Here is a 144,179-nt window from a genome sequence, read left to right on the forward strand (position 1 = left end):
CTACACATCAAGAAGTCAACACCAGCAATCAACAGCCAATTATTGCACAACTATATTCTACCCACCTCAAGACTCCGCTCCAATATAGAAGCATCAAGAAATATGGACCAATAGGCTTTCTACAAACACTTCTATTCAATATCCATTGTTTCGTGTTCTGTCTTGTGTTGATGAAATTAATACCCTATTAATACTCTTGTTCTGTCTTGTGTTGATGAAATTAATACCCTATTAATACCACATCTTGTTCTGTCTTGTGTTAATGCCACATCACCCCTTCCACCTCACTCAAATGTAGATATAAAATCGGAGATGCGTAAGTTCTATTCAGTTGTGTATTTGTGAACTAAAGTCTTTGAAAATGTAATAAGTTTTACGAAACGCGCTCGTGTCGTGTCAGACTAGAAATAAAAATGAATTTTGGAGAATTGATTTTTGATTTACCTCCAACAGTGAAACGAAATGTACGAAAGATTGAGAAAATTCGTGTTAGAATTATTAATCTTTCTTTTTCGGTCATATTTAATAATATATATATATATATATATATATATATATATATATATATATATATATATATATATATATATATATATATATATATATATATATATATATATATATATATATATATATATATATATATGCGGAAAATCCACAGAGAAATATGAAATGAGGTGAACGTTTCGGCTTTGTTAAAGCCTTTGTCAACACCAGACTCTGGTGTTGAGTCTGGTGTTGACAAAGGCTTTAAGAAAGCCGAAACGTTCACCTCATTTCATATTTCTCTGTGGATTTTCCGCATAAAATGATCAGTGTTTTGTGATCGTCAATTGCATATATATATATATATATATATATATATATATATATATATATATATATATATATATATATATATATATTATTAAATATGACCGAAAAAGTAAGATTAATAATTCTAACACAAATTTTCTCTATGTTTCTTATATTTCTATTCACTGTTGATGGTAACTGAAAAATCAATTGTCCAAAATTCATTTTTATTTCTAGTCTGACGCGGCACTGAATACGTTTTGTAAGACTTCCACGACCAAGAGACGGCTTCCTGAACCTTGCAGGAATCAACCTCACTGAGGACCAAGTCACTCTCCTAAATTTGGGTATAAACTGTCACGTTATGTCCAGACCAAGTGAGATGGCCCGGAAAGTGGAGTTGGAGATCCTGTTGGACGACATATTCGACCTCGAGACACAAAAGAAGGTCACCACCAGAGACACCTTACAAGCAAAACTTATTGCGGAAGGAGGAAAGAATCGAGGCAATTACAGAAGCACCATACTGTCCCCCGAGCTCAATGCGGCAGCTAAGAGCCTTCGTGAGAACAAGGAGATAGTCGTCAGAGGAGGTGACAAGTCGCCAATATACGTCATTCTTAAAAAAGACGAATATCTGGCGAAAATGAACCTCATTCTCTCTGACCAAACTAAATTCCAAAGGGTAACGAAGGACACTACAGCCGAATTGAAGGCAAAGGTCAACAAATTGATCGAAACTGTGAACACCAAGAAATCCGGACTCCACCTGCCAAAGATCGTTGGGGAATATAAGCCTGGATATGTGTATGGAAATGTCGAGACACATAAGCCTGGAAACCCTCTTCAGGGCAATCATTAGCCAGATACCCACACCCACATACAGACTGGCGAAGCGACTCAACGGCTTGCTGACTCTTTATGTCCCTTGCACCTTCAGCCTGAAGTCTCCAAAAGAATTTGTTGACTTACTGCGGGGAACATGGGCCACAGGGATAAGAGCCTCGTTGGACGTAGAATCACTGTTTACCAACGTACCTGTGGATGAAACAATTGGGATGATAGCGGAATGAGTCTATCGTGATCCGGCCTGTACTCCTCTTGACATACCAGAAAACATTCTAAGGAAACTACTCCAAGCTTGTACTAACGAGGCACCCTTCTTGAGCCCGAATGGGCACATGTATAAGCAAGTAGATGGGGTCGCCATGGGTTCTCCCCTAGGTGTCCTGTTTGCGAACTTTTACATGGGTACCATCGAACAAAAGGTCTTAGTCGACATGAACTTGAAACCGGCCATATACTGCAGGTATGTTGACGATATTTTTACACAGGTACCTGATGTCAGACATCTGCAGGAGGTGAAGGAGGCATTTGAGTGGAATTCTGTGTTGCGTTTCACTTACGAGATGGAGAAGGATGGGAAGCTGCCCTTTCTAGATGTAACAGTCATAGAAAGGAGCGGAGGTTTCCAGACTGCAGTCTACACTAAGGAAACAAACATAGGAATGTGCCTCAATGCCAACAGTGACTGCCCAGACAGGTACAAGAGGAGTGTCGTTAACGCTTATGTCGACCGTGCTCTCAGCCACAGCTCAGGATGGAAGCAAGTTGATGAAGAACTCTGTAGGGTAAGGCAGGTCCTAGTCAACAACGGCTTCTCCAGTGATTTCGTTAAAGACATCATAAGAAGGAAGGTGAAACGTCATGCAACCTCTGAAGAGACAACTAACACAACACCTGTACCCCCTATTAGACTATTTTACAGGAACTTCTTTTCCAATGCTCATAAAACGGAGGAAAGGGTCCTGAAAGATATTGTTAATAGAAACGTTATCCCTACAGACAAAAATCGGAAGATACAATTGACGATCTACTATAAAACCAAGAAAACGGCCAATCTACTCATGAGAAACTCTCCAGACACAAAGCAGAACGCTTTAACTGCCATCTCATCACTTCATAACCTTCCCTTCACAACCTTCCTTACCCTTCACCACCTTCCCTACCCTTCGCCACCTTCCCATCCCTTCATCAATTTCCTTACCCTGCACCCCTTTCCTTACTTTACTCCATCTTATCGACCCTTCACCACCTTGCTAACCCTTCCACACCTTCCCTACTCCTCAATACCTTCCCAACCTTTCACTACCTTCCCATCCCTTCACCACCTTCCATTCCCTTCACCACCTTCCCTTCCCTTCACATCCTTCCCTACCCTTCACAACCTTCCCAACCCTTCTTCACTTTCGCTACCCTCCATCAACTTCCCAATCCTTCACCACCTTTCCTACCCTTAACCATCTTCCCTATCCTTCACAACCTTCCCTTCACGACCTTCCCTACCCTTTACCACTATCCCTACTCTTCACCATTTTTCCAACCCAGCTCCACGTTCCCAACCCTTCTTCACCTTCCCTACCTTTCATCAACTTCCATTCCCTTCCCTTCACGACCTTCACTAACTACCCTACATCTCATCATCTTCTCTTCCTATCACTACCCTACCCATCACCACTTACCCTACCCTTCACAATCTTCTTCACCCTTCACCACCTTCTCTACCCCTCACAATCTTCTCCACCCTTCACCACCTTCCCTACCCTTTACCACCTTCCATACCCTTCACCACCTTCCCAACCCTTCACCACCTTCCCAACCCTTCACCACCTAATCACCCCTTGACTCTTCTCTTACCCTTCTTAACTTTCCCTACCATTCACGTACTTCCCTACCCGTCACTATCTTCCCTACCCTTCACCACCTTACCTACCCTTCACTATCTTCCCCACCCTTCACCACCTTACCTACCCTTTCTCACCTTCCCCACCCTTCGCCACCATCCCTACACTTTACCACATTTCCTACCCTTCATCAAATAATCAACCCTTCTTCATATTCCCTACCCTTCACCACTTTCCCTACTCTTCACCATCTTCCCTTACCTTCACCACCTACCCGACCCTTCACAATCTTCCATACCCTTCACCACCTTCCACACCCTTAACAACCTTCCTTACCTTTCACCACCTCTCCTACCCTTCACCACCTTACCAACCCTTTATCATTTTCCCCACCCTTCACCACCTTCCCTACCCTTCTCCATCTTCCCTAACCTTCATCACCTTACTTACCCTTCACTATCTTCCCTAACCTTCACCACTTTGCCTACCCCCTCTCAACCTTCCTTTTCCCTTCACCCCCTTCCCTACCTTTCCCCACCATCTCTTCTCATCACCATATTCCCTACCATTTACCATATTCACCTGCCCTCACTACCTTCCCTGCAGTCAGTACGATCCCTACCCTTCACCCCCCTACCCTACCCTTCACCACCTAGTCAACCCTTCACCACATTCCCTACACTTCGCCAACTTCACAACGCTTCACCATATTCCCTACCCTTCAACTCCTAAGCAACCCTTCACCACGTTCCCAATCCTTCACCACCTTCCCTATCTTTCAGAACCTTTCCTACCCTTCAACACCTAGGTAACCCTTCACCACGTTCCCAATCCTTCACCACCTTCCCTATCTTTCAGAACCTTTCCTGCCCTTCACCACATTCCCTACCCTTCATCAGCTTCCCTCCCATTCACGACTTTCCCTGCCCTTCAAAACTATCCGTAACATTCTCCACCTTCCCTACCCTTCACCACCTTCCCTACCCTTCACCACCTTCCCTACACTTCACCACCTTCTCTACCCTTCACCACCTTCCCTACCCTTCACCACCTTCCCTACCCTTCACCACCTTCCCTACCCTTCACCACCTTCCCTACCCTTCACCACCTTCTCTACCCTTCACCACCTTCCCTACCCTTCACCACCTTCCCTACCCTTCACCACCTTCCCTACCCTTCACCACCTTCCCTACCCTTCACCACCTTCCCTACCCTTCACCACCTTCCCTGCCCTTCACCACCTTCCCTACCCTTCACCACCTTCTCTACACTTCACCACCTTCTCTACCCTTCACCACCTTCCCTACCCTTCACCACCTTCCCTACCCTTCACCACCTTCTCTACACTTCACCACCTTCCCTACCCTTCACCACCTTCCCTACCCTTCACCACCTTCTCTACCCTTCACCACCTTCCCTACCCTTCACCACCTTCCCTACCCTTCACCACCTTCCCTACCCTTCACCACCTTCTCTACCCTTCACCACCTTCCCTACCCTTCACCACCTTCCCTACCCTTCACCACCTTCCCTACCCTTCACCACCTTCTCTACCCTTCACCACCCTCCCTACCCTTCACCACCTTCCCTACCCTTCACCACCTTCTCTACACTTCACCTGCTCTTCACCATAGGCCCAATAGGTCGACTTTGTCCATGTCTCTTTCCTAAGACCCACGCGACTGCCCCTCAAACGTGGATAGATAGAGAGATACGGACATCCTTATCATTATAGCTATTTCACACTGCAGTAATACGAATCTTCCTTGACTTTGTAGGTGGTGAACATGTCCAAGTTTCACAAAGCACTTGGGCCATGCATCAGCACTTCCAGCCCAATTATGAAACACTGCCAACCTCGCTAGATTTTATCAATCTGTGATATTGACTTTATTTGCATATGTTTACCCTTCATGGTATATAGAATTATTTCTATATTTTGGTGTATTAATTTATTTATTCAAAAAGTTTTGATTCAAAATGAATTAGAAAATGAATAAGTTCATTAATTTATTTATGTTGATGACTGGGTTGGTGATGGTAGGAATGGTGCAAGTGTGGATGACAAGCCAGGAAGCGGAGAGACATACCCACCTGCATCTCCTTCGGCTACAGGTTATTGAGTGGCACAAGAACTAATATAGCCTCCTTCACCTGCTGAGGCAGCTGGCGATCTTCCTCCACCTCCTCCCGCCTGGGATTGGCTGTGATGAGTCGCTGCTCGACGGTGACGTGGAGCTGGAACCTTTCTGGGATAGTGTGCCCTTCGTGGGCACATTCCTGCGGCACCAGCAGACTCTCCGGCTGGTGAGGGATCTGAAGGACTTCCTGGTGCAGGTCGGAGAGGTGCCTGCAGCGCAGCCTATTGCAATCTGGAGTCGTTGGGAAATTCTGCCAATTTCTTTGGCTATCTTAATATTTTTGTTTATTAATGCCTGGCCGCGACGTGTGGTCCGTCCTCGGGACCGTGACTGCATCGGTGTGCAGCACAAATTTGCTCTCACCGCTCCCACAACCCTCTGAGCCATGACATGATGCCACAACCCTGGGAACAACCCTCTGAGCCACGACATGATGCCACAACCCTGGGAACAACCCTCTGAGCCACGACATGATGCCACAACCCTAGGAATAACCCGCTGAGACACGACATGATGCCACAACCCTGGGAACAACCCTCTGAGCCACGACATGATGCCACAACCCTAGGAACAACTCCATGAGCCACGATCTCAGGATAGGGAACCATCAGGAGAAAGTGCCAAGTAATTTAGACAATATAGCATTGAAAGGGATCAGGATAAGGATTTGGAATGGGACTGAAGGATAGAATGGTGCCCAACCACTTGGAGGGTCGGGGATTGAACGTCGACCTGCATGGAAGGAGACCGTCACTATACCGTCTACCCCAAGTGGTTGGGCACACAGCAAGGAAGAAGCACAAGTGATTGATAATTGTGGAAGCAGCGGTGACGGCTGCCGAGGTTCTGTGTCATGATGAAAAGTGTTCTCGATGGTTTCGTTTGGCCAAAGTGGCTGTGTGTGTGTGTGTGTACTCACCTAGTTGTACTTGCGTGGGTTTGAAATTGAAATTGAAATATGTAGCTCAAGCTATTCTCACCCCGTTCAGTACATCGTGTTAATATATACATAGACACACATCACAAACAATAATCATATTACCAAACATTCTGAGAGATAAACATCTACATTTCCTCTTGCGGGGGTTGAGCTCTGGCTCTTTGGTCCTGCCTCCCAACTGTCAATCAACTGGTGTACATAATCCTGAGCCTACTGGGTTCTATCATATATACATTTGAAACTGTGTATGGAGTCAGCCTCCACCACATCACTGCCTAATGCATTCCATTTGTTAAAAACTCTGACACTGAAAAGTTCTTTCTAACCTCCCTGTGACTCAGTTGGGTACTCAGTTTCCACCTGTGTCCTCTTGTTCATGTCCCATCCGTATTAAACAGTTTATCTTTATCTACCCTGTCAATTCCTCTGGGAATTTTGTAGGTAGTGATCATGTTTCCTCTTACTCTTCTGTCTTTCACTGTCGTCAGGTGCATTTTGCGCAGCCTTTCCTCGTAACTTGTGCCTCTTATTTTTGGGACTAGCCTTGTAGCATACCTCTGAATTTTTTCAGGCTTCATCTTGTGCTTGACAAGGTACAGGCTCCGTGCTGGGGCCGCATACTCCAGGATTGATCATACGTATGTAGTATATATGACTGTCCCGGCGTCTTCAGGAAGAAGACGCCGAGAATCGAACCCCGATCAACAGGATTACGTGTCCAGCGTGCTCTCCACTCAGCCACTAGCATCTACTCTGTGTGCGGATTTTTATGTGAGCTTCAGGAAACAGGTTTGGTGTTATATCAACTCCTAGATCTTTCCTCACTGCCTAGTTTCGTAACCTTACATTTACTCGGGTTGAAATTTAGTAGCCATTTGTTGGACCATTTATTCAGTTTGTTTAGGTCATCATGTAGCCTCGTACTATCTTCCTCCGTCTTAATCCTCCTCATAATTTTTGCATCATCAGCACACAATGAAAGGAACGATTTTATATCCTCCGGGAGAGCATTTACATATATCAGAAACAGTGCAGGCCAAAGACTGAACCCATTGAGACTCCACTGGATCCTTGCCAATCTGAGGCCCCACCACAGAATGCCCAACCACTTGAAGCTGGATGGTAGAGCGACGGTCTCGCGTTATTTAGGTCAGCGTTCACTCCCCGACCGTCCAAGTGGCTGGGCACCATTCCTTTCCCCCGTCCCAACCCGACAACCCTAAACCTTATTCTGACCCTTTCCAAGTGCTATATAGTCGTGGGGGCTTGACGTTTTCTCCTAATAATTCCCTTCCCCACCACAGAGGGGACAGTGGTGGCTGACTGGAGAGCACGCTGGACACGTAATCCCGTGGACCGGGTTTCGAATCCCGGCGCCGGCGAGAAACAAAATAGACAGTTTATTTAACCCTGATGCCCATGTTATCTAGCAGTAAATTTGTACCTGGGAGATGGACAATTGTTACGGGCTGCTTCTTTGTGTGTGTGTGTCTTTGAAAAAATAGTTAGTAGTTAGTAATAGTTGATTGACTGACAGTTAAGAGACTGCCGAAAGATCAGAGCTCATCCCCCTCAAGCACAACTAGGTGAGTACAACTAGGTGAATACAGACCAAATGAAAAAACAAATCTTGTAGCCAATTACTGCCACTATATTATGAGGCGACAATTGAACAGTTTGTTAGCATATTTATTCGTCATTGCCTCTCACATTAGCAATGGTCTCATTAACACCAAATTGCAACTGCAAATTTCCATGGTTGTTCCTCTCTGTGCACCTTTTCTTTAGATTTTATTGTTAGTAAACTTGTGTGCGGATTTTGAAAGTAATCTCATGAATATGTTCAGTCACTTGCTGCACATACGTTGTTTAATTATATTATTTCAAGTGATAAAATCCATAAGAGCCGTGATGAGGACTCGAACCTATGCGTGGGTGTTCCCACGCACTCACGTGTCAATTTACTCATTGAAACATCACATTAGTGTGATTACTATATCAAATACCATTGTTATTATTCATAAATGAAAATTCCGCTGTAGCGAATAACGTTGATTCCGTAATAGTCGTTCTGTGGGGGTTATGTGGGTAAGGTAATTATTCTGTCTTAAATCACTAATGGACTGTAACTAATGGCAATGTGTTGCACAAAACCCCACAGTTGGGTGGGGGGTTAAATATTTATTGATAAAATTAAAATAATTCAGTGCCCTCTAAATTTAGGTTCTATTTAATTTGACAGTTAAATTTCCTTTGTTTATTTGTTAATAGGCACTGGATTATCTAAACTGTCGTTAGTAACAAGGTATTAAGTCTTAATTGGCTGAAGGAATCCATAGGTCAGAACAAGGGCCCCCAATCTGCTCTCTTACTGCCCAATCTACGTCTGAATTTGGCCGTTTGCCCGTATGGCCGAAAATTGACGTAATTTGAAAAATAAAAAATAAAAACAAATTGAGGATTTTTTTTCCAAAACAGTAAGTTAAGGGTCCTCTGGTAGGTTAGGTGGGCTGGAAATTTAGCTGGAGTTTCAAAACGTCATGAAAACGTTAATTGAAAGTTTCCTCTGCTAACCTTACCGAGTAAGACGGAGGATTCAAACAAAAAACGGGATAGTACATCAGTTTTGTGTTCCGGCTGGCCTGACCGCCAGGGGGTCTAGACGTGGTCGCCAAGCGCTCCCCAGTCGTTACTAGGAATTCCGTGTGGGAGGGTGTTGTTGTTGCGGTGGCGCCATGGGTATCCCCCCTCCCTCTATTCGCCGCTCTAAGACAGTGGGTTTCGAATTTTCTGGACGTGCGTCTTACCTGGCCCTTGAGATTGTCGTGTTGGATATGTTGCGTGTGCATGTTGCTAATCTGTACGGGCTCCAACTGTTGTCCACTTATCGGGCACTTGTTAAATTTAACTCCGCTGCTGTCTATAGAGACTTTGTGGCCCGTTACGATGAGCGCTCTCTTCCTCTCCCTGGGGACGGTGGTATTGTCACTATCTCTGACCGGTGCTGCTCGGTGACGTATGTGGCCCTGTATGGTGTGCTGTTTGAATTCACGGAAGCTTTGCTTCGACGGTATTTTGGCCAGTTTGGGACTGTCGTTTCCATCCAGATGAACTTCGTCTCTGCCGGCAGATGGCGTGGTGTCTCGTGTGGGACCCGGACTCTCGGCCTGCAGCTCAAGTCTCCTGTTCCCTCCGCGGTGACCTTGATGAGCTACACTACGCGGGACAGCCTCGACAATGTTTTCCTTGTGACATTGAAGGGCATCTGGCAGCTGATTGCACCGGGGTCGCGGCTGCACCTATTAATTTGTTCCGACACTAGGATTTTTCCCCGTTGGTGGCGCAGGACCTGCCGCCTAGTGATGGAGTAGTTGGGGAGGTTACCCTGCAGCCTGCTGACCCGGTGGTGGCTGTTGGCCCTGCGTGTGTGGATGGTGGTATACACGACAAGGTGGTGGTGTGTGCGGTTCCGCCCCCGCAGTCTGTCTCGTCGCTTACACCGGCTTCTGCACCTGTTTCCGACTCTGCACCTTTGTTGCCTTCGACGTCTCTGCCGGCGCCCTCACCTGTGTTGGACCTTTCCCCTCCTGCGGCTGTGCCTGTTCCTTCTCCTGTCTCATCTGTGGGTGGCGGTCTCGTCCCCTGTGTTGTTGAGGTTGACATTCTTCGGGATCGTGCTACCCCGGTTGGGGGGCAGTGTACCACTGGCTCTTCTCGGGTGCCTCCTGCAGGGGGTGACAGCTCCGATGATCAACAGCCTGTCCCCAAGCGTTCACGTACGGATGCGGGTGCTTCACCTCCTCGTTGGTGGGCAGAGGAATGTGAGGATGCGGCGAGTGTCGATGTTTCTTCTGAGAGCTGTTCCTCTGTGGAGTGCGAGGATGGTGCGTCTGGTGCTGGTGTGGGTCCGGTGGATGGTGTGGGCCCTGGTGTGGCTCCTGCTGTTGGGGTGGGGGCCGGTGTGGGGCCGGTACCTCTTGTTTCGGGTGGGTCGCCTGCGTCGGATGGTTCCGGTTCCCCCCTTGCGGCGTTGAGAGTGGACGTGGTGACTTGGTGATAGTATTGAAGAAAGCTGCACGCTCTGAGAGTTCCGTGCCCCCTCCCCCGTCCCCTGTTTCGTCGGCGGCGGTTCTGCCGTCCCACACGTCTCCAGCCATTTCTTGTGTGTCTCCTGCTTTGTCGGGAGCAGTGTTGCGGCCTCGGCAGCCTCCGCCCGCTATTCCGGTGTCTCTTGCTTCCTCGGCGGCGGTGTTCCTGCCTCCCAAGTTGAGTTCTTCGTCTTCGGTGTACTGTAATTGGGCGTGACCGCTCTCGCCGGATGTGGTGCTTCTCGAGTATATGGAGTACCCGCGGTGTCGTGAAGGCCGTTCACCTACCGAACTGGAGTACTTAATATGGGAGGCTTATAAGCGGAAGTATCCGTCGTGGAAGTTTCCTGAGTAATATCCTCTTTGTTGACTGTTGTGTTGTGGGGTTGCTTGCGCCTGGGTGCGTGGGTGTGGGGTGGGGATGCATGTGTGTGTCTGGGTCGGTGGGGTTTCGTTTTCCGGTTCCTGCGTGTTCCGTTTTTTTTCTGCTTATGGGTTGCTTGTGTGGGGGTTTGCGTATGCTTGTGTCTTTCTGTATATGTTCTGTGTGGTTGGGTGTGGTTTTAAACTTCCAGCTTTGTGTGTAGTGTGCTTGGCTGGTTGTGCTATTGTGCTGCTGTAGTGGTGTGTTTAGTGTGGTGGTGGTATATATTTTGTACTTGTGTTCTTACGGCCTTTTGGTCGTTGGCATGTTTTTTGTGCCTTTTGTTTGTTTTTTGTACTTACGGTTCCTTGTGTGGTTCTGTTTTCTGTTATTAATGCCTCGTGTCCTGTAATGCTTTTAGCTTGTCTTATGTGCCCGTGTTGGGGTTTGTTATATGCTTTGTATCACGTATATTTCTCTTTGATTATTCTTGTGTTTGGGTTCTTTGCCTGTTGTGTTCCTGTATCTTGTATTGTGTATCATGTATGTACTCATGTTTTCTTGTATGTGGTTTTTATGTTTGTATTTTGTAATTTTCTTTTATAAATAAAAAAAAAACTTGTGTTCCGATTTCAATTCAAATTACGTCCATTTTTGGCCATAGAGAGCATACGAGCATAAAGTGACGTTATTTTTAAGTGGACAGGTTGGGCTGATCACGGCGACCCGTAGTTAAGCCCCCAACTAACAACTCCTGCCGTAACATTCTGCATTAGTTCTTCAATAATTTATACAATGTATCAGTATATAACGATCACGTGCATATTTAGTGGTTAGTTCCAAATTAAATCAACGAAAACCTCGTCTCTCGTAAGTGTTGGTGTTCTGACCCTCCGTGACCACACTCGCTCCCTGACAAAACTCACACACATTGAAATGGCCAAATCACAGGTCAGGGTGTTAGGTAACTTGTCTACTGTGAGGCGGAGAACAGCCACAACTGAGCAGCTCGAAGCTATGCAGATTTTCGCAGCCATATGAAGGGAATTTGTGTTAGGAACCAACGCGCCAGCTCTGCCGACCTGTGGTATATAAGCCGGTAATGACGTCGAGAACCTCTCTTCCTCCCCGACTCCTGGGTCACAGAGAGAATTACATTGTTTATAAACTGAGGCCTCTAAATTATGATTATTTATAAATCGAATTAATTAAGAGAATTAATTTGTTGAATTATTAAAATATGATAATTTTTTATCAACTAATATATTAGTGAGACCTAACTAGAACAACTGCAGTTCTACAATTGTCTCTGGTGGTGAGGGAGTCAGCTGACGCCGCCCCGACCTGAGAATGTGGCGGCGCTCTGCTACGCTCTTACTGAATGTGTATTATTGTGTACGGAACACGAATACTCGGAGGAATTTAATTTAATATCAAATGTTTACAAATTATTTATCATTTAAACAATCCACTTAACATTTAGAGGGGAAATTATTTCCTAAATTATTACCTTCCTTAATTGTGTAACTTTGTCCTTGTCTGATTACATCTTGTCTGTCCCTACCCTTCACCACCTTCCCTACCCTTCACCACCTTCCCTACCCATCACCACCTTCCCTACCCTTCACTCTCTTCCCTACCCTTCACCACCTTCCCTAACCTTCACCACCTTCCCTACCCTTCACTTTCTTCCCTACTCTCACTACATTCCTTTCCCTCCACCATCTTTCCCACACTTCAACATCTTCCCTACCCTTCACCACGTTATCTACCCTTCACCACCTTCACTTCCCTTCACCCTCTTCCCATCCCTTCACCAAACTTTCCTACCATTCACCACCTTCCCTTACCTTCACCACCTTTCCACCCTCTTCACCACCTTCCCACCCCCTTCACCACCTTCCCGCACCCTTCACCACCTAGTAAACCCATGAGCACCATCTCAACCCTGCATAACCTTCCCTACCTTCACCACCTTCCCTACCCGTCACCACCTTCCCTATCCTTCAAAACCTTCCCTACCTTTCACCACCTTCCCTACCCTCCTCCACATTACCTACCCTTCACCACCACCTTTACCCTTCACCACCTTCCATACCCTTCACCATCTTCCCAACCTTCCATCACCTTCCCTACACTGCATCACTTCCCTCCCCTCACTACTTTCCATAACCTTCACCAACTTTCCTATCCTTCACAACCTTCCCTATCCTTCACAACCTTCCCTATCCTTCACAACCTTCCCTATCCTTCACAACCTTCCGTCCTTCGCAACCTTCCCTTCCCTACCTTCAATACGTTCCCTACCATTCACCACCTTCCCAACCCTTCACAATCTTCTCCACCCTTCACGACCTTCCCAGCCCTAAACCACCTTTCCAACCATTCACCACCTTCCTTACCCTTCACACCTAATCACCCCTTCACCACCTTACCTACCCTTCACCACCTTCCCTATCCTTCACAACCTCCCCTACACTTCATTAACTTCCCTACCCATCACCATCTTCACTATCCTTATTACCTTCCCTACCTTGCACCACCTAATCAACCTTTCACTACTCTCCCTACCCTCACTACGTTCTCTACCCTCACTAGGTTCCCTTCCCTGTACTACCTTCCCTAATCTTCACCACAACCCTTTCCCTTCACAATCTTCCCTATCCTTCCTACCTTTCCTGCTTTGCACCATCTAATCAACCTTTCACCATCTTCTATACCCTTCACCACCTTCCCTGCCGTTCAAAACCCTCCCAAACCTTCACCACCACCCCTTCCTCTGGGGAGGGAGGGAACTCTGGGTGGGGCAGGGGGAGGGTTGTGGGTGGAGGGAACTCTGGGTGGTGCAGGGGGAGGGTTGTGGGTGGAGGGAACTCTGGGTGGTGCAGGGGGAGGGTTGTGGGTGGAGGGAACTCTGGGAGATGCAGGGGGAGGGTTGTGGGTGGAGGGAACTCTGGGTGGAGCAGGGGGAGGGTTGTGGGTGGAGGGAACTCTGGGAGGAGCAGGGGGAGGGTTGTGGGTGGAGGGAACTCTGGGTGGAGCAGGGGGAGGGTTGTGGGTGGAGGGAACTCTGGGTGGAGCAGGGGGAGGGTTGTGGGTGGAGGGAACTCTGGGTGGAGCAGGGGAAGGGTTGTGGGTGGTAGGAATCTTCACCACATTCTCCACTCTTCACCACTTTTCTTATCCTTTATAGCAACCCGTCCTCGACTAAAGTCCATTACATCCAGCGGTCGATACCACAGACGCATTCATCAATCTTAATTTGTTGTTCATTCAAAACAGAAATTTTCTCAGATATATATTAATATTATAATATATAAGCGTATTGTGCATATTTAGGCATTGGTTAGGTGTTTAGGTTATGTTGGCGATTATTTGTATTAGCAGTGCGTGGGTGAAGCATTTATACAACCCATCCTCGACTCAAGTCCATTACATTCAGCAGTCAACCCCACAGACGCATTCATAAATTTTAACATGCAGTTGATTCAAAACGGGAATTTTCTCAAGTATTAATTAATATTATAATATATTAGTATATTGTGTATATATAGGCATAGGATAGGTTAGGTGTTTAGGTTCTGTTGGCGATTATTTGTATTTGTAGTACGTGGGTCGCTGTAAATGTCCATTTACAGCGTTGTGATTCGAACAAAATTCGTCAGTGAAGCACTTGTTCCGGATATGTTGGAACGTCAGCAGTTGTAAGTCGTGTGTAAACCGCTTTTCATTCATAAAAAGAGGGTTGGCGGGTGGATGGAATAACTTTTGGGTCTTTGTTTGGAGGACGGGCTGGATTTATAGCATTATGATTCGAACAAAATTCGTCAGTGAAGCACTTGTTCCGGAAGTGTTCGAACGAAATTAGTTGTGAGTCGTGTGTAAACCGTTTTTCATTCATAAAAAGAGGGTTGGCGGGTGGATGGAATAACTTTTGGGTCTTTGTTTGGAGGATGGGCTGTTTATAGAATTGTGGTTCGAACAGAAGACGTCAGCGAAGCTCTTGTTCCTGAAGTGTTCGGACGTTATCAGTTGTGTGTCGTGTGTAAACCGCTTTTCATTCATAAACAGGGGGTTTGGCGGCTGGATTAACATGCTTGGATCTTTGTATGCGAGGACGGGCTGGTTTTAAGGCAAAACTGTGATGAAACATCACCTGGCTTCGAATGAGTTTTTGAACGAGTTTACTCTCACTCTGAAACGAAGAACTGATCCCTTTACTTCTGCGGGTCAAGTTACAGCCCGGCCTCATAAACAAAGGCCAAATACTCATTAATCTAGTCGTCAAACCTATGTTTATGAACGTTAGCACTTTACACCCGACTCACAAGAGATGAAGTTCGAACATTTTTCGAACAGCGCTTTGCTAACGTCCTGTATTCGAATCGCACCTGTAAATGCTTCAGGTATATAATTTCCCATAGAACCTCAACACAACGTAACTATACCGCTAGCTCTAATATATATATATATATATATATATATATATATATATATATATATATATATATATATATATATATATATATATATATATTATTTATATTGAAGAACACGTAAATTTTGTGTACACTGTACATAAGTGTTAATTGCTGCATTTCTGGGGAGGGCTGCCGCTTGAAACAGCTCAGCCTGAGGATGGGTAGTTAGAGTATAGTCATAACATATGTGGAGTGGGAGTGGAGTGGGAGCGGAGCGACGGAAATAAGAAAATCTAATTTGAAAAAATGTCACCATTTCTGATGGAAACTAAAAACAAGTATTTAGTCGAAGTGATTTAACTGTCTGTTGTAATGTTAATTCCTGGTTGTATACAGAACAATTATAATGCTTTAAAGGCTGCAGGAACCTTAACTATGCGATTGTTGTCAAGCAATGTCCTTAAAGTTTACTGTGTCATTCATTATGTGGGGAGAAACACCAGGGTAGATAAGGCCGCTACCGCTGTCCCCGACGAAGTGTCGACTCGGGATAGTTTAGTGTTCTACAGGAAACATTAGAGGAAGGCAGACCGTAACTGCTGTTCCAAAACAACGTACGTGTCGGTCGCTCTTATCTTTAGTGCAGTGTTTATTGTCTTGTGTTGAAATATTAGGTCGACTTCCTCGGTCTGTGTGTGTGTGTTGCTAGCAGTGTTGTGTTCAATCACTGGTCCTGCCTCGCCTTGTTAGACGAGGGGCTCCAGCGACCTCATCCTTCAGGCAAAAGTAAGTAACATCTCGATGCTCAAGCGTCACATTTACCGGCGCTGCTTATATATGTGGATTAAAATATGATTATTCATGTGGTATATAAGGACCCTAATGTATAAAAAGGTGTAAAAATAAAAAATAAAAATCGTATTTTTTTTTTCAGGCAACAGGTCATCGCGGGACACAAATCCACCAATTTTTAAGGTACGTAACAATTTCCTTCAGTTTCCATTGAGGCCATATTATGATGTCCGGTAATTAATCACAACTAGTGTAAGTGTAGGCTGGGTTTATCCGGGGTGGCGAGTGGGGTCGCTAAGCGTCCTAAGAATCGTAGTTGTGGGGTATAGTCCTCCTGGGGTATAGTTTTCCTTGGGTACAGTTCTCCTGGGGTACAGTTTTCCTGTGTACTGGGTGTATGTGTAGATACACTTGCCGGCTGACACACGTCCAGCAAGTGGTGTCAAGCTGCCTGGCCAACCAGAGGTCAGCTGGCCGGTCTTGAGGTCATGGGAGATAGGTCAGGTGAAGGGAGTACCAGCACAAGCAACTAGGTTAACCCATCTTGACCCACCACCCGTCAATTTGTCTGGTCTGTCAGGGATCGGAATTAGTGTCAAACAGGTGACTTGCTTCAAGCTTCCAAGTGTAGAGTAAGCAGCTGTAAACGTGTTCTTAGAGACACATAACATGATACGATGATCAGATTCAGATAATTTTATAAGGCAAAAAAGGGCAGCAATTATGTACACTGATGGAAGGGAAGTATCAGGAGAAAGCGCCAGGACACTGATGGAGATGTAGCAAGCTTTAAAGCACTCGAGGTGTAAAGTATCTGCCGGGGTCCACACTGTATCAAGCTTTAATATTAGTTGGTAAAGTTGAGAACGTTCAAGTGTCGTGGCGAGACATTGAGCATAATGTGTTCTCTTTTAATATATAGAAGAGGAAGAACTTTTGTTATTGTATATATTTCGTATATTTACTATTGTATACTTTTGTATATTTGCTATTTGTCTATCAGTCCAACATCTCTCCACATATTCATTTCATCTAGCACACCCATTTGAGAGGCGGGCTGAAAGAGCAAAGCTCTACCCCCGCAAACACAACTAGGTGAATTCCTAACTTTGCATTTTGCCTTTCTCTATCTCAATACCATGTACTTTAGAGCATAATACTGTTACACAAATACTCCTGTTACACATGCTGTCCATTCCACAGCCTGTAGAAAACCAGTGGTAGAAACTGATATGGGTGTTTCATTAGCAGTGACAAAGAGAATACTTAAACAAATATCTAATGAAGATCTCGCCGACCTAACAAATTCACAAAGACCTGAAAGTTGTAGCATTAAATATTATGATAGATATCGTGAGGAGACATTCACATATGGGACAGAATAGAACAAGAACTCGGCAATGTGATGTTATAGTGGCCAGAATACGCCTGGGATATAGACGTATCTGGCAGCTTTCTCAAAACTCAAATGTCGAGTACACAATGTGTCAACTTTGTGAAAGAGAAAACATGCACTCTCTTGAACATTATATTGTAGAATGTCCCATATTGACTGACTTTCGCCCTCCTGGGCTCAGGTATGCTGAACTGTGTAATTACTAAATGAGTACTGGAACACTTGATGATATATTGGACTTGTACCCAAGATTGACCATGTAATGTATCAATTATACAATGTATGTGATGTAACTATATAACCTGAGCTTGTAAAAGCACCTTCATCACCTTCATTGATTAAATGCTTAACTGCACACTAGTTTCGCTATCTCACTCTGTCAGAGTAAAAGAGACAAATGTATGTGAATGCATGTGTGTATATATGTATGTATATATGTATATGAACGTATATGTATGAGTATGTATATGTATGTGTATAAAGTATATATGGAAGCTGATCAGAATTTCATTTCACATTTGTAAATGCACATTAATGACACTATGTAAAAGACACATCGAACAATTTATGTAGGCCATACATAAATCTATGTATCTTTGTATTTACGTATGTAGGTTAGCTTAGCATTTTAAAAGCACCGAATCACCTGTGGTTGATTGTTCAATAAATCCCTGAACTATATATTTAACATATCTCTAACCCTGTCCATGGAGGACAGAAGAAAATGTATATATGTTGGTTAGCACTGTAAATGTGTGGCCACGTCTGTGGTAGAAAATAATAAAAAAAACTGTTACACAATATATTTTTTCAATATATTTAAGTATATTTTTACCATTTTTATTCTCTAACCCCTCACACTTCTTATTCCTCTCTTCTATCTACTGCCTCCAACGTGTTTATATAATTTATAGGACAGTCTACATTTAATAGGTTATGTCTTAGATAAGTATAATTTTTATCCACATATTTACCTGGATTTTCAAAATCTTTTCTTTAAACTGTCGCTTAATTTTGTTGAGAAGTAAATGAGTTGGATAAGTTATTGTGTGTGTCTATCTGGCTGTCTTTGGCTGTGTCTATCTGGCTGTCTTTGACTGTGGCTGTCTTTGGCTGTGTCTGTCTGGGTGTCTTTGGCTGTGTCTGTCTGGGTGTCTTTGGCTGTGTCTGTCTGGGTGTCTTTGGCTGTGTCTGTCTGGGTGTCTTTGGCTGTGTCTGTCTGGGTGTCTTTGGCTGTGTCTGTCTGGGTGTCTTTGGCTGTGTCTGTCTGGGTGTCTTTGGCTGTGTCTGTCTGGGGTGTCTTTGGCTGTGTCTGTCTGGGGTGTCTTTGGCTGTGTCTGTCTGGGGTGTCTTTGGCTGTGTCTGTCTGGGGTGTCTTTGGCTGTGTCTGTCTGGGGTGTCTTTGGCTGTGTCTGTCTGGGGTGTCTTTGGCTGTGTCTGTCTGGGTGTCTTTGGCTGTGTCTGTCTGGGTGTCTTTGGCTGTGTCTGTCTGGGTGTCTTTGGCTGTGTCTGTCTGGGTGTCTTTGGCTGTGTCTGTCTGGGTGTCTTTGGCTGTGTCTGTCTGGGTGTCTTTGGCTGTGTCTGGATGGCTGTCTTTGACTGTGTCTGGATGGCTGTCTTTGACTGCGTCTGGATGGCTGTCTTTGACTGCGTCTGTCTGGCTGTCTTTGACTGTGTCTGAATGGGTTAGTTAACTAGTACGTCTTGCTTCTGTAGTCTGCTGAAATTGATTCTATAATTCAGGTTTTACTTCTAGTGTTTTGGAGTATGTGAGAATAAGTAAGAATATGTGGGATTATGTGGGTATATGTTAGAATATAGAGACACGATATTTGACTCTGCATTTCTAATCAGTTTGGTATTAACCTATATTACTTAAAGATGACTTAAGATTGCTAGTAATGTATTTCTTGTTCAATGGGAAATGAGGTGAAGTGTTAGCCTATACCTGCAGGTGGTGGATAAGAAGACTAAGGGCAGCATAAGGAATAAGGCTGTATTAACAGGAGTTAACACATTATGTGGAGAATGTTAACGTGTAAAGAGTACGTAACGTTATAATAATAATAATAGTATATTTAGGGACTAGTACATATGTACAAAATGAGTTACAAGCAGAATGTTGGATTTCAAGACAGAGATATTATATATACTATGCCTAAAGCCATTAGAATGCACAGATCTTCGGGCACATGTAGCATTTATGTTAAGGTGACGTATTAACTGTTTAGCAATACAAGCACAGCTGTTCCACGAGGGTGGAACTGAGCGCCCTCGACGGTGTTCCATTGCATGCACATAAAACTATATATTGGGGTACGGGTATAGGTAAATATTTCACTGTTTTAACAATATGAGAAATGGGAAAGTGTTTAGGTTATTTAAAATTTCGCGGCCGAGTGATTGAGAATGGGGAGAGGGGAGGGGTTAGAAGGGTGAGGGAATTGGGTGGTGCAGGCGGAGGGTTGTTGGTGGAGGGAACTCTGGGTGGAGCTGGGGAAGGGTTGTGGGTGGAGGGAACTCTGGGTGGTGCAGGGGGAGGGTTGTGGGTGGAGGGAACTCTGGGTGAAGCAGGGGGAGGGTTGTGGGTGGAGGGAACTCTGGGTGGTGCTGGGGGAGGGTTGTGGGTGGAGGGAACTCTGGGTGGTGCTGGGGGAGGGTTGTAGGTGGAGGGAACTCTGGGTGGTGCAAGGGGAGGGTTGTAGGTGGAGGGAACTCAGGGTGGTGCAAGGGGAGGGTTGTGGGTGGAGGGAACTCTGGGTGGAGCAGGGGGAGGGTTGTGGGTGGAGGAAACTCTAGGTGGTGCAGGGGGAGGGTTGTGTGTGGAGGGAACATTCCATACGTTGCACCACATTCTCTACCCTTCAACACCTTCTCTACCCTTCATCCACTTCCCTTCCCATTACCACATAATCTACCTTTCACCACTACCCCAACCCTTAACAACCTTCCCTACCTTTTACCACTTTTCTTACCATTCAACACCTTGCCTACCCTTCACCATCTTCCGTACCGTTCACCACCTTCCCTACCCGTCACAACCTTCCCTACCCTTCACATCCTTGTTTACCAATCATCTCTTTTCCTACCAATCACCTCCTTCCCTATCATTCACTACCATCCCTACCCTCCACCACCTTTCCCACACTTCAACCTCTTCCCTACCCTTCACCACGTTATATACCTTTCACCACCTTTTCTACCCTTCACCAACTTCACTAAGTTCCATACCCTTCGAAATCTTCTCTACCTATCATCACCCAATCCATCTTCACCTTCCCAACCCTTCTCAACCTTCCTTACCCTTCACCACCTTACCGACCCTTCACCACCTTACCTACCCTAAACCACCTTCACTTCCCTTCACCCTCTTCCCAACCCTTCACCACCTTCCCTGCCCTTCACCAACCTTCCCTTCCCTTCACCACCTTTCCTTCCCTTCACCACCTTCCCTTCCCTTCACTACCTTCCCTTCCCTTCACTACCTTCCCTTCCCTTCACTACCTTCCCTTCCCTTCACTACCTTCCCTTCCCTTCACCACCTTCCCTTCCCTTCACTACCTTCCCTTCCCTTCACCACCTTCCCTTCCCTTCACCACCTTCCCTTCCCTTCACCACCTTCCCTTCCCTTCACCACCTTCCCTACCCTTCACCACCTTCCCACCCCCTTCACCACCTAGTCAACCCATAAGCACCATCTCAACCCTGCATAACCTTCCCTACCCTTCACCACCTTCCCTATCCTTCAAAACCTTCTCTACCTTTCACCACCCTCCCAACCTTTCATCACCTTCCCTACTCTGCATCACTTCCCTCCCCTCACTACTTTCCATAATCTTCACCAACTTTCCTATCCTTCACAACCTTCCCTTCACCACCTTCCCTTCCCTTCACCACCTTCCCTTCCCTTCACCACCTTCCCTTCCCTTCACCATCTTCCCTACCATTTACCTTTCTCACCCTTCAACAGCTTCCCTACCCTTCACCACCTAATCAACCCTTTACCACCATCTAAACCCTTCATAACCTTTCCTTCCCTTCACCACCTTCCTAGCTTACCCTTCAACACCTTCCCTACACGTCACCACCACTTTCCCTTCCCTTCTCAATCTTCTTAACGTTTCATAACCTTCCCTACCCTTCACCACCTTCCGAACCCTTAACATCTTTCCTACCCTTCACCACCTTCCCTACCCTCAATACTTTCCCTACCCTTCACCACCTTCCCTACCCTCAATACTTTCCCTACCCTTCACCACCTTCCCTACCTTCAATACGTTTCTTACCCTTCGCCACTTTCACTACCCTTCACAATCTTCTCCACCCTTCACGACCTTCCCAGCCCTAAACCACCGTCCCAACCATTCACCACCTTCCTTACCCTTCACACCTAATCACCCTTTCACCACCTTCCCTACCCTTCACCACTTTCACTACTCTTCAGAACCTCCCCTACACTTCATTACCTGCCCTACCCATCACCATCTTCACTATCCTTATTACCTTCCCTACCTTGCACCACCTAATCATCCTTTCACTATCCTCCCTACCCTCACTACGTTTCCTACCCTCACTAGGTTCCCTTCCCTGCACTACCTTCCTTACCCTTCACCACAACCCTTTCCCTTCACAATCTTCCCCTATCCTTCCTACCTTTCCAGTCATGCACCATCTAATCATCCTTTCACCATCTTCTATACCCTTCACCGCGTTCCCCACCCTTCACCACCTTCCCTGCCGTTCAAAACCCTCCCTAACCATCACCCCCTTCCCTTCCCTTTACAACCATCCCAACACTTCACCATCATCCCTACCCTTCACAACCATCCTTACCCTTCACCACCACCCCTTCCTCTGGGGAGGGAGGGATCTCTGGGTAGAGCAGGGGGAGGGTTGTGGTGAAGGGAACATTCTCTACACTTCACCACATTCTCTACCCTTCACAACCTTCCCTACCCTTCACAATATTTCCTACGTATCACCACCCAACCCGTCTCCACCTCCCCTACCCTTCACCACCTTCCCAACCCATCACCACCTAATCAGCCCTTCACCACCTTCGACCTTACTTTTCACAATCTCCCCTTCCTTTCACCATTTTTCCTACCCTTCACCATCTTCCCTAACCTTCATAACCTTCGCATCCCTTCTCAACCGTCCCTACCCTTCACATCCTTCCTAACCCTTCCCCACCTTCCCAACCCTACAACCCTTTCTCTACCCTTAACAACCTTCCTTATTCTTCACCACCTTCCCTAAGAGCAGGGAGGGATGTGGGTGGAGAGAACTCTGGGTGGAGCTGGGGGAGGGATGTGGGTGGAGGGAACTCTGGGTGGTGCAGGGGGAGGGATGTGGGTGGAGGGAACTCTGGGTGGAGCTGGGGGAGGGATGTGGGTGGAGGGAACTCTGGGTGGAGCAGGGGGAGGGTTGTGGGTGGAGGGAACTCTGGGTGGAGCAGGGGGAGGGTTGTGGGTGGAGGGAACTCTGGGTGGTGCTGGGGGAGGGTTGTGGGTGGAGGGAACTCTGGGTGGTGCTGGGGGAGGGTTGTGGGTGGAGGGAACTCTGGGTGGTGCTGGGGGAGGGTTGTGGGTGGAGGGAACTCTGGGTGGTGCTGGGGGAGGGTTGTGGGTGGAGGGAACTCTGGGTGGTGCTGGGGGAGGGTTGTGGGTGGAGGGAACTCTGGGTGGTGCTGGGGGAGGGTTGTGGGTGAAGGGAACTCTGGGTGGTGCTGGGGGAGGGTTGTGGGTGGAGGGAACTCTGGGTGGTGCTGGGGGAGGGAACTCTGGGTGGTGCTGGGGGAGGGAACTCTGGGTGGTGCTGGGGGAGGGAACTCTGGGTGGTGCTGGGGGAGGGAACTCTGGGTGGTGCTGGGGGAGGGAACTCTGGGTGGTGCTGGGGGAGGGTTGTGGGAGGAGGGAACTCTAGGTGGTGCAGGGGGAGGTTTGTGGGTGGAGGGAACACTGGGTGGTGCTGGGGGAGGGTTGTGGGTGGAGGGAACTCTGGGTGGTGCTGGGGGAGGGTTGTGGGTGGAGGGAACTCTGGGTGGTGCTGGGGGAGGGAACTCTGGGTGGTGCTGGCGGGAGGGTTGTGGGTGGAGTGAACTCTAGGTGGTGCAGGGGGAGGGTTGTGGGTGGAGGGAACTCTGGGTGGTGGTGCTGGGGGAGGGTTGTGGGTGGAGGGAACTCTGGATGGTGCTGGGGGAGGGTTGTGGGTGGAGGGAACTCTGGGTGGTGCTGGGGGAGGGTTGTGGGTGGAGGGAACTCTTGGGTGGTGCTGGGGGAGGGTTGTGGGTGGAGGGAACTCGGGGTGGTGCTGGGGGAGGGTTCTGGGTGGAGAGAACTCTGGGTGGTGCAGGGGGAGGGTTGTGGGTGGAGGGAACTCTGGGTGGTGCTGGGGGAGGGTTGTGGGTGGAGGGAACTCTGGGTGGTGCACGGGGAAGGTTGTGGGTGGAAGGAACTTTGGGTGGAGGAGGAGGAGGAGGGTTGTGGGTGGTAGGAATCTTCCCTACCCTTCACCGCCTTTTTCACTCTTCACCACTCTTCTTATCCTTCACCACCTTCCATTCCCTTCACCACCTTCCCTTCCCTTCACAACCTTCCCAACCCTTCTTCACTTTCGCTATCCTCCGTCAACTTCCCAACCCTTCACCACCCTTCCTACCCTTAACCATCTTCCCTATCCTTCACAACCTTCCCTTCACGACCTTCCCTGCCCTTTACCACTATCCCTACTTTTCACCATTTTTCCAACCCATCTCCACGTTCCCAACACTTCTTCACCTTCCCTACCTTTCATCAACTTCAATTCCCTTCCCTTCACAACCTTCACTAACTACCCTACATCTCATCATCTTCTCTTCCTATCACCACCCTACCCGTCACCACTTACCCTACCCTTCACAATCTTCTTCACCCTTCACCACCTTCCCTACCCGTCACTATCTTCCCTACCCTTCACTACCTTATCTACCCTTCACTATCTTCCACACCCTTCACCACCATCCCTACACTTCACCACCTTTCCTACCCTTCATCAAATTATCAACCCTTCTTCATATTCCCTACCCTTCACCACTTTCCCTACTCTTCACCGCCTCCCCTTACCTTCACAACCTACTCGACCCCTCACAATCTTCCATACCCATCACCACCTTCCCCACCCTTAAGAACCTTCTTTACCTTTCACCACCTTCCCTACCCTTCACCACCTTACCAACCCTTTATCATTTTCCCAACCCTTCACCACCTTCCCTACCCTTCGCTATCTTCCCTAACCTTCACCACTTTCCCTACCCTTCACAACCTTCCTTTTCCCTTCACCACCTTCCCTACCCTTCCCCACCATCTCTTCTCTTCACCACATTCCCTACCATTTACCATATTCACCTGCCCTCACTACCTTCCCTGCAATCAGTACGATCCCTACCCTTCACTACCTAGTCAACCCTTGACCACATTCCCTACACTTCGCCAACCTTTCCTACCCTTCAACACCTAAGCAACCCTTCACCACGTTCCCAATCCTTCACCACCTTCCCTATATTTCAGAAACTTCCTTACCCTTCACTACCTTCCCTACCATTCACTACCTTCCCTACCATTCACTACCTTCCCTACCATTCACTACCTTCCCTACCCTTCACCACCTTCCCTACCCTTCACCACCTTCCCTACCCTTCACCACCTTCCCTACCCTTCACCACCTTCCCTACCCTTCACCACCTTCTCTACACTTCACCACCTTCTCTACCCTTCACCACCTTCCCTACCCTTCACCTGCTCTTCACCATAGGCCCAATAGGTCGACTTTGTCCATGTCTCTTTCCTAAGACCCAGGAGACTGCCCCTCAGACATGGATAGATAGATAGTGATACGGACATCCTTATCATTAAAGCTATTTCACACTGCAGTAATACGAATCTTCCTTGACTTTGTAGGTGGTGGTCATGTCCAAGTTTCACAAAGCACTTGTGCCGTGCATCAACACTTCCAGCCCAACTATGAAACACTGAAAACTTAGCTATATTTAATCCATCTGTGATATTGACTTTATTTGCATATGTTTACCCTTCATGGTATATAGAATTATTTCTATATTTTGGTGTATTAATTTATTTATTCAAAAGTTTCTGATTCAAAATGAATTAGAAAATGAATAAGTTCATTAATTTATTGATGTTGATGACTGGGTTGGTGATGGTAGGGATGGTGCAAGTGTGGATGACAAGCCAGGAAGCGGAGAGACATACCCACCTGCATCTCCTTCGGCTACAGGTTATTGAGTGGCACAAGAACTAATATAGCCTCCTTCACCAGCTGAGGCAGCTGGCCGTCTTCCTCCACCTCCTCCCGCCTCGGATTGGCTGTGATGAATCGCTGCTCGACGGTGACGTGGAGCTGGAGCCTTTCTGGGATAGTGTGCCCTTCGTGGGCACATTCCTGCGGCACCAGCAGACTCTCCGGCTGGTGAGGGGTCTGAAGGACTTCCTGGTGCAGGTCGGAGAGGTGCCTGCAGCGCAGCCTATTGCAATCTGGAGTCGTTGGGAAATTCTGCCAATTTCTTTGGCTATCTTAATATTTTTGTTTATTAATGCCTGGCCTCGACGTGTGGCTCGTCCTCGGGACCGTGACTGCATCGGCGTACAGCACAAATTTGCTCTCACCGCTCCCACAACCCTCTGAGCCACGACATGATGCCACAACCCTGGGAACAACCCGCTGAGCCACGACATGATGCCACAATTCTGGGAACAACCCTCTGAGCCACGACATGATGTCACAACCCTGGGAACAACCCTCTGAGCCACGACATGATGCCACAACCCTGGGAACAACCCGCTGAGCCACGACATGATGCCACAACCCTGGGAACAACCCGCTGAGCCACGACATGATGCCACAACCCTGGGAACAACCCCCTGAGCCACGACATGATGCCACAACCCTGGGAACAACCCGCTGAGCCACGACATGATGTCACAACCCTGGGAACAACCCGCTGAGCCACGACATGATGCCACAACCCTGGGAACAACCCGCTGAGCCACGACATGATGCCACAACCCTGGGAACAACCCCCTGAGCCACGACATGATGCAACAACCCTGGGAACAACCCCCTGAGCCACGACATGATGCCACAACCCTGGGAACAACCCTCTGATCCACGATATCAGGATAGAGAACCATCAGGAGAAAGTGCCAAGTAATTAGGACAATATAGCATTGAAAGGAATCAGGATAAGAATTTGGGATGGGACTGAAGGATGGAATGGTGCCCAACCACTTGGAGGGTCGGGGATTGAACGTCGACCTGTATGGAAGGAGACCGTCACTATACTGTCTACCCCAAGTGGTTGGGCACACAGCGAGGAAGAAGCACAAGTGATTGATAATTGTGGAAGCAGCGGTGACGGCTGCCGAGGTTCTGTGTCATGATGAAAAGTGTTCTCGATGGTTTCGTTTGGCCAAAGTGGCTGTGTGTGTGTGTGTACTCACCTAGTTGTACTTGCGTGGGTTTGAAATTGAAATTGAAATAAGTTTATTGAGGTAAAATACACACAAAGGGATGAGGTAGCTCAAGCTATTCTCACCCCGTTCAGTACATCGTGTTAATATATACATAGACACACATCACAAACAATAATCATATTACCAAACATTCTGAGAGATAAACATCTACATTTCCTCTTGCGGGGGTTGAGCTCTGGCTCTTTGGTCCTGCCTCCCAACTGTCAATCAACTGGTGTACATAATCCTGAGCCTACTGGGTTCTATCATATATGCATTTGAAACTGTGTATGGAGTCAGCCTCCACCACATCACTGCCTAATGCATTCCATTTGTTAAAAACTCTGACACTGAAAAGTTCTTTCTAACCTCCCTGTGACTCAGTTGGGTACTCAGTTTCCACCTGTGTCCCCTTGTTCATGTCTCATCCGTATTAAAAAGTTTATCTTTATCTACCCTGTCAATTCCTCTGGGAATTTTGTAGGTAGTGATCATGTTTCCTCTTACTCTTCTGTCTTTCACTGTCGTCAGGTGCATTTTGCGCAGCCTTTCCTCGTAACTTGTGCCTCTTACTTTTGGGACTAGCCTTGTAGCATACCTCTGAATTTTTTCAGGCTTCATCTTGTGCTTGACAAGGTACAGGCTCCGTGTTGGGGCCGCATACTCCAGGATTGATCATACGTATGTAGTATATATGACTGTCCTGGCGTCTTCAGGAAGAAGACGCCGAGAATCGAACCCCGATCAACAGGATTACGTGTCCAGCGTGCTCTCCACTCAGCCACTAGCATCTACTGTGTGCGGATTTTTATGTGAGCTTCAGGAAACAGGTTTGGTGTTATATCAACTCCTAAATCTTTCCTCACTGCCTAGTTTCGTAACCTTACATTTACTCGGGTTGAACTTTAGTAGCCATTTGTTGGACCATTTATTCAATTTGTCTAGGTCATCATGTAGCCTCGTACTATCTTCCTCCGTCTTAATCCTCCTCATAATTTTTGCATCATCAGCACACAATGAAAGGACCGATTCTATATCCTCCTGGAGAGCATTTACATATATCAGAAACAGTGCAGGCCAAAGATTGAACCCATTGAGACTCCACTGGATCCTTGCCAATCTGAGGCCCCACCACAGAATGCCCAACCACATGAAGCTGGATGGTAGAGCGACGGTCTCGCGTTATTTAGGTCAGCGTTCACTCCCCGACCGTCCAAGGTGTTGGGCACCATTCCTTTCCCCCGTCCCAACCCGACAACCCTAAACCTTATCCTGACCCTTTCCAAGTGCTATATAGTCGTGGGGGCTTGACGTTTTCACCTAATAATTCCCTTCCCCACCACAGAGGGGACAGTGGTGGCTGACTGGAGAGCACGCTGGACACGTAATCCTGTGGACCGGGTTTCGAATCCCGGCGCCGGCGAGAAACAAAATAGACAGTTTCTTTAACCCTGATGCCCCTGTTACCTAGCAGTAAATTTGTACCTGGGAGATGGACAATTGTTACGGGCTGCTTCTTTGTGTGGGTGTGTCTTTGAAAAAATAGTTAATAGTTAGTAATAGTTGATTGACTGACAGTTAAGAGGCTGCCGAAAGATCAGAGCTCATCCCCCGCAAGCACAACTAGGTGAGTACAACTAGGTGAATACAGACCAAATGAAAAAACAAATTTTGTAGCCAATTACTGCCACTATATTATGAGGCGACAATTGAACAGTTTGTTAGCATATTTATTCTTCATTGCCTCTCACATCAGCAATGGTCTCATTGACACCAAATTGCAACTGCAAATTTCCATGGTTGTTCCTCTCTGTGCACCTTTTCTTTAGATTTTATTGTTAGTAAACTTGTGTGCGGATTTTGAAAGTAATCTCATGAATATGTTCAGTCACTTGCTGCACATACGTTGTTTAATTATATTATTTCAAGTGATAAAATCCATAAGAGCCGTGATGAGGACTCGAACCTATGCGTGGGTGTTCCCACGCACCCACGTGTCAATTTACACATTGAAACATCACATTAGTGTGATTACTATATCAAATACCATTGTTATTATTCATCAATGAAAATTCCGCTGTAGCGAATAACGTTGATTCCGTAATAGTCGTTCTGTGGGGGTTATGTGGGTAAGGTAATTATTCTGTCTTAAATCACTAATGGACTGTAACTAATGGCAATGTTTTGCACAAAACCCCACAGTTGGGTGGGGGGGTTAAATATTTATTGATAAAATTAAAATAATTCAGTGCCCTCTAAATTTAGGTTCTATTTAATTTGACAGTTAAATTTCCTTTGTTTATTTGTTAATAGGCACTGGATTATCTAAACTGTCGTTAGTAACAAGGTATTAAGTCTTAATTGGCTGAAGGAATCCATAGGTCAGAACAAGGGCCCACAATCTGCTCTCTTACTGCCCAATCTACGTCTGAATTTGGCCGTTTGCCCGTATGGCCGAAAATGGACGTAATTTGAAAAATAAAAAATAAAAACAAATTGAGGATTTTTTTTCCAAAACAGTAAGTTAAGGGGTCCTCTGGTAGGTTAGGTGGGCTGGAAATTTAGCTGGAGTTTCAAAACGTCATGAAAACGTTAATTGAAAGTTTCCTCTGCTTGTCGGAAAATCCGACACCATTTAATATATCATACAGACAGATAATAATTGCTGCTGTATTACCAACAAGTTACCCATAGAAAACGTAACTTGTAGTGGAATTACCGTCTATAGAAAACGGGATATCATCACCACATACTATTATATTCACCACCTATTATGGTGGGAATTATTCTTAAATACATTAGTCTTTGAACTTTACGATCATAAAAACATCTCATATAAATTAACTTAATTATCAATATTAAAGTAGAGTAAATGTGACCCTTCTATCACTTATTGACATGTGGACAATGTAGGCCAGGCATCAGTGAGGAAGGAGGGCAGCCATTGTTTTATACTAGACCAGAGGCTCACACGGGAGCAAATTCGGCTCCTGTTAATTTTACTTGGACGTAGTGTTATGGAAACCAAAGGTGTACCATCTCCAACACGCTGTCATCAAATCAAGTTAAGTGTTCTTTCCGAAACCCATTATCTATCATTAGTGGCCACTAATGTCATTGGGTAGGGTGGTCCGGTTAGAACGCGAGGCAGCCTCAAACTAAAGGTAATTAAGCCAGGTCTTCATGTTCCATGTATACTGTTTTCTCTGATATAGCTTGTCATATATAGAACCTGGCTTCACAGCTAGCGCCCTTTTGACAGGTCAAGACGAGGAAGCAAGACTTTGTGCACCAGTTACTGGGTGATGGAAGCTACCTCAAAGAGGATAATTTGGTGTCTACACCCTAGTTATACCTGGTGGACTAACCAGCTGTACTATAAGATAAGGAACCTTTTCAATGTATGTAGTTAATACTGTAGTTTGATTGGCTGCATATATAAATTAATTTAATATAAACCCCCCTAATGTGTAGAGGATCGATTTGTGAGATTATGAGATTATTGCAGAAATACAGTCCACTTATCATTATACAAATTGCTATCGAAGTATATAAATTAACGTAAATATAAATTCATATAAATTAAATAAATATAAATCTCACAGGTCGGTTCCCACACTGCTAACCTTACCGAGTAAGACGGAGGATTCAAACAAAAAACGGGATAGTACATCAGTTTTGTGTTCCAGCTGGCCTGACCGCCAGGGGGTCTAGATGTGGTCGCCAAGCGCTCCCCAGTCGTTACTAGGAATTCCGTGTGGGAGGGTGTTGTTGTTGCGTTGGTGCCATGGGTATCCCCCCTCCCCCCTATTCGCCGCTCCAAGACAGTGGGTTTCGAATTTTCTGGACGTGCGTCTTACCTGGCCCTTGAGATTGTCCTGTTGGATATGTTGCGTGTGCATGTTGCCAATCTGTATGGGCTCCAACTGTTGTCCACTTATCGGGCACTTGTTAAATTTAACTCCGCTGCTGTCTATAGAGACTTTGTGGCCCGTTACGATGGGCGCTCTCTTCCTCTCCCTGGGGACGGTGGTATTGTCACTATCTCTGACCGGTGCTGCTCGGTGACGTATATGGCCCTGTATGGTGTGCTGTTTGAATTCACGGAAGCTTTGCTTCGACGGTATTTTGGCCAGTTTGGGACTGTCGTTTCCATCCAGATGAACTCCGTCTCTGCCGGCAGATGGCGTGGTGTCTCGAGTGGGACCCGGACTCTCGGCCTGCAGCTCAAGTCTCCTGTTCCCTCCGCGGTGACCTTGATGAGCTACACTATGCGGGCGTTCTACGCGGGACAGCCTCGACAATGTTTTCGTTGTGACATTGAAGGGCATCTGGCAGCTGATTGCACCGGGGTCGCGGCTGCATCTATTAATTTGTTCCGACACTAGGATTTTTCTCCGTTGGTGGCGCAGGACCTGCCGCCTAGTGATGGAGTAGGTGGGGAGGTTACCCTGCCGCCTGCTGACCCGGTGGTGGCTGTTGGCCCTGCGTGTGTGGATGGTGGTATACACGACAAGGTGGTGGTGTGTGCGGCTCCGCCCCCGCAGTCTGTCTCGTCGCTTACACTGGCTTCTGCACCTGTTTCCGACTCTGCACCTCTGTTGCCTTCGACGTCTCTGCCGGCGCCCTCACCTGTGTTGGACCTTTCCCCTCCTGCGGCTGTGCCTGTTCCTTCTCCTGTCTCATCTGTGGGTGGCGGTCTCGTCCCCTGTGTTGTTGAGGTTGACATTCTTCGGGATCGTGCTACCCCGGTTGGGGGGCAGTGTACCACTGGCTCTTCTCGGGTGCCTCCTGCAGGGGGTGACAGCTCCGATGATCAACGGCCTGTCCCCAAGCGTTCACGTACGGATGCGGGTGCTTCGCCTCCTCGTTGGTGGGCAGAGGAATGTGAGGATGCGGCGAGTGTCGATGTTTCTTCTGAGAGCTGTTCCTCTGTGGAGTGCGAGGATGGTGCGTCTGGTGCTGGTGTGGGTCCGGTGGATGGTGTGGGCCCTGGTGTGGCTCATGCTGTTGGGGTGGGGGCCGGTGTGGGGCCGGTACCTCTTGCTTCGGGTGGGTCGCCTGCGTCGGATGGTTCCGGTTCCCCCCTTGCGGCGTTGAGAGTGGACGTGGTGACTTGGTGATAGTATTGAAGAAAGCTGCGCGCTCTGAGGGTTCCGTGCCCCCTCCCCTGTCCCCTGTTTCGTCGGCGGCGGTTCTGCCGCCCCACACGTCTCCGGCCATTTCTTGTGTGTCTCCTGCTTTGTCGGGAGCAGTGTTGCGGCCTCGGCAGCCTCCGCCCGCTATTCCGGTGTCTCTTGCTTCCTCGGCGGCGGTGTTCCTGCCTCCCAAGTCGAGTTCTTCGTCTTCGGTGTACTGTGGTTGGGCGTGACCGCTTTCGTCGGATGTGATGCTTCCCGAGTATATGGAGTACCCGTGGTGTCGTGAAGGCCGTTCACCTACCGAACTGGAGTACTTAATATGGGAGGCTTATAAGCGGGAGTATCCGTCGTGGAAGTTTCCTGAGAAATATCCTCTTTGTTGACTGTTGTGTGTTGTGGGGTTGCTTGCGCCTGGGTGCGTGAGTGTGGGGTGGGGATGCATGTGTGTGTCTGGGTCGGTGGGGTTTCGTTTTCCGGTTCCTGCGTGTTCCGTTTTTTTCTGCTTATGGGTTGCTTGTGTGGGGTTTGCGTATGCTTGTGTCTTTCTGTATATGTTCTGTGTGGTTGGGTGTGGTTTTAAACTTCCAGCTTTGTGTGTAGTGTGCTTGGCTGGTTGTGCTATTGTGCTGCTGTAGTGGTGTTTAGTGTGGTGGTGGTATATATTTTGTACTTGTGTTCTTACGGCCTTTTGGTCGTTGGCATGTTTTTTGTGCCTTTTGTTTGTTTTTTGTACTTACGGTTCCCTGTGTGGTTCTGTTTTCTGTTATTAATGCCTCGTGTCCTGTAATGCTTTTAGCTTGTCTTATGTGCCCGTGTTGGGGTTTGTTATATGCTTTGTATCACGTATATTTCTCTTTGATTATTCTTGTGTTTGGGTTCTTTGCCTGTTGTGTTCCTGTATCCTATATTGTGTATCATGTATGTAATGTTTTCTTGTATGTGGTTTTTATGTTTGTATTTTGTAATTTTTTTTATAAATAAAAAAAAAACTTGTGTTCCGATTTCAATTCAAATTACGTCCATTTTTGGCCATAGAGCGCATACGAGCATAAAGTGACGTTATTTTTAAGTGGACAGGTTGGGCTGATCACGGCGACCCGTAGTTAAGCCCCCAACTAACAACTCCTGCCGTAACATTCTGCATTAGTTCTTCAATAATTTATACAATGTATCAGTATATAACGATCACGTGCATATTTAGTGGTTAGTTCCAAATTAAATCAACGAAAACCTCGTCTCTCGTAAGTGTTGGTGTTCTGACCCTCCGTGACCACACTCGCTCCCTGACAAAACTCACACACATTGAAATGGCCAAATCACAGGTCAGGGTGTTAGGTAACTTGTCTACTGTGAGGCGGAGAACAGCCACAACTGAGCAGCTCGAAGCTATGCAGATTTTCGCAGCCATATGAAGGGAATTTGTGTTAGGAACCAACGCGCCAGCTCTGCCGACCTGTGGTATATAAGCCGGTAATGACGTCGAGAACCTCTCTTCCTCCCCGACTCCTGGGTCACAGAGAGAATTACATTGTTTATAAACTGAGGCCTCTAAATTATGATTATTTATAAATCGAATTAATTAAGAGAATTAATTTGTTGAATTATTAAAATATGATAATTTTTTATCAACTAATATATTAGTGAGACCTAACTGGAACAACTGCAGTTCTACAATTGTCTCTGGTGGTGAGGGAGTCAGCTGACGCCGCCCCGACCTGAGAATGTGGCGGCGCTCTGCTACGCTCTTACTGAATGTGTATTATTGTGTACGGAACACGAATACTCGGAGGAATTTAATTTAATATCAAATGTTTACAAATTATTTATCATTTAAACAATCCACTTAACATTTAGAGGGGAAATTATTTCCTAAATTATTACCTTCCTTAATTGTGTAACTTTGTCCTTGTCTGATTACATCTTGTCTGTCCCTACCCTTCACCACCTTCCCTACCTTTCACCACCTTCCCTACCCTTCACTCTCTTCCCTACCCTTCACTTTCTTCCCTACTCTCACTACATTCCTTTCCCTCCACCATCTTTCCCACACTTCAACTTCTTCCCTACCCTTCACCACGTTATCTACCCTTCACCACCTTCACTTCCCTTCACCCTCTTCCCATCCCTTCACCAAACTTTCCTACCATTCACCACCTTCCCTTACCTTCACCACCTTCCCACCCTCTTCACCACCTTCCCACCCCCTTCACCACCTTCCCACCCCCTTCACCACCTAGTCAACCCATGAGCACCATCTCAACCCTGCATAACCTTCCCTACCCTTCACCACCTTCCCTACCCGTCACCACCTTCCTGTTGTAATCCACACGTTAGTAGGAATTATTAGCTAGAGGATCATTACTACAACACTTAACGAATGATGATTGAAAGTACATGTAAGTAGACAGACTATGGATCACATATCTAAGAAAGGGCAATGGATTAAGACCAAAGCTGTTTAGCCAAATTAATAATTCCTGGAAAGAGGAATTATTCTTCGTCAGGCTTCTAGGATCAAGGTTACCGCTCTAGGGATAAGGTTAATCGGATTATACCTTCCTCGAGAGGCGTGGTGAAATGATTGAGGCCATGGTTGGCTGGAGGCAGTCTGGTTGTGGAAGTTGAACTAGCAAGTCCTCCGAGGTCTCCGTTTGTGGCAGCAGCGAAGTGTAGCAGACAGCTATGCGAGAGCCTGTTGTGATCTTAGTGACCAAGTTAAGTCTGCAGTATGTGAGTATTGAATGTAAGACTAACCGGGTGTGGAGCGTTGTAGTAATCATTCCGTATTAGGGACTTAGGCGGAAGTTATGAGTGTGTGTGGTGATCGCGGAGGTCAAGTGGTCTATGGGTATTGGAAGTGTATTGACCTAATAGAGTATGTTAATATATTATTATTTGTCAGTCTATTCTTTGTAATTAAATGACAAAACACGACGGCCTTTAAATACCTTCCATATGTTCACTCATTGTGTTCCAGTACAAACCTAGTGGTACGCCTCAAGGGTCTGGTGTGTGTAGGAGTACACGGTGGTAGTAACGGTTGCTGAGGCAAGGTGTTATGTGTTGTGTAATCGCTGTGTTCGGAATGAACCGGGGTTTAGCGTCACGACATTCCCTATCCTTCAAAACCTTCCCTACCTTTCACCACCTTCCCTACCCTCCTCCACATTACCTACCCTTCACCACCACTTTTACCCTTCACCACCTTCCATACCCTTCACCATCTTCCCAACCTTCCATCACCTTCCCTACACTGCATCACTTCCCTCCCCTCACTACTTTCCATAACCTTCACCAACTTTCCTATCCTTCACAACCTTCCCTATCCTTCACAACCTTCCCTATCCTTCACAACCTTCCCTATCCTTCACAACCTTCCCTATCCTTCACAACCTTCCGTCCTTCGCAACCTTCCCTTCCCTACCTTCAATACGTTCCCTACCATTCACCACCTTCCCAACCCTTCACAATCTTCTCCACCCTTCACGACCTTCCCAGCCCTAAACCACCTTCCCAACCATTCACCACCTTTCCAACCATTCACCACCTTTCCAACCATTCACCACCTTCCTTACCCTTCACACCTAATCACCCCTTCACCACCTTTCCTACCCTTCACCACCTTCCCTACCCTTCACAACCTCCCCTACACTTCATTAACTTCCCTATCCATCACCATCTTCACTAACCTTATTACCTTCCCTACCTTGCACCACCTAATCAACCTTTCACTACCCTCCCTACCCTCACTACGTTCTCTACCCTCACTAGGTTTCCTTCCCTGCACTACCTTCCCTAATCTTCACCACAACCCTTTCCCTCCACAATCTTCCCTATCCTTCCTACCTTTCCTGCTTTGCACCATCTAATCAACCTTTCACCATCTTCTATACCCTTCACCACCTTCCCTGCCGTTCAAAACCCTCCCAAACCTTCACCACCACCCCTTCCTCTGGGGAGGGAGGGAACTCTGGGTGGTGCAGGGGGAGGGTTGTGGGTGGAGGGAACTCTGGGTGGTGCTGGGGGAGGGTTGTGGGTGGAGGGAACTCTGGGTGGTGCTGGGGTTGGGTTGTGGGTGGAAGGAACTCTGGGTGGTGCAGGGGGGAGGGTTGTGGGTGGAGGGAACTCTGGGTGATGCAGGGGGAGGGTTGTGGGTGGAGGGAACTCTGGGTGATGCAGGGGGAGGGTTGTGGGTGGAGGGAACTCTGGGTGGAGCAGGGGGAGGGTTGTGGGTGGAGGGAACTCTGGGTGGAGCAGGGGGAGGGTTGTGGGTGGAGGGAACTCTGGGTGGAGCAGGGGGAGGGTTGTGGGTGGAGGGAACTCTGGGTGATGCAGGGGGAGGGTCGTGGGTGGAGGGAACTCTGGGTGGAGCAGGGGGAGGGTTGTGGGTGGAGGGAACTCTGGGTGGAGCAGGGGGAGGGTTGTGGGTGGAGGGAACTCTGGGTGGGGCAGGGGAAGGGTTGTGGGTGGTAGGAATCTTCCCTACCCTTCACCACATTCTCCACTCTTCACCACTTTTCTTATCCTTTATAGCAACCCGTCCTCGACTAAAGTCCATTACATCCAGCGGTCGATACCACAGACGCATTCATCAATCTTAATTTGTTCATTCAAAACAGAAATTTTCTCAGATATATATTAATATTATAATATATAAGCGTATTGTGCATATTTAGGCATTGGTTAGGTGTTTAGGTTATGTTGGCGATTATTTGTATTAGCAGTACGTGGGTGAAGCATTTATACAACCCATCCTCGACTCAAGTCCATTACATTCAGCAGTCAACCCCACAGACGCATTCATAAATTTTAACATGCTGTTCATTCAAAACGGGAATTTCTCAAGTATTAATTAATATTATAATATATTAGTATATTGTGTATATATAGGCATAGGATAGGTTAGGTGTTTAGGTTCTGTTGGCGATTATTTGTATTTGTAGTATGTGGGTGAAGCATTTACAGCGTTGTGATTCGAACAAAATTCGTCAGTGAAGCACTTGTTCCTGAAGTGTTCGGACGAAATTAGTTGAGTCGTGTGTAAACCGTTTTTCATTCATAAAAAGAGGGTTGGCGGGTGGATGGAATAACTTTTGGGTCTTTGTTTGGAGGATGGGCTGCTTATAGAATTGTGGTTCGAACAGAAGACGTCAGCGAAGCTCTTGTTCCTGAAGTGTTCGGACGTTATCAGTTGTGTGTCGTGTGTAAACCGCTTTTCATTCATAAACAGGGGGTTTGGCGGCTGGATTAACATGCTTGGATCTTTGTATGCGAGGACGGGCTGGTTTTAAGGCAAAACTGTGATGAAACATCACCTGGCTTCGAATGAGTTTTTGAACGAGTTTACTCTCACTCTGAAACAAAGAACTGATCCCTTTACTTCTGCGGGTCAAGTCACAGCCCGGCCTCATAAACAAAGGCCAAATACTCATTAATCTAGTCGTCAAACCTATGTTTATGAACGTTAGGACTTTACACCCGACTCACAAGAGATGAAGTTCGAACATTTTTCGAACAGCGCTTTGCTAACGTCCTGTATTCGAATCGCACCTGTAAATGCTTCAGGTATATAATTTCCCATAGAACCTCAACACAACGTAACTATACCGCTAGCTCTAATATATATATATATATATATATTATTTATATTGAAGAACACGTAAATTTTGTGTACACTGTACATAAGTGTTAATTGCTGCATTTCTGGGGAGGGCTGCCGCTTGAAACAGCTCAGCCTGAGGATGGGTAGTTAGAGTATAGTCATAACATGTGTGGAGTGGAGCGGAGTGGAGTGACGGAAATAAGAAAATCTAATTTGAAAAAATATCACCATTTCTGATGGAAACTAAAAACAAGTATTTAGTCGAAGTGATTTAACTGTCTGTTGTAATGTTAATTCCTGCTTGTATACAGAACAATTATAATGCTTTAAAGGCTGACAACAATCGCATAGTTAAGGTTCCTACAATGTCCAAACACCAGGGTAGATAAGGCTGCTACCGCTGTCCCCGACGAAGTGTCGACTCTGGATAGTTTAGTGTTCTACAGGAAACATTAGAGGAAGGTAGACCGTAACTGCTGTTCCAAAACAACGTACGTGTCGGTCGCTCTTATCTTTAGTGCAGTGTTTATTGTCTTGTGTTGAAATATTAGGTCCTCTTCCTCGGTCTGTGTGTGTGTGTGTGTGTGTTGCTAGCAGTGTTGTGTTCAATCACTGGTCCTGCCTCGCCTTGTTAGACGAGGGGCTCCAGCGACCTCATCCTTCAGGCAAAAGTAAGTAACATCTCGATGCTCAAGCTTCACATTTACCGGCGCTGCTTATATATGTGGATTAAAATATGATTATTCATGTGGAATATGAGGACCCTAATGTATAAAAAGGTGTAAAAATAAAAAAATAAAATCGTATTTTTTTTTCAGGCAACAGGTCATCGCGGGACACAAATCCACCAATTTTTAAGGTACGTAACAATTTCCTTCAGTTTCCATTGAAGCCATATTATGATGTCCGGTAATTAATCACAACTAGTGTAAATGTAGGCTGGGTTTATCCGGGGTGGGAGGGGGGGTCGCTAAGCGTCCTAAGAATCGTAGTTGTGGGGTATAGTCCTCCTGGGGTACAGTACTCCTGTGTACTGGGTGTATGTGTAGATACACTTGCCGGCTGACACACGTCCAGCAAGTGGTGTCAAGCTGCCTGGCCAACCAGAGGTCAGCTGGCCGGTCTTGAGGTCATGGGAGATAGGTCAGGTGAAGGGAGTACCAGCACAAGCAACTAGGTTAACCCATCTTGACCCACCACCTGTCAATTTGTCTGGCCTGTCAGGGATCGGAATTAGTGTCAAACAGGTGACTTGCTTCAAGGTTCCAAGTGTAGAGTAAGCAGCTGTAAACGTGTTCTTAGAGACACATAACATGATAGGATGATCAGATTCAGATAATTTTATAAGGCAAAAAAGGGCAGCAATTATGTACACTGATGGAAGGGAAGTATCAGGAGAAAGCGCCAGGACACTGATGGAGATGTAGCAAGCTTTAAAGCACTCGAGGTGTAAAGTATCTGCCGGGGGTCCACACTGTATCAAGCTTTAATATTAGTTGGTAAAGTTGAGAACGTTCATGTGTCGTGGCGAGACATTGAGCATAATGTGTTCTCTTTTAATATATAGAAGAGGAAGAACTTTTGTTATTGTATATATTTCGTATATTTACTATTGTATACTTTTGTATATTTGCTATTTGTCTATCAGTCCAACATCTCTCCACATATTCATTTCATCTAGCATACCCAGTTGAGAGGCGGGCTGAAAGAGCAAAGCTCAACCCCCGCAAACACAACTAGGTGAATTCCTAACTTTGCATTTTGCCTTTCTCTATCTCAATACCATGTACTTTAGAGCATAATACTGTTACACAAATACTCCTGTTACACATGCTGTCCATTCCACAGCCTGTAGAAAACCAGTGGTAGAAACTGATATGGGTGTTTCATTAGCAGTGACAAAGAGAATACTTAAACAAATATCTAATGAAGATCTCGCCGACCTAACAAATTCACAAAGACCTGAAAGTTGTAGCATTAAATATTATGATAGATATCGTGAGGAGACATTCACATATGGGACTAATAGAACAAGAACTCGGCAATGTGATGTTATAGTGGCCAGAATACGCCTGGGATATAGACGTATCTGGCAGCTTTCTCAAAACTCAAATGTCGAGTACACAATGTGTCAACTTTGTGAAAGAGAAAACATGCACTCTCTTGAACATTATATTGTAGAATGTCCCATATTGACTGACTTTCGCCCTCATGGGCTCAGGTATGCTGAACTGTGTAATTACTATAGGAGTACTGGAACACTTGATGATATATTGGACTTGTACCCAAGATTGACCATGTAATGTATCAATTATACAATGTATGTGATGTAACTATATAACCTGAGCTTGTAAAAGCACCTTCACCACCTTCATTGATTAAATGCTTAACTGCACACTAGTTTCTCTATCAGCTATCTCACTCTGTCAGAGTAAAAGAGACAAATGTATGTGAATGCATGTGTGTGTATATATGTATGTATATATGTATATGAACGTATATGTATGAGTATGTATATGTATGTGTATAAAGTATATATGGAAGCTGATCAGAATTTCATTTCACATTTGTAAATGCACATTAATGACACTATGTAAAAGACACATCGAACAATTTATGTAGGCCATACTTAAATCTATGTATCTTTGTATTTACGTATGTAGGTTAGCTTAGCATTTTAAAAGCACCGAATCACCTGTGGTTGATTGTTCAATAAATCCCTGAACTATATATTTAACATATCTCTAATCCTGTCCATGGAGGACAGAAGAAAATGTATATATGCTGGTTAGCACTGTAAATGTGTGGCCACTTTTGTGGTAGAAAATAATAAAAAAAAACTGTTACACAATATATTTTTTCAATATATTTAAGTATATTTTTACCATTTTTATTCTCTAACCCCTCACACTTCTTATTCCTCTCTTCTATCTACTGCCTCCAACGTGTTTATATAATTTATAGGACAGTCTACATTTAATAGGTTATGTCTTAGATAAGTATAATTTTTATCCACATATTTACCTGGATTTTCAAAATCTTTTCTTTAAACTGTCGCTTAATTTTGTTGAGAAGTAAATTGTGAGGGATCTAGATCCCTCAGCTAGTTTTTCCTAGTTCTAGATTAGGCTAGGCACTCTAGAAATTGAAGCTTTCAAAATAACATATGCTTGTTGGGTGTTGGATGAAAGCTTTTGTTACGAACTATCACTTGAAAGTAGTTAGAAGTTTGTGATTGCTCTGTAGAGAGAATTACAGAGATTTTCCTGTTTCTGTGAAATAGGATGGGAGTTGAGAGTGAAGTGGTGTAGGGAGGTACTTGACTCTCCCAACGGTTTTACAGGGGGGAGGGGAGAGTGGAGTGAACGTTGCCCCCCCCCCCCCCCACCCACATGGGAGACATCACGCCACTCCTTAGGCCTCCTCCTCCTTGTGACGTCACAAGACGCCGAGGGTGACGGAGGCATATGATTGGGTCCCGCACGTGTGGTCCAAGCCTAGTTTTGGCGCGAAGAACTATGATTGGGTCCGGCACGAGGAGCTGTGCCGGCTCCAAGCTGATTGGTCTAGGCATTGTAGGGAGAAGGTATGGGTATTTGAGTTCCCTTAGCCCGCGAAATCTTCAGTTTTGAATTGGGCGGCCAGGGAAGCAAGAGGTGTTTGGGTGGGGGTGGCACGCTTGCCACCTCCACCCCCTGTTAATCGCTTCTGTCGTCCAAATTACTCGATTGGTGGCACTCCTGCCATCAGGGGTTGTGTCAAGGCCTAATTAAGTGAATTGGGGCTAGGGATTTACGGAAGAAACAGTAAAAAGCTAAGAGACAGTTGACTGTGTGAACGCATGAGGCAGGCTGGCAGAGCCTCATGGTGTATCAGATTGATCCCTCATCCCTCGGGTCTGAGTATCCTGTCTAGTGGCAATGGACAATTGATGTTGGGCAGTGTACACGTATGTGATATTACAGGCCCATGTTGGACTTTGCATTCTGCCAGGCTGCGTCAGTATGGGGACGCCGCCGGCCATTGTCACCACAGTGTTGAGCCAGGCAGGCTCTAGTCTGATTGGGTTGAGATTCCCCAGCCGCGTGGGTACTCCTGTGGGCGGCACCCATGTGCGCGCCCGCCCACGGGTGGAGGGCACCCACCCACGGGTGGAGGGCACCCACCCACGGGTGGAGGGCACCCACCCACGGGTGGAAGGCACCCACCCACGGGTGGAGGGCACCCACCCAGGCAAACACCACCCCGCCTGCCAGCCCGGCCGGTGGGGTGTTATGACGTCATGCGCCACTCAGGCCACCCGAACGCCGGCCACCCAACCCCCCCCCCTCTCTCAGCTCGGGAGGGGCGCTGTGGCCACATGCCTTGGCCACTTTCCCGGGACAGCCTAGGGCCACATCTTGTCGACGCATGAGGAGCAAGCAGCTAAGTGTGTCAGCTAGTGTGGTAGTAACTTTGGTAATGAGGAAAAATGAGGGAAAGAGGGCAGTAGAAAGGAGTAGAAATGTGTACTATTACAGTGTGTTGGGTACCGGTGGATATTCACGGTAAGAGTTATCTCAGAGCCTGCCAGGCTAGAAAAACAGCTGAGGGGCAGCTGTCAGTGGAATCCAGGTGTCGGGTAGGGGCGGTACCTGGAGATAGAGATTATACACGGGACCACGCTGTATGCTAGTATGTTAGTAGACTGACTAGAGGATGTAACCAGTCAGTGTAGAGATTTACCGTATAAGTGATCCAGCCTGTCGATTCTATATAATCGTTCAGGCTGGATTAATGCCATAGAAGTACCGTAAAATTATAATCATTAGAGGTAGACAGTGGAGTCAGTGGGGACCCCTGGAGTCTGTGTAATTAGTACATACTACTTGGTGATATAATTTCCTTTGATTATGTGAATGTCATTCCTGTGTGTTCATTTGCATGTTTATGTACTGTATTGTGTGGTAAGTCAGTAGGTGTGATTGCTGACTGATTGCCTAATGATGTCATTAGCACGTGGGGTATGCTGACGGCATCATTGTGTTGCAGGTTTGTGCAGTATTGTTTCAGTTTATACAATATTATTGCCCCAGGAACTGTGTTGAGGGTTTAAGGGACCTCTAGGATTATTCAGGGGAATTCACAGTACTTATTGAGAGCAGGCAATTGATGGGTTAATTGCCTGGCTGAGGTATGTGTGTGTTCACAGTATTCCTTTGCAAGCGGGTGCAAGAAGTAAAAGAGGAGGGGCAGTAATATTAGTATACTTGTGTGTGTTGCACAACCATGTGTTTTTATTGTGTGGGCACAGTAATTAGCGAATTACAGTAGCTGCAACCATATGTGGGCAGTGCTGATGTGTTGTTGCATGCCATTATAGTGTGACCTATGTAACGCTTGGGTTACTTTGTTTCTTTAAGTTATGTTGAGGATTTAAGGATTCAGTGAGTTAATTAAGGGGTAATTAACTGGATAAGGGGTGCACACTTAGTATTGTGGAGTGAGTGAGGGCTGTTATAAGAGAGAACAGTGTTGAGCTAGAAGGAGATACGTCTCGGGAGCAATTAATTGTCCATGTGACAGTTAATTAACCACTCTAGCTAATTATGTAATTAGCCTTCTCATCATGAATTCACGTAGTGGGAGAGGTTCTGTCAGAGTCTGTCAGTATTTGTGTTAACGTAATATGCTCGAGACTAATTACCTTTCAGGGGTATAGCAATTAGTGGCTCATGTTAATTAGTGGAGTAATTAGCATTGGAGAGCTCCGGTGACTCGGTAAAGCGAGGTCATGGAGCTAGCATAAATCGTTGTATTAATCATATCCTGTCTGAGGACAGTGGATTATTGGCACATCTTGTTAATTAGGGTAATTAACTCCTTTCCCGTGAATTCACAGTGTTTGATGAGACCTGCTTAGGCAGTGCGGAGTGAGACGTATTTATGGATGATTAATTATCGGTCCTGGTGACAGTTAATTAATGGTTCAGTAATTAGTGGGTTAATTAGGGTAATTAACGCTCAATCGTAATTTTTTTTGACACAGACTGTGGAGAAGCTACCATGTTAGGGTAGGCTTAGTTAACGTAACTCAATGGGGATGTAATTAGTGGTCCGTTTGACCTTAATTGAGAATTACTCACTGAATACTTGCAAGGAGTCAAGTGTGGTGTAATATGTTGAGTTATTGTTAACAAGAGACAAGTGTTAAAGATTAACGTAGAGTATCATCATATTGTTGTCTAGTGGGAGACAATTGTTTGTGATTACCGTGGTACTTTGTTGCTGACTGCTGCGATCAGTCAATTAACGTAATTAATCACTTCAGGCAATTTCTTTTGGTTGTCGTCTGGTGACGAGAGTAGAGTCGTCTAGGGATCTGTGGAGCTGTGTCCCAGAATCCCGCCTTGCCTGTCTGTGTATCGGGTTACAACAGGGCAACTTCTTAGTGGGAGTTGCAAAGAGTGTTCACACGGGGTTGTGATAGGGGGGAGTCACTGTTAGACTTCCGCCTAGTTACGTGGGTCTCTCCTGGGGGGCGGGAGGACCCCGAAGTTTGTGATTATAGTAGCTGTCAGGGAAACCGTGACACTATTGATTGCCTGCTTGTGTCTTTGTTTCAGTGGATCCTTCATTTGTTCAGTTAGTTCATGTTGTCAGCCCGAAGTGTCAGCAAGATGGAGCCTGCTGTCACTTCTCGAGGGGCTGTTGAATAGCTGTGTTGCAAATGCCACTTGATGTACAATAACGTAACCATTCGCTGTGGTGTAACTTAGTCTGTGATATTTTTCTTTGTTTTGCAGTATTGCGTCATCAGTGGGCACACCTGTGTTCAGGTTAGTTCAGTATGCAGCCTCACAGCAAGGGTTTCTATTTAGCTGTTTGTTATCGTGCCACTGGATTGACATTAACGTAATGTAAACTCTGTAATGTAGTAGTTAGTCTCTTGTTATTAATAAATTGTTATGTTATAGAAAACAGTCTTTGATGTCAACCCTTCAACCATATTATTCCACCATATTTCTGCATATTATTAAATGTTGATGTGATCTTGATAAGGCGGCTGTTCTTGGGAATTCGAATTCCAATTCATAGCGCCACATCATATATAAATATTTGATTGTGAGAACCCGTCGGTTACCCTTTATTAGTTTAAAGTCCTGTTTAACTAGCAGCAGCCAGCGGCCTATTGTGGACAGGTTTTCACCCTTGGTGGTGGAGGCCTGGCGGTTTGCTCCCGCTTTTCCTTTTTCTACTGGACTCATGCTTAACTGCCGTGAGCAGACTTTAAACTTGTAGTCCACCTCTTAAGGGAGGTAGGCGTAGAGAAAAATCTCACATAAATGAGTTGGATAAGTTATTGTGTGTGTCTATCTGGCTGTCTTTGGCTGTGTCTATCTGGCTGTCTTTGACTGTGTCTGGCTGTCTTTGACTGTGGCTGTCTTTGGCTGGCTGTCTGTCTGTCTGGGTGTCTTTGGCTGTGTCTGTCTGGGTGTCTTTGGCAGTGTCTGGATGGCTGTCTTTGACTGTGTCTGTCTGGCTGTCTTTGACTGCGTCTGTCTGGCTGTCTTTGACTGTGTTTGAATGGGTTAGTTAACTAGAACGTCTTGTTTCTGTAGTCTGCTGAAATTGATTCTATAATTCAGGTTTTACTTCTAGTGTTTTGGAGTATGTGAGAATAAGTAAGAATATGTGGGATTATGTGGGTATATGTTAGAATATGGAGACACGATATTTGACTCTGCATTTCTAATCAGTTTGGTATTAACCTATAATACTTAAAGATGACTTAAGATTGCTAGTAATGTATTTCTTGTTCAATGGGAAATGAGGTGAAGTGTTAGCCTATACCTGCAGGTGGTGGATAAGAAGACTAAGGGCAGCATAAGGAATAAGGCTGTATTAACAGGAGTTAACACATTATGTGGAGAATGTTAACGTGTAAAGAGTACGTAACGTTATAATAATAATAGTATATTTAGGGACTAGTACATATGTACAAAATGAGTTACAAGCAGAATGTTGGATTTCAAGACAGAGATATTATATATACTATGCCTAAAGCCATTAGAATGCACAGATCTTCGGGCACATGTAGCATTTATGTTAAGGTGACGTATTAACTGTTTAGCAATACAAGCACAGCTGTTCCACGAGGGTGGAACTGAGCGCCCTCGACGGTGTTCCATTGCATGCACATAAAACTATATATTGGGGTACGGGTATAGGTAAATATTTCACTGTTTTAACAATATGCGAAATAGGAAAGTGTTTAGGTTATTTAAAATTTCGCGGCCGAGTGATTGAGAATGGGGAGAGGGGAGGGGTTAGAAGGGTGAGGGAATTGGGTGGTGCAGGCGGAGGGTTGTTGGTGGAGGGAACTCTGTGTGGAGCTGGGGAAGGGTTGTGGGTGGAGGGAACTCTGGGTGGTGCAGGGGGAGGGTTGTGGGTGGAGGGAACTCTGGGTGGAGCAGGGGGAGGGTTGTGGGTGGAGGGAACTCTGGGTGGTGCTGGGGGAGGGTTGTGGGTGGAGGGAACTCTGGGTGGTGCAGGGGGAGGGTTGTGTGTGGAGGGAACGTTCCATACGCTGCACCACATTCTCTACCCTTCAACACCTTCTCTACCCTTCATCCACTTCCCTTCCCTTTACCACCTAATCTACCTTTCACCACTACCCCAACCCTTAACAACCTTCCCTACCTTTTACCACATTTCTTACCATTCAACACCTTGCCTACCCTTCACCATCTTCCGTACCGTTCACCACCTTCCCTACCCGTCACAACCTTCCCTACTCGTCACAACCTTCCCTACCCTTCACATCCTTGTTTACCAATCATCTCTTTTCCTACCAATCACCTCCTTCCCTATCATTCACTACCATCCCTACCCTCCACCACCTTTCCCACACTTCAACCTCTTCCCTACCCTTCACCACGTTATATACCCTTCACCACCTTATCTACCCTTCACCAACTTCACTAACTTCCATACCCTTCGAAATCTTCTCTACCTATCATCACCCAATCCATCTTCACCTTCCCAACCCTTCTCAACCTTCCTTACCCTTCACCACCTTACCGACCCTTCACCACCTTACCTACCCTAAACCACCTTCACTTCCCTTCACCCTCTTCCCAACCCTTCACCACCTTCCCTTCACCCTCTTCCCAACCCTTCACCACCTTCCCTTCACCCTCTTCCCTGCCCTTCACCAACCTTCCCTTCCCTTCACCACCTTCCCTTCCCTTCACCACCTTCCCTTCCCTTCACCACCTTCCCTTCACCACCTTCCCTACCCTTCACCATCTTCCCTACCATTTACCACCTTTCTCACCCTTCAACAGCTTCCCTACCCTTCACCACCTAATCAACCCTTTACCACCATCTAAACCCTTCATAACCTTTCCTTCCCTTCACTACCTTCCTTACCCTTCAACACCTTCCCTACACGTCACCACCACTTTCCCTTCCCTTCTCAATCTTCTTAACGTTTCATAACCTTCCCTACCCTTCACCACCTTCCAAACCCTTAACATCTTTCCTACCCTTCACCACCTTCCCTACCCTCAATACTTTCCCTACCCTTCACCACCTTCCCTACCTTCAATACGTTTCTTACCCTTCGCCACCTTCACTACCCTTCACAATCTTCTCCACCCTTCACGACCTTCCCAGCCCTAAACCACCGTCCCAACCATTCACCACCTTCCTTACCCTTCACACCTAATCACCTTTTCACCACCTTCCCTACCCTTCACCACTTTCACTACTCTTCACAACCTCCCCTACACTTCATTACCTGCCCTACCCATCACCATCTTCACTATCCTTATTACCTTCCCTACCTTGCACCACCTAATCAACCTTTCACTATCCTCCCTACCCTCACTACGTTTCCTACCCTCACTAGGTTCCCTTCCCTGCACTACCTTCCCTACCCTTCACCACAACCCTTTCCCTTCACAATCTTCCCCTAACTTTCCTACCTTTCTTGCCTTGCACCATCTAATCATCCTTTCACCATCTTCTATACCCTTCACCACCTTCCCTGCCGTTCAAAACCCTCCCTAACCTTCACCCCCTTCCCTTCCCTTTACAACCATCCCAAAACTTCATCATCCCTACCCTTCACAACCATCCTTACCCTTTACCACCACCCCTTCCTCTGGGGAGGGAGGGATCTCTGGGTAGAGCAGGGGGAGGGTTGTGGTGAAGGGAACATTCTCTACACTTCACCACATTCTCTACCCTTCACAACCTCCCCTACCCTTCACCACCTTCCCAACCCAACACCACCTAATCAGCCCTTCACCACCTTCGACCTTACTTTTCACAATCTCCCCTTCCTTTCACCATTTTTCCTACCCTTCACCATCTTCCCTAACCTTCATAACCTTCACATCCCTTCTCAACCGTCCCTACCCTTCACATCCTTCCTAACCCTTCCCCACCTTCCCAACCCTACAACCCTTTCTCTACCCTTAACAACCTTCCTTATTCTTCACCACCTTCCCTAAGAGCAGGGAGGGATGTGGGTGGAGAGAACTCTGGGTGGAGCTGGGGGAGGGATGTGGGTGGAGGGAACTCTCTGTGGTGCAGGAGGAGGGATGTGGGTGGAGGGAACTCTGGGTGGAGCTGGGGGAGGGATGTGGGTGAAGGGAACTCTGGGTGGAGCAGGGGGAGGGTTGTGGGTGGAGGGAACTCTGGGTGGTGCTGGGGGAGGGTTGTGGGTGGAGGGAACTCTGGGTGGTGCTGGGGGAGGGTTGTGGGTGGAGGGAACTCTGGGTGGTGCTGGGGGAGGTTTGTGGGTGGAGGGAACTCTGGGTGGTGCTGGGGGAGGGTTGTGGGTGGAGGGAACTCTGGGTGGTGCTGGGGGAGGGTTGTGGGTGGAGGGAACTCTGGGTGGTGCTGAGGGAGGGTTGTGGGTGGAGGGAACTCTGGGTGGTGCTGGGGGAGGGTTGTGGGTGGAGGGAACTCTGGGTGGTGCTGGGGGAGGGAACTCTGGGTGGTGCTGGGGGAGGGTTGTGGGAGGAGGGAACTCTGGGTGGTGCAGGGGGAGGTTTGTGGGTGGAGGGAACTCTGGGTGGTGCTAGGGGAGGGTTGTGGGTGGAGGGAACTCTGGGTGGTGCTGGGGGAGGGAACTCTGGGTGGTGCTGGGGGAGGGTTGTGGGTGGAGGGAACTCTGGGTGGTGCTGGGGGAGGGTTGTGGGTGGAGGGAACTCTGGGTGGTGCTGGGGGAGGGTTGTGGGTGGAGGGAACTCTGGGTGGTGCTGGGGGAGGGTTGTGGGTGGAGGGAACTCGGGGTGGTGCTGGGGGCGTGTTCTGGGTGGAGAGAACTCTGGGTGGTGCAGGGGGAGGGTTGTGGGTGGAGGGAACTCTGGGTGGTGCTGGGGGAGGGTTGTGGGTGGAGGGAACTCTGGGTGGTGCACGGGGAGGGTTGTGGGTGGAAGGAACTTTGGGTGGAGGAGGAGGAGGGTTGTGGGTGGTAGGAATCTTCCCTCCCCTTCACCGCCTTTTTCACTCTTCACCACTCTTCTTATCCTTCACCACGTTCCATTCCCTTCACCACCTTCCCTTCCCTTCACAACCTTCCCAACCCTTCTTCACTTTCGCTATCCTCCGTCAACTTCCCAACCCTTCACCACCTTTCCTACCCTTAACCATCTTCCCTATCCTTCACAACCTTCCCTTCACAACCTTCCCTGCCCTTTACCACTATCCCTACTCTTCACCATTTTTCCAACCCATCTCCACGTTCCCAACACTTCTTCACCTTCCCTACCTTTCATCAACTTCAATTCCCTTCCCTTCACAACCTTCACTAACTACCCTACATCTCATCATCTTCTCTTCCTATCACCACCCTACCCGTCACCACTTACCCTACCCTTCACAATCTTCACCCTTCACCACCTTCCCTACCCTTCACAATCTTCCACACCCTTCACCACCATCCCTACACTTCACCACCTTTCCTACCCTTCATCAAATTATCAACCCTTCTTCATATTCCCTACCCTTCACCACTTTCCCTACTCTTCACCGCCTCCCCTTACCTTCACAACCTACTCGACCCCTCACAATCTTCCATACCCATCACCACCTTCCCCACCCTTAAGAACCTTCTTTACCTTTCACCACCTTCCCTACCCTTCACCACCTTACCAACCCTTTATCATTTTCCCAACCCTTCACCACGTTCCCAATCCTTCACCACCTTCCCTATATTTCAGAAACTTCCCTACCCTTCACCACATTCCCTACTCTTCACTACCATCCCTACCATTCACTACCTTCCCTACCATTCACAATCTTCCCTACCATTCAACACGTTCCCTAACTTTCACAACCATCCGTACCCTTCATCAGCTTCCCTCCCATTCACGACCTTCCCTGCCCTTCAAAACTTTCCGTACCATTCTCCACCTTCCCTACCCTTCACCACCCTCCCTACCCTTCACCACCCTCCCTACCCTTCACCACCCTCCCTACCCTTCACCACCCTCCCTACCCTTCACCACCCTCCCTACCCTTCACCACCTTCCCTACCCTTCACCTGCTCTTCACCATAGGCCCAATAGGTCGACTTTGTCCATGTCTCTTTCCTAAGACCCAGGAGACTGCCCCTCAGACATGGATAGATAGATAGTGATACGGACATCCTTATCATTATAGCTATTTCACACTGCAGTAATACGAATCTTCCTTGACTTTGTAGGTGGTGGTCATGTCCAAGTTTCACAAAGCACTTTGGCCGTGCATCAACACTTCCAGCCCAACTATGAAACACTGAAAACCTAGCTATATTTAATCCATCTGTGATATTGACTTTATTTGCATATGTTTACCCTTCATGGTATATAGAATTATTTCTATATTTTGGTGTATTAATTTATTTATTCAAAAATTTGATTCAAAATGAATTAGAAAATGAATAAGTTCATTAATTTATTTATGTTGATGACTGGGTTGGTGATGGTAGGGATGGTGCAAGTGTGGATGACAAGCCAGGAAGCGGAGAGACATTCCCACCTGCATCTCCTTCGACTACAGGTTCTTGAGTGGCACAAGAACTAATATAGCCTCCTTCACCTGCTGAGGCAGCTGGCCGTCTTCCTCCACCTCCTCCCGCCTGCGATTGACTGTGATGAATCGCTGCTCGATGGTGACGTGGAGCTGGAGCCTTTCTGGGATAGTGTGCCCTTCGTGGGCACATTCCTGCGGCATCAGCAGACTCTCCGGCTGGTGAGGGGTCTGAAGGACTTCCTGGTGCAGGTCGGAGAGGTGCCTGCAGCGCAGCCTATTGCAATCTGGAGTCGTTGGGAAATTCTGCCAATTTCTTTGGTTATCTTAATATTTTTGTTTATTAATGCCTGGCCGCGACGTGTGGTCCGTCCTCGGGACCGTGACTGCATCGGTGTACAGCACAAATTTGCTCTCACCGCTCCCACAACCCTCTGAGCCATGACATGATGCCACAACCCTAGGAAGAACCCTCTGAGCCACGACATGATGCCACAACCCTGGGAACAACCCCCTGAGCCACGACATGATGCCACAACCCTGGGAACAACCCCCTGAGCCACGACATGATGCCACAACCCTGGGAACAACCCTCTGAGCCACGACATGATGCCACAACCCTGGGAACAACCCTCTGAGCCACGACATGATGCCACAACCCTGGGAACAACCCTCTGAGCCACGACATGATGCCACAACCCTGGGAACAACCCTCTGAGCCACGACATGATGCCACAACCCTGGGAACAACCCTCTGAGCCACGACATGATGCCACAACCCTGGGAACAACCCTCTGAGCCACGACATGATGCCACAACCCTGGGAACAACTCTCTGAGCCACAACATGATGTCACAACCCTGGGAACAATCCTCTGAGCCACGACATGATGCCACAACCCTGGGAACAATCCTCTGAGCCACGACATGATGCCACAACCCTGGGAACAACCCTCTGAGCCACGACATGATGCCACAACCCTGGGAACAACCCTCTGAGCCACGATCTCAGGATAGAGAACCATCAGGAGAAAGTGCCAAGTAATTAAGACAATATAGCATTGAAAGGGATCAGGATAACGATTTGGGATGGGATTGAAGGATGGAATGGTGCGCAACCACTTGGAGGGTCGGGGATTGAACGTCGACCTGCATGGAAGGAGACCGTCGCTCTACCGTCCATCCCAAGTGGTTGGGCACACAGCGAGGAAGAAGCACGAGTGATTGATAATTGTGGAAGCAGCGGTGACGGCTGCCGAGGTTCTGTGTCATGATGAAAAGTGTTCACGATGGTTTCGTTTGGCCAAAGTGGCTGTGTGTGTGTGTGTGTGTGTGTACTCACCTAGTTGTACTTGCGTGGGTTTGAAATTGAAATTGAAATAAGTTTATTGAGGTAAAATACACACAAAAGGATGAGGTAGCTCAAGCTATTCTCACCCCGTTCAGTACATCGTGTTAATATATACATAGACACACATCACAAACAATAATCATATTACCAAACATTCTGAGAGATAAACATCTACATTTCCTCTTGCGGGGGTTGAGCTCTGGCTCTTTGGTCCTGCCTCCCAACTGTCAATCAACTGGTGTACATAATCCTGAGCCTACTGGGTTCTATCATATATACATTTGAAACTGTGTATGGAGTCAGCCTCCACCACATCACTGCCTAATGCATTCCATTTGTTAAAAACTCTGACACTGAAAAGTTCTTTCTAACCTCCCTGTGACTCAGTTGGGTACTCAGTTTCCACCTGTGTCCCCTTGTTCATGTCCCATCCGTATTAAACAGTTTATCTTTATCTACCCTTGTCAATTCCTCTGGGAATTTTGTAGGTAGTGATCATGTTTCCTCTTACTCTTCTGTCTTTCACTGTCGTCAGGTGCATTTTGCGCAGCCTTTCCTCGTAACTTGTGCCTCTTATTTTTGGGACTAGCCTTGTGATATACCGTTGAATTTTTTCAGGCTTCATCTTGTGCTTGACAAGGTACAGGCTCCGTCCTGGGGCCGCATACTCCAGGATTGATCATACGTATGTAGTATATATGACTGTCCCGGCGTCTTCAGGAAGAAGAAGCAGAGAATCGAACCCCGATCAACAGGATTACGTGTCCAGCGTGCTCTCCACTCAGCCACTAGCATCTACTCTGTGTGCGGATTTTTATGTGAGCTTCAGGAAACAGGTTTGGTGTTATATCAACTCCTAAATCTTTCCTCACTGCCTAGTTTCGTAACCTTACATTTACTCGGGTTGAACTTTAGTAGCCATTTGTTGGACCATTTATTCAGTTTGTCTAGGTCATCATGTAGCCTCGTACTATCTTCCTCCGTCTTAATCCTCCTCATAATTTTTGCATCATCAGCACACAATGAAAGGAACGATTCTATATCCTCCGGGAGAGCATTTACATATATCAGAAACAGTGCAGGCCAAAGACTGAACCCATTGAGACTCCACTGGATCCTTGCCAATCTGAGGCCCCACCACAGAATGCCCAACCACTTGAAGCTGGATGGTAGAGCGACGGTCTCGCGTTATTTAGGTCAGCGTTCACTCCCCGACCGTCCAAGTGGTTGGGCACCATTCCTTTCCCCCGTCCCATCCCTACATCCCTGAACCTTATCTTGACCCCTTCCAAGTGCTATATAGTCGTGGGGGCTTGACGTTTTCTCCTAATAATTCCCTTCCCCACCACAGAGGGGATAGTGGTGGCTGACTGGAGAGCACGCTGGACACGTAATCCTGTGGACCGGGTTTCGAATCCCGGCGCCGGCGAGAAACAAAATAGACAGTTTCTTTAACCCTGATGCCCCTGTTACCTAGCAGTAAATTTGTACCTGGGAGATGGACAATTGTTACGGGCTGCTTCTTTGTGTGTGTGTGTGTCTTTGAAAAAATAGTTAATAGTTAGTAATAGTTGATTGACTGACAGTTAAGAGGCTGCCGAAAGATCAGAGCTCATCCCCCGCATGCACAACTAGGTGAGTACAACTAGGTGAATACAGACCAAATGAAAAAACAAATCTTGTAGCCAATTACTGCCACTATATTATGAGGCGACAATTGAACAGTTTGTTAGCATATTTATTCTTCATTGCCTCTCACATCAGCAATGGTCTCATTGACACCAAATTGCAACTGCAAATTTCCATGGTTGTTCCTCTCTGTTCACCTTTTCTTTAGATTTTATTGTTAGTAAACTTGTGTGCGGATTTTGAAAGTAATCTCATGAATATGTTCAGTCACTTGCTGCACATACGTTGTTTAATTATATTATTTCAAGTGATAAAATCCATAAGAGCCGTGATGAGGACTCGAACCTATGCGTGGGTGTTCCCAAGCACTCACGTGTCAAGTTACTCATTGAAACATCACATTAGTGTGATTACTATATCAAATACCATTGTTATTATTCATCAATGAAAATTCCGCTGTAGCGAATAACGTTGATTCCGTAATAGTCGTTCTGTGGGGGTTATGTGGGTATGGTAATTATTCTGTCTTAAATCACTAATTGACTGTAACTAATGGCAATGTGTTGCACAAAACCCCACAGTTGGGGGGGGGGGGGGGTTAAATATTTATTGATAAAATTAAAATAATTCAGTGCCCTCTAAATTTAGGTTCTATTTAATTTGACAGTTAAATTTCCTTTGTTTATTTGTTAATAGGCACTGGATTATCTAAACTGTCGTTAGTAACAAGGTATTAAGTCTTAATTGGCTGAAGGAATCCGTAGGTCAGAACAAGGGCCCCCAATCTGCTCTCTTACTGCCCAATCTACGTCTGAATTTGGCCGTTTGCCCGTGTGGCCGAAAATGGACGTAATTTGAAAAATAAAAAATAAAAACAAATTGAGGATTTTTTTCCCAAAACAGTAAGTTAAGGGTCCTCTGGTAGGTTAGGTGGGCTGGAAATTTAGCTGGAGTTTGAAAACGTCATGAAAACGTTAATTGAAAGTTTCCTCTGCTAACCTTACCGAGTAAGACGGAGGATTCAAACAAAAAACGGGATAGTACATCAGTTTGTGTTCCGGCAGGCCTGACCGCCAGGGGGTCTAGACGTGGTCGCCAAGCGCTCCCTAGTTGTTACTAGGAATTCCGTGTGGGAGGGTGTTGTTGTTGCGTTGGCGCCATGGGTACCCCCCCTCCCCCCTATTCGCCGCTCTAAGACAGTGGGTTTGGAATTTTCTGGACGTGCGTCTTACCTGGCCCTTGAGATTGTCCTGTTGGATATGTTGCCAATCTGTACGGGCTCCAACTGTTGTCCACTTATCGGGCACTTGTTAAATTTAACTCCGCTGCAGTCTATAGAGACTTTGTGGCCCGTTACGATGGGCACTTTCTTCCTCTCCCTGGGGACGGTGGTATTGTCACTATCTCTGACCGGTGCTGCTCGGTGACGTATGTGGCCCTGTATGGTGTGCTGTTTGAATTCACGGAAGCTTTGCTTCGACAGTATTTTGGCCAGTTTGGGACTGTCGTTTCCATCCAGATGAACTCCGTCTCTGTCGGCAGATGGCGTGGTGTCTCGTGTGGGACCCGGACTCTCGGCCTGCAGCTCAAGTCTCCTGTTCCCTCCGCGGTGATCTTGATGAGCTACACTATGCGGGCGTTCTACGCGGGACAGCCTCGACAATGTTTTCGTTGTGACATTGAAGGGCATCTGACAGCTGATTGCACCGGGGTCGCGGCTGCACCTATTAATTTGTTCCGACACTAGGATTTTTCCCCGTTGGTGGCGCAGGACCTGCCGCCTAGTGATGGAGTGGGTGGGGAGGTTACCCTGCCGCCTGCTGACCCGGTGGTGGCTGTTGGCCCTGCGTGTGTGGACGGTGGTATACACGACAAGGTGGTGGTGTGTGCGGCTCCGCCCCCGCAGTCTGTCTCGTCGCTTACACCGGCTTCTGCACCTGTTTCCGACTCTGCACCTCTGTTGCCTTCGACGTCTTTGCCGGCGCCCTCACCTGTGTTGGACCTTTCCCCTCCTGCGGCCGTGCCTGTTCCTTCTCCTGTCTCATCTGTGGGTGGCGGTCTCGTCCCCTGTGTTGTTGAGGTTGACATTTTGCGGGGTCGTGCTACCCCGGTTGGGGAACAGTGTACCACTGGCTCTTCTCGGGTGCCTCCTGCAGGGGGTGACAGCTCCGATGATCAACGGCCTGTCCCCAAGCGTTCACGTATGGATGCGGGTGCTTCACCTCCTCGTTGGTGGGCAGAGGAATGTGAGGATGCGGCGAGTGTCGATGTTTCTTCTGAGAGCTGTTCCTTTGTGGAGTGCGAGGATGGTGCGTCTGGTGCTGGTGTGGGTCCGGTGGATGGTGTGGGCCCTGGTGTGGCTCCTGCTGTTGGGGTGGGGGCCGGTGTGGGGCCGGTATCTCTTGCTTCGGGTGGGTCGCCTGCGTCGGATGGTTCCGGTTCCCCGTGGGGGGTGGTTCCCCCCTTGCGGCGTTAAGAGTGGACGTGGTGACTTGGTGATAGTATTGAAGAAAGCTGCACGCTCTGAGAGTTCCGTGCCCCCTCCCCCGTCCCCTGTTTCGTCGGCGGCGGTTCTGCCGTCCCACACGTCTCCAGCCATTTCTTGTGTGTCTCCTGCTTTGTCGGGAGCAGTGTTGCGGCCTCGGCAGCCTCCGCCCGCTATTCCGGTGTCTCTTGCTTCCTCGGCGGCGGTGTTCCTGCCTCCCGAGTTGAGTTCTTCGTCTTCGGTGTACCGTGGTTGGGCGTGACCGCTTTCGCCGGATGTGGTGCTTCCCGAGTATATGGAGTACCCGCGGTGTCGTGAGGGCCGTTCACCTACCGAACTGGAGTACTTAATATGGGAGGCTTATAAGCGGAAGTATCCGTCGTGGAAGTTTCCTGAGAAATATCCTCTTTGTTGACTGTTGTGTGCTGTGGGGTTGCTTGCGCCTGGGTGCGTGAGTGTGGGGTGGGGATGCATGTGTGTGTCTGGGTCGGTGGGGTTTGTTTTCCGGTTCCTGCGTGTTCCGTTTTTTTCTGCTTATGGGTTGCTTGTGTGGGGTTTGCGTATGCTTGTGTCTTTCTGTATATGTTCTGTGTGGTTTTAAACTTCCAGCTTTGTCTGTAGTGTGCTTGGCTGGTTGTGCTATTGTGCTGCTGTAGTGGTGTGTTTAGTATGGTGGTGGTATATATTTTGTACTTGTGTTCTTACGGCCTTTTGGTCGTTGGCATGTTTTTTGTGCCTTTTGTTTGTTTTTTGTGCTTACGGTTCCCTGTGTGGTTCTGTTTTCTGTTATTAATGCCTCGTGTCCTGTAATGCTTTTAGCTTGTCTTATGTGCCCGTGTTGGGGTTTGTTATATGCTTTGTATCATGTATATTTCTCTTTGATTATTCTTGTGTTTGGGTTCTTTGCCTGTTGTGTTCCTGTATCCTGTATTGTGTATCATGTATGTACTCATGGTTTCTTGTATGTGGTTTTTATGTTTGTATTTTGTAATTTTCTTTTATAAATAAAAAAAAAACTTGTGTTCCGATTTCAATTCAAATTACGTCCATTTTTGGCCATAGAGCGCATACGAGCATAAAGTGACGTTATTTTTAAGTGGGCAGGTTGGGCTGATCACGGCGACCCGTAGTTAAGCCCCAACTAACAACTCCTGCCGTAACATTCTGCATTAGTTCTTCAATAATTTATACAATGTATCAGTATATAAAGATCACGTGCATATTTAGTGGTTAGTTCCAAATTAAATCAACGAAAGCCTCGTCTCTCACATTAAGTGTTGGTGTTCTGACCCTCCGTGACCACACTCACTCCCTGACAAAACTCATACACATATACACATTGAAATGGCCAAATCACAGGTCAGGTTGTTAGGTAACTTGTCTACTGTGAGGCGGAGAACAGCCACAACTGAGCAGCTCGAAGCTATGCAGATTTTCGCAGCCATATGAAGGGAATTTGTGTTAGGAACCAACGCGCCAGCTCTGCCGACCTGTGGTATATAAGCCGGTAATGACGTCGAGAACCTCTTCCTCCCCGACTCCTGAGTCACAGAGAGAATTACATTGTTTATAAACTGAGGCCTCTAAATTATGATTATTTTTAAATCGAATTAATTAAGAGAATTAATTTGTTGAATTATTAAAATATGATAATTTTTTTATCAACTAATATATTAGTGAGACCTAACTGGAACAACTGCAGTTCTACAATTGTCTCTGGTGGTGAGGGAGTCAGCTGACGCCGCCCCGACCTGAGAATGTGGCGGCGCTCTGCTACGCTCTTACTGAATGTGTATTATTGTGTACGGAACACGAATACTCGGAGGAATTTAATTTAATATCTAATGTTTACTAATTATTTGTTATTTAAACAATCCACTTAACATTTAGAGGGGAAATTATTTCCTAAATTATTACCTTCCTTAATTGTGTAACTTTGTCCTTGTCTGATTACATCTTGTCTGTCCCTACCCTTCACCACCTTCCCTACCCTTCACCACCTTCCCTACCCTTCACCACCTTCCCTACCCTTCACCACCTTCCCTACCCTTCACCACCTTCCCTACCCTTCACCACCTTCCCTACCCTTCACCACCTTCCCTACCCTTCACCACCTTCCCTACCCTTCACCACCTTCCCTACCCTTCACCACCTTCCCTACCCTTCACTCTCTTCCCTACTCTCACTACATTCCTTTCCCTCCACCATCTTTCCCACACTTCAACTTCTTCCCTACCCTTCACCACGTTATCTACCCTTCACCACCTTCACTTCCCTTCACCCTCTTCCCATCCCTTCACCAAACTTTCCTACCATTCACCACCTTCCCTTACCTTCACCACCTTCCCACCCTCTTCACCACCTTCCCACCCCCTTCACCACCTTCCCGCCCCCTTCACCACCTAGTCAACCCATGAGCACCATCTCAACCCTGCATAACCTTCCCTACCCTTCACAACCTTCCCTACCCGTCACCACCTTCCCTATGCTTCAAAACCTTCCCTACCCTCCTCCACATTACCTACCCTTCACCACCACCTTTACCCTTCACCACCTTCCATACCCTTCACCATCTTCCCAACCTTCCATCACCTTCCCTACACTGCATCACTTCCCTCCCCTCACTACTTTCCATAACCTTCACCAACTTTCCTATCCTTCACAACCTTCCCTATCCTTCACAACCTTCCCTATCCTTCACAACCTTCCCTATCCTTCACAACCTTCCCTATCCTTCACAACCTTCCGTCCTTCGCAACCTTCCCTTCCCTACCTTCAATACGTTCCCTACCATTCACCACCTTCCCAACCCTTCACAATCTTCTCCACCCTTCACGACCTTCCCAGCCCTAAACCACCTTTCCAACTATTCACCACCTTCCTTACCCTTCACACCTAATCACCCCTTCACCACCTTACCTACCCTTCACCACCTTCCCTATCCTTCACAACCTCCCCTACACTTCATTAACTTCCCTACCCATCACCATCTTCACTATACTTATTACCTTCCCTACCTTGCACCACCTAATCAACCTTTCACTACCCTCCCTACCCTCACTACGTTCTCTACCCTCACTAGGTTCCCTTCCCTGTACTACCTTCCCTAATCTTCACCACAACCCTTTCCCTTCACAATCTTCCCTATCCTTCCTACCTTTCCTGCTTTGCATCATCTAATCAACCTTTCACCATCTTCTATACCCTTCACCACCTTCCCTGCCGTTCAAAACCCTCCCAAACCTTCACCACCACCCCTTCCTCTGGGGAGGGAGGGAACTCTGGGTGGTGCAGGGGGAGGGTTGTGGGTGGAGGGAACTCTGGGTGGTGCTGGGGGAGGGTTGTGGGTGGAGGGATCTCTGGGTGGTGCTGGGGGAGGGTTGTGGGTGGAGGGAACTCTGGGTGGTGCTGGGGGAGGGTTGTGGGTGGAGGGAACTCTGGGTGGTGCTGGGGGAGGGTTGTGGGTGGAGGAAACTCTGGGTGGTGCTGGGGGAGGGTTGTGGGTGGAGGGAACTCTGGGTGGTGCTGGGGGAGGAAACTCTGGGTGGTGCTGGGGGAGGGAACTGTGGGTGGTGCTGGGGGAGGGTTGTGGGAGGAGGGAACTCTAGGTGGTGCAGGGGGAGGTTTGTGGGTGGAGGGAACTCTGGGTGGTGCTGGGGGAGGGTTGTGGGTGGAGGGAACTCTGGGTGGTGCTGGGGGAGGGTTGTGGGTGGAGGGAACTCTGGGTGGTGCTGGGGGAGGGAACTCTGGGTGGTGCTGGGGGAGGGTTGTGGGTGGAGGGAACTCTAGGTGGTGCAGGGGGAGGGTTGTGGGTGGAGGGAACTCTGGGTAGGGGTGCTGGGGGAGGGTTGTGGGTGGAGGGAACTCTGGGTGGTGCTGGGGGAGGGTTGTGGGTGGAGGGAACTCTGGGTGGTGCTGGGGGAGGGTTGTGGGTGGAGGGAACTCGGGGTGGTGCTAGGGGAGGGTTCTGGGTGGAGGGAACTCTGGGTGGTGCTGGGGGAGGGTTGTGGGTGGAGGAAACTCTGGGTGGTGCACGGGGAGGGTTGTGGGTGGAAGGAACTTTGGGTGGAGGAGGAGGAGGAGGAGGAGGAGGAGGAGGAGGGTTGTGGGTGGTAGGAATCTTCCCTACCCTTCACCGCCTTTTTCACTCTTCACCACTCTTCTTATCCTTCACCACCTTCCATTCCCTTCACCACCTTCCCTTCCCTTCACAACCTTCCCAACCCTTCTTCACTTTCGCTATCCTCCGTCAACTTCCCAACCCTTCACCACCTTTCCTACCCTTAACCATCTTCCCTATCCTTCACAACCTTCCCTTCACGACCTTCCCTGCCCTTTACCACTATCCCTACTCTTCACCATTTTTCCAACTCATCTCCACCTTCCCAACACTTCTTCACCTTCCCTACCTTTCATCAACTTCAATTCCCTTCCCTTCACAACCTTCACTAACTACCCTACATCTCATCATCTTCTCTTCCTATCACCACCCTACCCTTCACAATCTTCTTCACCCTTCACCACGTTCCCTACCCTTCACAATCTTCTTCACCCTTCACCACCTTCCCTACCCGTCACTATCTTCCCTACCCTTCACTACCTTATCTACCCTTCACTATCTTCCACACCCTTCACCACCATCCCTACACTTCACCACCTTTCCTACCCTTCATCAAATTATCAACCCTTCTTCATATTCCCTACCCTTCACCACTTTCCCTACTCTTCACCGCCTCTCCTTACCTTCACAACCTACTTGACCCCTCACAATCTTCCATACCCATCACCACCTTCCCCACCCTTAAGAACCTTCTTTACCTTTCACCACCTTCCCTACCCTTCATCACCTTACCAACCCTTTATCATTTTCCCAACCCTTCACCACCTTCCCTACCCTTCGCTATCTTCCCTAACCTTCACCACTTTGCCTACCCTTCACAACCTTCCTTTTCCCTTCACAACCTTCCCTACCCTTCCCCACCATCTCTCCTCTTCACCACATTCCCTACCATTTACCATATTCACCTGCCCTCACTACCTTCCCTGCAATCAGTACGATCCCTACCCTTCACTACCTAGTCAACCCTTGACCACATTCCCTACACTTCGCCAACCTTTCCTACCCTTCAACACCTAAGCAACCCTTCATCACGTTCCCAATCCTTCACCACCTTCCCTATATTTCAGAAACTTCCCTACCCTTCACCACATTCCCTACCCTTCACTACCTTCCCTACCCTTCACTACCTTCCTTACCCTTCACTACCTTCCCTACCCTTCACTACCTTCCCTACCATTCACTACCTTCCCTACCATTCACTACCTTCCCTACCATTCACTACCTTCCCTACCAATCACTACCTTCCCTACCAATCACTACCTTCCCTACCATTCACTACCTTCCCTACCATTCACTACCTTCCCTACCCTTCACTACCTTCCCTACCCTTCACTACCTTCCCTACCCTTCACCACCTTCCCTACCCTTCACCACCCTCCCTACCCTTCACTACCTTCCCTACCCTTCACTACCTTCTCTACCCTTCACCACCTTCCCTACCCTTCACCTGCTCTTCACCATAGGCCCAATAGGTCGACTTTGTCCATGTCTCTTTCCTAAGACCCAGGAGACTGCCCCTCAGACATGGATAGATAGATAGTGATACGGACATCCTTATCATTAAAGCTATTTCAGACTGCAGTAATACGAATCTTCCTTGACTTTGTAGGTGGTGGTCATGTCCAAGTTTCACAAAGCACTTGTGCCGTGCATCAACTCTTCCAGCCCAACTATGAAACACTGAAAACTTAGCTATATTTAATCCATCTGTGATATTGACTTTATTTGCATATGTTTACCCTTCATGGTATATAGAATTATTTCTATATTTTTGTGTATTAATTTATTTATTCAAAAGTTTCTGATTCAAAATGAATTAGAAAATGAATAAGTTCATTAATTTATTGATGTTGATGACTGGGTTGGTGATGGTAGGGATGGTGCAAGTGTGGATGACAAGCCAGGAAGCGGAGAGACATACCCACCTGCATCTCCTACGGCTACAGGTTATTGAGTGGCACAAGAACTAATATAGCCTCCTTCACCTGCTGAGGCAGCTGGCCGTCTTCCTTCACCTCCTCCCACCTGCGATTGACTGTGATGAATCGCTGCTCGACGGTGACGTGGAGCTGGAGCCTTTCTGGGATAGTGTGCCCTTCGTGGGCACATTCCTGCGGCACCAGCAGACTCTCCGGCTGGTGAGGGGTCTGAAGGACTTCCTGGTGCAGGTCGGAGAGGTGCCTGCAGCGCAGCCTATTGCAATCTGGAGTCGTTGGGAAATTCTGCCAATTTCTTTGGCTATCTTAATATTTTTGTTTATTAATGCCTGGCCTCGACGTGTGGCCCGTCCTCGGGACCGTGACTGCATCGGTGTACAGCACAAATTTGCTCTCACCGCTCCCACAACCCTCTGAGCCACGACATGATGCCACAACCCTGGGAACAACCCGCTGAGCCACGACATGCCACAATTCTGGGAACATCCCTCTGAGCCACGACATGATGCCACAACCCTGGGAACAACCCGCTGAGCCACGACATGATGCCACAACCCTGGGAACAACCCTCTGAGCCACGACATGATGCCACAACCCTGGGAACAACCCCCTGAGCCACGACATGATGCCACAACCCTGGGAACAACCCGCTGAGCCACGACATGATGCCACAACCCTGGGAACAACCCGCTGAGCCACGACATGATGCCACAACCCTGGGAACAACCCTCTGAGCCACGACATGATGCCACAACCCTGGGAACAACCCCCTGAGCCACGACATGATGCCACAACCCTGGGAACAACCCTCTGATCCACGATCTCAGGATAGAGAACCATCAGGAGAAAGTGCCAAGTAATTAGGACAATATAGCATTGAAAGGAATCAGGATAAGAATTTGGGATGGGACTGAAGGATGGAATGGTGCCCAACCACTTGGAGGGTCGGGGATTGAACGTCGACCTGCATGGAAGGAGACCGTCACTATACCGTCTACCCCAAGTGGTTGGGCACACAGCAAGGAAGAAGCACAAGTGATTGATAATTGTGGGAGCAGCGGTGACGGCTGCCGAGGTTCTGTGTCATGATGAAAAGTGTTCTCGATGGTTTCGTTTGGCCAAAGTGGCTGTGTGTGTGTGTGTGTACTCACCTAGTTGTACTTGCGTGGGTTTGAAATTGAAATTGAAATAAGTTTATTGAGGTAAAATACACACAAAGGGATGAGGTAGCTCAAGCTATTCTCACCCCGTTCAGTACATCGTGTTAATATATACATAGACACACATCACAAACAATAATCATATTACCAAACATTCTGAGAGATAAACATCTACATTTCCTCTTGCGGGGGTTGAGCTCTGGCTCTTTGGTCCTGCCTCCCAACTGTCAATCAACTGGTGTACATAATCCTGAGCCTACTGGGTTCTATCATATATGCATTTGAAACTGTGTATGGAGTCAGCCTCCACCACATCACTGCCTAATGCATTCCATTTGTTAAAAACTCTGACACTGAAAAGTTCTTTCTAACCTCCCTGTGACTCAGTTGGGTACTCAGTTTCCACCTGTGTCCCCTTGTTCATGTCTCATCCGTATTAAACAGTTTATCTTTATCTACCCTGTCAATTCCTCTGGGAATTTTGTAGGTAGTGATCATGTTTCCTCTTACTCTTCTGTCTTTCACTGTCGTCAGGTGCATTTTGCGCAGCCTTTCCTCGTAACTTGTGCCTCTTACTTTTGGGTATAGCCTTGTAGCATACCTCTGAATTTTTTCAGGCTTCATCTTGTGCTTGACAAGGTACAGGCTCCGTGCTGGGGCCGCATACTCCAGGATTGATCATACGTATGTAGTATATATGACTGTCCCGGCGTCTTCAGGAAGAAGACGCCGAGAATCGAACCCCGATCAACAGGATTACGTGTCCAGCGTGCTCTCCACTCAGCCACTAGCATCTACTCTGTGTGCGGATTTTTATGTGAGCTTCAGGAAACAGGTTTGGTGTTATATCAACTCCTAAATCTTTCCTCACTGCCTAGTTTCGTAACCTTACATTTACTCGGGTTGAACTTTAGTAGCCATTTGTTGGACCATTTATTCAATTTGTCTAGGTCATCATGTAGCCTCGTACTATCTTCCTCCGTCTTAATCCTCCTCATAATTTTTGCATCATCAGCACACAATGAAAGGAACGATTCTATATCCTCCGGGAGAGCATTTACATATATCAGAAACAGTGCAGGCCAAAGATTGAACCCATTGAGACTCCACTGGATCCTTGCCAATCTGAGGCCCCACCACAGAATGCCCAACCACATGAAGCTGGATGGTAGAGCGACGGTCTCGCGTTATTTAGGTCAGCGTTCACTCCCCGACCGTCCAAGGTGTTGGGCACCATTCCTTTCCCCCGTCCCAACCCGACAACCCTAAACCTTATCCTGACCCTTTCCAAGTGCTATATAGTCGTGGGGGCTTGACGTTTTCACCTAATAATTCCCTTCCCCACCACAGAGGGGACAGTGGTGGCTGACTGGAGAGCACGCTGGATACGTAATCCTGTGAACCGGGTTTCGAATCCCGGCGCCGGCGAGAAACAAAATAGACAGTTTCTTTAACCCTGATGCCCCTGTTACTTAGCAGTAAATTTGTACCTGGGAGATGGACAATTGTTACGGGCTGCTTTTTTGTGTGTGTGTGTCTTTGAAAAAATAGTTAGTAGTTAGTAATAGTTGATTGACTGACAGTTAAGAGGCTGCCGAAAGATCAGAGCTCATCCCCCGCAAGCACAACTAGGTGAGTACAACTAGGTGAATACAGACCAAATGAAAAAAACAAATCTTGTAGCCAATTACTGCCACTATATTATGAGGCGACAATTGAACAGTTTGTTAGCATATTTATTCTTCATTTCCTCTCACATCAGCAATGGTCTCATTGACACCAAATTGCAACTGCAAATTTCCATGGTTGTTCCTCTCTGTTCAACTTTTCTTTAGATTTTATTGTTAGTAAACTTGTGTGTGGATTTTGAAAGTAATCTCATGAATATGTTCAGTCACTTGCTGCACATACGTTGTTTAATTATATTATTTCAAGTGATAAAATCCATAAGAGCCGTGATGAGGACTCGAACCTATGCGTGGGTGTTCCCACGCACTCACGTGTCAATTTACACATTGAAACATCACATTAGTGTGATTACTATATCAAATACCATTGTTATTATTCATCAATGAAAATTCCGCTGTAGCGAATAACGTTGATTCCGTAATAGTCGTTCTGTGGGGGTTATGTGGGTAAGGTAATTATTCTGTCTTAAATCACTAATGGACTGTAACTAATGGCAATGTGTTGCACAAAACCCCACAGTTGGGTGGGGGGGTTAAATATATATTGATAAAATTAAAATAATTCAGTGCCCTCTAAATTTAGGTTCTATTTAATTTGACAGTTAAATTTCCTTTGTTTATTTGTTAATAGGCACTGGATTATCTAAACTGTCGTTAGTAACAAGGTATTAAGTCTTAATTGGCTGAAGGAATCCATAGGTCAGAACAAGGGCCCACAATCTGCTCTCTTACTGCCCAATCTACGTCTGAATTTGGCCGTTTGCCCGTATGGCCGAAAATGGACGTAATTTGAAAAATAAAAAATAAAAACAAATTGAAGATTTTTTTTCCAAAACAGTAAGTTAAGGGGTCCTCTGGTAGGTTAGGTGGGCTGGAAATTTAGCTGGAGTTTCAAAACGTCATGAAAACGTTAATTGAAAGTTTCCTCTGCTTGTCGGAAAATCCGACACCATTTAATATATCATACAGACAGATAATAATTGCTGCTGTATTACCAACAAGTTACCCATAGAAAACGTAACTTGTAGTGGAATTACCGTCTATAGAAAACGGGATATCATCACCACATACTATTATATTCACCACCTATTATGGTGGGAATTATTCTTAAATACATTAGTCTTTGAACTTTACCATCATAAAAACATCTCATATAAATTAACTTAATTATCAATATTAGAGTAAATGTGACCCTTCTATCACTTATTGACATGTGGACAATGTAGGCCAGGCGTCAGTGAGGAAGGAGGGCAGCCATTGTTTTATACTAGACCAGAGGCTCACATGGGAGCAAATTCGGCTCCTGTTAATTTTACTTGGATGTAGTGTTATGGAAACCAAAGGTGTACCATCTCCAACACGCTGTCATCAAATCAAGTTAAGTGTTCTTTCCGAAACCCATTATCTATCATTAGTGGCCACTAATGTCATTGGGTAGGGTGGACCGGTTAGAACGCGAGGCAGCCTCAAACTAAAGGTAATTAAGCCAGGTCTTCATGTTCCATGTATACTGTTTTCTCTGATATAGCTTGTCATATATAGAACCTGGCTTCACAGCTAGCGCCCTTTTGACAGGTCAAGACGAGGAAGCAAGACTTTGTGCACCAGTTACTGGGTGATGGAAGCTACCTCAAAGAGGATAATTTGGTGTCTACACCCTAGTTATACCTGGTGGACTAACCAGCTGTACTATAAGATAAGGAACCTTTTCAATGTATGTAGTTAATACTGTAGTTTGATTGGCTGCATATATAAATTAATTTAATATAAACCCCCCTAATGTGTAGAGGATTGATTTGTGAGATTGAGATTATTGCAGAAATACAGTCCACTTATCATTATACAAATTGCTATCGAAGTATATAAATTAACGTAAATATAAATTCATATAAATTAAATAAATATAAATCTCACAGGTCGGTTCCCACACTGCTAACCTTACCGAGTAAGACGTAAGACGGAGGATTCAAACAAAAAACGAGATAGTACATCAGTTTTGTGTTCCGGCTGGCCTGACCGCCAGGGGGTCTAGACGTGGTCGCCAAGCGCTCCCCAGTCGTTACTAGGAATTCCGTGTGGGAGGGTGTTGTTGTTGCGTTGGTGCCATGGGTATCCCCCCTTCCCCCTATTCGCCGCTCCAAGACAGTGGGTTTCGAATTTTCTGGACGTGCGTCTTACCTGGCCCTTGAGATTGTCCTGTTGGATATGTTGCGTGTGCATGTTGCCAATCTGTATGGGCTCCAACTGTTGTCCACTTATCGGGCACTTGTTAAATTTAACTCCGCTGCTGTCTATAGAGACTTTGTGGCCCGTTACGATGGGCGCTCTCTTCCTCTCCCTGGGGACGGTGGTATTGTCACTATCTCTGACCGGTGCTGCTCGGTGACGTATATGGCCCTGTATGGTGTGCTGTTTGAATTCACGGAAGCTTTGCTTCGACGGTATTTTGGCCAGTTTGGGACTGTCGTTTCCATCCAGATGAACTCCGTCTCTGCCGGTAGATGGCGTGGTGTCTCGTGTGGGACCCGGACTCTCGGCCTGCAGCTCAAGTCTCCTGTTCCCTCCGCGGTGACCTTGATGAGCTACACTATGCGGGCGTTCTACGCGGGACAGCCTCGACAATGTTTTCGTTGTGACATTGAAGGGCATCTGGCAGCTGATTGCACCGGGGTCGCGGCTGCATCTATTAATTTGTTCCGACACTAGGATTTTTCCCCGTTGGTGGCGCAGGACCTGCCGCCTAGTGATGGAGTAGGTGGGGAGGTTACCCTGCCGCCTGCTGACCCGGTGGTGGCTGTTGGCCCTGCGTGTGTGGATGGTGGTATACACGACAAGGTGGTGGTGTGTGCGGCTCCGCCCCCGCAGTCTGTCTCGTCGCTTACACTGGCTTCTGCACCTGTTTCCGACTCTGCACCTCTGTTGCCTTCGACGTCTCTGCCGGCGCCCTCACCTGTGTTGGACCTTTCCCCTCCTGCGGCTGTGCCTGTTCCTTCTCCTGTCTCATCTGTGGGTGGCGGTCTCGTCCCCTGTGTTGTTGAGGTTGACATTCTTCGGGATCGTGCTACCCCGGTTGGGGGGCAGTGTACCACTGGCTCTTCTCGGGTGCCTCCTGCAGGGGGTGACAGCTCCGATGATCCACGGCCTGTCCCCAAGCGTTCACGTACGGATGCGGGTGCTTCGCCTCCTCGTTGGTGGGCAGAGGAATGTGAGGATGCGGCGAGTGTCGATGTTTCTTCTGAGAGCTGTTCCTCTGTGGAGTGCGAGGATGGTGCGTCTGGTGCTGGTGTGGGTCCGGTGGATGGTGTGGGCCCTGGTGTGGCTCATGCTGTTGGGGTGGGGGCCGGTGTGGGGCCGGTACCTCTTGCTTCGGGTGGGTCGCCTGCGTCGGATGGTTCCGGTTCCCCCCTTGCGGCGTTGAGAGTGGACGTGGTGACTTGGTGATAGTATTGAAGAAAGCTGCGCGCTCTGAGGGTTCCGTGCCCCCTCCCCCGTCCCCTGTTTCGTCGGCGGCGGTTCTGCCGTCCCACACGTCTCCAGCCATTTCTTGTGTGTCTCCTGCTTTGTCGGGAGCAGTGTTGCGGCCTCGGCAGCCTCCGCCCGCTATTCCGGTGTCTCTTGCTTCCTCGGGGGCGGTGTTCCTGCCTCCCAAGTCGAGTTCTTCGTCTTCGGTGTACTGTGGTTGGGCGTGCCCGCTTTCGTCGGATGTGGTGCTTCCCGAGTATATGGAGTACCCGTGGTGTCGTGAAGGCCGTTCACCTACCGAACTGGAGTACTTAATATGGGAGGCTTATAAGCGGAAGTATCCTTCGTGGAAGTTTCCTGAGAAATATCCTATTTGTTGACTGTTGTGTGTTGTGGGGTTGCTTGCGCCTGGGTGCGTGAGTGTGGGGTGGGGATGCATGTGTGTGTCTGGGTCGGTGGGGTTTCGTTTTCCGGTTCCTGCGTGTTCCGTTTTTTTCTGCTTATGGGTTGCTTGTGTGGGGTTTGCGTATGCTTGTGTCTTTCTGTATATGTTCTGTGTGGTTGGGTATGGTTTTAAACTTCCAGCTTTGTGTGTAGTGTGCTTGGCTGGTTGTGCTATTGTGCTGCTGTAGTGGTGTGTTTAGTGTGGTGGTGGTATATATTTTGTACTTGTGTTCTTACGGCCTTTTGGTTGTTGGCATGTTTTTTGTGCCTTTTGTTTGTTTTTTGTACTTACGGTTCCTTGTGTGGTTCTGTTTTCTGTTATTAATGCCTCGTGTCCTGTAATGCTTTTAGCTTGTCTTATGTGCCCGTGTTGGGGTTTGTTATATGCTTTGTATCACGTATATTTCTCTTTGATTATTCTTGTGTTTGGGTTCTTTGCCTGTTGTGTTCCTGTATCCTGTATTGTGTATCATGTATGTACTCATGTTTTCTTGTATGTGGTTTTTATGTTTGTATTTTGTAATTTTCTTTTATAAATAAAAAAAAAACTTGTGTTCCGATTTCAATTCAAATTACGTCCATTTTTGGCAATAGAGCGCATACGAGCATAAAGTGACGTTATTTTTAAATGGACAGGTTGGGCTGATCTCGGCGACCCGTAGTTAAGCCCCAACTAACAACTCCTGCCGTAACATTCTGCATTAGTTCTTCAATAATTTATACAATGTATCAGTATATAACGATCACGTGCATATTTAGTGGTTAGTTCCAAATTAAATCAACGAAAGCCTCGTCTCTCACATTAAGTGTTGGTGTTCTGACCCTCCGTGACCACACTCGCTCCCTGACAAAACTCACACACATTGAAATGGCCAAATCACTGGTCAGGGTGTTAGGTAACTTGTCTACTGTGAGGCGGAGAACAGCCACAACTGAGCAGCTCGAAGCTATGCAGATTTTCGTAGCCATATGAAGGGAATTTGTTAGGAACCAACGCGCCAGCTCTGCCGACCTGTGGTATATAATCCGGTAATGACGTCGAGAACCTCTCTTCCTCCCCGACTCCTGGGTCACAGAGAGAATTACATTGTTTATAAACTGAGGCCTCTAAATTATGATTATTTATAAATCGAATTAAGAGAATTAATTTGTTGAATTATTAAAATATGATAATTTTTTTATCAACTAATATATTAGTGAGACCTAACTGGAACAACTGCAGTTCTACAATTGTCTCTGGTGGTGAGGGAGTCAGCTGACGCCGCCCCGACCTGAGAATGTGGCGGCGCTCTTCTACGCTCTTACTGAATGTATATTATTGTGTACGGAACACGAATACTCGGAGGAATTTAATTTAATATCAAATGTTTACAAATTATTTATCATTTAAACAATCCACTTAACATTTAGAGGGGAAATTATTTCCTAAATTATTACCTTCCTTAATTGTGTAACTTTGTCCTTGTCTGATTACATCTTGTCTGTCCCTACCCTTCACCACCTTCCCTACCCTTCACCACCTTCCCTACCCTTCACCACCTTCCCTAACCTTCACCACCTTCCCTATCCTTCACTCTCTTCCCTACTCTCACTACATTCCTTTCCCTCCACCATCTTTCCCACACTTCAACTTCTTCCCTACCCTTCACCACGTTATCTACCCTTCACCACCTTCACTTCCCTTCACCCTCTTCCCATCCCTTCACCAAACTTTCCTACCATTCACCACCTTCCCTTACCTTCACCACCTTCCCACCCTCTTCACCACCTTCCCACCCCCTTCACCACCTTCCCACCCCCTTCACCACCTAGTCAACCCATGAGCACCATCTCAACCCTGCATACCCTTCCCTACCCTTCACCACCTTCCCTACCCTTCACCACCTTCCCTACCCTTCACCACCTTCCTTACCCGTCACCACCTTCCTGTTGTAATCCACACGTTAGTAGGAATTATTAGCTAGAGGATCATTACTACAACACTTAACGAATGATGATTAAAAGTACATGTAAGTAGACAGACTATGGATCACATATCTAAGAAAGGGCAATGGATTAAGACCAAAGCTGTTTAGCCAAATTAATAATGCCTGGAAAGAGGAATTATTCTTCGTCAGGCTTCTAAGATCAAGGTTACCGCTCTAGGGATAAGGTTAATCGGATTATACTTTCCTCGAGAGGCGTGGTGAAATGATTGAGGCCATGGTTGGCTGGAGGCAGTCTGGTTGTGGAAGTTGAACTAGCAAGTCCTCCGAGGTCTCCGTTTGTGGCAGCAGCGAAGTGTAGCAGACAGCTATGCGAGAGCCTGTTGTGATCTTATTGACCAAGTTAAGTCTGCAGTATGTGAGTATTGAATGTAAGACTAACCGGGTGTGGAGCGTTGTAGTAATCATTCCGTATTAGGGACTTAGGCGGAAGTTATGAGTGTGTGTGGTGATCGCGGAGGTCAAGTGGTCTATGGGTATTGGAAGTGTATTGACCTAATAGAGTATGTTAATATATTATTATTTGTCAGAGTCTATTCTTTGTAATTAAATGACAAAACACGACGGCCTTTAAATACCTTCAATATGTCCCCTCATAGTGTTCCTGGTTTGGTTGGTGAGGGAATGTTAGGGAATTGGTAGACGACATATTTGGTGGCAGCGCAAACAGGTTGTGGAACACTGTGCGAGATGAAGGAAGTGTGTTTCTGGTTTAGTTGGTGAGGGAATGTTCGGGAAATGGTAGACGTCGGGTTGTGGTGAGAATGGTGGTTACTAGACGGAGGAAAGAAGGGTCAGGTGAGACCAGGTCAGAGGAGTTAGTTAATTAAAGGGACTAGGCCATTGTTGGGCACATGTGGGGTTTATTTCTTTCTTTCCAGATTCCCGCAACGAGAGACGGCTAAGAGGCAAGTCTGGACCACTGAAGCATTGGGATCCAAAACAAGTGCAGTGTTCGTCGTGCGAATTATACAGTGTTCGTAGTGCGGATTATACAGTGTTCGTAGTGCGGATTATACAGCGTGGCAAGGTAAACTAGCGCGGGTGAATGTGGGCCATGTGCGGGCCAAGCGATGGGTGGGCCAAGCGAGCCGCACCTTGGAGCTTGTTTTATATCGTTGGTAAGGCGGTAATAGTGATAAAATGTTGCTAAGGACAAATTAAGCGTGAAAACTACGTAATATGACGTAAATTAACTTTCACGTAAAGTGTAAACCTAATATTTTAAAGATAATTAAATATTACGTAAAGATTCTAGCGATTTCAGGCGTTACATCGATACAGAAAATAGGCGAAGTGAATTGTGAACTCCTAGGCATAGCGAGCGACGCGTAATTTGACGTCTGGGGTTCGATGTCTCGTGTACCGTGGAGAGGTCCATGGAGATTTTTAGTGGGTGCAGGTAGCATTATGGAGAGTGTTACCTTGAGACACGGGGAGCGTGTCCCATTGGTGGGGGTGTGTGGCGCCGGGAGTAGTGCATGGTTGTGTATTGGTGTTTGGACGCCAAGTGTAGTGCATGGTTGTGTATTGGCGTTTGTACGCCGGGGTGTGTAGTGTAATGCACGTGTAGTGGCGTATTAGACGCCAGCGTAATGACTAGTTTACTGTAGTGTAATGTGCATGTTTTGACTTGATATTATGGATGTAGTATAGTGCATGACATTGTTGGCATTGTAGCGCCAAGGTGTAGCATGTGTAGCATAACTGGTTGTTGTAACGCCGGGTATTGTGTTGAGGGCGTGGGGGACGCCGGGTGTTGTGTTGAGGGCGTTGGGGACGCCATTGGGTGGTGTAGTGTAGTGGCGTTTGGACGCCTGGTATGGAGTGTGGTGGTGTGGAGTATATGGTGGCGCAGGGGCGCCAGGTAGTGGTCGGTAAGGTGAGTATTGGCGTAGCAAGGTCGGTGCGTTAGGACGCAGGAAGTGGTTGTAGGGATGTGTGGCGTTATATTGAGGTCATCAGTGGTTGGGATGACCAGAGGTAATGGTGTGTCAGAGTGGGTAAGTCTTACGGATAAGATGAAATGTGGATAATTGCAGGAGTTGGTGGCTGCAGTAGGCGAGCCAAGTCGATATATCTAGCAAAACTCATAAAAGACTAATAAAAATTCATTATTCTCATTAAAATTTTCATTAATTATGTCGGAGTGGGTAAGTCTTATAGATAAGATTACAAGATAGAATTTCAAAATTTCAGGTGTTGGTGGTTGCAGTGGGCGAGCCAAGTAGATAGACTAATTTCTCATTAAGTTATTCCAGGAATCTCGCTAGAGGCGAGCCAGTGGCAGTATGATGCTTTAGTGACATTAGTTGTGAAATGATTTTAATGAGGTATTTATTGTGATAATGTATGTGTATGTATATACTGTATATTACCTCATCGGCACCATTACTGAGTGTTAGGCTTGAGAAGGTCCCCCGGGGTCATGTCACAGAGCTTCAGGTAGAGTAGAAGGGAAGCCATGAGGCTACACTCAGTAATTCTAAAAAAAAGGGGGGGGAGGAAGTGAAGCCAACGTGACGTTATAGGCGAAATTCGCCCCCTGACATCGAAGCAGGGATAAGGGCCAGCTGCAATGGCTTTGCAGCTGAGCTCAGGCTATATTCGGGGAGAGAGTAAGGAGCCGAGGGGGTTATGTAATAATGGGATCGAGCCAGGGGGCTCCGAGGGAATATTTTGCAGGTACAGCGGTCGGGAAGGTGTGAATACAGGTGGACACACTCTGGGCGGATGGGCCTAGACCAGAGAGCTGTGAGGTATCTACAGCGTTCTGAGATTGGTGCCCTGGAACGAGACGTCAGCACAGACCCAAGGGAACATGACCCTGGGGTAGGAATCTCCGTTGCTCTGGAGGCCAGGATCACGTTAGCTCAGAGCAACGATGGGACATTGACATCATTCACCAGGCTGGACAGCCTGGGTTTTGTCTGGGTCATGGAGGATCTATGACCTAGCAACCATGGGACACGAAGACATGAGAAGTGATGCTGCCAATTGTGGAGGAGGCCAGTGAAACATTGTGTGATCATTGTAAGCCCTTATGTTAACAGTACAGGGCAAGATGTTAAATTATTAACTTGTTACTAAGGATGAAGAACCTTAGATATATGTGTTGTGTATATATTAATGACAAGTGTCATTTCTGTAAGTGCCAGCATTCTGGTCCATGTAATTTTATGGTTATGTTTGTATGTAATTATATGTCAGCAGTTTAGGTATATGTGCATTGTTGGAGATGGGAAAAATTATTACAGACTATTTCACCTGTGCTATGATGTGAATATAATGTATATGTTGGAGAAGTGTTGTGAGTCATGTCGGGGAAAATTTTAATTTATTTCATTGTGTGTATGATGAACTTATTGGATGATTTTTTAGTTGTACACATATGGTGGGTGCATCCTCCAGGTCCTTGCACTAATGGAACCATTGCAATGATGCATATGGGGACATATGCGTGTTTAAGGAGGGGAGTGGTGTTGTAATCCACACGTTAGTAGGAATTATTAGCTAGAGGATCATTACTACAACACTTAACGAATGATGATTGAAAGTACATGTAAGTAGACAGACTATGGATCACATATCTAAGAAAGGGCAATGGATTAAGACCAAAGCTGTTTAGCCAAATTAATAATTCCTGGAAAGAGGAATTATTCTTCGTCAGGCTTCTAGGATCAAGGTTACCGCTCTAGGGATAAGGTTAATCGGATTATACCTTCCTCGAGAGGCGTGGTGAAATGATTGAGGCCATGGTTGGCTGGAGGCAGTCTGGTTGTGGAAGTTGAACTAGCAAGTCCTCCGAGGTCTCCGTTTGTGGCAGCAGCGAAGTGTAGCAGACAGCTATGCGAGAGCCTGTTGTGATCTTAGTGACCAAGTTAAGTCTGCAGTATGTGAGTATTGAATGTAAGACTAACCGGGTGTGGAGCGTTGTAGTAATCATTCCGTATTAGGGACTTAGGCGGAAGTTACGAGTGTGGGTGGTGACCGCGGAGGTCAAGTGGTCTATGGGTATTGGAAGTGTATTGACCTAATAGAGTATGTTAATATATTATTATTTGTCAGAGTCTATTCTTTGTAATTAAATGACAAAACACGACGGCCTTTAAATACCTTCCATATGTTCATTCATTGTGTTCCAGTACAAACCTAGTGGTACGCCTCAAGGGTCTGGTGTGTGTAGGAGTACACGGTGGTAGTAACGGTTGCTGAGGCAAGGTGTTATGTGTTGTGTAATCGCTGTGTTCGGAATGAACCGGGGTTTAGCGTCACGACATTCCCTATCCTTCAAAACCTTCCCTACCTTTCACCACCTTCCCTACCCTCCTCCACATTACTACCCTTCACCACCACTTTTACCCTTCACCACCTTCCATACCCTTCACCATCTTCCCAACCTTCCATCACCTTCCCTACACTGCATCACTTCCCTCCCCTCACTACTTTCCATAACCTTCACAACCTTCCCTATCCTTCACAACCTTCCCTATCCTTCACAACCTTCCCTATCCTTCACAACCTTCCCTATCCTTCACAACCTTCCGTCCTTCGCAACCTTCCCTTCCCTACCTTCAATACGTTCCCTACCATTCACCACCTTCCCAACCCTTCACAATCTTCTCCACCCTTCACGACCTTCCCAGCCCTAAACCACCTTCCCAACCATTCACCACCTTTCCAACCATTCACCACCTTTCCAACCATTCACCACCTTCCTTACCCTTCACACCTAATCACCCCTTCACCACCTTTCCTACCCTTCACCACCTTCCCTACCCTTCACAACCTCCCCTACACTTCATTAACTTCCCTATCCATCACCATCTTCACTATCCTTATTACCTTCCCTACCTTGCACCACCTAATCAACCTTTCACTACCCTCCCTACCCTCACTACGTTCTCTACCCTCACTAGGTTTCCTTCCCTGCACTACCTTCCCTAATCTTCACCACAACCCTTTCCCTCCACAATCTTCCCTATCCTTCCTACCTTTCCTGCTTTGCACCATCTAATCAACCTTTCACCATCTTCTATACCCTTCACCACCTTCCCTGCTGTTCAAAACCCTCCCAAACCTTCACCACCCCTTCCTCTGGGGAGGGAGGGAACTCTGGGTGGTGCAGTGGGAGGGTTGTGGGTGGAGGGAACTCTGGGTGATGCAGGGGGAGGGTTGTGGGTGGAGGGAACTCTGGGTGATGCAGGGGGAGGGTTGTTGGTGGAGGGAACTCTGGGTGGAGCAGGGGGAGGGTTGTGGGTGGAGGGAACTCTGGGTGGAGCAGGGGGAGGGTTGTGGGTGGAGGGAACTCTGGGTGGAGCAGGGGGAGGGTTGTGGGTGGAGGGAACTCTGGGTGATGCAGGGGGAGGGTTGTGGGTGGAGGGAACTCTGGGTGGAGCAGGGGGAGGGTTGTGGGTGGAGGGAACTCTGGGTGGAGCAGGGGGAGGGTTGTGGGTGGAGGGAACTCTGGGTGGAGCAGGGGGAGGGTTGTGGGTAGAGGGAACTCTGGGTGGAGCAGGGGAAGGGTTGTGGGTGGTAGGAATCTTCCCTACCCTTCACCACATTCTCCACTCTTCACCACTTTTCTTATCCTTTATAGCAACCCGTCCTCGACTAAAGTCCATTACATCCAGCGGTCGATACCACAGACGCATTCATCAATCTTAATTTGTTGTTCATTCAAAACAGAAATTTTCTCAGATATATATTAATATTATAATATATAAGCGTATTGTGCATATTTAGGCATTGGTTAGGTGTTTAGGTTATGTTGGCGATTATTTGTATTAGCAGTACGTGGGTGAAGCATTTATACAACCCATTCTCGACTCAAGTCCATTACATTCAGCAGTCAACCCCACAGACGCATTCATAAATTTTAACATGCTGTTCATTCAAAACGGGAATTTTCTCAAGTATTAATTAATATTATAATATATTAGTATATTGTGTATATATAGGCATAGGATAGGTTAGGTGTTTAGGTTCTGTTGGCAATTATTTGTAGTACGTGGGTGAAGCATTTACAGCGTTGTGATTCGAACAAAATTCGTCAGTGAAGCACTTGTTCCGGATATGTTGGAACGTCAGCAGTTGTAAGTCGTGTGTAAACCGTTTTTCATTCATAAAAAGAGGGTTGGCGGGTGGATGGAATAACTTTTGGGTCTTTGTTTGGAGGATGGGCTGTTTATAGAATTGTGGTTCGAACAGAAGACGTCAGCGAAGCTCTTGTTCCTGAAGTGTTCGGACGTTATCAGTTGTGTGTCGTGTGTAAACCGCTTTTCATTCATAAACAGGGGGTTTGGCGGCTGGATTAACATGCTTGGATCTTTGTATGCGAGGACGGGCTGGTTTTAAGGCGAAACTGTGATGAAACATCACCTGGCTTCGAATGAGTTTTTGAACGAGTTTACTCTCACTCTGAAACGAAGAACTGATCCCTTTACTTCTGCGGGTCAAGTCACAGCCCGGCCTCATAAACAAAGGCCAAATACTCATTAATCTAGTCGTCAAACCTATGTTTATGAACGTTAGGACTTTACACCCGACTCACAAGAGATGAAGTTCGAACATTTTTCGAACAGCGCTTTGCTAACGTCCTGTATTCGAATCGCACCTGTAAATGCTTCAGGTATATAATTGCCCATAGAACCTCAACACAACGTAACTATACCGCTAGCTCTAATATATATATATATATTATTTATATTGAAGAACACGTAAATTTTGTGTACACTGTACATAAGTGTTAATTGCTGCATTTCTGGGGAGGGCTGCCTCTTGAAACAGCTCAGCCTGAGGATGGGTAGTTAGAGTATAGTCATAACATATGTGGAGTGGAGTGGAGCGGAGTGACGGAAATAAGAAAATCTAATTTGAAAAAATATCACCATTTCTGATGGAAACTAAAAACAAGTATTTAGTCGAAGTGATTTAACTGTCTGTTGTAATGTTAATTCCTGCTTGTATACAGAACAATTATAATGCTTTAAAGGCTGTAGGAACCTTAACTATGCGATTGTTGTCAAACAATGTCCAAACACCAGGGTAGATAAGGCTGCTACCGCTGTCCCCGACGAAGTGTCGACTCTGGATAGTTAAATGTTCTACAGGAAACATTAGAGGAAGGCAGACCGTACCTGCTGTTCCAAAACAACGTACGTGTCGGTCGCTCTTATCTTTAGTGCAGTGTTTGTCTTGTGTTGAAATATTAGGTCGTCTTCCTCGGTCTGTGTGTGTGTGTGTTGCTAGCAGTGTTGTGTTCAATCACTGGTCCTGCCTCGCCTTTTTAGACGAGGGGCTCCAGCGACCTCATCCTTCAGGCAAAAGTAAGTAACATCTCGATGCTCAAGCTTCACATTTACGGGCGCTGCTTATATATGTGGATTAAAATATGATTATTCATGTGGAATATGAGGACCCTAATGTATAAAAAGGTGTAAAAATAAAAAAATAAAATCGTATTTTTTTTTCAGGCAACAGGTCATCGCGGGACACAAATCCACCAATTTTTAAGGTACGTAACAATTTCCTTCAGTTTCCATTGAAGCCATATTATGATGTCCGGTAATTAATCACAACTAGTGTAAATGTAGGCTGGGTTTATCCGGGGTGGTGGGGGGTCGCTAAGCGTCCTAAGAATCGTAGTTGTGGGGTATAGTCCTCCTGGGGTACAGTTTTCCTGTGTACTGGGTGTATGTGTAGATACACTTGCCGGCTGACACACGTCCAGCCAGTGGTGTCAAGCTGCCTGGCCAACCAGAGGTCAGCTGGCCGGTCTTGAGGTCATGGGAGATAGGTCAGGTGAAGGGAGTACCAGCACAAGCAACTAGGTTAACCCATCTTGACCCACCACCTGTCAATTTGTCTGGCCTGTCAGGGATCGGAATTAGTGTCAAACAGGTGACTTGCTTCAAGGTTCCAAGTGTAGAGTAAGCAGCTGTAAACGTGTTCTTAGAGACATAACATGATACGATGATCAGATTCAGATAATTTTATAAGGCAAAAAAGGGCAGCAATTATGTACACTGATGGAAGGGAAGTATCAGGAGAAAGCGCCAGGACACTGATGGAGATGTAGCAAGCTTTAAAGCACTCGAGGTGTAAAGTATCTGCCGGGGTCAACACTGTATCAAGCTTTAATATTAGTTGGTAAAGTTGAGAACGTTCATGTGTCGTGGCGAGACATTGAGCATAATGTGTTCTCTTTTAATATATAGAAGAGGAAGAACTTTTGTTATTGTATATATTTCGTATATTTACTATTGTATACTTTTGTATATTTGCTATTTGTCTATCAGTCCAACATCTCTCCACATATTCATTTCATCTAGCATACCCAGTTGAGAGGCGGGCTGAAAGAGCAAAGCTCAACCCCCGCAAACACAACTAGGTGAATTCCTAACTTTGCATTTTGCCTTTCTCTATCTCAATACCATGTACTTTAGAGCATAATACTGTTACACAAATACTCCTGTTACACATGCTGTCCATTCCACAGCCTGTAGAAAACCAGTGGTAGAAACTGATATGGGTGTTTCATTAGCAGTGACAAAGAGAATACTTAAACAAATATCTAATGAAGATCTCGCCGACCTAACAAATTCACAAAGACCTGAAAGTTGTAGCATTAAATATTATGATAGATATCGTGAGGAGACATTCACATATGGGACTAATAGAACAAGAACTCGGCAATGTGATGTTATAGTGGCCAGAATACGCCTGGGATATAGACGTATCTGGCAGCTTTCTCAAAACTCAAATGTCGAGTACACAATGTGTCAACTTTGTGAAAGAGAAAACATGCACTCTCTTGAACATTATATTGTAGAATGTCCCATATTGACTGACTTTCGCCCTCCTGGGCTCAGGTATGCTGAACTGTGTAATTACTATAGGAGTACTGGAACACTTGATGATATATTGGACTTGTACCCAAGATTGACCATGTAATGTATCAATTATACAATGTATGTGATGTAACTATATAACCTGAGCTTGTAAAAGCACCTTCACCACCTTCATTGATTAAATGCTTAACTGCACACTAGTTTCTCTATCAGCTATCTCACTCTGTCAGAGTAAAAGAGACAAATGTATGTGAATGCATGTGTGTGTATATATGTATGTATATATGTATATGAACGTATATGTATGAGTATGTATATGTATGTGTATAAAGTATATATGGAAGCTGATCAGAATTTCATTTCACATTTGTAAATGCACATTAATGACACTATGTAAAAGACACATCGAACAATTTATGTAGGCCATACGTAAATCTATGTATCTTTGTATTTACGTATGTAGGTTAGCTTAGCATTTTAAAAGCACCGAATCACCTGTGGTTGATTGTTCAATAAATCCCTGAACTATATATTTAACATATCTCTAACCCTGTCCATGGAGGACAGAAGAAAATGTATATATGCTGGTTAGCACTGTAAATGTGTGGCCACTTTTGTGGTAGAAAATAATAAAAAAAAACTGTTACACAATATATTTTTTCAATATATTTAAGTATATTTTTACCATTTTTATTCTCTAACTCCTCACACTTCTTATTCCTCTCTTCTATCTACTGCCTCCAACGTGTTTATATAATTTATAGGACAGTCTACATTTAATAGGTTATGTCTTAGATAAGTATAATTTTTATCCACATATTTACCTGGATTTTCAAAATCTTTTCTTTAAACTGTCGCTTAATTTTGTTGAAGTAAATTGTGAGGGATCTAGATCCCTCAGCTAGTTTTTCCTAGTTCTAGATTAGGCTAGGCACTCTAGAAATTGAAGCTTTCAAAATAACATATGCTTGTTGGGTGTTGGATGAAAGCTTTTGTTACGAACTATCACTTGAAAGTAGTTAGAAGTTTGTGATTGCTCTGTAGAGAGAATTACAGAGATTTTCCTGTTTCTGTGAAATAGGATGGGAGTTGAGAGTGAAGTGGTGTAGGGAGGTACTTGACTCTCCCAACGGTTTTACAGGGGGGAGGGGAGAGAGAGAGTGGAGTGAATGTTGCTCCCCCCCCCACATGGGAGACATCACGCCACTCCTTAGGCCTCCTCCTCCTTGTGACGTCACAAGACGCCGAGGGTGACGGAGGCATATGATTGGGTCCCGCACGTGTGGTCCAAGCCTAGTTTTGGCGCGAAGAACTATGATTGGGTCCGGCATGAGGAGCTGTGCCGGCTCCAAGCTGATTGGTCTAGGCATTGTAGGGAGAAGGTATGGGTATTTGAGTTCCCTTAGCCCGCGAAATCTTCAGTTTTGAATTGGGCGGCCAGGGAAGCAAGAGGTGTTTGGGTGGGGGTGGCACGCTTGCCGCCTCCACCCCCTGTTAATCGCTTCTGTCGTCCAAATTACTCGATTGGTGGCACTCCTGCCATCAGGGGTTGTGTCAAGGCCTAATTAAGTGAATTGGGGCTAGGGATTTACGGAAGAAACAGTAAAAAGCTAAGAGACAGTTGACTGTGTGAACGCATGAGGCAGGCTGGCAGAGCCTCATGGTGTATCAGATTGATCCCTCATCCCTCGGGTCTGAGTATCCTGTCTAGTGGCAATGGACAATTGATGTTGGGCAGTGTACACGTATGTGATATTACAGGCCCATGTTGGACTTTGCATTCTGCCAGGCTGCGTCAGTATGGGGACGCCGCCGGCCATTGTCACCACAGTGTTGAGCCAGGCAGGCTCTATAGTCTGATTGGGTTGAGATTCCCCAGCCGCGTGGGTACTCCTGTGGGCGGCACCCATGTGCGCGCCCGCCCACGGGTGGAGGGCACCCACCCACGGGTGGAGGGCACCCACCCAGGCAAACACCACCCCGCCCGCCAGCCCGGCCGGTGGGGTGTTATGACGTCATGCGCCACTCAGGCCACCCGCACGCCGGCCACCCAACCCCCCCCCCTCTCTCAGCTCGGGAGGGGCGCTGTGGCCACATGCCTTGGCCACTTTCCCGGGACAGCCTAGGGCCACATCTTGTCGACGCATGAGGAGCAAGCAGCTAAGTGTGTCAGCTAGTGTGGTAGTAACTTTGGTAATGAGGAAAAATGAGGGAAAGAGGGCAGTAGAAAGGAGTAGAAATGTGTACTATTACAGTGTGTTGGGTACCGGTGGATATTCACGGTAAGAGTTATCTCAGAGCCTCGCCAGGCTAGAAAAACAGCTGAGGGGCAGCTGTCAGTGGAATCCAGGTGTCGGGTAGGGGCGGTACCTGGAGATAGAGATTATACACGGGACCACGCTGTATGCTAGTATGTTAGTAGACTGACTAGAGGATGTAACCAGTCAGTGTAGAGATTTACCGTATAAGTGATCCAGCCTGTCGATTCTATATAATCGTTCAGGCTGGATTAATGCCATAGAAGTACCGTAAAATTATAATCATTAGAGGTAGACAGTAGAGTCAGTGGGGACCCCTGGAGTCTGTGTAATTAGTACATACTACTTGGTGATATAATTTCCTTTGATTATGTGAATGTCATTCCTGTGTGTTCATTTGCATGTTTATGTACTGTATTGTGTGGTAAGTCAGTAGGTGTGATTGCTGACTGATTGCCTAATGATGTCATTAGCACGTGGGGTATGCTGACGGCATCATTGTGTTGCAGGTTTGTGCAGTATTGTTTCAGTTTATACAATATTATTGCCCCAGGAACTGTGTTGAGGGTTTAAGGGACCTCTAGGATTATTCAGGGGAATTCACAGTACTTATTGAGAGCAGGCAATTGATGGGTTAATTGCCTGGCTGAGGTATGTGTGTTCACAGTATTCCTTTGCAAGCGGGTGCAAGAAGTAAAAGAGGAGGGGCAGTAATATTAGTATACTTGTGTGTGTTGCACAACCATGTGTTTTTATTGTGTGGGCACAGTAATTAGCGAATTGCAGTAGCTGCAACCATATGTGGGCAGTGCTGATGTGTTGTTGCATGCCATTATAGTGTGACCTATGTAACGCTGGGGTTACTTTGTTTCTTTAAGTTATGTTAAGGATTTAAGGATTCAGTGAGTTAATTAAGGGGTAATTAACTGGATAAGGGGTGCACACTTAGTATTGTGGAGTGAGTGAGGGCTGTTATAAGAGAGAACAGTGTTGAGCTAGAAGGAGATACGTCTCGGGAGCAATTAATTGTCCATGTGACAGTTAATTAACCACTCTAGCTAATTATGTAATTAGCCTTCTCATCATGAATTCACGTAGTGGGAGAGGTTCTGTCAGAGTCTGTCAGTATTTGTGTTAACGTAATATGCTCGAGACTAATTACCTTTCAGGGGTATAGCAATTAGTGGCTCATGTTAATTAGTGGAGTAATTAGCATTGGAGAGCTCCGGTGACTCGGTAAAGCGAGGTCATGGAGCTAGCATAAATCGTTGTATTAATCATATCCTGAGGACAGTAGATTATTGGCACATCTTGTTAATTAGGGTAATTAACTCCTTTCCCGTGAATTCACAGTGTTTGATGAGACCTGCTTAGGCAGTGCGGAGTGAGACGTACTTAAGGATGATTAATTATCGGTCCTGGTGACAGTTAATTAATGGTTCAGTAATTAGTGGGTTAATTAGGGTAATTAACGCTCACTCGTAATTTTTTTTGACACAGACTGTGGAGAAGCTACCATGTTAGGGTAGGCTTAGTTAACGTAACTCAATGGGGATGTAATTAGTGGTCCGTTTGACCTTAATTGAGAATTACTCACTGAATACTTGCAAGGAGTCAAGTGTGGTGTAATATGTTGAGTTATTGTTAACAAGAGACAAGTGTTAAAGATTAACGTAGAGTATCATCATATTGTTGTCTAGTGGGAGACAATTGTTTGTGATTACCGTAGTACTTTGTTGCTGACTGCTGCGATCAGTCAATTAACGTAATTAATCACTTCAGGCAATTTCTTTTGGTTGTCGTCTGGTGACGAGAGTAGATTCGTCTAGGGATCTGTGGAGCTGTGTCCCAGAATCCCGCCTTGCCTGTCTGTGTATCGGGTTACAACAGGGCAACTTCTTAGTGGGAGTTGCAAAGAGTGTTCACACGGGGTTGTGATAGGGGGGAGTCACTGTTAGACTTCCGCCTAGTTACGTGGGTCTCTCCTGGGGGGCGGGAGGACCCCGAAGTTTGTGATTATAGTAGCTGTCAGGGAAACCGTGACACTATTGATTGCCTGCTTGTGTCTTTGTTTCAGTGGATCCTTCATTTGTTCAGTTAGTTCATGTTGTCAGCCCGAAGTGTCAGCAAGATGGAGCCTGCTGTCACTTCTCGAGGGGCTGTTGAATAGCTGTGTTGCAAATGCCACTTGATGTACAATAACGTAACCATTCGCTGTGGTGTAACTTAGTCTGTGATATTTTTCTTTGTTTTGCAGTATTGCGTCATCAGTGGGCACACCTGTGTTCAGGTTAGTTCAGTATGCAGCCTCACAGCAAGGGTTTCTATTTAGCTGTTTGTTATCGTGCCACTGGATTGACATTAACGTAATGTAAACTCGGTAATGTAGTAGTTAGTCTCTTGTTATTAATAAATTGTTATGTTATAGAAAACAGTCTTTGATGTCAACCCTTCAACCATATTATTCCACCATATTTCTGCATATTATTAAATGTTGATGTGATCTTGATAAGGCGGCTGTTCTTGGGAATTCGAATTCCAATTCATAGCGCCACATCAAATATAAATATTTGATTGTGAGAACCCGTCGGTTACCCTTTATTAGTTTAAAGTCCTGTTTAACTAGCAGCAGCCAGCGGCCTATTGTGGACAGGTTTTCACCCTTGGTGGTGGAGGCCTGGCGGTTTGCTCCCGCTTTTCCTTTTTCTACTGGACTCATGCTTAACTGCCGTGAGCAGACTTTAAACTTGTAGTCCACCTCTTAAGGGAGGTAGGCGTAGAGAAAAATCTCACATAAATGAGTTAGATAAGTTATTGTGTGTGTCTATTTGGCTGTCTTTGGCTGTGTCTATCTGGCTGTCTTTGACTGTGTCTGGCTGTCTTTGACTGTGGCTGTCTTTGGCTGTCTGTCTGTCTGGGTGTCTTTGGCTGTGTCTGTCTGGGTGTCTTTGGCTGTGTCTGGATGGCTGTCTTTGGCTGTGTCTGGATGGCTGTCTTTGACTGTGTCTGGATGGCTGTCTTTGACTGCGTCTGTCTGGCTGTCTTTGACTGTGTCTGAATGGGTTAGTTAACTAGAACGTCTTGCTTCTGTAGTCTGCTGAAATTGATTCTATAATTCAGGTTTTACTTCTAGTGTTTTGGAGTATGTGAGAATAAGTAAGAATATGTGGGATTATGTGGGTATATGTTAGAATATGGAGACACGATATTTGACTCTGCATTTCTAATCAGTTTGGTATTAACCTATAATACTTAAAGATGACTTAAGATTGCTAGTAATGTATTTCTTGTTCAATGGGAAATGAGGTGAAGTGTTAGCCTATACCTGCAGGTGGTGGATAAGAAGACTAAGGGCAGCATAAGGAATAAGGCTGTATTAACAGGAGTTAACACATTATGTGGAGAATGTTAACGTGTAAAGAGTACGTAACGTTATAATAATAATAATAGTATATTTAGGGACTAGTACATATGTACAAAATGAGTTACAAGCAGAATGTTGGATTTCAAGACAGAGATATTATATATACTATGCCTAAAGCCATTAGAATGCACAGATCTTCGGGCACATGTAGCATTTATGTTAAGGTGACGTATTAACTGTTTAGCAATACAAGCACAGCTGTTCCACGAGCGTGGAACTGAGCGCCCTCGACGGTGTTCCATTGCATGCACATAAAACTATATATTGGGGTACGGGTATAGGTAAATATTTCACTGTTTTAACAATATGCGAAATAGGAAAGTGTTTAGGTTATTTAAAATTTCGCGGCCGAGTGATTGAGAATGGGGAGAGGGGAGGGGTTAGAAGGGTGAGGGAATTGGGTGGTGCAGGCGGAGGGTTGTTGGTGGAGGGAACTCTGGGTGGAGCTGGGGAAGGGTTGTGGGTGGAGGGAACTCTGGGTTCAAAACCCTCCCTAACCTTCACCCCCTTCCCTTCCCTTTACAACCATCCCAACACTTCACCATCATCCCTACCCTTCACAACCATCCTTACCCTTCACCACCACCCCTTCCTCTGGGGAGGGAGGGATCTCTGGGTAGAGCAGGGGGAGGGTTGTGGTGAAGGGAACATTCTCTACACTTCACCACATTCTCTACCCTTCACAACCTTCCCTACCCTTCACAATATTTCCTACGTATCACCACCCAACCCGTCTCCACCTCCCCTACCCTTTACCACCTTCCCAACCCATCACCACCTAATCAGCCCTTCACCACCTTCGACCTTACTTTTCACAATCTCCCCTTCCTTTCACCATTTTTCCTACCCTTCACCATCTTCCCTAACCTTCATAACCTTCGCATCCCTTCTCAACCGTCCCTACCCTTCACATCCTTCCTAACCCTTCCCCACCTTCCCAACCCTACAACCCTTTCTCTACCCTTAACAACCTTCCTTATTCTTCACCACCTTCCCTAAGAGCAGGGAGGGATGTTGGTGGAGAGAACTCTGGGTGGAGCTGGGGGAGGGATGTGGGTGGAGGGAACTCTAGGTGGTGCAGGAGGAGGGATGTGGGTGGAGGGAACTCTGGGTGGAGCTGGGGGAGGGATGTGGGTGGAGGGAACTCTGGGTGGAGCAGGGGGAGGGTTGTGGGTGGAGGGAACTCTGGGTGGTGCTGGGGGAGGGTTGTGGGTGGAGGGAACTCTGGGTGGTGCTGGGGGAGGGTTGTGGGTGGAGGGAACTCTGGGTGGTGCTGGGGGAGGGAACTCTGGGTGGTGCTGGGGGAGGGTTGTGGGTGGAGGGAACTCTGGGTGGTGCTGAGGGAGGGTTGTGGGTGGAGGGAACTCTGGGTGGTGCTGGGGGAGGGTTGTGGGTGGAGGGAACTCTGGGTGGTGCTGGGGAAGGGTTGTGGGTGGAGGGAACTCTGGGTGGTGCTGGGGGAGGGAACTCTGGGTGGTGCTGGGGAGGGTTGTGGGAGGAGGGAACTCTAGGTGGTGCAGGGGGAGGTTTGTGGGTGGAGGGAACTCTGGGTGGTGGTGCTGGGGGAGGGGTGCTGGGGGAGGGTTGTGGGTGGAGGGAACTCTGGGTGGTGCTGGGGGAGGGTTGTGGGTGGAGGGAACTCTGGGTGGTACTGGGGGAGGGTTGTGGGTGGAGGGAACTCAGGGTGGTGCTGGGGGAGGGTTCTGGGTGGAGAGAACTCTGGGTGGTGCAGGGGGAGGGTTGTGGGTGGAGGGAACTCTGGGTGGTGCTGGGGGAGGGTTGTGGGTGGAGGGAACTCTGGGTGGTGCACGGGGAGGGTTGTGGGTGGAAGGAACTTTGGGTGGAGGAGGAGGAGGGTTGTGGGTGGTAGGAATCTTCCCTCCCCTTCACCGCCTTTTTCACTCTTCACCACTCTTCTTATCCTTCACCACGTTCCATTCCCTTCACCACCTTCCCTTCCCTTCACAACCTTCCCAACCCTTCTTCACTTTCGCTATCCTCCGTCAACTTCCCAACCCTTCACCACCTTTCCTACCCTTAACCATCTTCCCTATCCTTCACAACCTTCCCTTCACAACCTTCCCTGCCCTTTACCACTATCCCTACTCTTCACCATTTTTCCAACCCATCTCCACGTTCCCAACACTTCTTCACCTTCCCTACCTTTCATCAACTTCAATTCCCTTCCCTTCACAACCTTCACTAACTACCCTACATCTCATCATCTTCTCTTCCTATCACCACCCTACCCGTCACCACTTACCCTACCCTTCACAATCTTCTTCACCCTTCACCACCTTCCCTACCCTTCCCAATCTTCCACACCCTTCACCACCATCCCTACACTTCACCACCTTACCAACCCTTCTTCATATTCCCTACCCTTCACCACTTTCCCTACTCTTCACCGCCTCCCCTTACCTTCACAACCTACTCGACCCCTCACAATCTTCCATACCCATCACCACCTTCCCCACCCTTAAGAACCTTCTTTACCTTTCACCACCTTCCCTACCCTTCACCACCTTACCAACCCTTTATCATTTTCCCAACCCTTCACCACCTTCCCTACCCTTCGCTATCTTCCCTAACCTTCACCACTTTGCCTACCCTTCACAACCTTCCTTTTCCCTTCACCACCTTCCCTACCCTTCCCCACCATCTCTTCTCTTCACCATATTCCCTACCATTTACCATATTCACCTGCCCTCACTACCTTCCCTGCAATCAGTACGATCCCTACCCTTCACTACCTAGTCAACCCTTGACCACATTCCCTACACTTCGCCAACTTCACAACGCTTCACAATATTCCCTACCCTTCAACACCTAAGCAACCCTTCACCACGTTCCCAATCCTTCACTACCATCCCTACCATTCAATACCTTCCCTACCATTCACAATCTTCCCTACCATTCAATACGTTCCCTAACTTTCACAACCATCCGTACCCTTCATCAGCTTCCCTCCCATTCACGACCTTCCCTGCACTTCAAAACTTTCCGTACCATTCTCCACCTTCCCTACCCTTCACCACCCTCCCTACCCTTCACCACCCTCCCTACCCTTCACCACCCTCCCTACCATTCACCACCTTCCCTACCCTTCACCACCTTCTCTACACTTCACCACCTTCTCTACCCTTCACCGCCTTCCCTACCCTTCACCTGCTCTTCACCATAGGCCCAATAGGTCGACTTTGTCCATGTCTCTTTCCTAAGACCCAGGAGACTGCCCCTCAGACATGGATAGATAGATAGTGATACGGACATCCTTATCATTAAATCTATTTCACACTGCAGTAATACGAATCTTCCTTGACTTTGTAGGTGGTGGTCATGTCCAAGTTTCACAAAGCACTTTGGCCGTGCATCAACACTTCCAGCCCAACTATGAAACACTGAAAACCTAGCTATATTTAATCCATCTGTGATATTGACTTTATTTGCATATGTTTACCCTTCATGGTATATAGAATTATTTCTATATTTTGGTGTATTAATTTATTTATTCAAAAATTTGATTCAAAATGAATTAGAAAATGAATAAGTTCATTAATTTATTTATGTTGATGACTGGGTTGGTGATGGTAGGGATGGTGCAAGTGTGGATGACAAGCCAGGAAGCGGAGAGACATTCCCACCTGCATCTCCTTCGGCTACAGGTTCTTGAGTGGCACAAGAACTAATATAGCCTCCTTCACCTGCTGAGGCAGCTGGCTGTCTTCCTCCACCTCCTCCCGCCTGCGATTGACTGTGATGAATCGCTGCTCGATGGTGACGTGGAGCTGGAGCCTTTCTGGGATAGTGTGCCCTTCGTGGGCACATTCCTGCGGCATCAGCAGACTCTCCGGCTGGTGAGGGGTCTGAAGGACTTCCTGGTGCAGGTCGGAGAGGTGCCTGCAGCGCAGCCTATTGCAATCTGGAGTCGTTGGGAAATTCTGCCAATTTCTTTGGTTATCTTAATATTTTTGTTTATTAATGCCTGGCCGCGACGTGTGGTCCGTCCTCGGGACCGTGACTGCATCGGTGTACAGCACAAATTTGCTCTCACCGCTCCCACAACCCTCTGAGCCATGACATGATGCCACAACCCTGGGAAGAACCCTCTGAGCCACGACATGATGCCACAACCCTGGGAAGAACCCTCTGAGCCACGACATGATGCCACAACCCTGGGAACAACCCCCTGAGCCACGACATAATGCCACAACCCTGGGAACAACCCTCTGAGCCACGACATGATGCCACAACCCTGGGAACAACCCTCTGAGCCACGACATGATGCCACAACCCTGGGAACAACCCTCTGAGCCACGACATGATGCCACAACCCTGGGAACAACCCTCTGAGCCACGACATGATGCCACAACCCTGGGAACAACTCTCTGAGCCACGACATGTCACAACCCTGGGAACAACCCTCTGAGCCACGACATGATGCCACAACCCTGGGAACAACCCTCTGAGCCACGATCTCAGGATAGAGAACCATCAGGAGAAAGTGCCAAGTAATTAAGACAATATAGCATTGAAAGGGATCAGGATAACGATTTGGGATGGGACTGAAGGATGGAATGGTGCGCAACCACTTGGAGGGTCGGGGATTGAACGTCGACCTGCATGGAAGGAGACCGTCGCTCTACCGTCCATCCCAAGTGGTTGGGCACACAGCGAGGAAGAAGCACGAGTGATTGATAATTGTGGAAGCAGCGGTGACGGCTGCCGAGGTTCTGTGTCATGATGAAAAGTGTTCTCGATGGTTTCGTTTGGCCAAAGTGGCTGTGTGTGTGTGTGTGTGTGTGTACTCACCTAGTTGTACTTGCGTGGGTTTGAAATTGAAATTGAAATAAGTTTATTGAGGTAAAATACACACAAAAGGATGAGGTAGCTCAAGCTATTCTCACCCCGTTCAGTACATCGTGTTAATATATACATAGACACACATCACAAACAATAATCATATTACCAAACATTCTGAGAGATAAACATCTACATTTCCTCTTGCGGGGGTTGAGCTCTGGCTCTTTGGTCCTGCCTCCCAACTGTCAATCAACTGGTGTACATAATCCTGAGCCTACTGGGTTCTATCATATATACATTTGAAACTGTGTATGGAGTCAGCCTCCACCACATCACTGCCTAATGCATTCCATTTGTTAAAAACTCTGACACTGAAAAGTTCTTTCTAACCTCCCTGTGACTCAGTTGGGTACTCAGTTTCCACCTGTGTCCCCTTGTTCATGTCCCATCCGTATTAAACAGTTTATCTTTATCTACCCTGTCAATTCCTCTGGGAATTTTGTAGGTAGTGATCATGTTTCCTCTTACTCTTCTGTCTTTCACTGTCGTCAGGTGCATTTTGCGCAGCCTTTCCTCGTAACTTGTGCCTCTTATTTTTGGGACTAGCCTTGTGACATACCGTTGAATTTTTTCAGGCTTCATCTTGTGCTTGACAAGGTACAGGCTCCGTGCTGGGGCCGCATACTCCAGGATTGATCATACGTATGTAGTATATATGACTGTCCCGGCGTCTTCAGGAAGAAGAAGCAGAGAATCGAACCCCGATCAACAGGATTACGTGTCCAGCGTGCTCTCCACTCAGCCACTAGCATCTACTCTGTGTGCGGATTTTTATGTGAGCTTCAGGAAACAGGTTTGGTGTTATATCAACTCCTAAATCTTTCCTCACTGCCTAGTTTCGTAACCTTACATTTACTCGGGTTGAACTTTAGTAGCCATTTGTTGGATCATTTATTCAGTTTGTCTAGATCATCATGTAGCCTCGTACTATCTTCCTCCGTCTTAATCCTCCTCATAATTTTTGCATCATCAGCACACAATGAAAGGAACGATTCTATATCCTCCGGGAGAGCATTTACATATATCAGAAACAGTGCAGGCCAAAGACTGAACCCATTGAGACTCCACTGGATCCCTGCCAATCTGAGGCCCCACCACAGAATGTCCAACCACTTGAAGCTGGATGGTAGAGCGACGGTCTCGCGTTATTTAGGTCAGCGTTCACTCCCCGACCGTCCAAGTGGTTGGGCACCATTCCTTTCCCCCGTCCCATCCCTACATCCCTGAACCTTATCTTGACCCCTTCCAAGTGCTATATAGTCGTGGGGGCTTGACGTTTTCTCCTAATAATTCCCTTCCCCACCACAGAGGGGACAGTGGTGGCTGACTGGAGAGCACGCTGGACACGTAATCCTGTGGACCGGGTTTCGAATCCCGGCGCCGGCGAGAAACAAAATAGACAGTTTCTTTAACCCTGATGCCCCTGTTACCTAGCAGTAAATTTGTACCTGGGAGATGGACAATTGTTACGGGCTGCTTCTTTGTGTGTGTGTGTCTTTGAAAAAATAGTTAGTAGTTAGTAATAGTTGATTGACTGACAGTTAAGAGGCTGCCGAAAGATCAGAGCTCATCCCCCGCATGCACAACTAGGTGAGTACAACTAGGTGAATACAGACCAAATGAAAAAACAAATCTTGTAGCCAATTACTGCCACTATATTATGAGGCGACAATTGAACAGTTTGTTAGCATATTTATTCTTCATTGCCTCTCACATCAGCAATGGTCTCATTGACACCAAATTGCAACTGCAAATTTCCATGGTTGTTCCTCTCTGTTCACCTTTTCTTTAGATTTTATTGTTAGTAAACTTGTGTGCGGATTTTGAAACTAATCTCATGAATATGTTCAGTCACTTGCTGCACATACGTTGTTTAATTATATTATTTCAAGTGATAAAATCCATAAGAGCCGTGATGAGGACTCGAACCTATGCGTGGGTGTTCCCAAGCACTCACGTGTCAAGTTACTCATTGAAACATCACATTAGTGTGATTACTATATCAAATACCATTGTTATTATTCATCAATGAAAATTCCGCTGTAGCGAATAACGTTGATTCCGTAATAGTCGTTCTGTGGGGGTTATGTGGGTATGGTAATTATTCTGTCTTAAATCACTAATTGACTGTAACTAATGGCAATGTGTTGCACAAAACCCCACAGTTGGGGGGGGGGGGTTAAATATTTATTGATAAAATTAAAATAATTCAGTGCCCTCTAAATTTAGTTTCTATTTAATTTGACAGTTAAATTTCCTTTGTTTATTTGTTAATAGGCACTGGATTATCTAAACTGTCGTTAGTAACAAGGTATTAAGTCTTAATTGGCTGAAGGAATCCGTAGGTCAGAACAAGGGCCCCCAATCTGCTCTCTTACTGCCCAATCTACGTCTGAATTTGGCCGTTTGCCCGTGTGGCCGAAAATGGACGTAATTTGAAAAATAAAAAATAAAAACAAATTGAGGATTTTTTTCCCAAAACAGTAAGTTAAGGGTCCTCTGGTAGGTTAGGTGGGCTGGAAATTTAGCTGGAGTTTGAAAACGTCATGAAAACGTTAATTGAAAGTTTCCTCTGCTAACCTTACCGAGTAAGACGGAGGATTCAAACAAAAAACGGGATAGTACATCAGTTTTTGTTCCGGCTGGCCTGACCGCCAGGGGGTCTAGACGTGGTCGCCAAGCGCTCCCTAGTTGTTACTAGGAATTCCGTGTGGGAGGGTGGTGTTGTTGCGTTGGCGCCATGGGTACCCCCCCTCCCCCCTATTCGCCGCTCTAAGACAGTGGGTTTGGAATTTTCTGGACGTGCGTCTTACCTGGCCCTTGAGATTGTCCTGTTGGATATGTTGCCAATCTGTACGGGCTCCAACTGTTGTCCACTTATCGGGCACTTGTTAAATTTAACTCCGCTGCAGTCTATAGAGACTTTGTGGCCCGTTACGATGGGCACTTTCTTCCTCTCCCTGGGGACGGTGGTATTGTCACTATCTCTGACCGGTGCTGCTCGGTGACGTATGTGGCCCTGTATGGTGTGCTGTTTGAATTCACGGAAGCTTTGCTTCGACAGTATTTTGGCCAGTTTGGGACTGTCGTTTCCATCCAGATGAACTCCGTCTCTGTCGGCAGATGGCGTGGTGTCTCGTGTGGGACCCGGACTCTCGGCCTGCAGCTCAAGTCTCCTGTTCCCTCCGCGGTGATCTTGATGAGCTACACTATGCGGGCGTTCTACGCGGGACAGCCTCGACAATGTTTTCGTTGTGACATTGAAGGGCATCTGACAGCTGATTGCACCGGGGTCGCGGCTGCACCTATTAATTTGTTCCGACACTAGGATTTTTCCCCGTTGGTGGCGCAGGACCTGCCGCCTAGTGATGGAGTGGGTGGGGAGGTTACCCTGCCGCCTGCTGACCCGGTGGTGGCTGTTGGCCCTGCGTGTGTGGACGGTGGTATACACGACAAGGTGGTGGTGTGTGCGGCTCCGCCCCCGCAGTCTGTCTCGTCGCTTACACCGGCTTCTGCACCTGTTTCCGACTCTGCACCTCTGTTGCCTTCGACGTCTTTGCCGGCGCCCTCACCTGTGTTGGACCTTTCCCCTCCTGCGGCCGTGCCTGTTCCTTCTCCTGTCTCATCTGTGGGTGGCGGTCTCGTCCCCTGTGTTGTTGAGGTTGACATTTTGCGGGGTCGTGCTACCCCGGTTGGGGAACAGTGTACCACTGGCTCTTCTCGGGTGCCTCCTGCAGGGGGTGACAGCTCCGATGATCAACGGCCTGTCCCCAAGCGTTCACGTATGGATGCGGGTGCTTCACCTCCTCGTTGGTGGGCAGAGGAATGTGAGGATGCGGCGAGTGTCGATGTTTCTTCTGAGAGCTGTTCCTTTGTGGAGTGCGAGGATGGTGCGTCTGGTGCTGGTGTGGGTCCGGTGGATGGTGTGGGCCCTGGTGTGGCTCCTGCTGTTGGGGTGGGGGCCGGTGTGGGGCCGGTATCTCTTGCTTCGGGTGGGGCGCCTGCGTCGGATGGTTCCGGTTCCCCGTGGGGGTGGTTCCCCCCTTGCGGCGTTGAGAGTGGACGTGGTGACTTGGTGATAGTATTGAAGAAAGCTGCACGCTCTGAGAGTTCCGTGCCCCCTCTCCCGTCCCCTGTTTCGTCGGCGGCGGTTCTGCCGTCCCACACGTCTCCAGCCATTTCTTGTGTGTCTCCTGCTTTGTCGGGAGCAGTGTTGCGGCCTCGGCAGCCTCCGCCCGCTATTCCGGTGTCTCTTGCTTCCTCGGCGGCGGTGTTCCTGTCTCCCGAGTTGAGTTCTTCGTCTTCGGTGTACCGTGGTTGGGCGTGACCACTTTCGCCGGATGCGGTGCTTCCCGAGTATATGGAGTACCCGCGGTGTCGTAAGGGCCGTTCACCTACCGAACTGGAGTACTTAATATGGGAGGCTTATAAGCGGAAGTATCCGTCGTGGAAGTTTCCTGAGAAATATCCTCTTTGTTGACTGTTGTGTGCTGTGGGGTTGCTTGCGCCTGGGTGCGTGAGTGTGGGGTGGGGATGCATGTGTGTGTCTGGGTCGGAGGGGTTTTGTTTTCCGGTTCCTGCGTGTTCCGTTTTTTTCTGCTTATGGGTTGCTTGTGTGGGGTTTGCGTATGCTTGTGTCTTTCTGTATATGTTCTGTGTGGTTTTAAACTTCCAGCTTTGTGTGTAGTGTGCTTGGCTGGTTGTGCTATTGTGCTGCTGTAGTGGTGTGTTTAGTATGGTGGTGGTATATATTTTGTACTTGTGTTCTTACGGCCTTTTGGTCGTTGGCATGTTTTTTGTGCCTTTTGTTTGTTTTTTGTGCTTACGGTTCCCTGTGTGGTTCTGTTTTCTGTTATTAATGCCTCGTGTCCTGTAATGCTTTTAGCTTGTCTTATGTGCCCGTGTTGGGGTTTGTTATATGCTTTGTATCATGTATATTTCTCTGATTATTCTTGTGTTTGGGTTCTTTGCCTGTTGTGTTCCTGTATCCTGTATTGTGTATCATGTATGTACTCATGGTTTCTTGTATGTGGTTTTTATGTTTGTATTTTGTAATTTTCTTTTATAAATAAAAAAAAAACTTGTTCTGATTTCAATTCAAATTACGTCGATTTTTGGCCATAGAGCGCATACGAGCATAAAGTGACGTTATTTTTAAGTGGGCAGGTTGGGCTGATCACGGCGACCCGTAGTTAAGCCCCAACTAACAACTCCTGCCGTAACATTCTGCATTAGTTCTTCAATAATTTATACAATGTATCAGTATATAACGATCACGTGCATATTTAGTGGTTAGTTCCAAATTAAATCAACGAAAGCCTCGTCTCTCACATTAAGTGTTGGTGTTCTGACCCTCCGTGACCACACTCACTCCCTGACAAAACTCATACACATATACACATTGAAATGGCCAAATCACAGGTCAGGTTGTTAGGTAACTTGTCTACTGTGAGGCGGAGAACAGCCACAACTGAGCAGCTCGAAGCTATGCAGATTTTCGCAGCCATATGAACGGAATTTGTGTTAGGAACCAACGCGCCAGCTCTGCCAACCTGTGGTATATAAGCCGGTAATGACGTCGAGAACCTCTCTTCCTCCCCGACTCCTGAGTCACAGAGAGAATTACATTGTTTATAAACTGAGGCCTCTAAATTATGATTATTTTTAAATCGAATTAATTAAGAGAATTAATTTGTTGAATTATTAAAATATGATAATTTTTATATCAACTAATATATTAGACCTAACTGGAACAACTGCAGTTCTACAATTGTCTCTGGTGGTGAGGGAGTCAGCTGACGCCGCCCAGACCTGAGAATGTGGCGGCGCTCTGCTACGCTCTTACTGAATGTGTATTATTGTGTACGGAACACGAATACTCGGAGGAATTTAATTTAATATCAAATGTTTACAAATTATTTATCATTTAAACAATCCACTTAACATTTAGAGGGGAAATTATTTCCTAAATTATTACCTTCCTTAATTGTGTAACTTTGTCCTTGTCTGATTACATCTTGTCTGTCCCTACCCTTCACCACCTTCCCTACCCTTCACCACCTTCCCTACCCTTCACCACCTTCCCTACCCTACACCACCTTCCCTACCCTTCACCACCTTCCCTACCCTTCACCACCTTCCCTACCCTTCACCACCTTCCCTACCCTTCACCACCTTCCCTACCCTTCACCACCTTCCCTACCCTTCACCACCTTCCCTACCCTTCACTCTCTTCCCTACTCTCACTACATTCCTTTCCCTCCACCATCTTTCCCACACTTCAACTTCTTCCCTACCCTTCACCACGTTATCTACCCTTCACCACCTTCCCACCCCCTTCACCACCTTCCCACCCCCTTCACCACCTTCCCACCCCCTTCACCACCTTCCCACCCCCTTCACCACCTTCCCACCCCCTTCACCACCTTCCCACCCTCTTCACCACCTTCCCACCCCCTTCACCACCTTCCCACCCTCTTCACCACCTTCCCACCCCCTTCACCACCTTCCCACCCCCTTCACCACCTTCCCACCCTCTTCACCACCTTCCCACCCCCTTCACCACCTTCCCACCCCCTTCACCACCTAGTCAACCCATGAGCACCATCTCAACCCTGCATAACCTTCCCTACCCTTCACCACCTTCCCTACCCGTCACCACCTTCCCTATCCTTCAAAACCTTCCCTACCTTTCACCACCTTCCCTACCCTCCTCCACATTACCTACCCTTCACCACCACCTTTACCCTTCACCACCTTCCATACCCTTCACCATCTTCCCAACCTTCCATCACCTTCCCTACACTGCATCACTTCCCTCCCCTCACTACTTTCCATAACCTTCACCAACTTTCCTATCCTTCACAACCTTCCCTATCCTTCACAACCTTCCCTATCCTTCACAACCTTCCCTATCCTTCACAACCTTCCCTATCCTTCACAACCTTCCGTCCTTCGCAACCTTCCCTTCCCTACCTTCAATACGTTCCCTACCATTCACCACTTTCCCAACCCTTCACAATCTTCTCCACCCTTCACGACCTTCCCAGCCCTAAACCACCTTCCCAACCATTCACCACCTTTCCAACCATTCACCACCTTCCTTACCCTTCACACCTAATCACCCCTTCACCACCTTCCCTACCCTTCACCACCTTCCTTACCCTTCACAACCTCCCCTACACTTCATTAACTTCCCTACCCATCACCATCTTCACTATCCTTATTACCTTCCCTACCTTGCACCACCTAATCAACCTTTCACTACCCTCCCTACCCTCACTACGTTCTCTACCCTCACTAGGTTCCCTTCCCTGTACTACCTTCCCTAATCTTCACCACAACCCTTTCCCTTCACAATCTTCCCTATCCTTCCTACCTTTCCTGCTTTGCACCATCTAATCAACCTTTCACCATCTTCTATACCCTTCACCACCTTCCCTGCCGTTCAAAACCCTCCCAAACCTTCACCACCACCCCTTCCTCTGGGGAGGGAGGGAACTCTGGGTGGTGCAGGGGGAGGGTTGTGGGTGGAGGGAACTCTGGGTGGTGCAGGGGGAGGGTTGTGGGTGGAGGGAACTCTGGGTGGTGCAGGGGGAGGGTTGTGGGTGGAGGGAACTCTGGGTGGTGCAGGGGGAGGGTTGTGGGTGGAGGGAACTCTGGGTGGTGCAGGGGGAGGGTTGTGGGTGGAGGGAACTCTGGGTGGAGCAGGGGTAGGGTTGTGGGTGGAGGGAACTCTGGGAGATGCAGGGGAAGAGTTGTGGGTGGAGGGAACTCTGGGTGGAGCAGGGGGAGGGTTGTGGGTGGAGGGAACTCTGGGTGGTGCAGGGGGAGGGTTGTGGGTGGAGGGAACTCGGGGAGATGCAGGGGGAGGGTTGTGGGTGGAGGGAACTCTGGGTGGAGCAGGGGGAGGGTTGTGGGTGGAGGGAACTCTGGGAGATGCAGGGGAAGGGTTGTGGGTGGAGGGAACTCTGGGTGGAGCAGGGGGAGGGTTGTGGGTGGAGGGAACTCTGGGTGGAGCAGGGGGAGGGTTGTGGGTGGAGGGAACTCTGGGTGGAGCAGGGGGAGGGTTGTGGGTGGAGGGAACTCTGGGTGGTGCAGGGGGAGGGTTGTGGGTGGAGGTAACTCTGGGTGGGGGAGGGTTGTGGGTGGAGGGAACTCTGGGTGGTGCAGGGGGAGGGTTGTGGGTGGAGGGAACTCTGGGTGGAGCAGGGGGAGGGTTGTGGGTGGAGGGAACTCTGGGTTGTGCAGGGGGAGGGTTGTGGGTGGAGGGAACTCTGGGTGGAGCAGGGGAAGGGTTGTGGGTGGTAGGAATCTTCCCTACCCTTCACCACATTCTCCACTCTTCTCCACTTTTCTTATCCTTTATAGCAACCCGTCCTCGACTAAAGTCCATTACATCCAGCGGTCGATACCACAGACGCATTCATCAATCTTAACTTGTTGTTCATTCAAAACAAAAATTTTCTCAGATATATATTAATATTATAATATATAAGCGTATTGTGCATATTTAGGCATTGGTTAGGTGTTTAGGTTATGTTGGCGATTATTTGTATTAGCAATACGTGGGTGAAGCATTTATACAACCCATCCTCGACTCAAGTCCATTACATTCAGCAGTCAACCCCACAGACGCATTCATAAATTTTAACATGCTGTTCATTCAAAACGGGAATTTTCTCAAGTATTAATTAATATTATAATATATTAGTATATTGTGTATATATAGGCATAGGATAGGTTAGGTGTTTAGGTTCTGTTGGCGATTATTTGTATTTGTAGTACGTGGGTCGCTGTAAATGTCCATTTACAGCGTTGTGATTCGAACAAAATTCGTCAGTGAAGCACTTGTTCCGGATATGTTGGAACGTCAGCAGTTGTAAGTCGTGTGTAAACCGCTTTTCATTCATAAAAAGAGGGTTGGCGGGTGGATGGAATAACTTTTGAGTCTTTGTTTGGAGGATGGGCTGTTTATAGAATTGTGGTTCGAACAGAAGACGTCAGCGAAGCTCTTGTCCCTGAAGTGTTCGGACGTTATCAGTTGTGTGTCGTGTGTAAACCGCTTTTCATTCATAAACAGGGGGTTTGGCGGCTGGATTAACATGCTTGGATCTTTGTATGCGAGGACGGGCTGGTTTTAAGGCAAAACTGTGATGAAACATCACCTGGCTTCGAATGAGTTTTTGAACGAGTTTACTCTCACTCTGAAACGAAGAACTGATCCCTTTACTTCTGTGGGTCAAGTCACAGCCCGGCCTCAAACAAAGGCCAAATACTCATTAATCTAGTCGTCAAACCTATGTTTATGAACGTTAGGACTTTACACCCGACTCACAAGAGATGAAGTTCGAACATTTTTCGAACAGTGCTTTGCTAACGTCCTGTATTCGAATCGCACCTGTAAATGCTTCAGGTATATAATTTCCCATAGAACCTCAACACAACGTAACTATATCGCTAGCTCTAATATATATATATATATATTATTTATATTGAAGAACACGTAAATTTTATGTACACTGTACATAAGTGTTAATTGCTGCATTTCTGGGGAGGGCTGCCGCTTGAAACAGCTCAGCCTGAGGATGGGTAGTTAGAGTATAGTCATAACATATGTGGAGTGGAGTGGAGCGGAGTGACGGAAATAAGAAAATCTAATTTGAAAAAATATCACCATTTCTGATGGAAACTAAAAAAAAGTATTTAGTCGAAGTGATTTAACTGTCTGTTGTAATGTTAATTCCTGGTTGTATACAGAACAATTATAATGCTTTAAAGGCTGCAGGAACCTTAACTATGCGATTGTTGTCAAACAATGTCCAAACACCAGGGTAGATAAGGCTGCTACCGCTGTCCCCGACGAAGTGTCGACTCGGGATAGTTTAGTGTTCTACAGGAAACATTAGAGGAAGGCAGACCTTAACTGCTGTTCCAAAACAACGTACGTGTCGGTCGCTCTTATCTTTAGTGCATTATTTATTGTCTTGTGTTGAAATATTAGGTCGTCTTCCTCGGTCTGTGTGTGTGTGTGTTGCTAGCAGTGTTGTGTTCAATCACTGGTCCTGCCTCGCGTTGTTAGACGAGGGGCTCCAGCGACCTCATCCTTCAGGCAAAAGTAAGTAACATCTCGATGCTCAAGCGTCACATTTACCGGCGCTGCTTATATATGTGGATTAAAATATGATTATTCATGTGGTATATAAGGACCCTAATGTATAAAAAGGTGTAAAAATAAAAAAATAAAATCGTATTTTTTTGTTCAGGCAACAGGTCATCGCGGGACACAAATCCACCAATTTTTAAGGTACGTAACAATTTCCTTCAGTTTCCATTGAGGCCATATTATGATGTCCGGTAATTAATCACAACTAGTGTAAGTGTAGGCTGGGTTTATCCGGGGTGGGGTGTGGGGTCGCTAAGCGTCCTAAGAATCGTAGTTGTGGGGTATAGTCCTCCTGGGGTACAGTTTTCCTGTGTACTGGGTGTATGTGTAGATACACTTGCCGGCTGACACACGTCCAGCAAGTGGTGTCAAGCTGCCTGGCCAACCAGAGGTCAGCTGGCAGGTCTTGAGGTCATGGGAGATAGGTCAGGTGAAGGGAGTACCAGCACAAGCAACTAGGTTAACCCATCTTGACCCACCACCTGTCAATTTGTCTGGCCTGTCAGGGATCGGAATTAGTGTCAAACAGGTGACTTGCTTCAAGGTTCCAAGTGTAGAGTAAGCAGCTGTAAACGTGTTCTTAGAGACACATAACATGATACGATGATCAGATTCAGATAATTTTATAAGGCAAAAAAGGGCAGCAATTATGTACACTGATGGAAGGGAAGTATCAGGATGTAACACGGGTTAGGTTCCTCTCTCTTTACTTCTCTACCTTCTACTCCCTCTACCCGTATTCTTACTTTTTATTCTCTACCAAGGGACTCCAAAACTTTTACCAAAGCCAACTCCACGCCACGTGGTCCTAAGACGATTGACCGACTTAGGATTCTACACCCAGTATGACGTGACCTAAGCTCTGAGCAAATCCTAGAGTCGCCTCTGCTGCCACCACCAGACCAGTAATACAAGAGCAATGATCGAGGTCTGGATCGATCACGCTAATTAATCAACCTAGGGGCTTGATCCCCACTATGTACGATGACCTTGAGTGTGGAATAAATTACACGGTAATGATAATTCCGATTCGATGTTAGAATCGGCGCCCAATCCAACTTTACCTCGTGTGGACCACGTGACCAGGACAAGTTTACACATAAACAAATGGAAACAATAAAATGCAAATTAATAACAAATTTAATTTATTAAAAGAAAACTAAAACAAAATCTAAATATGTTCACTCCCTATCACTTTAACACTCCCTACTTGACCTGAGTGGCAAATGAGACTATTTCTATACTTAACAATAGCAACTATACCTTGGGCGACCAGCTAGATGTCTTGGCTGGTCTTGGGGAGAGGTAAGATGTTTGACCTCTCCCAGCTGCTTCCGTGACCACACTGATCTCTCTCTTGTCTGGTCTACCCCAGACAGAGCATTGTATCCTTCCGCCTAGTCCGTCAAAGTTCTACCAAGTTACTAGCCAGGTTTAAGTTATAACAATTAACCTCTGTTGTACTTAATTGATCCAGACTGGTTGAATTATTTTACTGAATTAAATTACAAACATCTAACGGCAGAGCTGTTCCCGATCACAAAAATGGTTATTAAAACTTTGAGAAATATTAGACCTGTCAACCCCTGATGACCTATGACCGCCGGTCACTCCGCTTTAAAAGTTAGATCTGATTCGTGACGTCACTGATGGTGACAAACTCAATAATTAGAATACTCCTGATGTTGTACCCAGTACTATTATACAATACAATTTTAATGCAAAATGAATAAAGGCTAATTTTCTCTAAATTACTGAATACTATAGGATGATTCATTATACGCAGCTATGAACAAAGCGTTGGTTATTTCCACCGCGAATTCCCCTGGGGGTCAGGTCACCATGCGGCTCAGCTTCCCATTCTCTTTTGTCGATAAACCACTCTGGATAATTCTTACAACAGCCTAGTTTGTTACAACCACCCCCCGCACAAGCACTTAGTAAACCTTGTTAATTTGTTAAAATTCACGAGGTTTAGTATCCAAACCCACAATTCAACTCATGCCACAAACAAAAGCTAACCTAACTAATAAAATTTGACAAATAATAGTCCAACATCATAATAAACATGTTCATATTTCATAAATTTCTCAGCTGTCAACTGACAGCAATCCTCCAATATCAGGAAACATACATCCTACCCTTACTGACATAGCTAAATAACATGTCCCTACTCTACCATCAAAAACTAGCTATTAAACTCTCTTGGCTCTTCACTAGCCAAGTCCATGTGTCCTCTAGAGCCGGCCACACCGTGCTCAAACAAACATTAAAGTTATAAGTTCAGACTGAACTTTGTCATCCGGGAGCGTACTACGGAACTATCAAGTTCACATCCGTGTACTACCCACTCCCCATCAATGTCAACCTTGACATGTTAAGGAACACACCTAACGTTTATTACATGTATCTAAAAATATAAAAAAAATTCCTATACTATATCACAGGTTTCAGCTGACTGTACAGCCAAGTGTTCTCACTCACTAGAAGTGTCAATGTTTATATTGGTCCGCCTCTCCTGTGTTCAAACATTCTGAAAAAAATAGCACAACATAATTTTCCATAACCGTTTGTTCTGGGCTGAGACAATTACACAGGGGCTTCGATTTTGATTACTGATCAATTTATAGAGTAAAATTCTCATATATTATACCAGAATTATTTTAAATCTGTTTTTCAACATTTAAAAAGTATTGATTCTAACTCTGTTTTTCAACATTTAAACAAAAGTGTCCAGATGTTCTTTACACAGATGTTCAGAGCCAACTTTGTTGTTTGTATCAATTGTTCATATTGAGTAAACGATAAAAAAAAAATCGACGCTGCTGGATGCTGAATGTAGTCGCTGACGATGACGGTGTCGATCTTGCTTCTTCTCATGTGTAGACATCAATACCTGGTCCTCTTGTACTCCCATCCGGTACTCCTGAATGACGACAGAGTGTAGTAGAGCTGAGTGCCAAGTGACAGCTGTAGAATACTGTTACTTCGGCCATTAATCTTGCTCTCGACAGTCCACACGCCTTCATATCAATCACAGTTCACACGGTAGTCTTGATGTTAAACTTGTCGCAGATGACCACAGCAGAGCAGAACTGGATGTACCAACGGTGTCTCTTAGCAGGAGTGATGTTAGAAGGTCGTAGAGGCGGGTTGCTTGTTTGCAGAACAGGTGAATCTCGTCTTCCATCATTGCTCACGTCATCTCAGGCGTTTCTTGATGTCACCAGGTTACTAGGCCGTAAACACCAACTGTGCATACCCTCGTACCGCCGACTTTAGGCCAAAGGAGACAATTTTGCGACCTTCTATTGGCGAGTCCCGGTACTCTGTAGGGAAACCGTGCCTTCCACCTGTGACCGCCTTACTTCCGCTTTCTTGTTACTTCAGATGACGTAATCATTAATCTTCCGGCGAAATTCTTGAGTACTGCTACGTGCTTTCCATTTCTTGACCTCTCCTCCAACACTGCTGGAATGGCTGCAGTCTTGATGACGCAGCAGGTGGGTATTGGTGATCTCGAGACAGCTACCCCGGCGTTGTATGGCACCTCCGGTGACTGCTATAATGTGGACAGCTCGCTGGCCCTGACAACCTCGTTAGTGACGTGAGGCGTCGGCCGGGTGACTCTTGGACAGTCACTCATCCCCAAAGTAACTGATGTATGGGTTACTGGGTCTGGTGGGGGGAGGGCTTTGTGTAACGTGCCTCCCCCCTCGGTCTTTACAGACAAGGGTTCACGTGTGGCTGGAACAACTGGGTCGGTGTACCAATCAGACCTGGGAACAGACAGACACAACACAGCGGAAGCATAGATATACTCTGGGTTTGGTGGAGGTGGAACCCCAGAGCACGGTAAAAGTTGCTACCTGAGTCAAGTATAGACATAGTACATCTCATTGCCTTTACAGGAAAATCTAATGAATACTAAATTATACTAACCAAGGAAGTTACTTTACTGTATAGCGCGAGATCTCGTCACCATAGGGTGGCGAGACTGCACCTGACTACTGATGAGCGATGACAGAGGGTCATCCTCATCTTCTGACTCGTCGGTGAAGCCATGAGTCAGCACTGCTGAGTCAGGAACTAGACCCGCTGAAGGCAGTTCTAATTCCTCTCTAGCATGATAATGTTTCAATTTATTCACGTGAATTGTCCTTTCCACCTGGTCCTCGAACACTCCTTTTATAACAAGATTAACCGGCCCCGCCCTTTTAATTACTCTATATGGTCCTCGCCACCTCGGAGCTAGTTTCCTGCTCTGATTGGCGGGCGCAGCCTCATTCACTCTCAATACGAGGCTTCCTTCCTTCAACTCAAGAGGGCGCACTTTCTTGTCATAAAAATGAGCATACCGAGTCCGTGCCTTCTTGGACGCTTCAGCTGCAATATTCCATGCATTTCTCATTTTACCAAGGACCTCTGAAGGATAGTCCTCCCCGTATGCAACATTATGTCTGTTAAGCAGACCTGAGGGGAAATTGCATGAATTACCAGTAAACAAATGAAGTGGTTGGGTGTTAATTGATTGGTGGATGGCAGTATTCAAGGCGAACTGAACATAGGGTAGGTGTTCATCCCAGGTGTTTGCATCATGTTCAGCAAGGATTGCAAGCATATCCTTGACTGAACGATTAGTCCGTTCCGTCATTCCGTTTGCTTGTGGGTGGTAGGCCGTTGTAAAAGCCGAAGTTGTCTCTAAAATCTTACAAACTTCTCTAAATATATTCCCATTGAATTCTTGACCCCGGTCAGAGACTAAAACTTTAGGAGGTCCGAATACAGTAACGAACCTACGCAAGAACGCATCTGCAACCGTACGAGAATCCTTCTGAGGTAATGCAACTAGTGTAGTGTATCTAGACAGATGGTCAACTAGCACCAACACATATCTGTTACCTGAATGACTGTGGTGTAAATCAATCAGATCGGCCCCCACACGATCTAACGGTTCACGAATTTCAGGAAATTCCTGAAGTGGGGCTTGTACCTTAAGGGTACCTTTCCTCCTCTGGCAACGAGGGCACGACTTCACGAAATTGATTACCTCAGAAAGTAATCCTGGAAAATAAAATAGAGACTTTGCTTTTAAGTGCGTTTTAAAGATCCCCGGATGCCCTGCAATTTTTGAAGCATGCGCAAGCTTTAATGCTGATGACCGCAACGCGTCCGGAATAACTAGCTGAAATACTGCCCTATCATTCTGGCTGTTGACATAATACAGGACGCCCTGTTTCATTTCAAAATCATGTATAGGTAAATTCTTTTTCTTTTCCGGGTATTTTCCTCCCTCTAAATACTCAATAATTTCTTTCCATCTAGGCTCGTTCATCTGGTATTCTCTCATTTTATCTGATGGAATGGTTTCAATATTTTCATTAATCTGCATTGCCGCTATATTTCTACTTAGCGTATCTGGCACAACATGTGCTGGACCAGGCTTGTACAAGATCTGGAATGAGTGGGCCGAAAGTTCGTGAGACCAGCGTGACATTCGTGGGCATTTCGTTCGCTTTTTAAATATGTGTGTTAACGCTCGATGGTCTGTGTAGATTACAAAATGCCGCTGAAATAGGTAAGGCTCGAAATACCTAACTGATTCTACTACTGCCAGTGCCTCCCGATCCGTAGCTGAATAACGAACTTCAGGTCCTTTGACCTTCCTACTGAAATAGGCTACTGGATGGGGTAAATTATCTGCGTCTCGCTGAATTAAGCACCCGCCAATAGCAATACCGCTGGCGTCAGTGTGCACTTCCCACTCTTTCTCAAAATCAGGAATAGCCAATACCGGTGTCGTGATTAGTTGGTCTTTCAGTTTGCGATAGGCCTCGTCATGTTCAGATTTCCACACAAACTTCGCATTTTTCTTTGTCAGATCAGTCAGGGGTGCTGAAAGGCCAGCGAAACCTTCAATATGACGACGAAAATATCCGGCCGCCCCCAAAAACCTACGCACGTCCTTTGCTGTCCTTGGAGTAGGCATGTCAGCAATGGCGCGGCAAGAATCTGGGTCAGGTCGGATACCGTCTGGGCACACCTGGAACCCCAGAAATTTGAATTTCTGAGCCGCCAAGGTGCACTTCTGAACATTCAGCCTGAAACCTGCCTGATCTAACAACTTCAAAGTCTCAGTCAAGTCCTGTAGGTGTTCCTCAAACGTCCTGGAATATATCACAACATCATCCAGGTACGCTAAAGAATGCCTACCCAGTACCGGACTAAGGATAAAGTTGATGGCCCTCTGAAACGACGAAGGCGCTGTCTTCAAACCAAACGGCATCCTACGGAATTGATAAGTGTGCCTACCATCCGAGAATGCTGTTTTTTCCCTATCTTGTTCTGCCACCGGAATCGCCCAATACGCCGATTTTGCGTCAAGAGTTGAGAAATACTTAGCAGCACCAAATTGATCTATGATCTCCTGTATTCGGGGCAACGGATACACATCACCCTTAGTTAGTTCGTTCACCTTCCGGTAGTCAACACAGAAACGATAACTACCGTCCGGTTTCCGAACTAGCACAACAGGAGAGAGCCACGGTGACGTACTAGGCTCTATCACGCCCTGTCTCAACATTTTCTGGCACTCCTCCCTGATAATGTTCTTTGCCTGTTCCGGCAACCTCCACTGTCTTGTGTACACAGGCAAATGGTCACCAGTTGGAATGGTGTGCTCGATCTTATCAAGGAGACCAATCTGGTCATCCTCTGTCGCAAACAATTTCGGGAATTTTCGTAAAACTCCTCTCAGTGCCTTCCTATCTGCCTGTGCAACATGTTGCAAATCAAGTGCTGAAATTAATTTTTCCACTTCCTCAACATTCTGTGCAACATTTCTCGTCTCGTATTGTACTTTGGATGGTGTTTTAGTATTCAACATATTCAGTGCACTACATTGTGCAGTGACGGCTGGCGTCTCAGCTGACTCATGGTGAAAGATTTCTGTGTCCTCCACCATGGTTCCCTGAGATACCCTATCACCTGCCCTGAAGCGAAAAGTCTTATGTGAAAGATTGACAACTGGAATGAGTGCACCTTTATCGAGCACTACAACTAAGTGATGAGGAATTAATAAACTATCACATCTCCCAGCCACCTGAAGGGTGGTACCTGGTTGTATGTGACGTCCCACGGCTACTTTAATAAATTTAACAGAATGTGGTGGGCAACTCTGTTTGGTCAATGCATGCAAGGCGCATGACCTCTTAACTGTGTCTGGAAGAGACTTAAAAATCAATTTTGGATAGTGCGCATTATATTTCAGCTTCCTCTTAATTGAAGCTACAACTAGGGGATGGTCGATCATCTCCACTGGGTAGGAAGTCTGTCCCAACTGCAACCTGCAGTTCCTAGCCCCTTTTTGAGCAGACAAGGAATAATTAAATCGCGACAGAAAATCAGTTCCCATTAAGATGTGACCAGGAAAATCAAGGTTCTCTACGATCGTACATGTGTGAGGCTGCAATTCCCCATCAATCTCAAAATTAACTGTACCTTGACCTACGATCTCAATCTTTTCCCCATTGACTGCTGTTAATGCCTTTGCGCAACGTTGAAGACGTGCATACTTAAAATTGCTGAAGGCTGACTTTTTAATTACCGTTGCCTGGCTTCCTGTATCAACAAAAGCTGTCAATCTCACACCTTCCACTTTCACCTCAAAAGTAGGCCTGCCATCACTAGGAGCCTGCTTTCATGCTTTCGTAGGAGTGACTTCGCAATCCCTCTGTATATGCCCGCGCTTCCAGCAGGAGTAACACCTCCGCGGATCTCTGTTGGTACCCCGCGCAGGGTGGCTCGAACTTGCAGCTGAGGGCTGCTTCCCGCCTGATGAACCCACGCCACAGTTCCTCGGCTTGGCTCCCTCGCCTTTACTTAACGCCTCTACGTATGGCGACAACTGAGTGCCCGGCGTCTCCGTGCGCATCTGCCTGTCTAAGGCTGTGGCGGCCTGGGGTTGGGGTTGAGGTATGGTGTGGGTGGCCTGGGGTTGGGGTGTGGATGGAGGTTTAGGTTGAGGTATGGTGTGGGTGGCCTCGGGTTGGGGTGTGGATTGAGGTTGGGGTTGAGGTATGGTGTGGGTGACCTCAGGCTGGGGTGTGGATTGAGGTTGGGGTGGGTATGGGGTGGCCTGGGGCTGGAATGGGTATGGGTATGGGTATGGGGTGGCCTGGGGTTGGAATGGGTATGGGTATGGGGTGGCCTGGGGTTGGTATGGGTATGGGGTGGCCTGGGGTTGGAATGGGTATGGAGTGGCCTGGGGTTGGGGGAAGGGTTGGTATGGGAACTGAGGATGGGGTTGGTATGGGAATTGAGGATGGGGTAGGTATGGGAGGTGGGGTTGGGGTTGTTGTAGTGACGGATGAGGTGTACCTAGGTGTTGTGGGTGCTGTGGTATTGGTGTTATGTTGGGTAGTTCCTGCTGTTGGTGTGGTTGTTCATGTTCCCGTTGAACGGGTTGCTGTTCTCTACCGAGCGAAGTGGGACGTCCTGCCATACTAACTGAGGCCCCCTGTCTGCCCTGCTGGCATGGCGTCGATGTTATTTGTGGGGGAACCCAAGACGGCTCTCCCCACTCATGGGACGACTCCTCGCAAGACTCCCCACTCATGTCAATAATAGTATCTCTCCAGGGATGGAAAGATACTTTCGACTGCCCAGTCCCATGCAGTACCCGTGAACTCGTCGCTTCAGTCCCACTGGCCCCACCTGTGGTGCCAGTTGAGCTACCTGAGCGGTCCCCAGTGGTGTCGGAAGAGGTTCTATCCTCTACACTCCCATTCCCACTGGTCCCTACTGACTGGCCATTATCTGGGTTAAACATTTTCTGTGATTCCTGGTGTGCCACGTCTCTTCTAAACTACCCTTTAGTACACCCTCGACCCGGACTCACTACAACCGTGATCTTACAAAAATAAAAAAAAATCACCACTCTATTCTAAGAGAAAACTACTAACTTCCCAAAATAGGAAATACACAGATTTATCGAGAGAATCGCTGAAGTGAATCCAATGAATGTCTGCCCCGCACTCGTGTCTGACCGTGAAATATCCCGCAGTTCTATTGCTGAAACCTAAGTCCTTTACGTTAAAAAAATTAAAGAATCTAATTTATATAAAACAATTTAAATGATAACGCAACTAACGCGCAGCACTCGTGATGGATTAATAAAGAATATTTACTGTATTTGAATACTAAACGCGCTTGAAGTGAGCAGCGTGGCCACTGATGACTGATGGAGCGGGACCAGCTGCGCTGAAAAAACTAAGTCCCGCGCTTTTTCGCTTAAACGCTGAAAAATCCAAATTTTTGTTCTGAAGGAAAATAACTAGTTTTACGTTAATAAACCGCTCTAGCGATTAATATAGACACCCAGGACCTATAAATGCTTACTAAAAATTGAATTTTTATCAAAAACTGCGTTTTTACTCCATTGCTGGACTCTGCCAATTTTCTTGACTCCGAGGGAAAAATATTCTATCACCCCAAATATCACAAAACTCCTTTAATTCACAAAAATTTGGGTTTCTCGTTTCCAGATATAAATACGTTATTATTTAATACTGACGTTGTATACAGAACAATACTGACACATCGGGCGGTTTCAACACTCACTAATTCGAATTTTCGTCAAAATCCGAGATTTTCACCTCAAATGGACTCTGACAAAATTACGACACGATTTTCTCAAAATACTAAATTCGGCAAAAATGTAATTATCACTGTTAATGCTTTACGAACAGAATTACGTCCCTTGCGCGCACTACTGGCCCCAGAATATACACAAAACATGAAAATTAGAATTTCCGCCAAAAAGTCAGATTCTAGCCCAAGCTGGACTTAGAAATTTTCCACCTATGTTTCTACTGAAAACAGAATTCTAAGTCTACAAACACAATTTTACCGTCTTACTGGTAAAAACTAGAAAATATCACTCGCATCGACTGGAGAATCCTAATGACGCCCAGAACATACACGTGACCCATGAATACAAATTAATTACAGTTAACGACTTTCCGACATCGACTTAGCCGAAAACTTATCCCAAAATACTTAGAAATATTCCACGGACAAATAACATTTACACGCAACTTTACTATCCCTTAAACTCCTTCACTTATCTATCGTGACCGACACAGCCCTAAGTCCAGAGGATTAACTACACTCTAGCAACAACGCCTCTGACTTAGACTAATACAACAGGAAATAGCAAAACTTAACGTACGCACTTAGCCTAATATGCAAGAAAACGCTAAACACTTGGAAAAATTTTTAACCGGGGATTGAATTTAGGGGAAAAAATTAATCTAGAACAACGCAAATAAACGGAAATTACTTTATAAATTTAAGTATACTTAATTCAAAAATGCACTCGACTTAAACTTATAATTGTTCCTACCGGCTCGCCGTACCACACCTAGCCTAGAGGCCACACCATCTAGGTTCCAACAGAGCGACACGCAGCTTTCAGCAACAATTATGACTAGGGACGACTCAACCTCCACTAATTGTGCGATCACTTAGTTGTTGAATCGCTGCTAGGTAGGTTACTAGTCCGTCCCTCGGAGGCCGCAACGCCCTTCACGGATTACGTTTTTCCTAGCGTTTTGGGTCGTCTAATAACGCCCTCGGACTATCTACTGGCGTCCCACAGATATATCCGCCCCCGACAGACCTCAAGGAACTGCTGTTGAGAGTATGGCGGCTCCCAACACCTCTGAATTAATTGCAATGGGTCGAGTATGGTACCCAGTCCAATCAACTCGGAGCGGTCTCCTTTTCAATAAATCTATTTTAACAGCCTAATCTTACTAACTAAACCTTAATCATATCAGCCCGCATGACCCAAGATTCGCCAATCCCCACTCAAACGCACTGTTGTGGGGCGCACTGCTAATCCTGGCCCGCGGCTGTCTCCTTAGCATCCGCACACGTGTTCGAACGGCTAGACGCATGAGCCTTTCAACAATTTCAAACAAAATTGTTGAAACCACCGCTGTGCACCATTGTAACACGGGTTAGGTTCCTCTCTCTTTACTTCTCTACCTTCTACTCCCTCTACCCGTATTCTTACTTTTTATTCTCTACCAAGGGACTCCAAAACTTTTACCAAAGCCAACTCCACGCCACGTGGTCCTAAGACGATTGACCGACTTAGGATTCTACACCCAGTATGACGTGACCTAAGCTCTGAGCAAATCCTAGAGTCGCCTCTGCTGCCACCACCAGACCAGTAATACAAGAGCAATGATCGAGGTCTGGATCGATCACGCTAATTAATCAACCTAGGGGCTTGATCCCCACTATATACGATGACCTTGAGTGTGGAATAAATTACACGGTAATGATAATTCCGATTCGATGTTAGAATCGGCGCCCAATCCAACTTTACCTCGTGTGGACCACGTGACCAGGACAAGTTTACACATAAACAAATGGAAACAATAAAATGCAAATTAATAACAAATTTAATTTATTAAAAGAAAACTAAAACAAAATCTAAATATGTTCACTCCCTATCACTTTAACACTCCCTACTTGACCTGAGTGGCAAATGAGACTATTTCTATACTTAACAATAGCAACTATACCTTGGGCGACCAGCTAGATGTCTTGGCTGGTCTTGGGGAGAGGTAAGATGTTTGACCTCTCCCAGCTGCTTCCGTGACCACACTGATCTCTCTCTTGTCTGGTCTACCCCAGACAGAGCATTGTATCCTTCCGCCTAGTCCGTCAAAGTTCTACCAAGTTACTAGCCAGGTTTAAGTTATAACAATTAACCTCTGTTGTACTTAATTGATCCAGACTGGTTGAATTATTTTACTGAATTAAATTACAAACATCTAACGGCAGAGCTGTTCCCGATCACAAAAATGGTTATTAAAACTTTGAGAAATATTAGACCTGTCAACCCCTGATGACCTATGACCGCCGGTCACTCCGCTTTAAAAGTTAGATCTGATTCGTGACGTCACTGATGGTGACTTAAACTCAATAATTAGAATACTCCTGATGTTGTACCCAGTACTATTATACAATACAATTTTAATGCAAAATGAATAAAGGCTAATTTTCTCTAAATTACTGAATACTATAGGATGATTCATTATACGCAGCTATGAACAAAGCGTTGGTTATTTCCACCGCGAATTCCCCTGGGGGTCAGGTCACCATGCGGCTCAGCTTCCCATTCTCTTTTGTCGATAAACCACTCTGGATAATTCTTACAACAGCCTAGTTTGTTACAAGGAGAAAGCGCCAGGACACCGATGGAGATGTAGCAAGCTTTAAAGCACTCGAGGTGTAAAGTATCTGCCGGGGGTCCACACTGTATCAAGCTTTAATATTAGTTGGTAAATTTGAGAACGTTCATGTGTCGTGGCGAGACATTGAGCATAATGTGTTCTCTTTTAATATATAGAAGAGGAAGAACTTTTGTTATTGTATATATTTCGTATATTTACTATTGTATACTTTTGTATATTTGCTATTTGTCTATCAGTCCAACATCTCTCCACATATTCATTTCATCTAGCATACCCAGTTGAGAGGCGGGCTGAAAGAGCAAAGCTCAACCCCCGCAAACACAACTAGGTGAATTCCTAACTTTGCATTTTGCCTTTCTCTATCTCAATACCATGTACTTTAGAGCATAATACTGTTACACAAATACTCCTGTTACACATGCTGTCCATTCCACAGCCTGTAGAAAACCAGTGGTAGAAACTGATATGGGTGTTTCATTTGCAGTGACAAAGAGAATACTTAAACAAATATCTAATGAAGATCTCGCCGACCTAACAAATTCACAAAGACCTGAAAGTTGTAGCATTAAATATTATGATAGATATCGTGAGGAGACATTCACATATGGGACTAATAGAACAAGAACTCGGCAATGTGATGTTATAGTGGCCAGAATACGCCTGGGATATAGACGTATCTGGCAGCTTTCTCAAAACTCAAATGTCGAGTACACAATGTGTCAACTTTGTGAAAGAGAAAACATGCACTCTCTTGAACATTATATTGTAGAATGTCCCATATTGACTGACTTTCGCCCTCCTGGGCTCAGGTATGCTGAACTGTGTAATTACTATATGAGTACTGGAACACTTGATGATATATTGGACTTGTACCCAAGATTGACCATGTAATGTATCAATTATACAATGTATGTGATGTAACTATATAACCTGAGCTTGTAAAAGCACCTTCACCACCTTCATTGATTAAATGCTTAACTGCACACTAGTTTCTCTATCAGCTATCTCACTCTGTCAGAGTAAAAGAGACAAATGTATGTGAATGCATGTGTGTGTATATATGTATGTATATGAACGTATATGTATGAGTATGTATATGTATGTGTATAAAGTATATATGGAAGCTGATCAGAATTTCATTTCACATTTGTAAATGCACATTAATGACACTATATAAAAGACACATCGAACAATTTATGTAGGTCATACGTAAATCTATGTATCTTTGTATTTACGTATGTAGGTTAGCTTAGCATTTTAAAAGCACCGAATCACCTGTGGTTGATTGTTCAATAAATCCCTGAACTATATATTTAACATATCTCTAACCCTGTCCATGGAGGACAGAAGAAAATGTATATATGCTGGTTAGCACTGTAAATGTGTGGCCACTTTTGTGGTAGAAAATAATAAAAAAAAAAACTGTTACACAATATATTTTTTCAATATATTTAAGTATATTTTTACCATTTTTATTCTCTAACCCCTCACACTTCTTATTCCTCACTTCTATCTACTGCCTCCAACGTGTTTATATAATTTATAGGACAGTCTACATTTAATAGGTTATGTTTTAGATAAGTATAATTTTTATCCACATATTTACCTGGATTTTCAAAATCTTTTCTTTAAACTGTCGCTTAATTTTGTTGAAGTAAATTGTGAGGGATCTAGATCCCTCAGCTAGTTTTTCCTAGTTCTAGATTAGGCTAGGCACTCTAGAAATTGAAGCTTTCAAAATAACATATGCTTGTTGGGTGTTGGATGAAAGCTTGTGTTACGAACTATCACTTGAGAGTAGTTAGAAGTTTGTGATTGCTCTGTAGAGAGAATTAGAGATTTTCCTGTTTCTGTGAAATAGGATGGGAGTTGAGAGTGAAGTGGTGTAGGGAGGTACTTGACTCTCCCAACGGTTTTACAGGGGGGAGGGGAGAGAGAGAGTGGAGTGAATGTTGCCCCCCCCCCACATGGGAGACATCACGCCACTCTTTAGGCCTCCTCCTCCTCCTTGTGACGTCACAAGACGCCGAGGGTGACGGAGGCATATGATTGGGTCCCGCACGTGTGGTCCAAGCCTAGTTTTGGCGCGAAGAACTATGATTGGGTCCGGCATGAGGAGCTGTGCCGGCTCCAAGCTGATTGGTCTAGGCATTGTAGGGAGAAGGTATGGGTATTTGAGTTCCCTTAGCCCGCGAAATCTTCAGTTTTGAATTGGGCGGCCAGGAAAGCAAGAGGTGTTTGGGTGGGGGTGGCACGCTTGCCGCCTCCACCCCCTGTTAATCGCTTCTGTCGTCCAAATTACTCGATTGGTGGCACTCCTGCCATCAGGGGTTGTGTCAAGGCCTAATTAAGTGAATTGGGGCTAGGGATTTACGAAAGAAACAGTAAAAAGCTAAGAGACAGTTGACTGTGTGAACGCATGAGGCAGGCTGGCAGAGCGTCATGGTGTATCAGATTGATCCCTCATCCCTCGGGTCTGAGTATCCTGTCTAGTGGCAATGGACAATTGATGTTGGGCAGTGTACGCGTATGTGATATTACAGGCCCATGTTGGACTTTGCATTCTGCCAGGCTGCGTCAGTATGGGGACGCCGCCGGCCATTGTCAAAACAGTGTTGAGCCAGGCAGGCTCTAGTCTGATTGGGTTGAGATTCCCCAGCCGCGTGGGTACTCCTGTGGGCGGCACCCATGTGCGCGCCCGCCCGCGGGTGGAGGGCACCCACCCAGGCAAACACCACCCCGCCCGCCAGCCCGGCCGGTGGGGTGTTATGACGTCATGCGCCACTCAGGCCACCCGCACGCCGGCCACCCAACCCCCCCTCTCTCAGCTCGGGAGGGGCGCTGTGGCCACATGCCTTGGCCACTTTCCCGGGACAGCCTAGGGCCACATCTTGTCGACGCATGAGGAGCAAGCAGCTAAGTGTGTCAGCTAGTGTGGTAGTAACTTTGGTAATGAGGAAAAATGAGGGAAAGAGGGCAGTAGAAAGGAGTAGAAATGTGTACTATTACAGTGTGTTGGGTACCGGTGGATATTCATGGTAAGAGTTATCTCAGAGCCTCGCTAGACTAGAAAAACAGCTGAGGGGCAGCTGTCAGTGGAATCCAGGTGTCGGGTAGGGGCGGTACCTGGAGATAGAGATTATACACGGGACCACGCTGTATGCTAGTATGTTAGTAGACTGACTAGAGGATGTAACCAGTCAGTGTAGAGATTTACCATATAAGTGATCCAGCCTGTCGATTCTATATAATCGTTCAGCCTGGATTAATGCCATAGAAGTACCGTAAAATTATAATCATTAGAGGTAGACAGTGGAGTCAGTGGGGACCCCTGGAGTCTTGTGTAATTAGTACATACTACTTGGTGATATAATTTCCTTTGATTATGTGAATGTCATTCCTATGTGTTCATTTGCATGTTTATGTACTGTATTGTGTGGTAAGTCAGTAGGTGTGATTGCTGACTGATTGCCTAATGATGTCATTAGCACGTGGGGTATGCTGACGGCATCATTGTGTTGCAGGTTTGTGCAGTATTGTTTCAGTTTATACAATATTATTGCCCCAGGAACTGTGTTGAGGGTTTAAGGGACCTCTAGGATTATTCAGGGGAATTCACAGTACTTATTGAGAGCAGGCAATTGATGGGTTAATTGCCTGGCTGAGGTATGTGTGTGTTCACAGTATTCCTTTGCAAGCGGGTGCAAGAAGTAAAAGAGGAGGGGCAGTAATATTAGTATACTTGTGTGTGTTGCACAACCGTGTGTTTTTATTGTGTGGGCACAGTAATTAGCGAATTGCAGTAGCTGCAACCATATGTGGGTAGTGCTGATGTGTTGTTGCATGCCATTATAGTGTGACCTATGTAACGCTGGGGTTACTTTTTTTTTATTTTTATAAATTACACAAATACAAGAACACACAAAACAACGCAAACCTGTACACATCAAGTACACCAATGAAGGAACAGTACACAGGAATAAACAGTCTGTACACTAAACAATAACAGTAACCGCAAAACAAACACAAGCGCTGAACAAAATAAAAACGCATTGAAGCAATGGGCTAAACAGTACAGGGAAATAAGTGCTAAAACAGTACATGGAAACAATAGGCTAAACAGTTCATATCTACATAGCAACACAGAACATGGCCAAGAAAATTACATGAAAAATAAATTAACAATAAATTAACAATAAAGTACATAAATAACATTTAAACACACCTGGAACCAATAACATAAACATACACAGATGTGGATATAGAATCACGTGCACAAAACCACGCCTACCCCACACACATAAGAACAAAGGAGCATAGGACCATACACGCGCTACCCAGGAAAATGATATACACGAAATAAGAATAAATTATGTACACACACACTAAACACACTCTAAACAACAAGACAAACACACTCATACCACTCACACCACCACGGCACACCACACAGCACCCAAGCACGCAAAATAATGGGTTACAGGCCAAAGCGAAACACGGCCACAAAAGGAACAGTAGAAAACAGTACAGCAGAAAACCCAGGCCCACGCAGGAGCCAAAACCCCCCTCAAAACCACACACCCACACGCATACGGACACAACCGGCACCCGGAGGTACGGAAAACACACCACACACACACAGGAGCAGCAGCATCTCAAGGGGGGAGACACACAAACACACGCAACCCCCGCCAAGGACACCCCAAGAAGCGGAAAGGGAGCGCATAGCAAAGCAAACCCCGAAACCCCCCAACCCCTCTAAACCCCCCCATCAACACCCCAACCCCACCCAAGACGAGAACATCACCTTGCCACCAAGGCACCCGCCGACCCAAAGGCAACCCCACGAACATAGGCATCTGTGAACCACCGACCAAACTCCTCCGGAAAAGCGCGCTGCAACCACCACCAGGTAAACCGCATGCGCCCCCGTAAAAATCCTAAAATTCGGGCAATCCCAAAACCCTCCCGCCTCCCAACCCACACACAAAACACATAATCAGCAACCAAAACACACAATGTATTACGCACCCGCAGCGGATAAGCCGGAAGATACAAAAACTGCAAAACATCACCCCGACAACCCGGACCACAAAACACCTCCAGGACATCCCGAAACCAGTCCACCAACCCCTGTAACCGGACACAAAAATAAAATACATGCACCTGCGATTCACATAAACCACAATGAACACACGCCCCAGAATCACGCAAGCCAAGCATACACAACCGCTCATTTGTCGCCAGCGACAAATGCAGAACCCGAAACAGCAATTCACGCTGCTGAGGCGCCAAGAACCGTGCCCCCAAACACGACCAGATACCACCCCAATCCCAACACGGGAACAAGCCCTCCACTCGAGGCCGCACCCGGGGCAACAACACCCTATACACAGCCTTGCACGAGAAAGACAGAAACCCAGGATGGCGGCAGAGCTCCCGAAGAATCCCCACGGCCCAAGAATAAACAAAGGGGGTAAACAAGGCCACCTCCTGACAAACCCCCCAAATCAACCAAAAAACTGAAGCGAAGCGAGCAGAAAAACACACCCAGCGTATTCAACCCCCCACCGAGAGCCAGCCCCCGACGCAACGAGACCCAGAAGAGGGCCTTGGCCTTCGTGAAGACGTCAGGAATGCCAACACCCCCCTCTCTCACCCCTAACACCAACGTCGAACGGCGCACCGGTTGATAACGCCCACACCATACATATCTATACACCACACTCTCCAAACTCAAGGCCTTCCGACGATCCAACGGGAAACATCGAGCCACAAACCAGACACGCGACAAGACCTTACACGCAACAAGCAGTCCCCTCTGATAAATCGTCAAGGGACGACGCGACAAAAGGCCAACTGCAACACCAACCGACCGAGAGACAGCACCCCAATTCCACTCCAAGGAGTGGTCATAGGAGGCAAACCAAGTAACCCCAAGAACCCGAATCGAGGAGACCACCGGAAACCACGACCTATCCCACACCAGGCGGGAGGCCCACTCACCGATCCCCATCAACCCCGACTTCGCCCGATTAAGAACGGCCCCCGTAGCGGACTCAAACCGCAGGAGAACGTCCTGGACAGCTTCAACAGAATCCTCCGAAGCTACAAATAGAATGGTGTCGTCAGCATACCCGCAAACGGGTAGCCGGAGACCGGACGGCAGACAAGGAGGCACGATCAAGGAACACGCTTTCACCGCCCGGAAAAGAGGTTCCTGAAAAATCACATACAAAAGCATAGACATGGGACACCCCTGACGAACGGAACGGCAAATAGGAAAAAATGAGCTAAAAAACCCATTCACACAAACGCGACTGCGACTCCGGACATACAACAAACGGACCCACCCCACAAACACCACCGGAAAACCAAGCCTCTCCATAGCACTAAAAACAAACTCTAAAGACACCCGATCAAAGGTCTTGGACCAGTCCAAGCTGATCATAGCCGCCGAAAGCCGATACTCGGACGCATAGAGAAGCACGTCACGAAGTAAGGCATTGCAATGCATCAGGGCACGGGCAGGCACACCACAAAATTGCTCCACAGAGACCACCGACGCAACGACACCCCGACATCGACGCGCTAAAACCTTAGAAAGAATTTTATAATCAACATTTAAGAGCGTAATAGGCCTCCAATTGGAAAACAACTGCAAATCGCCCGGCTTCGGGAGTAGCCGCACGATCCCGTCACAAAAGGAATCAGGCAGAGCACCCAAACGCAAACATGCCTGCACCACTTCCAAAAGCACCCCCCCCAACACATCCCAAAAGGTAAGGTAGAACTCAATGGGCAGGCCATCCGCACCCGGCACTCTCCCAGAACGAAACGACCGAACCACCTCCAGGAGCTCCACCGTCGAAACATCCTGCACCAACCGGTCACACTCCGAGCGCGACAAACCGGGGAAGCACCCGTCCAAAAGGGAACCCGCGAGCACACTATCACCATGCACCTCCCCATAGAGTGCCTCCAACTCCCGCCGCGCGGTAAGCAGAACACCCTCTGTGCTAGAAAGCACAGACCCATCAGGCCGCCGAAGGCCCTTGAGAAGAACGGAACCCCTAGCAGCCTTCTCCCTCCCTAAAAGAAAGGGAGAGAGCCTCTCCCCATCCACCCGCTCAGCTACACGAGCACGCACGCGAACACCGTCAGCCAACACCGCACGCAAATCACAAATACGCTCCTTACACTCAGCAATCTCACTAAAGCAGTCAACCCCAGCATTCAACCGCACATATAAAGAAGACAAACGCGCCTGAAGTAACCGCAGCAGACCAAACCTCCCGGCAGCCTCCCGCTTAGCAACAATCCCAAAAAACCTCCGACACTCCACCTTACACCACTCCCACCAAACGAACAAAGAGGAGAAATCAGCCTTCCGGGCAACGATGCCAACCCACCAGGCCCGAAACTGCGCACAAATACGTGGACAACGCAATAACCGACAATTGAGTTTCCACCACCCAGGCCCCACCCGCACCTGACTCCGGACACCAACCATGACAACCACCATACAATGATCCGAGAAAGCCACCGGGACCGTGCGAAAATCAAAAACCGAACACTCCCCACCAGAAACATAGAACCTATCCAACCTAGAACTCGCCCCACGCGCAGCGAAGGTATACTCCAACGAGCCGCCACACAAAACAGCCGCATCGCGAAACCCGCACGCACGCAAAACCTCAATTAAAGCGGCCGAAACATTCCGAGGGTGAGCACTAGAGCAATCCCTCACACACGTAACACAATTAAAATCCCCCCCAAAGATCAAATCCCGCGTATCATGCCGCAGGTATGGCAAAAGCCCCTCCCGAAAAAACAGCTCCCGGTCCTGACGATGCGCCACCCCAGAAGGGGCGTACACTGTCAAGAACGGAATCACAACCCCCAAATACTCAGCGCGAACAAACAAGACCCGCCCGTCTTCATCCATTTCCGTGTGAAGCACGGAAATGGATGCCCTCCGCGAAAACAACATCAGCGTTCCCCCAAAGGACGTCCTCGGCGGGTTCAACACAACATGATACTCAGCACACAACCCCTGCATCACAGACACATCCCGAACATTGTGCTCTTGGATCAGAGCCACATCCACCCGCTGCTCCCGAAGCACATCCACAAGGCCCAATTGGACCGCCAAAGCATTCACACCACGAACATTCAAAGACGCACAAACAATAGCAGGCGCCATCGAACCCATTAATGACCCCCAGCCCCTCCAGGACCACCAGAGGGCACAGAGCCACCCACTGCAGAGGCGCCGTCATCATCCTGAGGCTCAAACTGCCGCCTCCCCACCGTCGGGGAATCCACCATAATGCCTGGCCTCTGATCCCGCAGGAGGCGGACAGTGCCGGCATCACCCAGCGAAGCACGCCGAGACCCCGCTGCCACTGACCAGGTATCACCAACGTCCACCACCGACGAGGAATTCTTGCTGCCAACCGGCACTGCATCACTTCGGGAATCCATATCAGACACAGGAGAATTAGGAGGAGGAGGGGGGGCACCACCCAAAGCACAACTCCGCGAAGCCTCAATCCGTTTGCCAGGGGGCTCTCGACTGCGTGAGCGCGCCCCCGCAACGCGCTTCCGGCGAGGAGCAAGGGAGGGAGGGCAACGCCCCCTCATGGCACGCACCCGCAGGGGGAGCAGAAGGCGGACTCGCAATGCATGCAACAGGAACGCCGGCACCAACGACGACGCTTCCATCACCCTCAGTGAAAGCATCGCCTACAACGGGAGGCACCGAGACGACACTCCCAACACCACGCCCATTCACCAACGAAGCACCAGGAACAGGATGCACCTCCACATCCACCGGAAGTAGAAGACGGGAATCAGGAGCAGCCACGTCCTCCACCACAGCTGGCACAGAAGACACGACAGGCACAGACGAACCAGCAGGCACAGCAGTCGCAGGTGCACCACCAGGCACAACAGTTGTAGGTGCACCACCAGGTACAGCAGTCGCAGGTGCACCACCAGGCACAGCAGTCGCAGGTGCACCACCAGGCACAGCAGTCGCAGGTGCACCACCAGGCACAGCAGTCGCAGGTGCACCACCAGGCACAGCAGTCGCAGGTGCACCACCAGGCACAGCAGTCGCAGGTGCACCACCAGGCACAGCAGTCGCAGGTGCACCACCAGGCACAGCAGTCGCAGGTGCACCACCAGGCACAGCAGTCGCAGGTGCACCACCAGGCACAGCAGTCGCAGGTGCACCACCAGGCACAGCAGTCGCAGGTGCACCACCAGGCACAGCAGTCGCAGGTGCACCACCAGGCACAGCAGTCGCAGGTGCACCACCAGGCACAGCAGTCGCAGGTGCACCACCAGGCACAGCAGTCGCAGGTGCACCACCAGGCACAGCAGTCGCAGGTGCACCACCAGGCACAGCAGTCGCAGGTGCACCACCAGGCACAGCAGTCGCAGGTGCACCACCAGGCACAGCAGTCGCAGGTGCACCACCAGGCACAGCAGTCGCAGGTGCACCACCAGGCACAGCAGTCGCAGGTGCACCACCAGGCACAGCAGTCGCAGGTGCACCACCAGGCACAGCAGTCGCAGGTGCACCACCAGGCACAGCAGTCGCAGGTGCACCACCAGGCACAGCAGTCGCAGGTGCACCACCAGGCACAGCAGTCGCAGGTGCACCACCAGGCACAGCAGTCGCAGGTGCACCACCAGGCACAGCAGTCGCAGGTGCACCACCAGGCACAGCAGTCGCAGGTGCACCACCAGGCACAGCAGTCGCAGGTGCACCACCAGGCACAGCAGTCGCAGGTGCACCACCAGGCACAGCAGTCGCAGGTGCACCACCAGGCACAGCAGTCGCAGGTGCACCACCAGGCACAGCAGTCGCAGGTGCACCACCAGGCACAGCAGTCGCAGGTGCACCACCAGGCACAGCAGTCGCAGGTGCACCACCAGGCACAGCAGTCGCAGGTGCACCACCAGGCACAGCAGTCGCAGGTGCACCACCAGGCACAGCAGTCGCAGGTGCACCACCAGGCACAGCAGTCGCAGGTGCACCACCAGGCACAGCAGTCGCAGGTGCACCACCAGGCACAGCAGTCGCAGGTGCACCACCAGGCACAACAGTCGCAGGTGCACCACCAGGCACAACAGTCGCAGGTGCACCACCAGGCACAACAGTCGCAGGTGCACCACCAGGCACAACAGTCGCAGGTGCCCCACCATTCACACCCCCACGCCGAGGACCAGCCAGGGATGCACCATCCTCACGGAGGGGGGGAAAATCCCCCACACTGAATACAGAAGCAGTCTCCAGTCGAGGAACCTCACACTGGGCAGCGTCATGGCCCTCCTCCCCACAGCGGAAGCACGTGCGGGCCTGCCCTGGATAGAAAACCCGGAGCGGAAGACCACAGCACATAACCTTGGAGGGGATGGGCTCCTTGAGGCGCATATGCAGCGTGCGAGTACCCAGCCGGAGGCCCCGGAGCCGCCCGGCACTAAACAAGTTGTACCGATGACGCAACACCATACCATACCTCGTAAACACAGAAGAAAGCTCCACCTCTGGAAACGTAACAGGTACCCCGTGCACGCTCACAAAGGTCAGTGGACCCCACGGATCAGAGACAGTCACAGACACAGCCGACTGAGGAAGGGGAGTCGTCCGCTCGTTCCAACACCCCACAAACCGCTCGTATCCAGGTGACGTGGCAAACGTCACCGCCACGCGAGTGGGAGAAAATTTCTCGAGACCGAGGAGATCTTTAATATCCGCCTGAAGGACATCCAAAAGCGCAGCCGCCACTAGTTCCCAATCCACCGGTGCAGAGAACTCCAGCCGAGCAGTATTCACACGGCGGATGCGGCCACCACCAGCCGCCGCCATATTGCTGACCTCCGCCTCAGTCAGCTGGCGCCCCACAGCAACGAGCAACCACCACCAGTCAGCGACAAACAGCTACTGGCAGCCAGAGCCCGACGTCCACGCCCCCCAGAGGCAGAGGACGGAATTCGCTGGGGTTACTTTGTTTCTTTAAGTTATGTTGAGGATTTAAGGATTCAGTGAGTTAATTAAGGGGTAATTAACTGGATAAGGGGTGCACACTTAGTATTGTGGAGTGAGTGAGGGCTGTTATAAGAGAGAACAGTGTTGAGCTAGAAGGAGATACGTCTCGGGAGCAATTAATTGTCCATGTGACAGTTAATTAACCACTCTAGCTAATTATGTAATTAGCCTTCTCATCATGAATTCACGTAGTGGGAGAGGTTCTGTCAGAGTCTGTCAGTATTTGTGTTAACGTAATATGCTCGAGACTAATTACCTTTCAGGGGTATAGCAATTAGTGCCTCATGTTAATTAGTGGAGTAATTAGCATTGGAGAGCTCCGGTGACTCGGTAAAGCGAGGTCATGGAGCTAGCATAAATCGTTGTATTAATCATATGCTGTCTGAGGACAGTGGATTATTGGCACATCTTGTTAATTAGGGTAATTAACTCTTTTCCCGTGAATTCAGTGTTTGATGAGACCTGCTTAGGCAGTGCGGAGTGAGACGTATTTATGGATGATTAATTATCGGTCCTGGTGACAGTTAATTAATGGTTCAGTAATTAGTGGGTTAATTAGGGTAGGTAATTAACGCTCACTCGTAATTTTTTTTGACAGACTGTGGAGAAGCTACCATGTTAGGGTAGGCTTAGTTAACGTAACTCAATGGGGATGTAATTAGTGGTCCGTTTGACCTTAATTGAGAATTACTCACTGAATACTTGCAAGGAGTCAAGTGTGGTGTAATATGTTGAGTTATTGTCAACAAGAGACAAGTGTTAAAGATTAACGTAGAGTATCATCATGTTGTTGTCTAGTGGGAGACAATTGTTTGTGATTACCGTGGTACTTTGTTGCTGACTGCTGCGATCAGTCAATTAACGTAATTAATCACTTCAGGCAATTTCTTTTGGTTGTCGTCTGGTGACGAGAGTAGTCATCTAGGGATCTGTGGAGCTGTGTCCCAGAATCCCGCCTTGCCTGTCTGTGTATCGGGTTACAACAGGGCAACTTCTTAGTGGGAGTTGCAAAGTGTGTTCACACGGGGTTGTGATAGGGGGGAGTCACTGTTAGACTTCCGCCTAGTTACGTGGGTCTCTCCTGGGGGGCGGGAGGACCCCGAAGTTTGTGATTATAGTAGCTGTCAGGGAAACCGTGACACTATTGATTGCCTGCTTGTGTCTTTGTTTCAGTGGATCCTTCATTTGTTCAGTTAGTTCATGTTGTCAGCCCGAAGTGTCAGCAAGATGGAGCCTGCTGTCACTTCTCGAGGGGCTGTTGAATAGCTGTGTTGCAAATGCCACTTGATGTACAATAACGTAACCATTCGCTGTGGTGTAACTTAGTCTGTGATATTTTTCTTTGTTTTGCAGTATTGCGTCATCAGTGGGCACACCTGTGTTCAGGTTAGTTCAGTATGCAGCCTCACAGCAAGGGTTTCTATTTAGCTGTTTGTTATCGTGCCACTGGATTGACATTAACGTAATGTAAACTCGGTAATGTAGTAGTTAGTCTCTTGTTATTAATAAATTGTTATGTTATAGAAAACAGTCTTTGATGTCAACCCTTCAACCATATTATTCCACCATATTTCTGCATATTATTAAATGTTGATGTGATCTTGATAAGGCGGCTGTTCTTGGGAATTCGAATTCCAATTCATCGCGCCACATCAAATATAAATATTTGATTGTGAGAACCCGTCGGTTACCCTTTATTAGTTTAACGTCCTGTTTAACTAGGAGCAGCCAGCGGCCTATTGTGGACAGGTTTTCACCCTTGGTGGTGGAGGCCTGGCAGTTTGCTCCCGCTTTTCCTTTTTCTACTGGACTCATGCTTAACTGCCGTGAGCATACTTTAAACTTGTAGTCCACCTCTTAAGGGAGGTAGGCGTAGAGAAAAATCTCACATAAATGAGTTGGATAAGTTATTGTGTGTGTCTATCTGGCTGTCTTTGGCTGTGTCTATCTGGCTGTCTTTGACTGTGTCTGGCTGTCTTTGACTGTGGCGGTCTTTGGCTGTGTCTGTCTGGGTGTCTTTGGCTGTGTCTGTCTGGGTGTCTTTGGCTGTGTCTGGATGGCTGTCTTTGACTGTGTCTGGATGGCTGTCTTTGACTGTGTCTGAATGGGTTAGTTAACTAGAACGTCTTGCTTCTGTAGTCTGCTGAAATTGATTCTATAATTCAGGTTTTACTTCTAGTGTTTTGGAGTATGTGAGAATAAGTAAGAATATGTGGGATTATGTGGGTATATGTTAGAATATGGAGACACGATATTTGACTCTGTATTTCTAATCAGTTTGGTATTAACCTATAATACTTAAAGATGACTTAAGATTGCTAGTAATGTATTTCTTGTCCAATGGGAAATGAGGTGAAGTATTAGCCTATACCTGCAGGTGGTGGATAAGAAGACTAAGGGCAGCATAAGGAATAAGGCTGTATTAACAGGAGTTAACACATTATGTGGAGAATGTTAACGTGTAAAGAGTACGTAACGTTATAATAATAATAATAGTATATTTAGGGATAGTACATATGTACAAAATGAGTTACAAGCAGAATGTTGGATTTCAAGACAGAGATATTATATATACTATGCCTAAAGCCATTAGAATGCACAGATCTTCGGGCACATGTAGCATTTATGTTAAGGTGACGTATTAACTGTTTAGCAATACAAGCACAGCTGTTCCACGAGGGTGGAACTGAGCGCACTCGACGGTGTTCCATTGCATGCACATAAAACTATATCTTGGGGTACGGGTATAGGTAAATATTTCACTGTTTTAACAATATGAGAAATGGGAAAGTGTTTAGGTTATTTAAAATTTCGCGCCCGAGTGATTGAGAATGGGGAGAGGGGAGGGGTTAGAAGGGTGAGGGAATTGGGTGGTGCAGGCGGAGGGTTGTTGGAGGGAACTCTGGGTGGAGCTGGGGAAGGGTTGTGGGTGGAGGGAACTCTGGGTGGTGCAGGGGGAGGGTTGTGGGTGGAGGGAACTCTGGGTGGAGCAGGGGGAGGGTTGTGGGTGGAGGGAACTCTGGGTGGTGCTGGGGGAGGGTTGTGGGTGGGGGGAACTCTGGTTGGTGCTGGGGGAGGGTTGTGGGTGGAGGGAACTCTGGGTGGTGCAGGGGGAGGGTTGTGGGTGGAGGGAACTCTCGGTGGTGCAGGGGGAGGATTGTGGGTGGAGGGAACTCTGGGTGGAGCAGGGGGAGGGTTGTGGGTGGAGGGAACTCTGGGTGGTGCAGGGGGAGGGTTGTGGGTGGAGGGAACTCTCGGTGGTGCAGGGGGAGGGTTGTGGGTGGAGGGAACTCTGGGTGGAGCAGGGGGAGGGTTGTGGGTGGAGGGAACTCTGGGTGGTGCAGGGGGAGGGTTGTGTGTGGAGGGAACATTCCATACGCTGCACCACATTCTCTACCCTTCAACACCTTCTCTACCCTTCATCCACTTCCCTTCCCCTTTACCACCTAATCTACCTTTCACCACTACCCCAACCCTTAACAACCTTCCCTACCTTTTACCACTTTTCTTACCATTCAACACCTTGCCTACCCTTCACCATCTTCCGTACTGTTCACCACCTTCCCTACCCGTCACAACCTTCCCTACCCTTCACATCCTTGTTTACCAATCATCTCTTTTCCTACCAATCACCTCCTTCCCTATCATTCACTACCATCCCTACCCTCCACCACCTTTCCCACACTTCAACCTCTTCCCTACCCTTCACCACGTTATATACCCTTCACCACCTTATCTACCCTTCACCAACTTCACTAACTTCCATACCCTTCGAAATCTTCTCTACCTATCACCACCCAATCCATCTTCACCTTCCCAACCCTTCTCAACCTTCCTTACCCTTCACCACTGTTGGGGTTTTACTCACTCTACTCTTACTCTGGGGTGAGCAATAGTTATGCTCAAGGTCACTCACCGTAGCCCTGTGGGTCTTCACTCGATCCTCACGGCGCCACTGCACGCCAGGAGAGTCTCCCAGTCAATCTCAACGGCCTCTGATTAAGAAAGAGTGGGAACACGACTCGTTCACTTGACTGTCATGTGCCCTCCCCAACAATCGGGCTCTACGGTAAACCACAAGGTCGCCAACTGGTGTTTTAGGTGGCCAGTAACACTCAGTGGACTGGTCGAATTTGTGGTAGCCTTGGCAAGGTCACACTCAAAAGATCAGGAATCAGGCAGGTACTTACTGTTATCACTCTATGCTTTCCAGTATAATATAGCCACAAGATCAATGGAGGGAATGATATAAACACAAGGATAGTTTTGTATTTTACTTAAAATGTATGAAAGATGTCATAAGGTCAAACAATAATAAATAAATCGACTGATCCTGGCAGCGGCCGGTAGTTCCCACGAATAGTATGCACTCACTAAGTGGCAACACCTCCCCTCCTCATAAAGTGTCAAGAACAGCTGATCGCCTGGCCCCCGCGCGAAAGCTTATTGCTTGTTTTCTAGATTCACGCGCGCTGTTTCTTTAAGTTCTCCAATATTACCAGAAACTCGCACACTCGATATTGGCACAATAGCATGTATTACTTAGTTACACTATACTCAGGCTCAAACAGTCGTTTCCACAATCAATGCTACAATGACTCACTGTAATGGTTTTCACTGCCCTTCATTCAATGACATATTATTAAGTATTAACACTGGAGTTTTCAGTACTTTCTCTCATGGGCGATAACGCAATAATTCACTGTACTCACAAATGATTAATCACTGCATGAACATAAGACATATATAGTGTATACCAATCAAACATCAATACATGGAAAATAAATAGTTTCTGGGCACGTAGCCTAACCTCCAAATACTGTCATAATATTATAATGTATCACTATATGTTCACATCAAAATCTCTAGAAAGATATACACAACACAGTAAATTTATCACTCGTTCCTGGTGCCTGTACACACCAATAATCAACATAAGTATTATAAGTACTCTTGATAGTACTACACGGCAAACTGGTGCCTTACCGTGACACGGGTGAGACTTGCTCACGACATATAAAATCCTCAGGCTAGATAATATAGCCGAATAACATAGCTAACTAAAGGGGAATGGGGAGGGAAACTAGAAACACCTACTTCGACCTATCCTCCGATGAGAGTCGAGATGTAGCTCCTGGTCCTCGTGTCGGGAACGCCCCCACACGACACGTCGTTGTGTCCTACCGGAACCACTCGTCGTCCCACCGTTTAGCGCGTCGTCTCCGTGCCTTCTTCCTCTGTAGGTCCGTCCTCCTTCTTGACTTCTTGAAGGGTTGGAGTCGGTCTCCTGGCCGTCGTCTTCTCCCAGCAACGGCTGCCGCCTACGTCTCAGCTGCAGTCGTCTGGATTCCCAAATAGTCCTCTCCTTCCTCAGCTACCCAGTGGCTCTGTCAGCCACTACGCTGTCACGAACTGGTGAACTGCCACAGACGTCACATACGTCACTGCACGGCTTCACTGCTTCTTGCACAGTACCTGACTGGAGCACTTGTTGCTCAAATAACCGTCGATTCCCTCTCTGGTTCAACACATGAACTAGGGAAGACCTCACAGAGTACTGGCAGACTTCAGGTGACGCGTAAATCCACGGGAGCGGGAAACAACTGTCAAACTGACAGGACCAATCGTCGCACGTCCAACCTCGTTGACGTGTCGTGTCAGACTGATAGCGCCAGCGCGGTGCGCGGCCTGGACCCCCTTCCTCCGTGACGTCACTTTCGCCACGGGAGGTTTTCATTGGCTCCCGGTGCCACATTGCTGTCGGTGACCAATCCGGTGCCACTGACGTCACACGGTTTTGGCAGGGAATCAGGAAGGCAAGCGCCATCTTGGCTTCCAAAAGGGCCTATACCACAGGCCAAAATATTACTATTTCACAAATTTCTCGGCTCTCCGAGAACACTCCACTCTCTCCCATATATCAAATTAAAGCCTGCGACGTAGAGAACGTTGGGAAAAGTAGACATGACTCTTACTGCAGGCGTGGGAGAATTATAAGGGGGGGAACTCCGTCACACCACCTTACCGACCCTTCACCACCTTACGTACCCTAAACCACCTTCACTTCCCTTCACCCTCTTCCCAACCCTTCACCACCTTCCCTTCCCTTCACCACCTTCCCTTCCCTTCATCAACCTTCCCTTCCCTTCATCAACCTTCCCTTCCCTTCACCACCTTCCCTTCCCTTCACCACCTTCCCTTCCCTTCACCACCTTCCCTTCCCTTCACCACCTTCCCTTCCCTTCACCACCTTCCCTTCCCTTCACCACCTTCCCTTCCCTTCACCACCTTCCCTTCCCTTCACCACCTTCCCTTCCCTTCACCACCTTCCCTACCCTTCACCACCTTCCCACCCCCTTCACCACCTAGTCAACCCTTAAGCACCATCTCAACCCTGCATAACCTTCCCTACCCTTCACCACCTTCCCTATCCTTCAAAACCTTCTCTACCTTTCACCACCCTCCCAACCTTTCATCACCTTCCCTACTCTGCATCACTTCCCTCCCCTCACTACTTTCCATAATCTTCACCAACTTTCCTATCCTTCACAACCTTCCCTTCCCTTCACCACCTTCCCTTCCCTTCACCACCTTCCCTTCCCTTCACCACCTTCCCTTCCCTTCACCACCTTCCCTTCCCTTCACCACCTTCCCTTCCCTTCACCACCTTCCCTACCCTTCACCATCTTCCCTACCATTTACCACCTTTCTCACCCTTCAACAGCTTCCCTACCCTTTACCACCTAATCAACCCTTTACCACCATCTAAACCCTTCATAACCTTTCCTTCCCTTCACCACCTTCCTTACCCTTCAACACCTTTCCTACCCGTCACCACTACTTTCCCATCCCTTCTCAATCTTCTTAACGTTTCATAACCTTCCCTACCCTTCACCACCTTCCCAACCCTTAACATCTTTCCTACCCTTCACCACCTTCCCTACCCTCAATACTTTCCCTACCCTTCACCACCTTCCCTACCTTCAATACGTTTCTTAACCTTCGCCGCCTTCACTACCCTTCACAATCTTCTCCACCCTTCACGACCTTCCCAGCCCTAAACCACCGTCCCAACCATTCACCACCTTCCTTACCTTTCACACCTAATCACCCCTTCACCACCTTCCCTACCCTTCACCACTTTCACTGCTCTTCACAACCTCCCCTACACTTCATTACCTGCCCTACCCATCACCATCTTCACTATCCTTATTACCTTCCCTACCTTGCACCACCTAATCAACCTTTCACTATCCTCCCTACCCTCACTACGTTTCCTACCCTCACTAGGTTCCCTTCCCTGCACTACCTTCCCTACCCTTCACCACAACCCTTTCCCTTCACAATCTTCCCCAATCCTTCCTACCTTTCCTGTCTTGCACCATCTAATCATCCTTTCACCATCTTCTATACCCTTCACCGCGTTCCCCACCCTTCACCACCTTCCCTGCCGTTCAAAACCCTCCCTAACCTTCACCCCCTTCCCTTCCCTTTACAACCATCCCAACACTTCACCATCATCCCTACCCGTCACAACCATCCTTACCCTTCACCACCACCCCTTCCTCTGGGGAGGAAGGGATCTCTGGGTAGAGCAGGGGGAGGGCTGTGGTGAAGGGAACATTCTCTACACATCACCACATTCTCTACCCTTCACAACCTTCCCTACCCTTCACAATATTTCCTACGTATCACCACCCAACCCGTCTCCACCTCCCCTACCCTTCACCACCTTCGACCTTACTTTTCACAATCTCCCCTTCCTTTCACCATTTTTCCTACCCTTCACAATCTTCCCTAACCTTCATAACCTTCGCATCCCTTCCCCACCTTCCCAACCCTACAACCCTTTCTCTACCCTTAACAACCTTCCTTATTCTTCACCACCTTCCCTAAGAGCAGGGAGGGATAAGGGTGGAGAGAACTCTGGGTGGAGCTGGGGGAGGGATGTGGGTGGAGGGAACTCTGGGTGGAGCTGGGGGAGGGATGTGGGTGGAGGGAACTCTGGGTGGAGCTGGGGGAGGGATGTGGGTGGAGGGAACTCGGGGTGGTGCTGGGGGAGGGTTGTGGGTGGAGGGAACTCTGGGAGGTACAGGGTGAGGGTTGTGGGTGGAGGGAACTCTGGGTGGTGCAGGGGGAGGGTTGTGGGTGGAGGGAACTCTAGGTGGTGGAGGGAACTCTGGTGGTGCTGGGTGAGGATTGTGGGTGGAGGGAACTCTGGGTGGTGGTGGGGGAGGGTTGTGGGTGGAGGGAACTCTGGGTGGTGCTGGGGGAGGGTTGTGGGTGGAGGGAACTCTGGGTGGTGCTGGGGGAGGGTTGTGGGTGGAGGGAACTCTGGGAAGTGCTGGGGTCGGGTTGTGGGTGGAGGGAACTCTGGGTGGTGCTGGGGGAGGGAACTCTGGGTGGTGCTGGGCAGGGTTGTGGGTGGAGGGAACTCTGGGCGGTGCATGGGGAGGGTTGTGGGTGGAGGGAACTCTAGGTGGTGGAGGGAACTCTGGGTGGTGCTGGGTGAGGGTTGTGGGTGGAGGGAACTCTGGGCGGTGCATGGGGAGGGTTGTGGGTGGAGGGAACTGTAGGTGGTGCAGGGGGAGGGTTGTGGGTGGAGGGAACTCTGGGTGGTGCTGGGGGAGGGTTGTGGGTGGAGGGAACTCTGGGTGGTGCAGGGGGAGGGTTGTGGGTGGAGGGAACTCAGGGTGGTGCAGGGGGAGGGTTGTGGGTGGAGGGAACTCTGGGTGGTGCTGGGAGAGGGAACTCTGGGTGGTGCTGGGGGAGGGTTGTGGGTGGAGGGAACTCTGGGTGGTGCTGGGGGAGGGTTGTGGGTGGAGGGAACTCTGGGTGGTGCTGGGGGAGGGTTGTGGGTGGAAGGAACTTTGGGTGGAGGAGGAGGAGGGTTGTGGGTGGTAGGAATCTTCTCTACCCTTCACCGCCTTTTTCACTCTTCACCACTCTTCTTATCCTTCAACACCTTCCCTACCCTTCACTCCCTTCCCTACCCTTTACCACGTAATCAACTTTCACCCCTTCCCTACCCTTCACCATCTTACCTTCCCTTCACCATCTTACCTACCGTTCACAATCTTGCCTTCCGTTTACCACCTTGCCTACCCTTCACCTTTTTCCCTATGTTTCATATCCTTCCCCACCTTTCACCACCTTCCCAACCCTTACTATTTTCCCTAACCTTCACCAACTTTCCTACCCATCACGTCCTTTCCAACAATTCACAACCTTTCTAACCCTTCACCACCATCCCTTCCCATCCACTCCTTCCCTACTCTTCCCTCGTCCCTACCCCTTCACCACCTAATAAACCCGTAACTGCCATCTCAACACTTCATAACCTTCCCTTCACAACCTTTCTTACCCTTCACCACCTTCCCTACCCTTCGCCACCTTCACATCCCTTCATCAATTTCCCTACCCTTCACCTCTTTCCTTACCTTACTTCATCTTATCGATCCTTCACCACATTCCCAACCCTTCACCACCTTGCTAACCCTTCACCACCTTCCCTACTCCTCAATACCTTCCCTGCTCTTCACCACCGTCCCAACCCTTCACCACCTTCCATTCCCTTCACCACCTTCCCTTCCCTTCACAACCTTCCCAACCCTTCTTCACTTTCGCTATCCTCCGTCAACTTCCCAACCCTTCACCACCTTTCCTACCCTTAACCATCTTCCCTATCCTTCACAACCTTCCCTTCACGACCTTCCCTACCCTTTACCACTATCCCTACTCTTCACCATTTTTCCAACCCATCTCCACGTTCCCAACACTTCTTCACCTTCCCTACCTTTCATCAACTTCAATTCCCTTCCCTTCACAACCTTCACTAACTACCCTACATCTCATCATCTTCTCTTCCTATCACCACCCTACCCGTCACCACTTACCCTACCCTTCACAATCTTCTTCACCTTTCACCACCTTCCCTACCCTTCACAATCTTCTTCACCGTTCACCACCTTCCCTACCCGTCACTATCTTCCCTACCCTTCACCATCTTATCTACCCTTCACTATCTTCCACACCCTTCACCACCATCCCTACACTTCACCACCTTTCCTACCCTTCATCAAATTATCAACCCTTCTTCATATTCCCTACTCTTCACCACTTTCCCTACTCTTCACCGCCTCCCCTTACCTTCACAACCTACTCGACCCCTCACAATCTTCCATACCCATCACCACCTTCCCCACCCTTAAGAACCTTCTTTACCTTTCACCACCTTCCCTACCCTTCACCACCTTACCAACCCTTCATCACCTTCCTTACCCTTCGCTATCTTCCCTAACCTTCACCACTTTGCCTACCCTTCACAACCTTCCTTTTCCCTTCACCACCTTCCCCACCATCTCTTCTCTTCACCATATTCCCTACCATTTACCATATTCACCTGCCCTCACTACCTTCCCTGCAGTCAGTACGATCCCTACCCTTCACTACCTAGTCAACCCTTGACCACATTCCCTACACTTCACAACGCTTCACAATATTCCCTACCCTTCAACACCTAAGCAACCCTTCACCACGTTCCCAATTCTTCACCACCTTTCCTATCTTTCAGAACCTTTCCTACCCTTCAACACCTAAGCAACCCTTCACCACATTCCCTACCATTCACAATCTTCCCTACCATTCACAATCTTCCCTACCATTCAATACGTTCCCTAACTTTCACAACCATCCGTACCCTTCATCAGCTTCCCTCCCATTCACGACCTTCCCTGCCCTTCAAAACTTTCCGTACCATTCTCCACCTTCCCTACCCTTCACCACCTTCCCTACCCTTCACCACCCTCCCTACCCTTCACCACCTTCCCTACCCTTCACCACCTTCTCTACACTTCATCGCCTTCTCTACCCTTCACCACCTTCCCTACCCTTCACCTGCTCTTCACCATAGGCCCAATAGGTCGACTTTGTCCATGTCTCTTTCCTAAGACCCAGGAGACTGCCCCTCAGACATGGATAGATAGTGATACGGACATCCTTATCATTAAAGCTATTTCACACTGCAGTAATACGAATCTTCCTTGACTTTGTAGGTAGTGGTCATGTCCAAGTTTCACAAAGCACTTTGGCCGTGCATCAACACTTCCAGCCCAACTATGAAACACTGAAAACCTAGCTATATTTTATCCATCTGTGATATTGACTTTATTTGCATATGTTTACCCTTCATGGTATATAGAATTATTTCTATATTTTTGTGTATTAATTTATTTATTCAAAAGTTTCTGATTCAAAATGAATTAGAAAATGAATAAGTTCATTAATTTATTGATGTTGATGACTGGGTTGGTGATGGTAGGGATGGTGCAAGTGTGGATGACAAGCCAGGAAGCGGAGAGACATACCCACCTGCATCTCCTTCGGCTACAGGTTATTGAGTGGCACAAGAACTAATATAGCCTCCTTTACCTGCTGAGGCAGCTGGCCGTCTTCCTCCATCTCCTCCCACCTACGATTGGCTGTGATGAATCGCTTCTCGACGGTGACGTGGAGCTGGAGCCTTTCTGGGATAGTGTGCCCTTCGTGGGCACATTCCTGCGGCACCAGCAGACTCTCCGGCTGGTGAGGGGTCTGAAGGACTTCCTGGTGCAGGTCGGAGAGGTGCCTGCAGCGCAGCCTATTGCAATCTGGAGTCGTTGGGAAATTCTGCCAATTTCTTTGGTTCTCTTAATATTTTTGTTTATTAATGCCTGGCCGCGACGTGTGGCCCGTCCTCGGGACCGTGACTGCATCAGTGTGCAGCACAAATTGGCTCTCACCGCTCCCACAACCCTCTGAGCCACGACATGATGCCACAACCCTGGGAACAACCCTCTGAGCCACGACATGATGCCACAACCCTGGGAACAACCCTCTGAGCCACGACATGATGCCACAACCCTGGGAACAACCCTCTGAGCCACGACATGATGCCACAACCCTGGGAACAACCCTCTGAGCCACGATCTCAGGATAGAGAACCATCAGGAGAAGGTGCCAAGTAATTAAGACAGTATAGCATTGAAAGGAATCAGGATAAGAATTTGGGATGGGACTGAAGGATGGAATGGTGCCCAACCACTTGGAGGGTCGGGGATTGAACGTCGACCTGCATGGAAGGAGACCGTCTCTATACCGTCTAGCCCAAGTGGTTGGGCACACAGCGAGGAAGAAGCACGAGTGATTGACAATTGTGGGAGCAGCGGTGACGGCTGCCGAGGTACTGTGTCATGATGAAAAGTGTTCTCGATGGTTTCGTTTGGCCAAAGTGAATGTTATTGGGACACGCTGTGTGTGTGTGTGTACTCACCTAGTTGTACTTGCGGGGGTTGAGCTCTGGCTCTTTGGTTCTGCCTCTCAAATGTCAATCAACTGATTTACATAATCCTGAGCCTACTGGGCTCTATCTTATCTACATATGAAACTGTGTATGGAGTCAGCCTCCACCACATCACTGCCTAATGCATTCCATTTGTTAACAACTCTGACACTGAAAAGTTCTTTCTAACGTCCCTGTGACTCATTTGGGTACTCAGTTTCACCTGTGTCCCCTTGTTCATGTTCCATCTGTGTTAAACAGTTTATCTTTATCTACCCTGTCAATTCCTCTGAGAATTTTGTAGGTAGTGATCATGTCTCCGCTTACTCTTCTGTCTTCCACTGTCGTGAGGTGGATCGAACCCCGGTCAACAAGATTACGTTTACAGCGTGCTCTCCACTCAGCCACTAGCATCTACTCTGTGTGCGGATTTTTATGTGGGCTTCAGGAAACAGGTTTGGTGTTATATCAACTCCTAGATCTTTCCTCACTGCCTAGTTTCGTAACCTTACATTTTCTCGGGTTGAACTTTAGTAGCCATTTGTTGGACCATTCATTCAGTTTGTCTGAATGGTCATCATCAGTTGGTCATCATGTAGCCTCGTACTATCTTCCTCCGTCATTTATCCTCATAATTTTTGCATCATTAGCAAACAATGTGAGGAACGATTCTATATCCTTCGGGAGATCATTTACATATATCAGAAACAGTGCAGGCCAAAGACTGAACCCTTTGAGACTCCACTGGATCCTTGCCAATCTGAGGGTCCACCAATGAATGCCCAACCACTTGAGGGTGGATGGTAGAGCAACGGTCTCGCGTTATGTAGGTCAGCGTTCACTCCCCGACCGTCCAAGTGGTTGGGCACCATTCCTTTCCCCCGTCCCATCCCTGCATCCCTGAACCTTATCCTGACCCCTTCCAAGTGCTGTATAGTCGTGGGGGCTTTGCGTTTTCTTCTGATAATTTCCTTCCCCATTACAGAGTGGACGCTGGTGGCTGAGTACCCGCCAAACACACACCGAAACTACGACGTTGGTACAACGTTCGAACAAGTTTTAACACCACCTAACCAGTTATAACAACCAGTATAGCAGGTTGTAACAACGTTCTAATACGTCATAAACACGTAAAGCCAAGATATAACAACTTTATTTCAAGTTGTAACAAGCGGAAAATAGAGACAGTTTCGGTTTGTGTTTCCAGGGTAGAGAGCACGCTGGGCACGTAATCCTGTGCACCGGGGTTTGAGTCCCGGCGTCGGCGAGAAAGAAAGTAGACAGTTTCTTTCACCCTGATGCGCCTGTTACCTAGCAGTAAATTGGTTCCTGGGAGATAAAGTTGTTACGGACTGCTTCTTGTGTGTGTGTGTGTGTGTGTGTGTGTGTGTGTGTGTGTGTGTGTACTCACCTAGTTGTACTCACCTAGTTGTGTTTGCGGGGGTTGAGCTCTGGCTCTTTGGTCCCGCCTCTCAACCGTCAATCAACAGGTGTACAGATTCATGAGCCTATCGGGCTCTGTCATATCTACACTTGAAACTGTGTATGGAGTCAGCCTCCACCACATCACTTCCTAATGCATTCCATTTGTCAACCACTCTGACACTAAAAAAGTTCTTTCTAATATCTCTGTGGCTCATTTGGGCACTCAGTTTCCACCTGTGTCCCCTTGTGCGTGTTCCCCTTTTGTTAAATAGACTGTCTTTATCTACCCTATCAATCCCCTTCAGAATCTTGAATGTGGTGATCATGTCCCCCCTAACTCTTCTGTCTTCCAGCGAAGTGAGGTTTAATTCCCGTAGTCTCTCCTCGTAGCTCATACCTCTCAGCTCGGGTACTAGTCTGGTGGCAAACCTTTGAACCTTTTCCAGTTTAGTCTTATCCTTGACTAGATATGGACTCCATGCTGGGGCTGCATACTCCAGGATTGGCCTGACATATGTGGTATACAAAGTTCTGAATGATTCTTTACACAAGTTTCTGAATGCCGTTCGTATGTTGGCCAGCCTGGCATATGCCGCTGATGTTATCCGCTTGATATGTGCTGCAGGAGACAGGTCTGGCGTGATATCAACCCCCAAGTCTTTTTCCTTCTCTGACTCCTGAAGAATTTCCTCTCCCAGATGATACCTTGTATCTGGCCTCCTGCTCCCTACACCTATCTTCATTACATTACATTTGGTTGGGTTAAACTCTAACAACCACTTGTTCGACCATTCCTTCAGCTTGTCTAGGTCTTCTTGAAGCCTCAAACAGTCCTCTTCTGTTTTAATCCTTCTCATAATTTTAGCATCGTCCGCAAACATTGAGAGAAATGAATCGATACCCTCCGGGAGATCATTTACATATATCAGAAACAAGATAGGACCGAGTACAGAGCCCTGTGGGACTCCACTGGTGACTTCACGCCAATCGGAGGTCTCACCCCTCACCGTAACTCTCTGCTTCCTATTGCTTAGATACTCCCTTATCCACTGGAGCACCTTACCAGCTACACCTGCCTGTCTCTCCAGCTTATGTACCAGCCTCTTATGCGGTACTGTGTCAAAGGCTTTCCGACAATCCAAGAAAATGCAGTCCGCCCAGCCCTCTCTTTCTTGCTTAATCTGTGTCACCTGATCGTAGAATTCTATCAAGCCTGTAAGGCAAGATTTACCCTCCCTGAATCCATGTTGGCGATTTGTCACGAAGTCCCTTCTCTCCAGATGTGTTACCAGGTTTTTTCTCACGATCTTCTCCATCACCTTGCATGGTATACAAGTCAAGGACACTGGCCTGTAGTTCAGTGCCTCTTGTTTGTCGCCCTTTTTGTATATTGGGACCACATTCGCCGTCTTCCATATTTCTGGTAGGTCTCCCGTCTCTAGTGACTTACTATACACTATGGAGAGTGGCAGGCAAAGTGCCTCTGCACACTCTTTCAGTACCCATGGTGAGATCCCATCTGGACCAACAGCCTTTCTAACATCCAGATCCAGCAGGTGTCTCTTGACCTCCTCTCTCGTAATTTCGAACTCCTCCAAGGCCGCCTGGTTTACCTCCCTTTCTCCTAGCACAGTGACCTCACCCTGTTCTATTGTGAAGACCTCCTGGAACCTCTTGTTAAGTTCCTCACACACCTCTCTGTCATTCTCTGTATACCTGTCCTCGCCTGCTCTAAGTTTCAATACCTGTTCTTTCACTGTTGTTTTCCTTCTGATGTGACTGTGGAGTAGCTTTGGTTCGGTCTTGGCTTTGTTTGCTATATCATTTTCAAAATTTTTCTCTGCTTCTCTTCTCACCCTGACGTACTCATTCCTGGTTCTCTGGTATCTCTCTCTGCTTTCTGGTGTTCTGTTATTCCGGAAGTTCCTCCACGCCTTTTTGTTCAGTTTCTTCGCTTCCATACATGCCCTATTATACCATGGATTCTTCTGTTGCTTCTCGGATTTTTCCCTTTGGGCCGGGATGAACCTGTTTACTGCCTCCTGACACTTTTGGGTAACATAGTCCATCATACCCTGTACAGACTTATCTCTGAGGTCTGTGTCCCAAGGTATTTCACTTAGGAAACTTCTCATCTGTTCATAATTCCCCTTTCGGTATGCCAGCCTTTTGATTCCTAGTTCTTTTTGGGGGGAGATAAGTCCTAGCTCTACCAGGTACTCAAAGTTCAATACACTGTGATCACTCATTCCCAAGGGCGCTTCCATCTTAACTTCCCTTATATCCCATTCATTTAGGGTAAATATCAAATCAAGCATTGCTGGTTCATCTTCTCCTCTCATTCTTGTTGGTTCTTTGGTGTGCTGGCTTAGAAAGTTTCTTGTTGCCACGTCCAGCAGCTTAGCTCTCCATGTTTCTGGTCCTCCATGCGGGTCTCTGTTCTTCCAATCTATCTTCCCATGGTTGAAGTCTCCCATAATTAGTAGTCCAGATCCATTCCTGCTAGCAACAGAAGCTGCTCTTTCTATTATGTTAATGGTGGCCATGTTGTTTCTATCATATTCCTGTCTAGGTCTTCTGTCATTTGGTGGTGGATTATATATGACTGCGACTATAATTTTTTTCCCTCCATTTGTTACAGTACCTGCTATGTAGTCACTGAAACCTTCGCAGCCCTGAATATCCATCTCCTCAAAATCCCAGCCTTGTCTTACCAGCAGAGCTACACCACCCCCACCTCTTCCTTCCCTCTCTTTCCTCATAACATAATAGTCCTGTGGGAACACTGCATTTGTTATCGTTTTCGTGATCTTTGTTTCTGTGAGGGCTATTATGTCTGGGTTTTCCTCTAGTACCAGTTCTCCAAGCTCATTTGCTTTATTTGTGTGTGTGTGTGTGTGTGTGTGTGTGTGTGTGTGTGTGTGTGTGTGTGTGTTTGATAAAAATAGTAGTTAGTAACAGCTGATCGATTGACAGTTAAGAGGCTGCCGAAAGAGCAGAGCTCATCCCCCGCATGCACAACTAGGTGAGTACAACTAGCTGAATACAGACCAGATGAAAAAACAAATCTTGTTGCCAATTACTGCCACTATATTATGAGGCAACAATTAACAGTTTGTTAGCATATAAATTCGTCATTGCCTCTCACATTAGCAATGGTCACATTGACACCAAATTGCAACTGCAAATTTCCAATGTTATTCCTCGCTGTTCAGCTTTTCTTTAGATTTTATTGTTAGTAAACTTGTGTGCGGATTTTGAAAGTAATCTCATGAATATGTTCAGTCACTTGCTGCACATACGTTGTTTAATTATATTATTTCAAGTGATAAAATCCATAAGAGCCGTGATGAGGACTCGAACCTATGCGTGGGTGTTCCTGAGGACTCGAACCTATGCGTGGGTGTTCCTGAGGACTCGAACCTATGCGTGGGTGTTCCCAAGCACTCACGTGACAATTTACTCATTGAAACATCACATTAGTGTGATTACTATATCAAATACTTTTTGTTATTATTCATCAATGAAAATTCCGCTGTAGCGAATAACGTTGATTCCGTAATAGTCGTTCTGTGGGGGTTATGTGGGTGGGGTAATTATTCTGTCTTAAATCACTTATGGACTGTAACTAATGGCAATGTGTTGCACAAAAACCCCACAGTTGGGGGGGGGGGTTAATTATTTATTGATAAAATTAAAATAATTCAGTGCCCTCTAAATTTAGGTTCTATTTAATTTGACAGTTAAATTTAATTTGTTTATTTGTTAATAGGCACTAAATTATCTAAACTGTCGTTAGTAACAAGGGATTAAGTTTTAATTGGCTGAGGGAATCCGTAGGTCAGAACAAGCGCCACCAACCTGCTCTCTTACTGCCAAACCAAAGTCTGAATTTGGCCGTTTGCCCATATGGCCGAAAATGGACGTAATTTGAAAATGAAAAAATAAAAATAAATTGAGGATTTTTTTCCAAAACAGTAAGTTAAGTGTCCTCTGGTAGGTTAGGTGAGCTGGAAATTTAGCTAAATTTTCAAACCTCATGAAAACGTTAATTGAAAGTTTCCTCTGCTAACCTTACCGAGTAAGACAGAGAATTCAAACAAAAAACGGGACAATACATCACATTTGTGTTCCAGCTAGCCTGACCGCCAGGGGGTCTAAACGTGGTCGCCAAGCGCTCCCCAGTCATTCCATGTGGAAGGGTGTTGTTGTTGCGTCGGTGCCATGTGGACCCCCTCCCCCCAATTCGCCGCTCTAAGACCGTGGGTCTGGAGTTTTCTGGACGTGCGTCTTACCTAGCCCTTGAGATTGTCCTGTTGGATATGCTGCGTGTGCATGTTGCCGATGTGCACGGGCTCCAACTGTTGTCCACCCATCGGGCACTTGTTAAATTTAATTCTGCTGCTGTCTATAGAGACTTTGTGGCCCATTACGATGGGCGCTCTCTTCCTCTCCCTGGGGACGGTGGTACCGTCACTATCTCTGACCGGTGCTGCTCGGTGACGTATGTGGCCCTGCATGGTGTGCCGTTTGAATTCACGGAGGCTTTGTTTCGACGGTATTTTGGCCAGTTTGGGACTGTCGTTTCCATCCAGATGAACTCCGTCTCTGCCGGCAGATGGCGTGGTGTCTCGTGTGGGACCCGGACTCTCGCCTGCGGCTCAAGTCTCCTGTTCCCTCCGCGGTGACCTTGATGAGCTACACTATGCGGGCGTTCTACGTGGGACAGCCTCGACACTGTTTTCTTTGTGGCATTGAAGGGCATCCGACAGCTGACTGCACCGGGGTCGCGGCTGCATCTATTAATTTGTTCCGGGATGAGGATTTTCCCCCGTTGGTGGCGCTGGACCTGCCGCCTGGTGATGGAGTGGGTGGGGAGGTTATCCTGCCGCCCCAGTGGTGGCTGTTGGCCCGGCGTGTGTGGACGGTGGTGTACACGACGAGGTGGTGGTGTATGCGGCTCCGCCCCCGCAGTCTGTCTCGTCGCTTACACCGGCTTCTGCACCTGTTTCCGGCTCTGCACCTCTGTTGCCTACGACGTCTCTGCCAGCAACCTCACCTGTGTTGAACCCTTCCTCTCCTGCGGCCGCGCCTGTTCCTTCTCCTGTCTCATCTGTGGGTGGAGGTCTCGTCCCCTGTGTTGTTGAGGCTGACATTCTGCGGGGTCGTGCTACCCCGGTTGGGGGCAGTCTACCGCTGGCTCTTCTCAGGTGCCTCCTGCAGGGGGTGACAGCTCCGATGATCAACGGCTTGTCCCCAAGCGTTCACGTACGGATGCGGGTGCTTCACCTCCTCGTTGGTGGGCAGAGGAATGTAAAGATGCGGCGAGTGTCGATGTTTCTTCTGAGAGCTGTTCCTCTGTGGAGTGCGAGGATGGTGCGTCTGGTGCTGGTGTGGGTCCGGTGAATGGTGTGGGCCCTGGTGTGGCTCCTGCTGTGGCTCCTGCTGTTGGGGTGGGGGCCGGTACCTCTTTCTTCGGGTGCGTCGCCTGCGTCGGATGGTTCCGGTTCCCCGTTGGGAGTGGTTTCCCATTGCGGCGTTGAGAGTAGACGTGGTGACCTGGTGATGGTATTGAAGAAAGCTGCACGCTCTGAGGGTTCCGTGCCCCCTCCCCCGTCCCCTGTTTCGTCGGCGGCGGTTCTGCCGCCCCACACGTCTCCAGCCATTTCTTGTGTGTCTCCTGCTTTGTCAGGAGCAGTGTTGCCACCTCGGCAGCCTCCGCTCGCTATTCCGGTGTCTCCTACTTCCTCGGCGGCGGTGTTCCTGCTTCCCAAGTCGAGTTCTTCGTCTTCGGTGTACTGTGGTTGGGCGTGACCGGATTCGCCGGATGTGGTGCTTCCCGAGTATATGGAGTACCCGCGGTGTCGTGAGGGCCGTTTACCTACCGAACTGGTGTACTTAATATGGGAGGCTTATAAGCGGAAGTATCCGTCGTGGAAGTTTCCTGAGAAATATCCTCTTTGTTGACTGTTGTGTGTTGTGGGGTTGCTTGCGCCTGGGTGCGTGGGTGTGGGGTGGGGTTGCATGTGTGTGTGTCTGGGTCGGTGGGGTTTTGTTTTCCGGTTCCTGCGTTTTCCGTTTTTTTTCTGCTTATGGGTTGCTTGTGTGGGGTTTTGCCTGGGCTTGTGTCTCTCTGTATATGTTCTGTGTGGTTGGGTGTGGTTTTAAACTTCCAGCTTTGTGTGTAGTGTGCTTGGCTGGTTGTGCTATTGTGCAGCTGTAGTGGTGTGTTTAGTGTGGTGGTGGTATATATTTTGTACTTGTGTTCTTACGGCCTTTTGGTCGTTGGCATGTTTTTTGTGCCTTTTGTTTGTTTTTTGTGCTTACGGTTCCTTGTGTGGTTCTGTTCTCTGTTATTAATGCCTTGTGTCCTGTAATGCTTTTAGCTTGTCTTATG

The 144,179-nt window shown here is 47.4% G+C and overlaps 1 long non-coding RNA gene across 1 annotated transcript; it reads left to right on the forward strand.

Annotated features, from left to right (window-relative positions):
- The first annotated feature begins 15,699 nt into the window (after positions 1 to 15,699).
- On the forward strand, positions 15,700 to 100,847 carry LOC138352304 (uncharacterized). The gene is made up of 5 exons (XR_011222756.1): positions 15,700 to 16,219; positions 16,368 to 16,408; positions 38,692 to 38,732; positions 78,617 to 78,657; positions 100,805 to 100,847. It is a non-coding gene; the product is annotated as an uncharacterized lncRNA (long non-coding RNA).
- The last annotated feature ends 43,332 nt before the right edge of the window (positions 100,848 to 144,179 follow it).

This window comes from Procambarus clarkii, chromosome 53 (genome assembly GCF_040958095.1).
Source record: "Procambarus clarkii isolate CNS0578487 chromosome 53, FALCON_Pclarkii_2.0, whole genome shotgun sequence".
In the NCBI taxonomy this organism is placed as follows: Eukaryota; Metazoa; Arthropoda; class Malacostraca; order Decapoda; family Cambaridae; genus Procambarus; species Procambarus clarkii.